Here is a 144,179-nt window from a genome sequence, read left to right on the forward strand (position 1 = left end):
CATAATGCAACAGTTCTAGCCACTGCACCAAACCAGCTGCAATCATCAAAAATATTGACAATTAACCGTAAGTCGTACATAAATACTAATGTTTGAATAGTGAGTCTTCAGCTTCTATTTAAATCATGTGATTACTCTTTTTGCTGCGGGCACACTGTTCAATAGTCTGTGAACCTTGTAGCCACCCATGAAAAATAAGATAACTCTACGGATAAATTCCTTGAATTTTAAAAATATCTTATTGTGTCATCATCACGTATCCTTTGGCCTTAATAACTTACTGTAAGGTAAAGGGTGGCAAAACCATTCACAATTTTATATGTCAGGAGGATCAACGAAAACTTTCAGATTGCACCCCAGCAATACGTGGGCAGTCAACAGTAATCATTTATTAGTATGCTGCTGTGGTCTGTAAGCCTAGTATAAGTATCTTATGTGCTTGTAGGTGTTTATTCTGTACATATGTGTGCATGTATGGTTTGCTACTATCCAAGCTGGGTATTTTTTATTAATTGTTGTTTTTTATTACAAATGGTACACTGCCAGTGCTTCCCTATTTGTATTTGCCTGCTCTTAAAGCACATATTTGCTGTAGTTATAGGGCAATATTTGTTGGAACAACCCTGTTGCATGTATTGCTTATGTGGTTAGTATGTGTGTGTATGTGAGTGCTCTGCTATGCTCACCATGCTTGTGCTGTATGTGACACTGCAGATTTTTTTCAAGGATGTTACAATATCATCCATGGCTGTTCAGTTTGTGTCCCCACTGAATTTGAGTGTATTAGCAATTTTGCTTTCTTCATGAAAATCAAAGATTACAGTTTTTCCGTCAGCCATCACTACAATCAACATACAGTGAGTAAAAGATACAAAATTTAGTATGCCACACTTATGTCCACCATTTCATCTCACCTTATTTCCCCTAATGTTTAACCATCAAAAAGAAGGACATCTGATTATTCTTATTACAATACACACACTGACATTTAGTGTGTAAATGCAAAATGATTCTTCATGCTGAAATACTTTTTTGGTATCATGTAATGCACCTGAGTGACATCATAAGTTTCTGCTTAAAATGAGTGAAAAAGTGTGCAAAAGTGTTATATGTACTGCCAAGATAGAACTGGAAAGTTTATTGAGAAGGACAAGACAGAAATGTAGTCAGAAGAAAGGCTAAAACACAAATATCAGGAGATTAATAAACGTAAATAACTAAGCCTAAACTGAAATCCAGTCAAATAAGTCAAAGAAGCATGAGACAGATGTTTGCCCTAAATCAAAATCAAACTACACCATCACAAAAGTTTGTGGTAAACATCTGGAATCTTGAACATATACCTTCCATGCCTCACCAATTTAAATACTGTTGCTTTACTGATGTTATCCAGCACATTTCTGGCAATTATTTCCTAGCAACCTTCTGATTCGACTTGGTAACCATGCCACAAAAACAGCGATGGACCTGCAATTCAAAAATGGCATTGCAGAACACAAACTCAATGATAAACAATCACACATGAAAAATAACAACTACATGAAAGTGAAATTAAAAGCTTCATAATGCACAGAAACTGATTTCATCATAAAGGAAAATGTATTAGGAAGGAAAAAAGTCAAAACCCATTATAGTAGATACATTGATATTAAAACAAAGACAGTGCGGCATCTAGATTGTAATTCTGCTTCAAAATTTATAGATACTTTGAGTAAGTCGAGTGTAATTGTGGAAAACCATTTAGATCAGTTAACATCAAATGTAAACACAGAAAACAATTTAGATGAGCTAACATCACATTATAATGTGACCTTGAGAGATGCTCTGGACACAGTGGCTCCCCTTAAAACAAAAGTGATCAAAGCACATAGAAACTCTCCCTGGTTTAATGAAAACACTCGAGCTCTTAAATTAGAGTGTCGAAAACTGGAACGCAGATGGAGAACAACAAAGCTACAGGTCTTTCAAATTGCATGGACAGAGAGTGTTAATAAATATAAAAAAGCCCTCTTTAAAGCTCGGTCAGAATATTATTCTACATTAATAGATAGCAATAATAAAAATCCTCGGGCACTGTTTAGAACAGTGACTAAATTAACAAATGGAAATTCAGATCAACAGTGCAAAATACCAACAGACATTAGCAGTACAGACTTTATTAACTTCTTCAATGAGAAAATTAAAAATATAAGATCCCAGATCTCTGCATCACAGTACAAACCAAATACTAGCTTAGCAGACCCTGTCTCACATTGCACTCAGCACTTTAGTAATTTTAATCCTGTAACTGAGCAGGAAGTCTTAAGTTTAATTTCTAAAATGAAGCCCACTACTTGTTCCCTAGATCCAGTGCCAACAAAACTAGTAAAAAGTGCAATGGATGTTCTTGCAGCGCCTATCCTAAACATTATCAATAGTTCATTATTGCATGGCACAGTACCAGATGCACTAAAAGTGTCAGTCATTAAACCATTACTTAAAAAGTCAGACCTTGACCCACACATACTTAATAATTATAGGCCTATTTCAAATTTACCGTTTCTCTCTAAAATACTAGAAAAAGTAGTCGCCAGTCAGCTTCAGACACACCTTATGCATTACAATTTATTTGAGAAATTCCAGTCTGGTTTTCGCACTGGTCATAGTACAGAAACGGCACTAACACGGGTTGTAAATGACATTCTGATATCCTCTGATGAAGGAAACTCATCTGTAATTATGTTGTTGGACTTAAGTGCAGCATTTGACACCATCGACCATTCTATTTTACTGCACAGGCTAGAAAATGATGTTGGGCTTACAGGCACCGTGCTCGCTTGGTTTAGTTCTTACTTATCAAATCGATTCCAATATGTACAGAAATGTGCTGACAGTACTCCATCATTATACACTGAAGTTCAATATGGTGTCCCACAGGGCTCAGTACTGGGACCTTTACTGTTTTCACTGTACATGCTTCCACTGGGATCTATCATTAGGAAACATAATGTTAATTTTCACTCGTATGCAGATGACACCCAGTTATACCTTTCATTTAAATCAAATGAAGTTTCTCCAATGTGGTCTTTAATTAGTTGTGTTAGTGAATTAAAGGAGTGGATGAATAAAAACTACTTGTCTTTAAATACAGATAAAACAGAGATGTTAATTGTTGGAGGGAATGATGCTGATCACAATAATATTTTGTCATCATTTAACTCAATGGGAATCCCAGTCAATTTTACTGAATCAGCCCGCAATCTAGGAGTTATCTTTGACTCTAGCATGTCATTTAAAGCGCATATTACAAAGTTGTCCAAAACATGTTTCTTCCATCTTAAAAATGTTAGGAAATTAAGGCGCTTTTTAAATAAACAGGATTCTGAGAAACTAATTCATGCATTTATCTCTAGTAGGATTGACTACTGCAATGCGGTGTTCACTGGATGTTCAAACTGTTCTTTATACAGCCTCCAGTTAATCCAAAATGCGGCTGCGAGAATTATTACAAGAACAAGAAAATACGAACACATAACTCCAGTTCTTAAATCCTTACACTGGCTCCCGGTTAAGTTCAGGGCAGATTTCAAAATCCTTCTTTTAACATATAAATCATTAAATGGTCGAGGTCCGGCTTACTTGTCTGAACTTATCATGACTTACAAACCAGAGCGCACATTAAGATCTCAAGATGCCGGTCTGCTTATGATTCCAAGGATTAATAAAATAACAGTGGGGGGTCGAGCTTTTAGTTACAGGGCCCCTAAACTGTGGAATGGTCTGCCTGCTACTATAAGAGATGCCCCTTCGGTCTCAGCGTTTAAATCCCGGCTGAAGACTCACTACTTCAGTTTAGCATATCCTGACTAGAGCTGCTGATTAACTGTACAGACTGCATCTCTGTTGTTAGTCATTAGCACTTAAACATAAGTAACATGACAGTTATAATTGTATACTAACCCTCACTTATTCTGTTTTTCTTCTCGGTACTCAAATGTGGCACTTGGTGCCACGGCCCACTTGCCAAGTTGTTTTGCCTGCCTAAGGAAAAGTCATCCCAGATGGAGGATCGCAGGAATCGTGGGAGAGAGGGGTCCTTTCATCGGATTGGCTGGCCCAGCACTGTTTCAGCTGTGGAATGGCCAAATGGGGGAGGCAGCTTGAAGGATGAGGTCTCCAGGACTCTATACAAATACAAATCTTATTATGGGATATATCATCTACTGTTAAATTCTGCTCTGTACTTCTAAAATTTATATATTTTTTTTTTTATTTCTTACTATATTGAGAAATTGTTCTGTGTACTGTACTGTATTGTATTGACCCCCTTTTTTTGACACCCACTGCACGCCCAATCTACCTGGAAAGGGGTCTCTCTCTGAACTGCCTTTCCCAAGGTTTCTTCCATTTTTCCCTACTAGGTTTTTTTGGGAGTTTTTCCTTGTCTTCTTAGAGAGTCAAGGCTGGGGGGCTGTCAAGAGGCAGGGCCTGTTAAAGCCCATTGCGGCACTTCCTGTGTGATTTTGAGCTATACAAAAATAAACTGTATTGTATTGTATTGTATATTATGGTATGTTTAATTTACCATTGTTCTGCAAATATTCTGGCAAATTAAAAAAAAATTTGAAGAGATATTTACTGGCATGGCAATGATGAAAATTAAATGCATACGGACCTCAAACAAACTCACTGATGTTTTACTGCCCATCGGCATGTTCTATTTGCAAGGGATAACAGCAAAATTACTATGCATTCCCTTACAAACTTTCAGCTGAAAGTGTGTGTGCTGACACAAGAGCTTGACATAATTATACAGAGATTAGAGGTTTTCCTCACTCAAATTATGATTTTTAGTGAACAATTAGCTGGCATTTTCACTGACATTTTTAACACTTCACTGAGAGAATCTGCCTGCTTCAAAATGAAAACAAATATCCAATAAAAGTTAACAGTCTATTTACTACAGACAGGTGCTACTCACTTCTTTTAAAGAATCAAAGCTGATCACCAATTTCCTTGGCTTGGGAATAAGTGCCACCCTCTGCCACTGTATTTTTGACCTCCTTATCTAGCAGATCTCTGTGTACAGATTGGCAGTATCTCTACCTGAACTTTGATCTACTCTAATCTTAGGTCAAGCATCCCCACAGGGTAGTATTCTAAGTCTCCTGGTTCACCTTTATATGCATGGTTAAACACAGTTTCAACTCCTGAAATTTACTGATGACTCCCCCATTTGTAGGGTTTATCACCAACAATAATAAGACAAAGAAGATATATGCTTTCTGATACAGTGGAGCAAGAACAATAATCTACCTAGTAATGCCAGCAAAATCAAAGATGTGGTCATATATTTCAGGAAGCAAGAGGCAGCCTACTCTCCCATGTACAACAACTGGGATATTGTGAAGAGGTCTAGCAACGTTAGACTTCTTGGAGTTACCATTTCTGATGACTTCAAGTGAAAACATCACATCTTGTTATTTTCGAAAGGACTCACTAGCATTTTTACTTTCTGACATATTTGAAGAAAGGTCTGATGTCTTGCTTTCATGCATTTTGTATGGTACTGTATTCATTTTCTGTGCAATATTCCTTGTCTGTTGCTGTTATTGTATTACAGCCACTAATCTAGAGCAGACAGGCAGTTAAGAATTTCTTTAAATTATATACATATGATAATAAGTTTGAACTTAAACTGAATAAATTGAAAGTTTTCACCTTAATAGTCCTGGCTTAATATACTTGATATACTTGAACATGTCCCCATCACAGTTGGATTTCCTCCCATATCTACATGCTGCTTGTAATGATGTTTAAATAACAGGAACTTGAGCAAAAAGACAGTGGACCTCAGTAGCTGCTGTTATACATTAAATAGGACTGAATTTACAAATTACCTTTACTAAAGAAGCCTTACAACATACACATTTTAAAAAATGCTATTGCTCATTTCTGAACGTTATAAAGAATATTGCCATCTAGCGAAATCAAATCAATGATGAAAATTGCATAAGGAACAATTACAGGAGGATGCCATGCATTCTCAAGTGTACACCACTTTAGTTATGGCTCATTCTACTAGACAACTATTCTTCAGATTCTCATTTTTATCATTTTTCACCAAAAGACACAGAGTATTCCCTGACATGATTTTGCTATATTGCCAGTTATACGTAGGATGGTACTTATGCAGCTATGCATAAAGAAAAACATCTGGGTAGTATTCAATTAGCTACATTGCTGTAGGGACTGGGTTTTGGAAAAGATCTGATAATAATATCCCACACCACACACACCATTCTGAACTCCTTTTGGAAAATAAACTAACTTGAACTTAGTACAGTGATTACTCAGATTAAGCCATCCACCTGTACCTTTGATCCTCTTCCAATATGCTTTTTTCAAAGAAGTTTTTGATTGCTTAGTCTATAGCTTATCAGACATAATAAAATGCTTCATAGAATCAAACAATTTCCAGATCCTCTGAAAACTGCATGTTAAACGTCTGCCCTGATTTAAACCACTCTTTAATCTACTACTTTTAAGATGAAGACAGTGTTTTTAAACAATTCAGTTATTACTCAAAGTTAAGTTTTCAGAAAGAGAATAAGGAAAGACTTTTGCTAAAGTTGTCTTAAGAAGACTTAAGAATGAATTATGTTGCCAAAAATATGTTAGGTTACTGTTTGTAAAGATTCGGGTGCTGCATTTGACATCATACTGTACATCATAACATAATATTTTAACTCACTGTTTAGCACTGAGTTGGCTTCTCTGGCACTTGCACGAGCTGGTTTCACTGGGAGAATGTTCTTTTTTAAGTCAGAATATCTGTTTATTAAAAAGTGTTACCTGCAGTTTTTCTCAAGAATTTACTCTTGGCTAAAAGCATCCTTTGGCTAAAAGCATCTACAAACATTGTACTATTTTGAAGATAACAGATACAGATAAAAATGGGGACTGGAGACTGAGACATACTGATGTGCTGATGTCAGCACAGCCAAACAACAGAATGGTACAAGAAAAACATACCAACATTCTCTCCTTTTCTCTTACAATTACAGAAAATGGCTGATTTAGAGTATAAAGAACAGTAAAAGGTCATATACAGAAGTAGAAACTTTGTTCAGGTAGTATTACTTTCTAAAACGTATGCTTGAAGAAAGCAGTTTTTCAAAAATATTGTGACCTGACTTCAGCCACCCAACTGCTAAGATCTTTTGCACAGTCCATGAAAGTTTGGGATCCTTATATCAACAATGCATGTGTCCATTGTGGAAAAGATTGACACAGCAGTCAAACATCTGGTTGATGACCCTGACCCTTTCAATTTCTAAAATATTCACCTATAAAAAAATCATGACGAATATCATTATAACAAATTTAACAGCATAATTCTATAACATTTGATGTTTCACTGTTAAAGCATTCCAGGGGTGAGGTGTGAGATTTTGGAAACTCCACCAGTGTAGTATCATCAGCATATTTAAGAAATGTGTGAACCACACTGTGAAATTTGTATATGAAATGTACAAGAATGGAGGGAGATGAATAATTTGCAGGCTACCTGCTGGGCAGAAATATTGATGACTCTCATATTCTTCCATTGCCTCCCCTTACAGTTCTTCAGACCTCAGATGTACAGTATAAAATGAAGGAAAGGTGCAAAGAATATAGGAGATGGAAAAGTAACCTCTACATAAATTGGTTGATTTTCTGTTTTAAAATTATTTTTATATTTACTGCAACATATCACTTTTTCTAGAATAATCTGTACATTAAGTTTCACAAAATACACTGTTCTGCTTAAATTACTGTATATTGTCTAGTCTTAAACATTCTGCATGCTCACATGCATTTCAAATGTTCATACCTGCTTCCCAAAATTGCATCATTTCAAGTTGCATTCATACCATTGGAACCTCCAGTTATTATTTGTTAATAATCTTTAAAGTAAGTAATTTAGAAGTGTCATCTTATGTTTTAAATTGTTTATTTACTGATTGTTTATTACTGTTAGATGCTGCTTTAAATATTACCAATCATAATTTGATTTGCTTAATAATGGACACAGCTTTGCTTCTCTTGTAGGTGAAATCTAAAATATTTTATTTTACTGAAATGAAATTTCAAAGTACGCTACTATAATCACACGAGTAGTAATATACAAAACATAATTTCATATGTACTTACAGAGAGAATAGCCCTCTGCCCCAAAACGTCTTAATGTTTTAATGGAACATCGCATTGTGAACATTTCACGGCTGGCAGCTTCTGTGCCCAAGGTGACTTGTGGTCTGAACCTGCAGTCTTTCAGTATCCAGTATTTTAAGGTAGGTAACGCAGAATTACAGCACAAACATTTTGAGGTTAATTGAAATGACCCGCAGACAGATTTAATTTATTAAAGAAATAATTATTTTAACCTTAGGGCTAATCAAACAGAATGTGAAGTCCTGGGACCAAAGCCATTGGAAATCCCATTGTTTTCTAAAAGACTTCAAAATCAAAGCAGTGCAGATGTTTCTGTGTATTCTTATGCAGAAAGGGAAATCCCCTCACTTTGCTTCAATTAATTTATGGGAAAACATTCAGACAGCTAGCCAGCTTTCTGTGCAGCTGATAGAAAGGTGATTTCCAGCTCAAACATGCTATACCCCCCCCAACTACAGAACATGAGCTATTAATCACTGCTGACAAGCAATTCCATCATTGTGAATGCTGGTGGACAGCACATATTGTAAGGTAAAAATGAATTAGAATGAGCCAGCTAGGAGATTGTACAGAATCCAACATGTTTTATATGTGCAGGTGTCAATGTTGTGTGGTCTTAGTCAATTTAAACTCTTGATAATATTTAGGTTTTTCAATATATACTGCCTTCACATGTATATAGGAGTGTCCTCCTATTATTTTTGGCACGGTGTATCTGGTTTTTTTGACTATGTTAGGATTCCCATGCAGCTGTTAATGTTGAACGTGTTATAAAACTGTGCTGAATGATTTAAATCTTGTTATCTTATCGCTGTTTCTCTAGCTTTATTATTTTGAGAAAATTACATTCTAAGCTGTTAGAAAGATTGGAGTTACAGCCCATTTACCCAAGCAGAACTCCCTCACTGTCTGATAATTAATATCTCTGTCTCCAACTGCAAGTTGTTAAACAGACATTCTTTTCACAACTATTTCCCTTTTATAATGCCACATACTCCTGTTGTTTTGCTCCTGATTTTTAAATATAAAAGTAACTCACAATGATCCTCATACCTGTATTACTCATGTTTTTACTACTTAGTATGTTTCCTTTTTGATAGATAGATAGATAGATAGATAGATAGATAGATAGATAGATAGATAGATAGATAGATAGATAGATAGATAGATAGATAGATAGATACTTTATTAATCCCAAGGGGAAATTCACATCTATGTATGTACTCATTTCATTGAAATGTTTGTAACCAGTCTTTAAAGGTGAAGGACACCTTTTTAATATATGACTTCTTTATAACTGTTTTTAAATGTTTTGTTTGGGTTTTTAACCTTTTATACTTTTTCTCCAAAAATAGTCATTGGAATTGAGCTACCAATGCATTTCATTTTTGGTCCAAATATATTTGAAATGTTATGGCACAGATATATTCAAATCCTAGAATAAGAATTAAGCAAACAATGAAGCATACTATACTATACTCACAATGTTCTGACTCAGTAATTTCCTTTCATCTATTTTCTTAAAATAGTCAGGCAAAGCAGAAATCTACCCCAGTAACACAGTAGAGAACAATGGAGGACAGATCCAGGAAAGACAAGGCACTAGACGGCACAGTCACACAAAGCTAAGTTAAAATAATTAATAAACTCATTGTGCATATCATGGGGGTGAAGAAGAAAGTCACGCATAAAATGACTGGGCAGATAGTCAACCCCAGGTTCTTGAAGATGTGAAGAAAAAGCACTATCTACTTATAACCAAAAACTAAATGTAAAAAGAAAGTGGTTTAAAATGGGTAACAGGTAATTTTCTATAGTAACTGTAATAATTAAATAATTTGTTCCTGTCCCCTTCCTGGGCTGAAGGCATAAAGTAAGTAATATGGTGTGAATTAAAAGTGTTAAAAGAAAAAAAAGAGTAAAAGTATATACATAAGCAAATGTGAACAACTTGGAGCAAGATGTTCCCAAACTGTGCTTAAATTTTAAGTAGGTGAAAGTATGCACTGCAAGAGAATAGACAGACTGCAATAAAGAGTTGGGGCACCACACTGGTAACCCTGTATAATTAGAATTTGAACACAAAGAAAAACACGCATTAATAGTGGAGACATCTTTCTAGACACAAGTTCTCATTTGAACTGCCTCAAGATGTCAGATCTTCCGGTCTTAAGTCCCTCCGGTAGGACGAGGCGGGTCCATATGGACGAGCACCAGAAATGACATTCATGGTGTTATAGCAGACAATCTTCTGGGGCCTCATGTATAAACGGTGCGTACGCACAGAAATGTTGTGTACTCCTGTTTCCACGCTCAAATTGCGATGTATAAAACCTAAACTTGGCGTAAAGCCACGCACATTTCCACGGTAACTCATGCCTTGGCGTACGCAATTTCTCCGATCGGTTTTGCAGACTGGCGGCACCCAGCGTCAAAGCAGTGCTACTGTTCCTGTGTGATCACCTTTCAGTCTTAGATCCACATTCCTGACGCAGCTTTATAAATACACTGAAACTAACTGCATATTGTTTATTAGTGTAATGCATCTGATTGTAATTAACCTGCAGCAATACAATGGTCCAGGGAATAGCCATAGTATTCCAAATACCATAACTGCTTTAGCGTTGTAACTCTCACTGCATCTTCTTCTTTCAGCTGCTCCCGTTAAGGGTTGCCACAGCAGATCATCTTTTTCCATATTACTCTCGCTGCACCACTCGGAGTATTTATATTACTGTATCTGAGTGGGGAATCACAACAGCAGCTGATCGGAAAGAGAAATATCGGTATACAGCATGAAGCAGATGCTGCTTGAGCCACGGCAAAACACTTTATAGAAACTTCCCAGTACAGACTTCGCGGTTTAGAAAAGGTTTCATCCCAAGAACTCTAAACGCACTCAATCAGTCCATCAAGTGCTCCTTGTAGAACTGTTTACTTATAAGTACAATTACCTCACTGTAAACTTGCACTACAGTTATAATATTGCACAACCTGCGCCACTTTATAAAGCGCGTATTTACATATGATGATGGTATTCATTTTTAAGATGAAATGCAGCAAAATATGTTGATTATAGTATACAGATAAAACTTTAACTTTATTTAAATCTGTATTGTTAATAATTAAACATGTGAGGACACGGTGCCACAGCGCTACCTAGTTCAGGGATTGTTCCTGCATTGCGTTGTATTCTTGCGCTGACGCGACACTGGAAAGATAGACGGATAGAATAATTAAACATGTACTACGAAGATATTTCAATGTTCCTTAAAAGTTTTGAAGAATCAGCGTTCTAAGCTTACAGATGGCTTAACGTCTATTAAAGAGCTGATTGTGTGGCGATTGGGCATTTGGAGAAAGAAAAATAAGGACAGGAATTGGAGGTTAGTACGATTGAAAGAGACAGTACTTCTGTAATAAATTCATTTCATCTTGCGTGAGATATGAACAATCACTGCGCCACCGTGTTCCCATGTTTAATAACATGCTTTCATTCCTATCATCATGAAAATGATATCACGTATACATCTCAGTATTTTAATTATTCAGAGAGCTGTAATATCACGAATGTAATGGATTCTGTGTCCTGTCAGAGAAAGAGAAAGAACGGAAGCACGTAGTGATTCACACACATAGAGCACATAGAAGATCAAATACAGAACAAAGCATTTAACGTGCTACTTGAGAAACTAGTAAAATAAACGATTTTAAGATGAAGTTTATGATGTTCTACTTTCATGGCAAAATAAACTAAGTGATTAAAGTGGAAATTTCGAGATTAAAGTTGACATTTTGTGCTTTTTTCCCACTGTATGCCTATTTGTTTTGTCTGTACCCTAATAAGCTTTCATATGATACTCAGACGGTGGGCTACGACTTGCCTTTTCACAGCGACTTTGATATGTGATTTCTTTTTTATTTCGGGCACTGTGCGACTTTGTGAACTTGGATCTTTCGAGTTTCTCCGACACTCTGTCACTCGATCAACTTTCTTTTGTTGATTATACCACTGTTTAAACCAACAAATAGTACGTTTTTCCTTTGCCTCCCTGTGCTTTTCCCATTGTCTTTTCACAGAAGGCTATTTATATTGATTTGCATATTCTAAGAGGCGTAATTCTGGGAGGAGTTGGGGCGGGACAGAAGGCGCGTGCACGTGCGTTACTTTTCACGCTGATCGGGATTTATGTAGTGGAAGAACGTGAAAGTTTGCGTGCGCACAGATTCCTGCATCTGGATTTTTCTGTGCGTACGCACAATCCCGCTTTTGTGCTTACGCCATGTTATAGAGTGAGTTCTACGCACAGCGTTATACATGAGGCCCCTGATCTGCAGAGGGAGGAAGAGAAAAGGCATTAGGAAACAGTGCCAACCACTGGAGCAAAGGGGAATTGCAGTCATCCAAGCCCTTAAGCTTTGAGCAGAAACGAGGTAGCATTTAATAAAATATGCAACAAAAGTACACAAAATGAAAAAGGAAAAGGAAAATTATATGTCTTTTGGGTCTTCGAAAACTAGGATAGTCGCCCTGTGTATTGGGGTGTCTTCCTATTTTACTACAGGGCTACTGCTCATTTCTTTCACCTCCTATGTCTTTTCCATAGATACTCAGTCATCTCCTCTTCCTGACAAGTGTAGGAAGTATTTTTGGCTGGAACAGGCTTTTAGGCCTCATCTTGAAGCAACTTCTGGAATAACTTCCAGGGCCTCTTTCTGAGCCAGGAATGCTACCTGGAACTCCTCTAGCCAGTCTACGAGAACTTCTCTTACCAGTAGGTAGAGGATGCCTGAGGAGTGGAGAAGAAGTGTACTGGTGCCGATATTTAAGAATAAGGGGGATGTGCTGGACTGCAGTAACTACAGGGGGATAAAATTGATGAGCCACAGCATGAAGTTATGGGAAAGAGTAGTGGAAGCTAGGTTAAGAAGTGAGATGATGATTAGTGAGCAGCAGTATGGTTTCATGTCAAGAACCACAGATAAGATGTTTGCTCTCAGGATGTTGATGGAGAAGTATAGAGAAGGCCAGAAGGAGTTGCATTGCGTCTTTGTGGACCTGGAGAAAGCATTTGACAGGATGCCTCGAGAAGAGCTGTGGTATTGTATGAGGAAGTCGGGAGTGGCAGAGAAGTACGAAAGAGTTGTACAGGAAATGTACGAGGGAAGTGTAACCATAGTGAGGTCTGCGGTAGGAGTGACGGATGCATTCAAGGTGGAGGTGGGATTACATCAGGGATCAGCTCTGAGCCCTTTTTTATTTGCAATAGTGATGGACAGGTTGACAGATGAATTTAGACAGTAGTCCCCATGGACTATGATGTTTGCTGATGACATTGTGATCTGTAGTGAGAGTAAGGAGCAGGTTGAGGAGACCCAAGAGAGGTGGAGATATGCTCTAGAAAGGAGAGGAATGAAGGACAGTAGGAACAAGACAGAATACATGTGTGTAAATGAGGGGGAGGTCAGTGGAATGGTGAGGATGGAGTAGACTTGGTGAAGGTGGATGAGTTTAAATACTTGGGATCAACAGTACAGAGTAATGGGGATTGTGGAAGAGAGATGAAAAAGAGAGTGCAGGCAGGGTGGAATGGGTGGAGAAGAGTGTCAGGAGTAATTTGTGACAGATGGATGTCAGCAAGAGTCAAAGGGAAGGTCTACAGGACGTTAGTGAGACCAGCTATGCTATATGGGTTGGAGATGGTGGCACTGAACAGAAAGCAGGAGACAGAGCTGGAGGTAGCAGAGTTAAAGATGTTAAGATTTGCATTGGGTGTGACAAGGATGGATAGGATTAGAAATGAGTACATTAGAGGGTCAGCTCAAGTTGGACAGTTGGGAGACAAAATCAGAGAGGTGAGATTGCGTTGGTTTGGACATGTGCAGAGGAGAGATGCTGAGTATATTGGGAGAAGGATGCTAAGGATAGAGCTGCCAGGGAAAAGAGGAAGGCCTAAGAGAAGGTTTATGGATGTGGTGAGAGAGGACATTCAGGTGATGGGTGTGACAGAACAAGATGCAGAGGACAGAAAGATATGGAAGAAGATGATCCACTGTGGCAAGCCCTAATGGGAGCAGCTCATATTGGAAAAGGCAGGCAAGTATGATATCCATCAGGGGGCTATATATAACCAAGTAGATCTGCTTACAGCCAACTGATGGATTTAGTTTGGGTATCCTTCTATCTCATTGCAGAAAAATATAGTAACTGTTTGCAGAGTTCTGTCTTAGCTTACAACTTTTACTGCTTACTCTGTAACACCCCCAGCCATTCCAGCCCTAATCTGCCACAATAAAGAATATAATTCATACTTGTAAGTAAAAGACTAGGCTTATAAATTTAAGCAAAGGGTGTTTTCCATTGTTTCTCCATGTTTTCTTAAAGCTGGAGGGCTTACATGCACAACAGTGAGCTATATCACTACTTAACACCATTGGGGCAAAGGATATCCTTGTCATATCACACTGCTAGACATTGTCAAGCTGTTAATTCTTTAAAACAAATACTTATTCCCCTTTATCAGACTCACAAGCTTCAGAAAAAACTGCCGAATCAGTCAGAAAACAGCTGGCATGAACATTTATCAATGTTAATTTTGTAAAGAACCCACTGTCATAAGGTGCTCTAGCACTAGTGTTCTTAAAATGAAATGCAGAAAGAAAACTAAATTACAGGTCTTTACAACAGCATGGACTGAATAAATTAAAATATATTTAAAACACTCCTATTCTGGCTCATTTTGAATGCTCTTTTGGGTTAACACATGAAAACAGAGTACTATTAAGAATAATTACTAATTTAACAAATGAAAAGTTTAAACTGCATTACAAGAATTCCTTCAGACATCAGCAGCACAAACTTTCAGAACTTCTTTAATGACTTAAACATTCATATTTTAAAATCACTTTGAAAAAAGTAGCTAATCACTTTGCACACCACCTCAATAATGTTATTTTAATAAGAAAACAGATAGTTACCAAATTGATTTCAGTACATACATAAATATGATGATAGATTTATGTTATTACATTCTCAAATTATAATGTGTTATTAAAATTAAAAAAATGGTACCTACTTGTCTTTGAATACAGAAAACGCAAAGAAGAAGGAGGAGGAGGGTGGGAGCATCAACTGTTACAGTGCATTGCCGCACCCACCACACAACGAACCACATCAAGATACCAAATTAGGACCCAAGCACTGCCCTACAACAGGTGACACCTCAGCATAATATTATATGATTATTTGGTGGCAATGATAAAGACAGCAGCAAGGTACTCTCATGTTTTAACTTAATAAACCTAAACATAGATTTACTAAATCAGCATGCAAATCAGGCAATTTCTTTGACACTAGTGTATTTGTAACACACACACATTAAAACATAATCTAATAAATGCTTCATCCATCATAGAAATCTATGAAAATCAAGATGTTTTCTTAGTATGTAGGATACTGAGATGATAATTCATGCATTAACCGCTACTAAAATTAACAATGAATTATATTCACAGCTATTCAAATAGTTCTGTTTGCAGCTTTCAGGTAATTTGTAATGCTGGTGCGAGATAATTAAATGAACTTCATTTAGTTTTGAATAGTTAATTTTATGAAAGATTTCTAAATAATTTGTCTAATATAAATATACAACAATAAATGGTGTAGGCCCTGACCTTATTAATTTATAAAGTACATTAGCATTTCAAAGTTGTGGACTTCTAAAGTTTACAAAGATGAATAAAACTACTGTGGGACGTTGAGGTCTTAGACCATTCCATATAGCTAAGTGGTTGTCTAAGAAATGCCCTATTAGTCTCAACATTTCAATCTAGAATAAAGACTCATTATATGAGTTTAGTATACAGTACAGTACTGAGAATAAAGCTTTACTCAGTTATTTTTCTAAAACAAGGTTTCTCCCACTTTAGGAAGCAACCACTTTACGAAAATGTCTGTAAATAAAGAATCAGATGAGTGCCATTGGTGCTAATACCAATCATCTATTCAGTCATTCCAAGTTCACCTTGTTGCAGCCTTCACAATTGGGTGTTGCTGGATATTTCGGGATGATACAGAATCTCGGCTGTGTGCATGCTCCATGCGCAAATATTTCCATTTCTGATATAATAGTATTCAGATGTTGTCCCATGACAGTCTGACAACCAGGATGGGATTTGATCCATAGGGTACAGTGAGTTGTGGTTCACTTACTTCATCACGTGCATTGTTCATGTCTTTCTACATTATTCTGGGTATCACAGGTCCAAGAAATTTGTGAAAAGCTCAAGACAAACCAAAACTAGAAGTGATAAAATCTAGGTTAAACATTATTTAATGAAGGAAAATGTCTTACTATGGTTTGTTTTCATGACTATTAAACTAATTCTGTCAATTTTCATGTAGTTTGGTACTATTTTAATAAAAATGAGGGTCATTTTTGCAGCCAGGGAATGCTTAAAAATTGTTTTCCATTAAATGTATTGCAATTAGGCTATGCAAATACACTTTATATATGATTAGCTCCTTTTTAAAGTTTGATAAGCCTGTACACCTTTACTATTACAACATTGTCCAATGAATTAGGATACAATCATTAAGGTGTGCATGTCACTCTGAATGTCACTGATTCAAGACTGTAATATGACTCGCACACAAAAACAAGGCAGCCTGAATTATTTTAAGTTTAAAAGAACAGTTTTTGACTATATATAGAACAGGGAGAGATCTTACATGTAATTTACATGCGTAAGTACATTTAATATCAAATACTTTAAAACTTCTACTTCAGTGTTTTTCTCATGAGCAAATTTTTATTTTTACTTAAGTCACTTTCCAAAAAGGTAGCTCTACTTTTACTCAAGTATGTCTCTTGGTTACTTTATACAGCAGTTTTCAAGATTTTTTTAATCTTGGGATCGAAGGAGTAATCCTGCTAGTAATTACAGTGTGCAGTGTGTACTAATAATTCTTATGCCTAATGTAAAGAAAGGCAGTAAGAATAAATGGTGATAACCAGGAGAAGAAAAGTCTTAAACCAAGCCAGAATTTCAGTAACAGAGATCCTTTCTATCTTTCACCAACAGTGAAGCAAAACCACAAAATCATAGTTGCTAATTTATAAAAATTAGGTTTTAATATAAAAAAGATGGTTCAAAGTGTAAAGCACACTTGCCAGAAGTCATTTGTTTTTATCCTCAAACTCGGATGAAGATGGAAACATGATGATGACTTTGACCTTAACTTGTTGTGCTAACCACTTCATAATACGCACCTTCCAGGACAATATTACCCAGTAACCAGAGTGCCGCATACTGACAATGAAGTCTCAAGACAGTGAAGTCCAAACAAAAAACAAGATTGCATCTGAAAAAATGAAAAATATTTTTATCCACTTTGCAAAGACATCCAAGCAAAATTGGATTTAGTGCCTCGCAAAAAACCTATACTGGAAAGTAAACATTGACATAACTGGCACAGAGACATGTGGGAAAAAATGATTAAAAGTAATCCTGTTCCTATTGGTGGGGGCAGCCAGCTGGCCTTAGTCATCAGAACTGTGACTTCATCCGATTTCCATTATAACTTTTTTTGAATTTTATTCATTTTATTTCAAGTAAGTTCAATCAAACAGAAACAAATTCAACAATTAACTTCAAAATCAATCTGGAAGAAAAACAACACCAGAAAATTAAAAAAAAAAACTAACAAAACAAATTTTTTAGCAAAAATTCATCCAGAGATAACAATAAAGTCATACTTACAAAATTTGATAAGTGGGCAATACATTATTATTGATGAAGAAATAATCAATTCTAGAGTAGCTATAATGTACTGATAAGAAGAAGGAATATTCTCTGAATTTGGATTTAAGAATCTCCATGGGTCTGATTAATTATGATCCACTAGAAATTGTGTATTAAATATTATTAGCCCCGTTGTTGAAGATCTATCCAGATCTGGATATAAAACACAATTAAAATCTAAGGCCATAATAGTTTTATGAGTGGTCATATTGGGAATGGAGTCAAATTAAGTTTTGGATAAAAAAAGGAAAATATTAATTCAGCTGTTTTCAAATATAATCTACTCATTCTGTCTGAGAATTGACACCAAAGTTTATTTTATCCAATAGTTTGTCAAATCTAACAATCAGGCTTCTAGGCTTTGAGGCATTGGATCCATGTATATAAGTCCTCTCCTCTTATTTTAGAAAGTAATTCAGCTACAAATTTCACTGGAATAGGACTTTTATGTTTTTTCAGGAAGACCTTTGAATCTGATGTTGCTTCTTCTATTTCTTTCCTCAGCTACTACTAAGTTATTACAAAACATTCAGATTCTGTAGCAGTTGTTCTACTTCTTCAATGCATGTCTTAAACATTTGCTTAACTTTTTCCAGGTGAGCACCAAGTACTTTAATTTTAACTTTCAATTTTGCTCATATTTCTTGTATTTTTCTGTGCATTTTTGCTAGATTTTCTTTTAACTTTAATAAACTTCATCAAAGTTATTGCTTAAATGTACCTCCTGATCCTTAATATCCTAGTTCAGCTTTTCTGTTCTGCAGTGTGTTCTCATTACATTCTTTTTAATATCCACCCTGATTGTGCTAATCAACACCATCAACTTAGAAAACACATTTTTGTCTACGTCTTCTCCATGTACAGAAGGTGGATGTTACAATATGTTATATATGGTCAGCAGGATGTGACAGACCATATATGGTTGAATTGTAATTTGAGTGTGTGACATCATCGAGATGAGCGAGAAAAAATAAAAGAGGAAGTAAGCACAAGAAAAGACCTGTGTCTCGGAGACTCTTTGTATTAAGAGGGATAACTGATTACCGGAGTGAACTAAGCTTAAAACAGTGGAGTTACATATCCATAATGAGTCGATGCTGTTGACCTGCAGGGTGTGTTGCTGGTATTGGTTGATGGCTGAGATGACAAGGCCCTGCCTGATTTGCATATGCCACTGAAATGTGTCAATTTTTCACTGTCTGCCTCATTCCCTTTGTCTGTTTTAACTGACCATAGATGTTGACAGGAGTTTTTGAGGTCCCTTCCTCTATCGTCAACTGTCCATAAGTTAATTAAAATGTTACTGGCCTTTAAACTGAAAAAGCTTTTTCAATTTGTTATTTTATATCATTGAAAGTGATATGTGTTATGGTGTTTTTAATGTAATTTCTGATCTATGTATGTAAATGTTTTATTGTTTGCTATTAATACAGTGTAATTGAAAAAATGTATGTGCATGTACCTGTACCTAGTAAACTGTCTCTTCCTTTCCCTCTTCCTCTCTACCAGTTTATGGATATTTTCTGGGTTTACCTTTGTTGTCAGTTACCTCCCAAAAAAGTGATTGGAGCAGCAATTTTATTGCTTGATGCCAGCCTTGTTTAGTTGCGTTTTATGAGAGACAAGAGGAACAGTGACCTTATTTGAAGCTGAAGTCCCAAGGTGAGTAGTTCCAAACAAAAAAATAAATTAATTAATTAAGTATAACTTATAAATTAATGAAGAAAGTACCCAAATGGCAGTCCCGAAAATATCTGAAGAGCTTAATACAGAATATGTCAATTTTCAACCAAGGAGTAATGTGGTGTGATCACTTTAGGATTTTGCACAGTAATGAGGTTTGGATTAGAACTGACCACTGGAAAAGGTTATAAAAGGCTGCTCACAAATTAAGATAATGTAGCTTTGAATTTTCAGGCAAATAGGAATGCCAATATACTGTCAAACTGATAGCCCCTGGTATTTGAATACAAAATGTGAAATATTGTGGTGGGAAAGCAGACTAGATACCCCTTTTGGAAGCCACTGTAAATACTTCTTCTACATCCAACCTTATTTTGGTCATGTCCCACTTTTATGTTTTAAAGTAAAGTTTAAAAAATTAAACGTTTCAGTTATTATATTAAAAATCCTAAACTGTACCAGGAGGTGGCACCATGACAACATTTAAAAACAATTTTTTTTATTAAGTTTTGCTAATGTTTTTACTTTTCGGTATTGAGACCTCCCTGCCATGTGGAAAATTTTGAAAACTTTTCATATTTTATTTGGATATTTATCTGTAATTTTTTTAAGGATAATTGTCAAAGTCTAAAAACTTTTGTTCAGGTGAAAAGCCAGGTTATAGGGTATAGCCAAGTATCCACAGACTCAAAACGGGACACACATACACACCCACACTCACTTAGCATGCAAATTTCACATAAAAAGAGTGTTGCTACAAATCCAAATTCTTATTCAGTTACAAAAAATGTAATAAATATGAAAAACAATAAGAAGTTTTTGAAGTTATTGAAATTTCACAGGTATTTAATAATAGTACAGTATGAGGTAAAGTAATGCAGATTATGAAAAAGTAAGATCAGGTGACAATAGTGTAAAGGAAAACAAAATTCCAGTTGTTACAGATCCTTGAGACAATTCACCACTGCAGGCCCACAGTTGTAAAGACTGTCAAAGTCTAGCTAACCTAGTGAAGGTGGCCACATTCTACAACAGTACTTGTGTGCCGGCAGCTCTCTGTGCATAGATCGTAAATAGTTGGACAAAAGTATCTATAATGTTCTTTAATCCTGTCTACTCTAAATTCTCATTCCAAGATAAGGAGAGATAATCTTGTTAAACTGGTTGTGAATTCAACAATACAAAACCATAAAAACAGAAAGAGAATAGAAATGCCTAGTAACAGTAGGTCATGAAACCTGCCACAATCATACTTTACATGAAAAAGCAAAAAAAACAATAAAGCAATACAAACAGCTGAAACAGCTTTTTCTACTGTAGCATTCAGTGCCAATGGGTCTACCTTTGTTACACAGGTATGTCTACAGTTGGTATAACATTTTAACTAAAAGCTCTGCTTCCCATGGTAGGTTTATTTATCCTAGTTGTTTTAAAAAGACCTGCATCTTGTGATCTCAGTGTAGGGACTGCACAGGCAGTGTTAAGTTGTATAAATGGTATCTTGCCCATACAATGAAATCTAATTTGACTAATTTACATGGGCTGTAGCATAGTTGCTTAAATGAAATGGCAAAGTCACAAAAATATCAATTATGTCACTATTTTGCCTTATGAGAAAAATTTAGAAATAGAGATAAACATTAAAGAATCTCCGTTTTCTCTTATTGCCACAATTAAATACCTGCCACATGAGATTTCAGAAGCAAAACATTCTGAAAGAAGACCCAGGAATGTACCTAAATAAAGGACTGTTCATTGTATCAGATCCCAAACGTCCTAATATTAGTCGTTTCATAACATTAAATGTTGTCCTATTGGAATTGTTATTCTTACAATCATCTTCCTGACCTATGTCTAAGAATCCATTATGCAAGTACAGTACCTGCATATTTAGTAAATTTGCACAAATCATTGTGACCGATTACCTCAAATGAAGTAGGAATGATGCAATTAAAATATTACAGAACACAAACTTTGTTTTCTATTCCCATCATATTATTACAAGATTTGTCTTCACTTTGTAAAGGTTGAAGTTTTAAGGAAACCTTTCCTAGAGACTACTCATAATTTTCAAAATGGGGTAAGGAAAAGTAGTTTGACTGAGTGAAGTAGTATAAGGTTAGAATTTCTTAATAAGTCATAAACTGTGTATGTCTATATATTTTAAAATACATAAAAGTAAGATTTGAATGTGAACCACAAATGAACGAAATACTAATTTTGCCATTTTTTAACCTACAGGCAGCTTGTTTATATCTTATGGAAGTAACTAATTTCACTTAAACTTCAGACATTAAACCAAATACAAAGTTTAAAAATGCTCATTATATTTATTCATTTATTTTTCATCAAGTGTTTCTGGCTAGCTTGATCGATTATTAATACTGAAGTGCTATATTGTTTAAGATTATGTTTGTAACATATTTTCATATATATTTAGAATGATATGTACATAGTGCTATTTTGCTAATATTGTCATTCTGGTTTAAATGTGGAACCTATAAAGGACAGGTTAAAAAAATATTTCTATCAGTTCGTCCATCACATTTTAAATAGTGCCTTTTGTACAGCAGACAATTTACAAAACAAACAAGTAAACATCAAGGGAGGGGGTGTTATACCATAAACAGGTCACATGTGCTCACAAACTTTTGACGTGAGTGCTATTTACAGTGACATTTGATTGGGAGACTGGGGAGATGTTCACGTGAAACTTTGAAGAGGTGAAGATACAACATTACAGTACTCATCAGTATCATTGCAGATACTCTAAGTTGAAATTGAAAGAGTCTGCTTAGAAAACTAACATAGGGAGAACGTCCAGCAGAACGTGTCCGAGTATGGTAATTGGGCCAAGGACAGACCCCTGAGGGACTTCACTAATGACCTCACTTAACATGGAGCATTCTCTGCTTATTCGTTCTCTTTTTCTCCTGCTGTATAACCAATTTGAGATCAAGTTTTGTAAGTTATCTCTGATCTGTACAGCTTCTGGTTTTAATCTACATCCATACTATCACATTTTCATCTAAAAACTGCATTTTTAAACTAAAACAATCTCCACCCACACTACAGTTGTCACATCTCTTACAAAAGTATCACTGTCCACACTAAAAGAAGCAAAAATGCATATGACGTAGACCTTTGCTTACATTGGACATGCAGGCATCACTGGAAAATCCTTGAAGGAACAGTGTTGTGAAAAATTTGGAAAGCCATGAAAATTAAATTCCATTGTGTTTATGTGCCTTTAAGGTTATCAGTATGTGCAGGACTCTGACAGTGCCTTCACAGCGTAGAAAAAGAAAGAAATTATTAAAGGAGCTGTAGAATAGAGTCCCTGTGTCACCATTAGTGTGTTGATCAAAGATGAAAGTAAAAGGTCTTCAGAAATGGAACCAGTTGCCTTGTCATTAAATAAAAATAATAAAATAATAAAAAAATGTTAAAGCAACAATTACAAAAAAAAATTGAATCAGCTGTATTTTCATTCACGTGAGTATTGATTATAAGCAGCTCACAGCATTTGGAGTACATCTTGTACAGAAGAACATTTGTAAAACTAACTCAATAGAAGCAATAAATAAATAACTGCATGTGTCTATATCTTCACTTTACTGCTCTTGTGTCTTTGTCCTGCCCATTTCATTAAGCACCTTCATATTAATTTTGATGCAGGATACACTTCTCCTTAATAAACAAATTCAGTTTAAGTCATAAATACTGATTACAGGCTGTCAACTGAGTTATTTGCAATTTGATTTTCACAGCGGTCTGAATTTTTCACTACAACGATAACGTTGCTGGCCAAATAAATTATTGCAAAAATGTAGTGACTGATAAACAACTTGCTTTTCATGCTTATATCCAGCATTTAAACTGTATGAAACACGATTTACATCCTCATAGGTAAGCAGCACAGCAAGCTCCATGAAAACCAACTCTTCTATGTCAGCTATTTTTTCTTCCATGAAAGGTGACCAATCAGTGAATGAGGCATTGTAACGAGCAGAATCCAATCAGGCAAGTGTCACGAAATAATCATGAACCAATCAGAGAGTGATCAGTTTAGAGAGCTGATGTTGAGTTTACAAAGGTATCCAGCTCTAGAGAGCATTTTTAAAAGTCTTATTTTTCAGCAGTCAAAAAAGAATGGGTAGTGTGCACAAAAGTTGAAAATGGTTTAATTTTTTTTTAAATAAAAATACGTTAGTCTAGATGGGGTCTTTAGAATTAACATGCTGTGCATAGTGCATACTGTGACTAAAAAAAGACATGCAAAGCTTAAAAAAATATTAAGTAAAATGATAAAATTCAAAAAAGTATGCACTGACAGGTTATCTATAAAGACTTGATTTAAAAAATGATTTAATGGTGTTAACATTTAAAAAATATAAAAAAAATTTTCTAAAGGTGGAACAGATCAATAGTCAATAATTTGATTTTATTTTTAATAGGTTGATCAGCTGTCATAATTATTTGTTGCAAATTAAGACAAAAATATTTAGCTGTCTTCCTGCTTGATATTAATTTAACTAAAAAGAGTAAAATTCAGCTATTTCAATATTTCCAAAAAATTTTTGTATTTGTGTACAAAGCTGAATAAAATGTGAAGTACCTGTGTAACACAAAGTAAAAATAATGGACTTTAGATAAAACTTAATTATTTATTTTGTGAATTTATGTGGTTAGTATAATCTTCTGAATTAACCCAATCCTATCTAATAGACATGTTTATTATACTATATAAAAACAGGATACAGAATAAAGAAGACTTCTGACTGGTTGTAAAAAAAGGTTGATATGGGGCTTTGATGTTAACAAACCAGGAATAAAGATAAAACGTCATAAAGCTGGTATGCTTTGTTAACTGAGTTCTTCACGCAGGACACTGACTCACAAATAAATTCAAATAAAACGGAGCCCATTTTTTAGCAGTTTGGTATGCTAAACAAACTTACATCCCAAAACTAATTAAAGCCTTTGTGGAGCTCAATTATTGTGTTCTGATAAGACATTAATGAAAGGCTCATGCTGCTAAGCCTCTACAATAAATCACAATGTAAAAAGGATTCGACATGACAGTCTTAAATGGTAATTTCCCATATAAGTGGACAGCTAGATTTATAGTCTACTTCTTCAAAGGTATCATTAGGCTTAATATTTAGAACATCAAAGAATTTTCTATTATAGCCCTCCTATTCCTAGACTACCTGTAAGTCTTAAATTCTTCCTATCAATTACTTCTGAGAAATCCACAAGTATAATGTAATCTTGCCTTTGAGAAAACAACAAAACGTTAAGAAAATCAGATATTATTCCTGTAATCAACAAACACTCTCCAGTTACACTAAAAAAATGTTCAGACAAATTTCCTTCCCCCAAGGCAATCAGTTGAAAATTTGTAATGTACATCAATTGCCTTCTTTCACCCCAAGAGACCTTTGTGGTTTCTGGGTCATTACACTGCTTTTGTTGATTACTACACTGTCCATGTCTCAGCAAAGCACTAAATGTAGGCTATTCATTTAGCCTTGGGCAATTCCTTATTGCTTTAACAGGCACACCTCAATAACGCTTAATGCTTAAAAGCTTAAAGACACCAAATGTGTTTCCTTAGATCTCCATAAGCATGAGCCTGAATTAATACTTAAGGAGCACAAACATAGCCAGTGTTCTCTCTTGTTTTCCTAATTTGTATGAAAAAGTCTGGAAATCTTAATTTTACTTGCTTAGCAGCTCTGTCGATATTTACTTGAAATCCTTTACATATTGCAGTTAAATCATCTGTTCTTACATACTGGACAATTGCGCTAAGGCAACACTTCTTTATTACAATAAGAATAAACTATATCCAGAAACAACTGGGCAAAAGTTAGCTACTTGGAAAAAAAATAATTCTTTAGATCTTGCTATAAATATAAGAGTAGTGTGGATGTGGAACTTTTAATGCTGATTTAACATATAAGTAAGAATTTAATTGCATTTATGCCCACTCTGTACCAATGACAATAAAGCTGAACTTGAACGTAAGGCACAAGAAGGCAACACATCATCAGAATAAGAACAAAGAAAACTGGAAAATTGGTATATGTGAGTTGTCGGTTCTTGAGCTGCATCAATGCGAGTTAGATAAGGTTGATCAATTCAAGACAAGACAGAACTCAAATGTTAAACCATTATAATAGCTAGACAGCCAACAACAGCATTTATTTGATTTCTAAATCATCTTATTTAATCAAATGTTAAAAAAATAGTCCAATAAACAATATCATTAATATGAATTCCCCTTCTTGTCCCTGAATTGCTGTTTAACAGGGTGATATACAAAATCTTTGGCTTGACTTTCAGCTCCATCTTAGTTTTTTAGTTTGATTCTGAAGGTTCACATTTGAAAAGAGCCTTGTTTTTCAAACTCGATATGGTGTCTACATTCATATGCTTTTTCTACAAGTTAAATGACATTATACCTGTACAGTATATAAAAATAGTGATTAATCTATGTGTAACTGTAGCACAAAATCATACATATGGTCTGGACAAAAATACGCATCAATCACAATGGTAATCTGATTATTGTTTACATTTCTTGTGCAGTGTACCCACTATTTGGTAAATTAAACCAAAAGCTATTTATCATGGACCTCAATCAAAACTCATTGGAGACTAAGAAGTCCTGGACATAAGAATAAGTACTAATTCCAAGGTAAAGTTGCCCTGTAACACTCATAATCAACATCTTTTTTCACCACAGTGTCCTAAGAGTTGCTACTGGGGCTCTCTCATTCTTTCCTAGGGCACGAAGTGGAAGCAGAAGCAGACAATGGCTGACAGTGAGATGAATCGCGTTGCCGTCGTCGTAGAAGAACTCCAGGCACTCGACAAACAGATTCAGAAACTCCTGTCCAGACGAAGGTACCTTAGGGATTTGAAGACTCGGCTGCTGGATAAACCATCCTCACCATCTGAAATCGACGTAACATCAACCCCGCGTTGTGCCGCTCAAGTAAGCTTCACCCCCGCGCCTCATAGGAGCGACGATGACACCGACAAAGACCTCGGCGTGTTTCAGCTATGCAGGTGGGGGTTCAAGGCTACAACACCTCCATCGGCACAGGCGAGCATCTCGACCCAGAACCGGTTCAACCCTCTCCGCGTCCCCAGTTTGCCTTCAACCCCGGGTGATGTAATCGTGATAGGTGATTTGATTGTAAGAAACCTCAATATCGTATGCACTAATCGGAAATTTTTTGTTTCTTGTTTTACCGGTGCTCGTGTCTGAGATGTGATGAGACATGCACCGACAATCTACGAGAAGCACAAGAAGAGGGCAGTTGGATCCATTGTATTACACGCCGGCGTAAACGACGTAAGGCACCAACAGTCGGAAATTCTCAAGGCTGACTTCGCAGCACTAATTAAAGACACGAAGGAGAGGACCCCATCGGCAAAGATCTTTATTTCGGGTCCACTACCTCTTGTCAGACGATCAAATGAATACTACAGTCGTCTGCTAGGATTAAACAACTGGCTGGAAGGCTTCTGCGAGAATCAAGACATTGGGTTCATCGACAACTGGGACCTCTTTTGGGAAAGGCCTGCATCCGAATAGATTCGGCACCCGGGTCCTCTCCAAAAACATCGCTAAGGTAATTCATCTATCTTGACTATCTATTTCTACTCTTAACCCTTTCCGTAATGCTATTGCTGTGCTAGGACATGATAATTGCTTAACAAAATCTTCCGTAAAAGTGCACAACATTAATACTCTAATAACCAATCTCAATGCACGTAGAAAATCTAGGCAATACGGCATAAACACCAATTATTTAATTACAATTACTACTTTAGATGAACAATGTATTAAAACTATAAAAACAGACTATAGATTAAATAAAAAATACACACAGAGCGGCGCTAACAAAAATAACTTAGTTTCTGTTCCAAATATCAATAACGCACATAATATTCAGCTCATTTTATCAACGATCTAATTAGTGATAGAAAAATTGATTTTATTGCTCTAAGTGAAACGTGGCTTAGCTCAGATGGCGCTGCTGTTTTAATCAAATCTGCGCCTCCGGATTACAGTTTTACGCTTGCGGATCGCCAAGGAAAAAGAGGCGGCGGCCTAGCAAACATTTACTTAAGCTGGTTAAAGTGTAAAATGTCAATTTTGGTAAATTGAAGTTCTTTGAGTATCTCGCCATTGTTATCCATGGAGATTCTCACGTTCTAGTATTATCCGTGTATAGACCTCCTAAATTTAACGTGTCTTTCTTTGAGGAATTCTCTGACTTAATGTCAATTTTAATTACGAACTATGACACACTCTTAATAGTCGCCGACTTTAACTTTCATATACATAATCAGTGTGACCAAAAAGTAAAAGAATTCATGAACCTCCTGGACTCTTTTGATTTGAGACAGCTCGTTAATTAGCCTACACATAAAGCAGGTCATACGTTAGACTTAGTAATTACTAAAGGACTAAAAGTTGATGTAAAGCAGGTCATTGATATTGGTCTATCAGACCATTTTCTTCTACTATTTAATATAGAAATACTGATAGAAAACATTCATGAGAAGCATATTGTTAAAAAATGCTTCTTTGACTCATCAGCAGCTTTAAAACTTACAAACATTCTAAGCAGTCAGTTCGTTTATAGTGCCAACTATAATAGCGAGGATAATGTAAATAGTAAGGTGGAAAGATTTAATACTAAAGTGAGAGCTGCTGTTGACATAGTTGCACCTGAAAAGACAGTTAAAGACAGTTAAAAAATCTTCTAGCATTGTTATACCATGGAAGACCCAAAGAGTGTCTGATTTAAAGAGAACATGCCGTAGAGCTGAGCGTTAATGGAGGAAAACTAAACTAACTATCCATTATGAAATATTAAAGGTTAAAATAACAGAATACAATAACACAGTCTGTCTTGAGAGGTGCTGCTATTTCTCTAAGATTATAAATAACAATGCTAATAATCCCAGAGTCTTTTTCTCGACGATTGATCGTCTGCTAAACCCAGGTAACTCAAAGGAATGTCTCCAAAGTACTTCCAGTAAAACCTGTGAGGCTATTGCTGTATTTTTCAATCAAAAAATTTATGATATTAGAAATAACATAGTATATCTCCCCAACACTGAGGATCCTCCTAAGCTCCAGTACTCCGTTACAAACAAATTAAATTCTTTCACCAGGATAGATTTACCTAATTTATATAAAATAATTTCTCAACTGAAACCCTCCACCTGCGTCCTTGACCCAATATCAGCAAGTTTTATCAAAGAAGTATCGGGCGTACTAATTGATAATATTCTTGACATAGTAAATTTGTCATTAGATACGGGGGTCTTCCCAGACTGTCTTAAGACTGCTGTAGTTAAACCCCTACTTAAGAAAAATAATCTTGCCCCATCTTATATATCGGAATGTCTGACATCTTATATTCCAAATCGGAACTTTAGATCCTCAAATGAGTGTCTCCTTAGAATTCCAAGAGCAAAACTTAAAAGAAGTGGTGAGGCAGCCTTCTGCTGTTATGCACCTAAAATCTGAAATAGCCTGCCAATAAAAAAAAAACTGCTGAAAACACATTCTTTTAACATGGCTTTGTCATAACGTCACTTTAATTTAATCCTGATACTCTGTATATTCAATTCATTATAATAACTATTCATGGTGGCTCTAAAATCCGTACTAATCCCTACTCTCTCTTCTGTTTCTTTTTCCGGTTTCTTTGTGGTGGCGGCTTGCACCACCACCATCTACTCAAAGCACTGTGATGTTCCAACATTATTTGATTAAAAAATGGATTAAAAGCCAGAAGTTTGCATGACCATCATCTTCAAGTCCTTCCGTGAGAACCCTAAATACAAAGAGGACTATTTCATTTTTGTTAGGTAGAATGCCCAGAGGGGACTGGGCACTCTCGTGGCCTGGAACCCCTGCAGATTTTATTTTTTTCTCCAGCCGTCTGGGGTTTTTTTTTTGTTTGTTTTTTTCTGTCCTCCCTGGCCATCGGACCTAACTCTTATTCTATGTTAATTAATGTTGTCTTATTTTAATTTCTTCTTTTATTTTTCTTTTCTTCATTATGTAAAGCAGTTTGAGCTACATTTTTTGTATGAAAATGTACTATATAAATAAATGTTGTTGTTGTTTTCTTGCTCACAGCCATTAACTATTACATTCCAACTCACATCATCCCTATCCTTACCCTAGCCAATTATAACAGGCATAATATTACAGGATAATATGTTTTTCTGGTTATATCACTGTTATTATGGTGGAGTATAGTCATTGTTTTGCACTTATGTAATAATGTACACTTTTTTATTATTTTGCATTATGGTTTATGACCATAGACATAAAAGACATAAACTTTATGTTCTCTGTTGCTGCTAAAGCAAGTAAATTTTTCTTTGGGGATCAATAAATTGCTGTCTTTTAATCTCTTTATCTACTTTGTAAAATCACCTTCTCTGTGTACTAATGAATTAAATTGCCAGTTGATTAATAAGTTAAACAAACTAGCAATTCTGAGCTCCAAAATGAGTGGAGTATGGTCAGAAATTCCAATGTCTTTATAGTGGCAAAGTCTGACTAAGGACATCATGTTATTATCAATAAAAAAACAGCCAGTTCTTGAATAGCTGCAAGGTATGGTATATAAATTCTCATTTGCATCGTGTTTGGATAAAAAAAAATGTTCATGGATCAAATATTTGTGTGTTTTAAAGAAATCCATTAATTCAGGAGTTAGTCTGAAGTTATTAGAGGCATTGGATGTATTGATATTAGCCAAAATTGGTTTGTCTCAGATATTAATAAACTATAAACAACAAAAATAGCATTCCCACTGTGTAGGAGAATGCATGAAGACACATACAGCAAATGGATTTATTTAACAGTATTCTAACTCCTTCAGTTTTATTATCATATCTGCAGTTAATTACATGTCTGACCCACCCACTTAAACTTTAGGCTGATTCTTTATATTCAGGGGCCTCATGTATAAATGGTGTGTATGCACAAAAATGCTGTGTACGCCCGTTTCCATGCTCAAATCATATCATGTATAAAAACTAAACTTGGTGAAAAGCCATGCACTTTCTCATGGCAGCACAATGCATTTCATACGCACGGTTCGGTTTTGCAAAGTGGCTGCACCCAGCGTCAAAGCAGTGCTATTGTTCTTGTGTGGTTTTCCTTTCTTTTTTAAATTCACATCCCTGACGCGGATTTATCAAATACACTAAAATTAACCGCATATTGTTTTTAGATTTAAGCCATCTGATTGTAATCAATCTGTAACAATATAATGGTCCACGGAATGGCTAAACTATTCCAAATACTGTAGCTGCTTTGGCATTGTTACTCTCAGTGCACCACTCAAAGTATTTTAACCCATTGTATCTGACTGTAGAATCACAGCTTTAAAGCAGTTGATCAGAAAGCTGTACAGCAGGTTGTGCCAAGAGCGCAGTGGATTATCAGGATAAAGCATCTAGCCCTGGAGAACATTTATCGCACATGCTGCCTCAGCCATGAGCACAACCAATTTGAATTTATCCCATTCGGCAAATGCTTCAGAGCCTTTCCTGTAGGGACCTTTTGGTTCAGCTACAGTTTCATCCCAAGAGCTATAAACATGCTCAATCATTCCATCAAATGCTCCTGGTAGAACTGTTTGTACTTGTAAGTACAATTACCTTACTGTAAACTTGCACTACAGTTGTAATATTGCACAACTTGTACCACTTTATGAACCATTTGCACTATATGTACATGTATATTGTACTTATGCTTTCATATTGTATATTTTTCATTGTTTTTTTTGTTGTATTATTATTGTTATTTTATCATTTCAAAGGAAAATAAGTGTATGGAGGATGTGCATATTGAATCTCACTGTACCATATAATGACAATAAAGGAATTCCATTTAATTCAATAGGATGTTTATAGATGATGATGACTGGCTTCTAAAATCGATTTAGATTTCCAAATGTAATCCTCTTGAAGTTGTGTGCTGTTAGAATACTAGAATGTATACTTAATATCATTTTTTAGATGAAATGCATTAAAGTTTGCATATTACATTATACAGACAAATTGTTAACTTAATTTAAACAATATATATTGTTAATAATTAAACATGTGGGGGTGCAGTGGTGCACCAGTAGCGATGACCTGGCACCCCAATCACTGATTGTTCCTGCCTCATGTTGTATGCTTGCTGAGACTGGCACAACCCTGGTTGGATAGATGGATGGAATAATTAAACATGTATTATGAACATTTTTCAGTGCTCCTTAAAAGTTTTGGAGAATCTGCGTTCTAAGCTACAGCTGGTTTGACATTTATTGCAAAGCATATATTGTGTTGATTGGTTACTTGGAGAAAAAAAAAAGGAAGGACAGGAATTGGCAGTTGGTATGTTTGACAGAGATGGAACAGCTGCAATAAATTAGATTATATTCGATTATTTATTTATAAAAGCACATTTAAAACAACAGAGGTTGCACCAAAGTTCACAGATGTATTTTGGAGTGAGACCATGCAAGACTTTAAAAACAAACAAGAAGATTTTAAAATCAATGTGACACCTCACCAGTAGCCAATGGAGAGAGGTTAAAATGGGGGAGATATGATCCTTTTTTCTAGACACAATTAAAAATCTAGCTGCAGTGTTTTGAACCAGCTGAAGGCACAACAAAGCAGATTTAGGCAGTCCCACATATAAGGAATTACAATAATCTAGCTGAGATGTAATAAAGGCATGTATGACTGTTTACAAGTCCTTCTGTGAAAGAAAGGATTTTAGTTTAGCAATTTGCCTCAGTCTGTAAAAACTGGACTTTACTATTGTGGAGATCTATTTTTCAAAACTTAGCGATGAAATTATTTCATCAAGGGTCACACGCACCACTGGAAGCATCTTGCAGGAGCAGGAACAATCCCTGGATGGGGCGCCAGCTCATCTCTACTGTTGCGCCACCGTGCCCCCATGTTTAATACATGTTTTAATGCATTTCATCATGAAAATGATATCATAGTATTCTAAAATGTTCAGAGAGCTGTAATATTGTGAATGTAATGTATTCTGTGTGAGGATCGGCTCTTACGTGCTCATGTCAGTGTAAGAGAAAGCCCATTTAAGAAGCACAAAGTGATTTATACACATAGAACACAAAGAATACGTTGCATTTAATGTGCTGCTTTACTTACGGTGGGATTTGAAAAACTGTAGTAAATTTAACATTGATTTTAAGATTAAGTTTATGACGTTCTATTTTAAAGACAAAATAAAGTACAAGATTAAAGTGGAAATTTCAAGACTAAAATTGACATTTTTACCTTTTTTTCTTCATTGTGTCCTCATTTTTTTTCTTTTCTCTGGACCCTAATATGCTTCTGTATGACACTCAGATGGTGGGCTATGACTCGCCTTATCATGGAGACTTTGATGTCTGCCCATTTCTTTTTTATTTTGGGAACCATGCAACTTTCTGAACTTGAACTCTGGAGTGTCTCCACCACTCTGTCAACTTCCTTTTGTTGCTTATACCACTGCTTAAGCCAACAAATAGTATGTTTTTCCTTGCCTCTACTTCACATTTGCTGAAATTGATACATGTAACCGGGAGGAGGCCCCGGGGAAGACCCAGGACTGGTCTGTGGACTGGAGGGACTACGTCTTGGGATTCTCCCGGAAGAGCTAGAAGAAGAGGGAGAGGGGCCAGGGAGAGGGGCCGGGGAGAGGAAAGTCTGGGTATCTCTGCTCAAGTTGCTGCCCCCACGACCCAATCTCGCATAAGCGAAAGAGGATGGATGGATCTTTTTTTCCTGTGCTTTTGCCATTGTCTTTTCACAAAACGTTAAACGTGAAGGGCTATTTATATTGCTTTGCATATTCAAAGGGACTTAATTCTGGGAGGAGTCAGGGTGGGGTGGCAGATGTGTGCACATGTGTTACTTTTAACACTGACTGGATTTATGGAGCTATAGTGTGTAGAATTTGGCTTATAGAAGGTTTTGTGCATCTGAATTTTTTTTGTGTACGCATATTTCCACATTGTCCATACAACATGTTTTAGTGTGGATTGTATACATGAGGCCCCAGATGTTTCAAAATAGTTAGAAACAGAATTGCTTTTCTCTGTTTATGGTTTAGATCCTTGATATACCAATAATAAGTCAGGACCAATATCCAGAGAAAATAAGTGCTGCACTTTTTGACTGTGGGAGAGAAGGCAAAATCAAATTAAAAAATGTATCAGAATAAGTTTAAAAAGCTAATTCCATTGACAAATGAAAATTAATTACATACAAAGAACAGTATCTCTCTATACCCTCATCAAGCATATATTATAGTGTCAGAAGCAATAGTTAGAAATATGCAAACAATATTAATATTAATGGTATTAATGGTAATAATATTGCAACACAGAAGACTGAAACACAGCCAAATACAATATGAAAATATGGTCAGCCTAAGAGCAAAATAAACTTTCAGAAGTAAATGCCACAGATATAATAAAACTTGTAACCCTGTGTAATAAGTATTTTAAATAACCAGAAAGATAGGCTTCCACACACTCTGTACTTCAAGTTGAGCCCAAACAATGTAATGGAAAAACCTCAAATTGCACCTCTTCTGGTATGCTTTTGTTATTTTGTTTTTCTTAAATAGTTTGCAATTGTAATGCCTATTTACTTCTGAAACTTTGTTATGCAAAATGGATGATAGTAGCACCTAGTAGCAAGATATTAAAACGCAAAAGTAATCCAAACCCTCAACATCACAAGGCACTGCAACTATCTGGACTCCTTATGAACTTCATCCATTATGAATAATTTTTTGGCAGGCATAGTGGTAACCTTGTTGTTATTTTTTAAGTGCTACTGTAAGGTCAAGATTGTTGTGAGGCAAGAATTCTAAATTAGTACAGCACTAGCAGGATATTTGCAGAGACACCATATATAGAACTACAAAGGTAGGATGAACTTGCAGAGCCAAAATTTAGCAATGACTTTAGCTATTCCCACACTTTTAATACGTTGTTCTTCCACTTACCACTTAAGTGTTTTGATGCCCACTCATCAGACTCAGTTGCTAGAAATTTGCAAGGACATTTTACAGGGAGATGTAAAATGTTTATGATACAGAATTGTTTATGTATATCTAACATTTAATTAAAGAAAAGTTTTTCATCATATTTTTATATATTATATGTATGATCAAATGTATTTGTATTTAATATTTAATGGCAATAATTACTCAACTATTCTTAAAGTTCTCAAAAAAACAGTTTTCAAAAACATAGTCTAGTGGTTAAACATTAAAGTTTAAACGTTAAACATTACGTTTTTCCAAGTCAGAAAAACAATATTCACAAAGTAGAAGTATTTAATATTATACTGGTAATTAACTATAAATTAATAGTCAAAGCAACATGGCAGAATGGAGAAACCTAACAGAACAGCTTCCTTTGATCTGTTAGACCATTTACATATAATGACTACAAAGAATTTCAGTTACACCAATCAGCCTACAGACAAATGGTATATTCTAGAAAAAACACTTTACCATTAATTATTATGTAAAGTCTCAAAATAGTAAATAATTAATAGTTGTGGATAAATTCTTCATTAAAAGAAATGAGTTTCCTCATATGAGAGAACAAAATCCAAAGTTAAATGTTATATACAATCTCATTTTCAAGTTTAAATGTGCTGGTACAAATGAAGTCAGAGTGTCATAGTTTAACAATTAGTCAGTTTCAACCATTTTTTTCTTTTCAATATATTTTTTTACCTTCCATTAAAAAATCCAGTCGTGTAATTTGATGATACAGTATATTTTATTTATATAGCACCTTCCCCATGTTCAAGGAATTGAATTACTCTATTGATGTCAAATCACAGAAAATGTGAAATAACAGTTTGTCTAATCAAGGTAGGAATCCAATTACAGTAAAGGCAGCAGCTAGTTGGAAAAAAAGTCTTCCATCACAAGGAGGTCCCAAGGCAGAACCATCTCAAGAAGGGGGGACCTGCGATGAAGAAACCCTTTTCTTATCCGCAATCCTTCTTCACACAGGCATAAAAAAATAACTAGTAAAGCTTAAATATTTTAATGTAACAAACACACCACTTAGTTTTGCTCACAAACAAACTTAAATTTGTAGGAAAGCAGATTCATTACTCAAAACTGTTACTAGTGGACGGATATCCATCCTATAATAACGTCATTAGTTACAGTTAGACAGTTATTGTAGAATGAAGCATAACTAATCTAGATAGCAAAAAAGCTACATGATGGAAAAATGGCAAGCTGAAGCAGAGCCAGGGACAAATTACAGTCGATTTGAGAAGAAAAAGAAGTGGCAAATGTGGCACTTACAGGGTCTTTTGAATGGTTCATTGTAACACACTGTTCAGGCCAGTTAGGTAGCTATTTCCTTACTTTACTTCTCCTCCCTACTGCCACCACTCCACATAAAAATCCCTCAACACTCATCTCATGACAACATCCCAGCCCATCCCCTGGCCCCAGCACTGCAACAATAACTAAACTTGGGAACTACTATTACGAAAATATACAAGTTTCATTTAGAACCCTTGTTGCGGATTGGGAACAGCATCTGCAACTATCGGTTTGAGTTGCATACTGTTTAGGAAAATATTACTGTAATTGTATAAGACAGCTGTGGTGGGCTGGTACCCTGCCTGGGGTTTGTTTCCTGCCTTGCACCCTGTGTTGGCTGGGATTAGCTCCAGCAGACCCCTGTGAACCTGTAGTTAGGATATAGCAGGTTGGATAATGAATGGATGGATGTATAAGACAGGAATATGAGTACATAAATAAATAAAAATCACAATTACTGTCTCTTTTTATCTGGACAATTCAGAACTACTGCTGAAAGAGATTTGATTTGGAAATTGAAGAGCTGTTCTGTGGGCTTAGTCATTAAGTGATATAGTGTGGGACATGACCATTATAAAACTGGGAGTGTAATTTCCATGCATGAAATGAGGGAACACAATTTTTATTTTTTAAAGATTTTTTTTTTATAAAGAAGCAGCTCGTTCAATGCCATATTTTTGATACCACCCAATCCTCCATCTATATCTTTTAACATTTAATGCATGTAAGAACCCAAATCAAAATATTAGTAGAGAACTTAAAATTTGTCTTGGTCTTGCAAAACACATTACAATTGAAACATCAACCACATGAATGTTGTAAGAGAGCCACCACCCCATCTAAAATGACTTCACTGAGGTAAAGCAGCTGAAACTTACTGTCTATGTCACTGGAACCATTGACTTCAGTATTCCCACAGACATCATATCATTTAGGTTCTTGTATAGAATGTCTTAATCTTAATAATTCTAAGAACTACTTTTCAGAAAAGACACTGAAGAACAGAATACACTAAAAAAGCCAAAATGTAAGCTATTGTATGGAGTAAATGACAAAATTAACTGGGAACAGCAAAAAGAGGTTAGGAAATATATTGTATTTAATAGCAGACCAGTGAATAACATTACTTACTGAGTTTGTCTTCAATTTTTCATTATGGAAATTAAAAAGCTTTTGCAAAATAAATATACTTGTTCTACCAGGGACAACAGAAAAAAGAGAACAAAATATTGACAAAACTAAACATATATAGAGAGGAAAAAGTAAATCCCATAACTAATATTATTCTATAGTGCAGAACTCTTCAATACATCTAACAAAATAATTCACTTTTTATTTTACTGAGCTATCTTTGGACAGGCACTTTCACAGATTAACAGATTTAGAAATTGAAAAGCAATTAGGATATGGTAAAAGATTCACTAGGCAGTAGTTAATGAACTTGTAATTAACTTATTGTAATTTACAAAAAAATGCCTTCAAGCATCCCTTTAAATGGAAAGCCTCCCGGTTTTTGGATCCCTCCAAAAGTTTACAAATTCAAACAACCTAGAATTTAATTTCAACAACAGGGAAATAATTTTAGTTTAAAGGGTAGAACAAAAGAGTAATCTAAAGACTGGCAGGAGTCATTAATGACAATTATAAAGAGACCATGCATCAAAATTTAAAACATTCCAACAGTAAAGTACTTCTTTGAGATACCTTAGAGCCTTCACTATTCAAAAGAAAGTAATTCCTTTGCTCTCAGAGAAACGTTCAGACAGTTCTTTATGGATGAAATCATATTTTATAGTGACAGGCTGATGACATCATATGTCACATGACTTGGAACAGGAGCAATTGCTATAAACAACGTGGTGGCACACATTACAGAAAATGTACCCTTTGCCGTCTATCTATCTATCTATCTATCTATCTATCTATCTATCTATCTATCTATCTATCTATCTATCTATCTATCTATCTATCTATCTATCCAGATGATCAGGGTACAGCCTTTTATCAACTGTAGTGATAAATAGTTCTACAGCTTGGTGGATTTGTTCAGATTTTAGATTGATTATTGGTTTTGATTAGATTGTTTATTGTGTAATGACTAACAGAAGGAGAAATGGAACTAAACTTTTTAATAAAGTTCATGCAGTAGTTAGAGATTAAAATTATTTCACTAAAGATAAAATGAAAGCATTCAATTAGAGCAGTACATATCTATCCATCCTTCCATTTTCCTAACCCACTTATCCAGGGCAGGTTTACGGGGCAGCCTGGTACCTATCCCAGCAGTAATCAGGTGCAAGACATGAACAACACCAGGAAAAGGCACAAGTCCAAAGTACAAATTATATTATTTATCTTGATTTTAATAAGGCTTTTGATAAAGTCCCTAGTAGATCAAGCTAAAAGAAGTGAAAATTCAAAGTGCAGTATGTATGTGGGCACAAAATTGGCTTAAATATGATTACAAAACAAATTATGGTAAGGGGAAGTCTTTCACAATTAGATGATGTTATGGTGTCCCTCGGGGATCAGTACAGGTGCATCTTGTTTTTTTAATATGCATAAATGATGTAGACAAGAATACAGTATAATCAATAAGCCAGTTAAGTATACAGATGATACCAAACTAGGTGGAAGGGCAGATAATGAAGAATTAGTTAAATTGTCACAGGGGGACTTGGATAGCATACACACTTGGGAAGATTTTTTAAAATGAAATTTAATGGAAATAAGTGTAATTCTTCTGCATTCATCCCACACTACCTTCCTTGCAGCAACAACAACAACAACATTTATTTATACAGCACATTTTCTTACAAACAATGCAGTTCAAAGGGCTTTACAAGACGACAAAGAGAAAGTTACATGTTAGGAAAAACAAACAAGATTAGGCAAAAATATTAAAGAATAAATAGCAAAAAGGGGTCAGATGGACAGAAGAACAAAAAAAACTCAAGTTAGACTGGAGAAAATATGCTGCCCCACTGGGCATTCTACCTAACAAATGTTCTTAAATCAGTACTGTTTGTTTTCACCAGTGTTTCCCAGCCATTATTGTCCTACACTCCAGTTTTGCCTGTATATATTCATTCAAGACACACTAGCACCACTTGCAAACTGCCCCCTTGGCAAAACAAGCACAATTAGGGGTAGCCCTTGTTGAAATGACTTCATTTAGAAATAAAGAAACATATTGTGTTGTGTTTTAGCAACCCACTGCAGCCCACTCACAAACCTACAATGCCAACCCAGGTTGTGACACAGTAGAGCTCAGAAACACTGAGTTAGGCAACCCATCACGACACCCTTGTGAATCGATGATAGCAACCCACATCCAACAGGTAGCACAATCTACTGAAACACTGCACTACACGGACCCAGCTTGCAGCCACCAAGACATGAAAATCAGTTTATGCCACTCTGTACTGGCAGCTAAAGTATACAATGGCCAGTCCCAAATGGAGCTGTAAGTTGGTCTGTATAATGTTTGGTGGATCCAATTCTCTTAAATCACAGTCAAAATAATGAAAACTAAACATTTGACAAAACAGAGTAGTTTCTCTGTGCTTTTATGGATACATGGCAGGAAATTCAAATGACAAAGAGGAAATGAAATCAAAGGCGGATGTGATGTTGATTGAAGGAGCCGGAGATGACGTCATAATCGGAGGGACGGAAATTAAGTCATCAAGATGAGACTGGAAGTGAGGCAATTCATGAGAGCTAGAAGTGAAGTCATCTGTGGTAACCAGAATGGATGTGCACACGTGGGCGTTATGTAAGGTAGGACCATTTTAGTCTTCCATCTTTCTGTTGAGGAAGAGAAAAAAAGTGTTAATACTCCGCTCCAATCCCCTATCTTCTGTTCTTTCACACCCTATTGAGCCCTTTGGCTGTACCCTATTCACAAGTGTGTGTGACTATATATATATATATATATATATATATAGTGGCATGCCGCTGGGGGTGGTAGACCAGAGGAGGGCTTGTGCCTCCTCTAGACCACGAGGCGCCTGGTTCCTTTGGGGGCCACGGGTACAGAGCTATGAAGCTCAACCCTGTAGGGGCCCGTGGTCTCCGGCAGGGGGCGCCCCAATGCCTGGAGAGCCCTGGACCTCAGCACTTCCGCCACACCAGGAAGTGCTGGGGGGAAGAAGAGCAGGGACACCCGGAGTGCTTCCGGGGATGCAGCCGGCACTTCCGCCACACTGGGGCGTGTCGGTGGGAGATTGCCGGAGCACACCTAGAGCACATCCGGGTGCTTATAAAATGGGCCGCCTCCCTTCATTCAAGGCTGGAGTCAGGTGAGGAGAAAGACGAGGTCTGGAGGGAAGAGAAGGAGGTGGCCTGAAGAGTGAGGCATAGTGTGGTTTGGCCTGGACTTTGGGGGAGTCTATGGGTTGTGTGGCACTTGAACTGTAAATAATAGGATTGTAAATAAACGTGTGGTGGTTACTTTAACATATCTGCCTGTCTGTGTCAGGGGCTCTCTCCAAAATATATATATTAGTGGCAATGTGTGAAAAGCAGGAATTGTATAGAATGCCTAGCAAATCTATAGAATGCGTGATGTTTTTAGGCAAAGCATGAAATGTCTGTGTTACTTTAATATGCCATATACTTTCCCTTGGCATTGTATATTATACCTAGGCATTATACTTCAAATACTATTTGTGCAAAGTATGAAAAGTGAGTCATGAAAAGGTATTTTTTGGAAAGTTGTATATGAAAATAAAATACAGGACTTTCTTACTGAAAAAACAACTTGTTGCAATAAGGATGGCTATGATGTCTTTTTCACACAAGAGCACTTCATATTGTGACACTTGTTCTTGCACACACACATCACAAAAGTTTGACCACTTCCTGTGGACTGAGTGATAGTAGCTGATCAAAGACGTATTTCATGATCCGGAATGTCTTGTGATCTGGCATAGACTTGGCTCAAAATTCCTTGAGCAGTTCCAAGTTGGTAAAAACCATCTTCTATCACTAACAGGATAACTGCCAACAGATTGCACAAGTCTCCCCGTCCCTTGTCAACATCAGGAATAGGAACCCGTGCAGTGTCCACAAAGACACAGGAGGAGATTTTTTGTCAGAGTCCATTTTAATTTTTTTTGCCTGTTTTTCCAGATTCAGTTTAGATCTACTTTTATTTTCGACAGCATTATCAATATTGAGGCAAAGAGTGCACAAAATATTAACCTCATCTTTATTGGCATGCCCTCAGATGGCATGAATGTTTCGGCAACAGTTTCGGTATGTATGAGCACCACTGGAAGCCTCTTCACCATCATTTTGGTATTTTCCATTGTGGACCACAATTTCATGTGTTTTTGCAACATGATCTCTCTCTTCTTCTTCTTGTTTTGTTTGAACTCTTTCTATTATTTTCTCCAGTTGTTCCTTGGTCTGTACAATATGTCTTGTAAAACATCTTTTGGTAGGAAAGATGTTGTGAGCCCCACTTTAGCTTTGCAGCCAAAGAGAGCATTGCATGGTGTTCTCTTACTTCCAGAATGAAAGGCCCTGTTCTTCATAAGTTGGACTAAACGTAACCCTTAATGCACTAGTCAGTTTTTTTATCTTGCATCCAAGTAAACAGCATATTTTCAAAATCCTGATTAGCTCTTTCGACACTACCCTGACTTTGTGAGCGGTGTGGCTTGCCATGGACCATCTTCAAAGTTGGCCATTTAGGCTGCTCACCACATTGTTAGGAAATTCTCTGCTGTTGTCGGACTGCAGAATCGACGGTGCACCAAGCAACGTAAATATTTCCATAAGATTGTATGGTACTTCTTCTGCTCTCTTTGATGTCAGAGCTTTTTGACACCTTTTTGTTTTTTTCTGACATGACTCACAAAGGTGAATGTACAGTTATCATGACGAGTAATGTTCTTGTACTTGGGTGAAAGTTCTTTCAACATTCTTTCACATCCTCAATGGCCAAATGAGCCTCATGAAATACGTTAAATAACCATGACGTAAAACTGGATAGCACTGACGCCTTATTTAACAGGATAAATCAACTTACTTTTGTTTTCTACCACTATCATATCATAGCAATTCACCAGTCAATTGTCCTGTGGTTCCTTCTTAATAGTCGTCTTGGCATTTTTCACATCGCTTACTTACTTTTGTAAGTGGATTTGGGTGAGAAAAACACAGTTTTTAGCAGCATTGGCTCGCACTTTAGAGAGTAATTCATAGAATTGTTATTGCAAACACTACACTTTGTTCCGCCATTCACATACAGCACAGTATGGGCTAATGTCTGCTGTGCAAATTAAAACTTGTGTGTTTTCATCACTGTTACATTACCAAAGACAGAAGAGCAAATGGCAGAAGTACTCTTAAGTTGCGGGGTTGCCTGGCCATGCACTATTTTTCATGAAATTGCATATTGTATTTTATTTCCCTTGCACTCATCTGATAATCTAATATTAACTTCTGATAGAATATAGATACTGCACATATTTAATTCTGTCTTAAAAGTATTTTGCAAAATTGCATAATTATACAGTGCGCCTATGGCAATAATTAGAGGAAACATTGGTCACTTGCAGAAGTATGTTATATTTTGCCAGTTTGGCTTTTGGCATTGCATAGAATGCCTAGGAAATGTTAGAAATTTTAATCATTTCATATTTTGATGTACCATTTTTGGCATTCTATAGATTTCCTAGGCATTCTACACAATGCCCAATTTCACACATTGACAGAAACATGTGGTTTATGTTTATACACATACACTTTTTCTACTTTTTCTGTAAAAGGACCGTGAACTAGTATAAGAGTTACATTTCTTTACTTGCTTTATTTTTTTAAAATCACTTTTGTTGAATATCTAAACATATTGTACATAAACACATTAGACCCACATTTAAATGACTCTTTCTGGCTCAATACAGCAAAATAGATTGGCACAACTCTTAAGAATTTTTTTTGTGAATAGGAAGTCATAGGAATTCCTGAATTTCTGTTCTGCAGACTGAGAACAGCTCCTTGCGATTTCAGATTACAAGCTGAAAATTTGGGGGCATTGGGTTTCAAATAGCTGAATCTGAGTTTATTTAAAAAAAAAAGAAGTTATTAATTAACAGTTCTCAAGAGAGAATGTTTAAAGCAGAAATTAATACATGGATGACTGTTTCATTGTCTTCCTGTAACCATCGCACTAATCTCTGAATATCACAGTGAACACTGTGTACAGTATGACTTATTGATGGGCATTTATGTCACAAATGGATCAATAAAAATGGCAAGACTGCATAAAAGTTTTTAAGCAAAATGTTACAAGAGGCAGAAAAAAAGAAGCAAATGAAAAAAAAAATTATAAGGAAAGTTTAACTTGCGGTTCATCCACCACTAATTAATGATAGTTTCAAATAGAATACAGAGAGTTAAGGTAAAATATTAGTATAATTATGCCATGAAAACTTCTTAAGATTTTGATGTTATGTGTCAGTACAAGTAATTCAGTTAAATTAAAATGAAGAATGTACTGGGTACTAGCCTGTGCTCTCAGCGCTCTTGCTTGTACGGTCAAGGGTAGGGCATAAACCTTTTGCTCCTACCTTGAATACATATACAGTAAATTCTGCATTCTTTATAATTTCTTTGTATTTGAGGGAAGGTTATGGGGTATCTGATGGTTTGTCCAAATGATCTGAGAATTAATCACATGAAGTGATGACCAGTCTTGATTTCAGAAGACCTACTATTCATAAACTCTTGCAGGCAACATTGTAATTACACTACCTGGCAAACAAAAATGGACTTACTGTAAGAAGGATACAGAACTATACTGTCTCGTAAGAGAACTGAAAGAAAGACTGATTCAAGAAGATATGCTTGTTTTACTGAAACATAATTAAGACCAAAAAGGGGGAAAAAAATGGTTTTCCACACACAGAAAACTATTTAATCGGATTCATGTATGCATTGCTTATAAAGATCAGTTGGTTATTGTGTGTACATAAAACATTGTAAAAAGAGAGCACCCTGCTGGTGTCACTCTTTACTGACAATAATTGCCAAGAAATTACCTCACTAGCTTTATTTCAATGAAAGTGATTATTTTAAGAAGTAAATTACACAGAAGGGAATATAGCGTTTCAGAATTGCATTTGAAATATTGCAAATGTGAAAGAGGATTGAGTTACTTGCCTTATGTCTTCATGGTGTGACACAACTGTTTGTCCAACCTTCCGCTGGCATGTCAAAATACTGTCTTAACACCTCTAGTTTCTCTTTCACAACCATAGCCTCTATTCTTCTGCTAGTCAGTCCTTCTTTTTCTAAAGAGACACTACATTAAAGCTCTTTGTCACTGCTACTGATGTCCTTACACCACTAAACTCACAATAGCTTTAAAAAGTTCCCTAATCTCTGATTCTGGAACCTTTACCTGACACCTAATGGGTGTTAAGATTCTGCTTTTGCCTTCAGTCTTATTTTTTTATGTCCTTTTTGCAATATGCTACATCCCCTTGTTTTTCCTCTGTCTTGTGTATATTTTTGTGATATTTTGCCTCAGTTCCTTTCCCCAGAGTTGTTTACGGCTTTTAGGTGTTCAATTATAAATTATCTTAGAGACCCATTTCATTTTTTGAGGCTCATTGTTTTCAAAAAACATGTCAAGTTTTTCTGCAGTGGGCTGGCGCCCTGCCCGGGGTTTGTTTCCTGCCTTGTGCCCTGTGTCGGCTGGAATTGGCTCCAGCAGACCCCCGTGACCCTGTAGTTCGGATATAGCAGGTTGGATAATGGATGGATGGATGGATGTCAAGATTCTCTTTAATTACTCAAATTATATAAATAATCATTTTAAACCATTTGATACTGTTCATAGTATTCAATTGCATGCTTTGAATAGTTGACACTGTTTTGTTTTGCCTGCTGTTGCAAACTATATGGTCTGGCTTATATTTCTTGTATTCATAGGTGGCCTGAAAATGATGTTCAGTTAGCCGACTGAATCAGTAAGATCACATGCCAGCATTTCATGCCATTCTATAAGGAGAACTGCACAAGCCTAAGTTTAGTTTGTGTCTTTTGTTGTCATCAAGTGGATAAAACCAAACAATTAATTGTAGAAGACTTTCAACAATATGCAGTTTCACCCTTCTGCTCCTTGGTGTCTATGTTGTCAACACTTGAAAAAATTAAAGGGTCCTGTCTTCTGTTTTATTTGCTTCATGGTTGTTTTGGATTGGTAATTGTCTTTTGTTGGATTGCCTTTTTTGTTTTGATCTTTTTAGTTATTTTTTCCTATCCATTAATTTTGTTTATTTTTGCAGTTTTGAATATTCAAAACTGATCTTCTTTTTTTTTGGAGTTTTTGAAATTTTATTATTTTGTACCTTTTTAGATATTTGAATTATTTTTTTGAATTGTATTTGTTTAATAATTTTAATTATATACTGTATTAGAAGTCTCCTGTTGTGCAAGTTGTTTCTGGGTGGATTTGGTTAGTCTTTGGATTTAAATCATAATAAAATACCACAGCCTACTACAACACAAAACCTTCATGGCTGTAAACAGGCTAATTGGGTTCTAGAAACAAATTTGGAAAAGGGCTGTACAGTTAATCAATCATAGTCACTTTTTTAAAGGAATAATGTGGCATGTTGACTGTGATGGCAGCATGGCACTTTTACTCCTACCACCCCATGTTTTTCAATTCTTCCATTATTTCCACCCAGAACAACAACTACTTGTTTAAATCATTCGAAGATCACACTTGCTCTGTACTCTGGAAAATGTCCCATTCAGCATTTAGAAATCAATCAGAAGACTTTGAATCCCTGAAGCCTTTGGCGGATGCCAACAAGTCACACTGCATATCATATGAAAAGCGCTATATAAATGTAAAGAATTATTATTATCCTATGAGATGATGAAAGATCTTCTTGTGGAGCACATGAACACTGTTAATGCTAATATGCAAGCGCATTTTACTTAACTGGAAGTTGAAAATTACAGTTTTAACAACAAATAAAAACAAGACGTTCACTCTCTGAACTCCATTGTCACTCATCATAGTGATGAAGTCAAACCATTATGCAGAGATAACTGATATTCTAAAAGTTGAAAATGACTGACCAGGAAGATTGCGAAGATTGCAAGAACCTGCAAATTCTATTACTGCCTGAAAATTCGGTGAACAATATTATTTCTATTCTTTCAGAAGCATGGCTGAAGTGGTTTCTAGTAGTAAATGGCATTACTTTTGAAACTGAAGGGGCCCATAGAATATTCTTTGCATATTCAGATTCGACAAAGCCCTGTGTTCTTATGATCAAATGGTAATGGTCTTTGCTTGTACATTTGCATGTGTGTATAACTACTTAAAGATTTTCTGTTAAGTTTAAATCATTATTTGGGGTGGCACTTACCTTGACCATTGTAGGGTGGTGCCAAAGAGAACTCCAGTAGAATGAAATGGTGAAGCAGCTGTGCAGGTACACACAGTCTGCAGTGGTACAATGTGGATCTTATGGAGCACAACACAAGTCAGCCCAGTAAGGACGAGAGGAGGCATTGAGGGATAAGGTAACAAGCTGTGAGGGGAAAGATTGAATGTTACTTAAGCTGTTTCAGTGTGAGAGAAGGATCCAAAACAGAAAGATGAAAAAGATTACTTACAGATGGGTAATTGAGACTTGCAGCATCTGTGGATGATCATGTGGGTGCAAGCATGGATTATGGGATTATGGCACATAAAGCAGATTACGTAAGGTGCGCCTGGTAATTGGAGGAAGCTAGGTGGGGCGTTTTTTTGGGATTGCTAGGGAGAATCCCATGGCTCTGTAAGAAGGGGAAGATGGAAATCATCTTTGTTGGCAGTTGAGTCTGACTTAGTGGAGGGTGCAAGGTGAAACTCCTGAGTTGCCTGAACAAGAATGTGATGTGGTGCTTGTACTTTAATTTATCCCATAGAGCACAGAAAAGTGGGTACAAATGTGGTGAACAGGAAAATAGATTTATTTGAGGTTTTTTTGGTAACATCCTTTGTTTCTTTGAACAGCCTGAAAGGTAGTGGGAAAAGGGCTGCAGCTTTTGATTAGTTTTTGTTTTAGACTCTGAAAGTGTGTAAAGGTCCCTTCGAGTAATTTGGACAAGGGATTTGGGATTGTAATTGAATTTTACACCCCTCTGTGAATAAACCACCTTATTGTGGTAGAGTGGTTTGTGTGTTCCAGTAATCCTAGGTTCGGTGTTATCCATGCAATTGCCTCTGGTAGGCTCACCCAAGGCAAATTAGTCTTAGGTGAGAAACCAGAGTGCAATTCATATTGATCTTTATGGAAATTTAAATCATGGACTTAGTAACCTCATCTGGACAAGGAAAAATTGATCACTGCTGTGGAGCTAGACACAGCCCAAAGGAGCAACATAGGTCTGTCCCCCATTGGGCCCACCACCTGCAGGAGATAGCCATAAGAGACTGATGCATTATGGCTTGACTGACAGTCAAAGGCAGGTGCCTTGGCTACCCAAACTGTCTCTAGAGACAAGGAATGTGATCTCTCATACAGGGAAAGAGCCCAAGCCGGTGCGAGTGGTAGAGATGTACCATTTAGATATTGTCAGGCTCACCTCAATGCACAGCATAGGCCTTGAACCAAACCCCTGGAGAGCAGCTGGACTCTAAAGGTATCAGTCAGATGTGGACTTATTTATAGCTCACTGGCTCGGCACGTGTATGTTAGAGTTTACCCTGGTGAACATGAGGGTCGCCTCCCTGTGGCTTCAAGTTGGTGGGGGGGAAGGCTCTGACTCTAGTTTGTGCTTATGTGCTAACAATTGCTTCGTATTCTGCATTCTTGGAGATCTTGGAGAGTGTTGAAAAGTGATCCCACTGCGGACTTTGTCATTCTACTGGGGGATTTTAGCATGCACATGGGTAACAACAGTGAAACCTAGAAGGGTATGATTGGGAGGAACAGCCTAGACTATCTGAACACAAGCGGTGTGTTGTTATTGTACTTCTGTATTAGTCACAGTTTGTTTATGCTGAGCACCATGTTCAAGTATAGGGGTGTTCATAAGTGCACTTGGTACCAGGATCAGTTTTGTAGTTGTGTCGTTAGATCTGCAACCGTATGTCTTGGATACTCAGGTGGAGAGGGTGAAGATGGCAAACACAGGAGCATCTTTTTTACACTGATGGCTGTGCCTAAAAGGCCGTTAAAGGCCTGGATCTTGGTTTTTATCCAGGACACTCGCAAGCCCAGACACTCAGACTCCTCGCTCAGTCTCTCGAGAGCCCTGATCAGAGCCTCCATTGGCTCCATGAAGATCACAGCATCATCAGCAAAGTCAAGATCAATGAATCTTTCTTCACCAACAAATGCCCCACTGCCGCTGGACCCCAAGACCTTGCCCAACATCCAGTTCATACAAGCTTTGAACAGAGTAGGAAGAAGAACACACCTCAGACGAACCCCAGAATCAACTGGAAAAAATACAGAGGTTCTGCCTCAACTCTGCACAGCACTCACAATACCAGTGTGCAGGTCATTCATGATATCCAGCAACCTTGAGGGGATCCCGCAAACCCTCAGGATGTCCTACAGGGCAGCTTGATCAACTGAGTTGTACGCTTTACAAAAATTGACAAAGGCTGCAAAGAAACTCAATATTCGCGTTTTGTTCTCCATTAGAACCCTCAGTGCCAGGATATGGTCGATGGTAGACTTCTTAGGCGTAAAACCAGACTGCTCCGATCGCTGGTAGGTGAGCAAGTGATCACGGATCCTATTGAGGATGACCCTAGCAAGGACCTTACCCAGCACCGAGAGCAGTTATCCCCCTGTAGTTGCCTCAATCTAGGCAATCACCCCAGATAGGGACGAGAAGTCTTGTTTTCCAGTCAGTTGGGATGACGCCAGTCTTCCAAATGGAATCAAAGATTGCTTGCAATGCCAGGAGGACAGCCTTACCACCAGCCTGGAGAAGTTCACCCTGAATACCACAGATCCCTGTAGCCTTGCCTTCCCTCAGCTGGTTCACCACCTGTGCAATCTTAGTGAGATTGGATGGTTCACAGCTAATTGGAGGTTCAGCCTCAAGAACCGTGGATCCAGAGATATCCAACGTCCTAGCCCGAGGATCAGCTTTGAACAGCTGTTCAAAGTAGCCAGCCCAGCGGGTCACAAGTGCAGTGTCATCCATAAGGACCGTTCCATTTGCCGCTGTGATTGCGACTGTCCGAGGAACAGATTCGGATATACGTAATGCTTTGATTCCTCTGTAAGCAGAATGTGGGTCACTAGACCACAGATCCACAGATTGCTCACAGATTTCTCTAACAAACGCCTCTTTATCTGCCCTCAGAGCCCTTGCGGCCGTCCTTCTCAGTTCCTGGTACAGACCAGAGTTGCCATTGAGCCGTGCGCTGTGACTCCTCTCAGTGATATCCAGGGTGCCCTGCAAGATGAAATACCTCCTTCTGGGAACACTGTTAACACCGACAAAACCCTCAGCAACCTTCAGGGTCTTGTCACGGAAGGTCTCCCACATCACATTAGGATTGGCAGTCGCACCCAAATCCACAAGTTCCACACACAAACTGCGTGCAAACTCATTAGAAACAGCCTGGTCTTGGAGTCTGGCAAAGCCCAGGCTCATTTTCCTAGTTGGTGGTAACCTACTGGACCTAAGCTGGATTTTCAGAGTAGCAACAACGTCTATGGTCAGAATTCAAAAACTTGGCACTTCTGTAGACACGGCAGTTTTGCAAGAGCCTATCAACCACAGATTGAAGTTGCGAATTAAATGTCTCCCTCATCGAGATATCACTAACCGCAGTCAGAGCATACTCCAAGACAACAGACAAGGCACCCAGGGAGTGCCGTAATCTGAGTTTCATAATACACTAGTTGAAAGGAATGACATCGGACACCATCAGAAGAAGCCAATCCGTATGACAGCCATCAGAGTGACCAAACCAATAAAAGGTGTATCCACCTACAGAGATCTGGCTAGTCCCAGGTCTGCGCACCTCAGAGAGTGGTGTCACTGAAATGTGGAGTTTACGCAGCTCCTTCGACTTTAGAGGAAGATGATCATCATGCCGGAGAGACAAGACGTTCCATGTGCCTCTCCGGATGGGCCACCTCAATTTGGGACCCGAGTGCTGCTGTGCAGCGGGCAACGCCTCAGCACCACACCAGTTCTGATCCCCAACAGGCCTGACCCCATTGGCTCTCTGACGGTTTTGACTCTTCCGGGGATGGGGCTCCCGAGGATTTTCCCCCATCCCCTTTATGATGCGAGCAGCCTTCCTATGGGCGGGTGCAGCAGAGCTACTCCCATGGAGAGCAAAAAGGAGTCCTTTCTGTCGTCTCACAGCTGTGTGAAGGTTTTTTTATGTAGGGGAACCAAAGTATATATGACTGGCTGTAAAATGAGCTATGCATGATTTTTCAATAGGGTATATACTACATAGCTTATAAACATTGACATCTTTGGAAGAGTCCCACCTCGGGCGGAGTGGTGGCTCTGAGGCTAAGGATCTGCGCTGGTATCCTGAAGGTTGCCGGTTCGAATCCCCGTCACTGCCAAAAAGAGATCCTACTCTGCTGGGCCCTTGAGCAAGACCCTTAACCTGTAATTGCTCCAGGGGCGCTGTACAATGGCTGACCCTGCGCTCTAACCCCAAGGGGTATGCGAAAACTAACAAATTTCTAATACGAGAAATCGTATAAGACGAAATAAAGAACAAAAAAAACAAACAAAAAAAAAACATGTGGTAGACCCAAATTATGAATTGTTGATATCTAATACAAGATCTGACTTAATCTTCCTCCTTCTTAAAAAGACGGAATTTGAACCTCACTGTTCCATGACCAGTTGTGGTATTTCTAGTGCTAAGCCAAATAACTAATTAATAAACTTTTCATAAATATGAAGGATTTGCCACTATCTGTGCTATTAAAAATGAACTGGGAGCACTCACTTATAATCCATTTTAATAAATAAATATTTTTGGAGTTCTACTCTGATCTTTTCTCTAGAACCTCTAACACTCCACTTACTGAGGTGAATTATTTTCTAGATAAGCTGTCTTTTCCCCTTTTTTAAAAGGTTGGACCAGCTTGCTGGATTCCCCAGGAATGCTGTCAGAGTTAAAGGAAGCTCTTGATTTGATGCAGACAAAGAAAGTGCCAGGTCTGGAGAGTTTGCCCCTCGAGCTGTTCTCTGCTTTTTGGAAGCAGCAATCACACTACTATTAAAACTGGGAAAAGATCCCACAGACTGACCTAACTTTTGCACTCATTGATAAATTCTGATGTTAACCTACTGGAAAAAATGTTAGCCAGATGTCTGCAGAGGGTTATGTTTAAGTTAATCAATGCTGATCAGTCTAGTTTTATCCAATTCCACCATATAGCCAACAATATTAGACATGTACTACATATTTTCACATAGCCTCTACTTTTGCTCAACTGGCAGCAATTCTGTCACTCAATGCAAAGAAAGTTTTTCATCATATCAGCTGAAATTTCCTCAGGCAGGTTATAAACATGATGTGTTTTGGTGACCACTTTATTAAAATGGTTAAAACTTTATACTATTCCCCCATAACTCTAATCCTCATTAATTCAAATATATCTTGTCTCTTTCACATATTCAAAGGTCCACTTTCTCCATTACTTTTAATTTGTTCTTGAACCCTTAGCCATCATCCTTTGTTGTAAAGATTTGATTTCTCTTTATACTGAAGATATTTTGTTCTTTCTTGTCCCCTCTGATCAATCCTATAGGTTTACCTTATTCAGTTGACTTGAATGTCTATCAGGTTATAACATAAACTCCCCTTGCCTTAAAACCCATGCTCACGAAGGTGTCTTCCCTTCTTGCATCCTTCTGGTTGGTTCTGTTAAAACATCTTGTGTTGATATCTTTTCCCTACTACACAGCACCATAACATCAAACTATCATTGAATCTTTTAAATGTTAAAGTCTTTTACACCTTGGTCCTCTCTCCATTTATCATTCAATTCCAGACTAGCAATCATTAAAATCTATGGGGTTAGTTGCCTTAATTTTGTTAATGTAATGTTACCCCTATTTCCTAATATTATATACTGGACTGATGTTACATCTTTAATATCCTGTTTCTTGAGGGATAATAAAGACCTTCCATTAAACACCACTCTTTAAGGCATAGCAAATCTGAAGGATGTGTAGCTTTACCAGACTTGGGAGTTGCATCACTGGTCATTTACACTTTTGATCTTGGCTAGACCTTCCTGACAATGCTCATCCTTGAATTTCCATTGAAACTATAGTTGCTCCTCATTCTTCCACTGTTCTTTCTTTCTCTACTGTTAAACTAAAGTCAAGTTTGAAATTTGACCCCATTATTTCATACATATTCAGTACTTGGTACATATTTCCACAGTTCATCTCTGAATATTTGTGATAAATCTCTTTCCATCAGGAATTATCTGAGAGCTCTATTTTAAATGCACCTGTTGCCATTGCAAATTACTACGTCATCCACTGCTCTTTGTCCCTTTTGTGTACCCCTATAGTAGGCCTTTTAGTCTTTTTCACCATTTAAGTTTTAATGTTCTGGCTTTGGATTTTCTGTAGTTTCCTAGTTTTTGATTTTAGGGTTAGCAGGCTTGTGTCATGAACTTGAAGTTACTAAGCACAAAAGTCCCAAGAAACTGTGTGTGTAAGGGAAGGAACCATCAGCCTTCAGCTAGAAGCAAAAAGGGGCAACCAAAGAATACATATAACTGAAAGATTTATTTTCAAAAATGTTCTGAAGCAAGGAAGCTCTAAAGAGCACAACAAGCCCAGAAGGAGTTGTCTTAAACAACAAAGGCAATCCAAGACAATTTGTCCCAAAAAACAGAAATCCAGAAGGCAAAATCAAAAACAAAGCATACAGGTGAAAGAATCCAGTAATACCACTATAGCACAGTAATAATCACACCAACTCCAGTGTATTCAATGAACCTCAAAAGACTGCAAAGAAAACAAAGATTTGTTGTTTCCTGAGCCTTTATAGAGTTCAAGGCAGTCCCTTGATAGAGATGGACAGGTGGCCCTGCCTCTTGGGGAACTACCCACAAAATATAAGGAACATAATAGAACCTGGATAGAGACATAGAAATTATACAATGCACGAAACTAATAACACAGAATAATGCAGATAATCAATTAGTAAAAATGTTAATACAAACAAAAGAACTAAAAATGAAGAAAAAGGAAATAACAAAGGAATTTAAGCACAAGTCAGGGAGAGACCCTGGCCGAAACATAATGGCGTGTACTTGCTTTTTGTTGGATTGCCTCTTTTGTTCTGTTAGGTTTTTGGTTTTATTTTGGTTTTATTTATTTTGGTACTTAAATACTGTCTTATTTAGTTTTGTGTGCCCTTCAAATGGAACAGTTTTAAACTTTCCTGCCAGTGTTTCTTAATTCATTAGAAGCTGGACATGTAGACGAAATTCTGAGAGTTGTGTAGTCTTTGCCAAAGTTGTTGAAAAAAGTTTTTTGTTTGTTTTTATAGTGTATTTCTTAGTTTTTCAGATCCAGCCCAGTAATACATATGTTTATTTTAAAAGCTGTAAAATACCATGCTGTACACAAACAGACAAAATGGTTCCCACCTCTTACTAGCTTAATAGAGTCTGTCTTAGCATTAACTGTCACAGAGGTTGTTTTAACTTCTTCTGTTTCCCTTTTACTACCTGCTTCACCTGCCAGTGAGCTATTGGCCTTCTTCTCCTTCTAAATAAATGATCTCCCAGTCTGTCTCTTAGGGGGCTGCCTCTTATTGAATTTTTCCAAATTCCAAGACCATATAAATTATCTTTTGGAAGTACTACTCTTGTTACACGTTCAGCATCAATCAGATACAACAGATCAGTCTGTAGCAGAGTTATTAGTGATGAATATACAGAAGGCACTGATTTTACTTTAAATTAGAAACAGAGAGGGTTCCATGAGTAAAGTATATAATGATTTTTTAAATAAATTTATTTTGAATTGTTGCTTATGAGTAGATAAAAAAGCTCATCTCAAAACATGAATTTTTAAACACAGACTTGGAAATGAAGGTACCAGAAAGGGACAAGAAAACAGTAGTCTGAAGTAGTCTTTTAACAGGATGTGAAGAAACATTGAAGTACTGTTTTAAGTAACTTAGCCAAAATGCTGTGCCTTTTAATCCTTTTCCCAAAATAGACACACTAACACAAAGTTTATTTTCTTTTTGTAAAGAATCCAGAAACTTGGACAAAGTTTTCAGCTCACCACCATATTAAATAATTTCCCCAGAAAGTGACGTTATGTGTTACTGTTCCCATGATTACATTATTAGTGTTATTAGTGCCAGTTAGTAAAAACAATAGTCTATTGTGGCCACTGTGAAAATCCAGAAAATGGCAGTGACTGGTGTTCAACAAGAAAAAAAAATACAAAAAGTCATATAGATTAAAAAAAAATAATATAAATTCCAATGCAGAAATACTCATAACAACAGAATTGGAAATACTCAAAACAAAAAAACATTAACAACTGAAATTTTAACACAGAGAAATTTGCTTCAGAATATAATGTGTAAAGTCTTTCTCAAGTAATATCTAATTATTTTACATATGATTATTTACTTCTTTAAAATGTCACTTCAAACATTTTGTACATTTGCTGTTGATATTCAAAATGGAAAAACCTTTTCAGCTCCAACTCTTTGATACTTCATCTGTTTGGTGTTTGCATAAAAATAATATGGGTGCAAGTATCACATGATATATACTTTTACCTTCAGTTGCAGATTCTGATGGCCACATTTACTCAACTTGTTGGTCTTGGTATGAAGTAATCCATGACTATTAAGGTTTTTAGTTTCAACTGTTGAATTTATTTGCATAATTGTGTTATGGATATCTCACAACATTTCTGAATTCCAGATGTAGCTCTTTCTTATTCAAGATTCACTACATACATGCAAAACAGTTTTTCTTTGAATGAGAATAGTCAGTAACATTCTTATCTATAATGTACTTGCATCAATAGTGAAGAAAATACATATCACATTCATTTAATCCATTTGGTTATAATTGCCAGTAATTTTAAACACAGTATAATGGCACTGTCACTGCCACATAAAAAGCTAGCTTTGGCACAATCTGTGTGTGTTTGGGGAGGGGCCTGTGTGTGCGTGTGTGTGTGTGTGTGTGCGCGTTCTTATTTACAGAATAGGGGTCAGTAATAGTAGCAGCACAATGGTTCATTCTTTCCATTCCAACTAGTCACCTTAAAATTACCTGCTATACAAATATTTAAACAAAGCCTGCACAAGTCCGCCATGAGGAATAGTTCTTTTTTGTTCTAGAAATTAAAATTATAAAAATATCCAGTAGATTAGATAGATAGATAGATAGATAGATAGATACTTTATTAATCCCAAGGGAAATTCACAAAATTAAGAACAAAATATTATATCTACTCCAAATGATTTTTGAATAACATGGTATTCTTTCCTCACTGAATTTTATAATGTTGATGTCTAAGAATATCCAGTTGGTTATAAGAAGTTCATTGCCAAAGTTCTGTTGTTTCTCTATCTGTGAGGAAACTGACATAAAATAAACCTTGAATGATAGATTATACTGGTTTATTGAAAGTAGTGGTGAAATGAGTAAATGTCACAAAACACTTTTTCTTTGATAGATAGATAGATAGATAGATAGATAGATAGATAGATAGATAGATAGATAGATAGATAGATAGATAGATAGGAGTGATTCCCTCCTATAGCAGACATGCCACATGCATTTCAGAACAGGTCATCCACCTGAAGCTAAGCAAGTTCAGGCCTGACTAGTACTTGGATGGGAGCCCATCTTGGAAAGCTTTTGTTACTGCTGGAAGAGGTGTTGTTGAGAGCAGCAGGGGGTGCTTACTGTGTGGTCTGAATGTGGATCCCAACACCCCAGTGCAGTGATGGCAGCACTATGCTATACAAATGGTACCGTCTTTCACAAGAGATGTAAAAGAGAGATCCTGACACTCTGTGGTCATAAAAGATTCCTGGGCATCCTTAGTAAAGAGTAGGGTCCCGTTGGCAAGGCTAAATTGCTCACCACAGCCTAGTCATTTTGGCCCCCTAATCATCCCCTGAGTCTAACTGGCTAACTCTTTCACCACTTCACCACCTAACAGCTAATATGTGGTGAGTGTACTGGCGCAAAAATGGCTGCTGTTGCATCATCCAGGTGGACGCTACACATTATTGGGGGTTAAAGTGGCTCCTTACTCACTAAAGCACTGTGAGCAGTGAGAAAAACTCCATATAAATGTAAAGAATTATTACTATTATTATCAGTATGAAACATTACAATGAAGTTGTTGTTTATTAGATATATAAGCTACTTCACTTGCTTCATGACCTCCTATATTTGTCTACTGCCAGTTTTGACAGGTATTTTGTCCAGGAGGTGGCACAGTTGTGCTGTGGCACAGTGACTAGCTATACCACCTGATCCATCTGATGTCCTGGCTTTGATTCCCATGCCTGGATGTTGTCTATATAGAATCTGAATACTCTCCCCATGTATCTGTTTGTTTTCTTCTGGGTACTCCAGTTATCAACCTGTATCCTGGTTAGGTTAACTTGGTGTTCCATTATTCATCTCTGTATGAGTGTGAGTACCCAGATGAGTTGACCCTGTGACTAACTGGTTCTGATGATATTTTTTGTCTTGTGCACAGTGCTGCTGGGATAAGATGGCTCCCTTTGACACAACTTGAATGCAGGAGTTTGAGATTAAAATTAGTTTTTTTTTTCCAGTACACTTATCAGATCAGATCAGATCAATAAAACATTTTCTTTCAAATGTATTCAATATAGAAGAACATTACAATTTTATATTTGGAAGTATTATGCCATATTAACAAGACGGATAATAATTACAAGTGGTGTTCTGTTAGTTGCATTCCTTTCATTGTACTTGTAGATAAAGGATTTGTGCATTCACTAGTAATAAAGCATTCATGCTTTTGCTGTTAATAATAACCAAATCTGCACATTCTGCCTTCCTGCTATGAATAATGCTTCAAAAAGTACTAAAGCTTTACCACCTATTGTTGGACAAAAGGCAGATATACTTTAAAAAGTGAATGCAAAGCCACATTACACAAATGGGTGTACTGTTTAAAGTGGGGTTTAGCATCTTGTCACACATAAATCAAGTTTGCTGATAAAAGCCTTTCCCACAAGATTAGCATTTCTTGATTCAATAAGCCCATTTGAAGATCTAACAAGGTTATTTGAGTTGTTTGAAAATGCTTAAGGATCATGCAAGTTGAAACTTTATCTAACAAGCTAGCACCATGGAATGTTTAGAAATAAACATGCCACTGTGACCCAGGAACAGGGATAATCTTTTTTTTTCTTACTGTATTATACTATTACTAAGGTTAATAATGACTATTATACTATTACTAAGGTCTGAGCTGTTAGACAGAGAAAGATTTTAAGAAGATTCCCATAGCACTAACTGGATATTTCTACATATAGGAAGAAGAGTATGGACATTGGAAGGCAAAAAGAAGGTCTCCAGAGGTGAGATTCAACAGCAGCCAAAAACAAAGGCTGATTTAAAAAAAAAAAAAAAAATCTACGAAGTTGAATGCAGTTTTGAATGTAAAACCTATATAATGAGCAAAACTATAAAAGATGGAATATTGTAAGGGTGGTGTTTTTTCACATATTGTACAAAAAGAATTGACATTTTTAAATGAAATCCTGTGTGTCTGGGGTGAAATCTGACAGTAAAAATGACAAACCTCACTATTTTTTGTTGATAAGTTACACTTTATTCTGAAGGTCAAATTTGGGAGTATGTTTGCTATATACCAGTGGATGTTCAAACAACATCTTTGTGAATTATCAATTTATCATTCTAAGTAAATTTTGAAAAAGTCTTGTGCCATGAAAATCCTGTCTTCTGAAAAGCCTATCCATCTGCCTCTGGTAGTCTGAAGTGATGGCTGGACGTCTGTATTGGCTAACCTGGGTTGCCACTAGGACAGGATAGGGGAGTGTCTTCCTGGCAGCTCCTCCAGCAGAACCCAAGTGCCCCAACAGGGCCGCCGATCAGGACTACAGCTCCTATACCAATCCACCTTAGGCACATACAGAAAAGCTAGGCTAAAGATGACATGATTGCAAGGCATTTTCTGCATCAGTTGTTTCTGGCTGGCCAGCTGGTTGTCAGCACTGTGATGATGAACACAATGGTAATAGAATGGAAGTGAGTCTCAGAATTAGTGATCAGGAGGAAAGTGTGATCTACGCCCTTAAATTGAAGGACAGCATGCAGAACTGTTACCATTTGCCATTTCTCTTTATGGCATGTTGAATATAGAGGAATTCCTGGCAAAACCATAAACCTGACATTATACAATTAATGTACATCAATATTAAATATTTATGTCATGATTCTGGGTTCTTTACTAATTCATTTTTGATGGTTTCTGAGTGTATAATTGGTATTTCTGACCTTCTGTTAATTTTTATTTTTATTTTAGTGACATCACTATGATGCCATTTTGAGTGAGTTCCTAATTATTTCATTGCCATTTTTTGCACGAGTTTCACGGTCATCACTGATTATCGTAACAACACCCTTTGCTGGTTACTTGCTCACTGGCATCACAACGCCTAATGTCATTAGCCGATCAGTATTTAAGATGGCTGCTTAATTTCATGAACATCCTAGTTTAGAGATTTCCTATAAAAATAATAAACTTTGCTTTCCAATTTCCCTTAATTAAATTCTGTTTGTGGTATCTGAATGTCGGAGTTTGCTTTTTGTATTTCACTTTTGACACTTACTTTTTAATTCACCCAAAGAATGTGGTTTAATATTTGCCAGCTCCTTTCAGATATTTCTATCTCCTGGGGCCTTATGCATAACACCATGCGTAAAATTCGCACTAAAACATGGCATAAGGACAAAAGCAGAAATGTGCGTACATACAAATCCAGATGCATAAATCTGTGCATTCGCCAACTTCCACGTTCTTCTGCTCCATAAATCCTGGTCAGCGTGAAAAGTAACACACATGCATGCACCTGCTGCCACTCCTCAAACTCGTCCTAGAATTACACCTGTTTGAATATGCAAATTAATATAAATAGCCCTTAAGCTCAGCATTCTGTGAAAAGGCAATGGCAAAAGCATGGGGGGGCAATAGAAGAATTTCAGCAAATACCAAGTGGAAGCAAGGAAAAACGTACTATTTATTGGTTTAAACAGTGGTATAAACAACAAAAGGACATTGATTGAGTGACATAAGAGTGTCGGAGAAACTCGAAAGCTCAAGTTCACAAAGTCGCACAGTGCCCGAAATAAAAAAGAAATTGTCAGATATCAAAGTTGCCGTGAAAAGGACAGTCGTAGCCCACCGTCTGAGTGTCATATGAAAGCTTATTAGGGTACAGAGAAAAAAAATGTCAGTTTTAATCTTGGAATTTCCACTTTAATCATGTAGTTTATTTTGTCATTAAAGTAGAACATCATAAACTTCATCTTAAAATCATTTAATTTACTAGTTTCTCAAATCCCGTCGTAACTAAAGTAGCACATTAAATACTTTGTTTTGTATTTGATCTTCTGTGTGCTCTGTGTGCACTACGTGCTTCTTAAATGGGCTTTCTTTTCCTCCGACAGGACACAGAATCCATTACATTCGTAATAATACAACTCTATGAATAATTAAAATACTGAGATGTATATGTATATACGTTAAGCCATCTGTAAGCTTAGAACGCCGATTCTTCAAAACTTTTAAGGAACATTGAAATATCTTCGTAGTACATGTTTAATTATTCTATCCTTCCAGTGTTGCGCCAGCCCCAGCAAGAATACAGCATGAGAAAGGAACAATTCGTGAACGGAGCACCAATTCCTTGCTAGCGCAGCAACACTGTGTCCTCAAATGTTTAATTATTAACAATATAATTATTTAAATGAAGTTAAAATTTTATCTGTAAAATATAATAAACATATTTTGCTGCAATTCATCTTAAAAATGATATTGTCATCATATATAAATACGTGCTTTATAAAGTGGCTCAGGTTGTGCAATATTATAACTGTGTCGCAAGTTTACAGTGAGGTGATTGCACTAATAAGTACAAACAGTTCCACAAGGAGCACTTAATGGACTGATTGAGTGCATTTAGAGTTCTTGGGATGAAACTGTTTCTGAACCACAAGGTCCGTACAGGAAAGGCTCTGAAGCGTTTGCCGTGTGAGAGCAGTTCAAATAGGCAGCATGGCTGAGGCAGCGTGTGCTTGATGCTGTATACCGATAATTTTCTTTACGATCAGCTGCTTTAGATCTGTGATTCCACACTCAGATACAATGATATAAATACTCCGAGTGGTGCACTGAGAGTAATGTGATCTGCTGCAGCAACCCCTAATGGGAGCAGCTGAAAGAAGATGAAGAAGGTGCAGTGAGAGTAATAATGCCAAAGAAGCTATGGTATTTAGAATAGTTTGACCATTCTGTGGACCATTATATTGTTACAGGTTAATTACAATCAGATGCACTAAACTAATAAACAATATGTGGTTAATTTCAGTATATTTATAAAGCCGCTTCAGGGAAGTGGACCTAAAAAAGAAAGGGAAACCATACAGGAACAGTAGCACTGCTTTGACGCTGGGTGCCGCCAGTTTGCAAAACTTGCGTACACCAGGGTTTCAGCTAGCGTGAAAATGTGCGCGGCTTTACGGCAAGTTTAGGTTTTATACGTTGCGATTTGAGTGTGGAAACGGGCTTACGCAACATTTTTGTGCATACGCACCGTTTATACATGAAGCCCCTGGTCATTTGTTTTGCTCCTACCATTAGGCACTTTCTACCAAAATTTACTTTTGTAACTCATTATGTATATTAATATATGCTGAATATGGGTTTGTGTAGTATGCAAATCCACTCTGTTAAACCTCTGTAAAATCTCCGGCCAAACATTGTACAGTTTCCCCATTTTTATATGGTGAATACTGTAAACTATGTATTTTTCCATACTTTTATTGGTGCCCCTGCCTGCATTTTCCCAGTTTGGAAGTCCACATGAAATTTTGTTCATACTCCCCAATTCTAAAAGGGAACACCACAGGCTATGTTTCACTCTGAAAGTTAGTTTGTGCTGCAGGCAGCGTTGGATTGGTGCTCCACCGTGGACTGAACTAGGTAGTCTTACTAATACTGAATACATTTAAAATATATGTGATCATTACTGAAAAGCTACATTAAGTAATGCATTCAATATAAATTATATATTTATTCATTCATGCACTATTTGCTGGTGTTGTCATTTTTGTCTGCTTTGTGGTATTAAGTAGTCTCTATAGTAGAAATGTGGATGCTATCTATAAGTGTAAGTTTTCCTTTAAGACTAGAATCCCTGAAGCCTACGTAAAAAGTCGTAATGCCGGACCACCTTAAATTCTTTCGCACCTCTCCATTAGGATCTTTTGTTTTGTAAATGTGTTGATCAACACAAGCACTGCAGTTCAAGTCGGTAAAAAAGTTCTCCCAGCTCAAGTCTGTTTATTTGGGTGTGAGGTGCCTAGAGTTGTATAGGATAAATAATATATCGTTATCTGTAATACATACATTCCTTGTGTGTTCCGTGTCTACAACGATCTGGATAAATGTAGGATGACAGGAAGTGCAAGGCAAGAAATGTTGTACAAATAACTAAAACAGAATTTTTTTTCATGTTATAATGACAAATGACGTGTATAATGTGTGAAGACTGAAGTCCAAATATCAAATAAACACTTTCACAGAAGGTATAACAAAACAAGTGCGCCTTTATTCAAGAATATAACCGAGTGTGGGGAATAGGTCAAGGAATACAAAGACAAGGATAGAGGGAGGAATTTCGATTCATCTTGGCCAAAAAAGAAACATGCTCATTATGTGTCATACAAATAATAAGTAAAGTTTATTTTTCACAATCAAATGATATAAAAGTCGTCAGGAAATGCAGTGACATATTACTTTAAGGCACAGATAAGAACATGGATTCTGTAAACTGTGAAAGCAGTAATAACCTGGTTAACTAGACTTTAAACAGAGGAGTTGATTTTAATTTCTTTTATATTCTTATTTTCAAAAAGTTTTTTTTTTCAGTCATCTTCACACTTTGAATTGCTTTTGGTGCATGGACTGAAGGATGATTATTCATTTCTAAGTATATTGCATGTTGATTGTTAATATTATTTTTTTTTATTAATACCCATGATAGCTTGTTTGTGTGTATGGATTTTTAAAATATTTTATAAATTTTCCTTATTGTTCCAGTCCGTTATTGTTGTTTACTGCAGATCTATATAGTTCAGCAGAAAGAATACAAATATGTGTGTGTTGTGGTTGCGGTAAACATTTAACTGATAATACAATGACCACTAAATTTATACTAATCATTTAGGTCTGGGCTGGAGTAGTTGCAACTATACTAAGAATTTATTGAGATTTGCTGATTTTCACAATTATAAGGACATTTTGCTGGATTATTAATTTTCCTACAAAATAACCCGAATTAGGGAAAAGCCAAAGGTCTATGACCATCTGATTGTTTTGTTTGCTGATAACTCGAGTCTTTGTTCTATTGCACCATGAACATTTGGGCTTGTAAAATTTAGTTTTTTACAATCAGATTTTAAATTGCTTTTGAAAGTAGAATAACAATTTCTTCCACAGATTTTAAAATATTTCTCTTACTTTGAAGTCTACTTAATTAAAAAAAGAAAAACACAAACATACTAGGTATAAATGCAAAAGAAAGAAAAACATTTTTAGTTTTCTTGTTTCCTAGTGATATTCTCCAACTACCCATAGATTTATATACGACATCACCATGTTTTGTGTAAGCTTGTAAAATTGATGCAGTAAACTAAGGTAATTGACTAGAATCTTGACCACAGTGACTGTTTTCTCAAAATACCAGAAATAAAATGACTAAAACGATTTAAGAGTACAGTGACCAAATATTTGAGCATTAATCTAAGCAAACAAATAAACTACTGCATTTTATAAATGCTTTTTTTGCCCTCCATGAATAGAAGACAAATCAGTATACAGCGGGAAAGCTGACAGGAGATTACAATTGTGAGGCACAGCTGGCCTATACTGATGAGGAAGATTATGATGATGATGATTTCATAGTGAAGTCTTTGATCATGTCTGGTGCTCAAAGCACTTTTTTAGATTTCAAAGCTTAAGTGCAATTAGTGCCCTATAATAATCCTTTACTAGGAAAAAAATACAAAATAAGCTAGTTTCTTGTAATAATCAAACACAGGTTATAAACTTGAAATGTAAACTTATTTACAAAGAACACTTGAGGAAATATTTTTACTTTTTTCCATTAAGTATACTCCAAAACGTGTATTTTCTGTTCCAAGTTTAGGTTAATTAGAAGGAAAGAAAAACAGAATTAGCTCAAATATCTTTACTGACTGTATTACTAAAACTCATTTTAATTCCTTTGATCTGAAATAACTATTAGAATGTGATCTCTTCCAAACTATTCACCCTGCTGGTGTTTGTTCAACTGAGTAATGTATTGTTCGCCTGCCACTTTCTAAATATGGTCAAAAAAACCCTTTTAAAGACTCATATTGTGCATAGACAGGAAAACACCAACACACTTTTAAATATTTTTTTTTTGTAATAGAATTTCATTAATTAGTTTCTTAAAATTTTGAATAATTTTCAAAATACATTTAAAATAGAAAAAAAGAACTTGATAATAAAATGCAAATCTTATTGAATCTAAAAACAGAATTTTAATAATTCTTCTGCGTAATAAATAAATTTATGTTGAGTACAGCATTAATTTTTGAAAAAGTTTCTTGTATCAAGACGGAAGTAACTGCTCATCTCATAATTAATTTAGGACACTTCCATTTGCCTTCTCAATTTGCGTTCATCGTTTTCATCTGTTGTATTCTGTATCTTCGTCTCTGCATTATCCATTCCAGTTTTGATATTTTTTATTTTATGTGACTTCTTGTCCTATAGTTGAGCTGCAGGAATTGTTTAAATTATTAAACCTTCTTAAAATATGTCCAATCTAGACTTTTAAAATGTTGATGATATTTACAAGTTCTCAACTCTTTTGATACTCTTTATTTGTTTTGTGTTTCGTTTTGCCAGCATACTGTATTTCCATTTTTCTCTGCATGAGCATTTTATCAAATACATCTCTTCATAAAGTCCTCCACTTTAATCCTTGTAATACTAGACTCCAAACCAGTATAAACTATTTTCTCATTTATATTTAATTTTAAGTTGACATTCATCACTTCTTTAATTCAACAAAATACAGTATGCCTTTCACGTTAGTATTGTTATCACAATAAAGGTATTTAGATATTTTTGAGTAGCAGAGGTTGAGTGTATAGACAGAACTGTTGTTGAAAATGACCCAAGAAGTCATAATATTTCACATACATACGTAAATATTACTAACAAAAAAAAAACTCAAGATCAATAGGTAAATAAGACCAGCTGCTCAAAGAAAGAAACAATGAAGTCCTGAAATATGTTGTGGGCTGGCAGGCTATGTAGGCAAGGCAGAAGCAAACTAATTCCTTTTTATGTTGATGGTTGTTAGCTCTACACCTACTTGTAAAACAGAATCACAGCCATTAGGAGGTTGGCAAGCTAGAAAAACACAATCCTCACTTGTCCCGCGAGCAGCATGAATGTACATAGAATATAAGAAAATTGACAAACAAAGAGGAGACCGATGGCAATTCAATTTAACTAATAACTAAGCTGTCCCAATATTGCATCCAGATACCTCTTAAAAATTGTCAAAATTTCTGCTTAAACCACATGCCTTGGTAGTTTGTTCCAGAGTCCCAAAGCTCTGTGAGTAAAGAAATGGTTCTTGGCTTTGGTCTTAAATGCACTTCACTGTTAAGTTCAAAGAATTCTACTGAATCTACTTTATCAATTTATTTGAGAATTTGGAAGACTTGGATTAGGTCCCCACACAGTCTGTTCGAGACTCAACAGGTTTAATTCTATGAGTCTTTTGGAGTAGGATATATCCTTAGGTAATGAGACACACCTGGAGCGTCCTCTGCACAGCTACAAGTACTGCAATGTCTTTCTTGTAGTGTGGTGACAAGAACTATGCACAATGTTCAGCTGCGGTCTCACTAGTACATTATACAGTCTGAGCATTGTGTCACTTGTTTCATATTTAGCAGTTTTTACAATATTACCTAACATTTTATTTGCCTTTATAGCTTCTGTACATTGCTTATATGATAAATACACTGTGTCAACATAAACCCCAAAGTCATTTTCAGAGGTTGCTTCCTGTAGGAACTATCTCCCAACTTGTATTTCTAATTGGCCTTCCTTTCCTGAAACACTTCGCACTTTTCCACATTAAACTGCACTTTTCCAGTTGTTTGCCCAGTTCTGAAGGTTGTTCAAGTCTCCTTGAATTGTTTTTGCTGTTTTCTTAGTGTCTTCCATTCCTCCAATTTTAGTATCATCTGCACATTTCACAAGTTTACTAACTATACTGAAATCTGTTGTCATTAAAATAAATCAGAAAAACTAGTGGTCCAAGGAAAATAAAACAGTTGTCTGGGGCATTGCTGTCAAGATAGATTTAAAACAGCCATCTGGCCAGTCTAGATAAACTCAAAAATGCCTTAACAAGAACTGGACAGCTGCATTTTCAGCATGACACTGACAGCATCACAGAATGGCACAGCAGCTGCTTTTCCTGACTTGGCAGTACAGAACAGCTGTAGCTCAATGAGAAACAGTTGGCTTAATAACACAGGATAGTAACTGTTAACTGTTATGAAAAAATATCTCAGACATGGCAAAAAGGGTGTGAGACCTCAAAAAAAATGTTATAAAGCAAGGCAGGGTGTGATGAACTTGGCCTATCTTGATGTAGCCTCACCCCTAGGCAGCCAGCCTCCAACTATTGCTAGCAGGCTTCGGCCTATAAAGGCCCAAAGTGGCGAGCTGGCTTTTAAAGTTCAAAATGCAAAGAAAATTCAACAATATATCAAAATTGTTTTCCATGGGAGATAAAACCACAGATATCTGTAAAAAATAATCTACACAATAATCTTTAAAAATTGAGGATTTATTAATTAAAATTAGAAAAAACAAGGAAAAAGGCAAAAATAAAAGGCAAAAAAGAAAGCAACCAAGTCACAATGTGTATTCTAAACAAGATATCTAATTACAGAAATGAAGTGTCCACAAAACGAGAAGATAAAAAGTAGTCAGTACTTACAATTTGAAAACTCTAACAAACACAATGACCCGTTACTGGGAATCTCTTTCTTACCTCCATATAATGGCAGAGGGAGATTCAAACAGCTGTTATGACTGGGAGGCCCCACCTCTTGGGATTCCATCTACAAAGCACAAGGAATGGAGGAGCATTTAAAGATATATGACATAAATATTAAACAGTAAATAAACTAAACAATGTTAACAAAACAATACTTTAAAACATGGACACTGTGAGATGGACTTTAAAGTCACAGTGCTTATGGGCAACTTCAGAACACAGCAAGATAGAAAAGAATGGGAAATTAAACGTATGCTAAAATTTAACACATTACAACATGGTTTATTAAATAAAGACAAGAGTTTTATGGCTAGATATGAGGATTGTTTGCATTTCTCGGACTGACACAGACAACCTGACTACAGACCCACATTGTAGTGAAAAACTCATCAGAAACTTCAGAAGACTTTGTTGGACAGTTAAAAGATCTTGACTATACATTGTTCTCCTATCTTGTTAAATGAATCTTAGCCTGGAGTGGTCTATTAATTGTTTACATCTAAGATGTCTCACTTGAAGGTATTCCAATGCTGTATCTCTCCTGGTGTCTATATAAACACAATGAATTCCAGTTTCTGTATTACATATCTGCATGAAGAAGGGGCCTGAGGTGCCCTGAAAGCTTTCATACTGTAATCTTTTTAGTTAGACAATAAAAGGTGTCATCTTGCTTAACCTCTCACTAAATCCATAATGGCTAACACGGTACAACACCCTAGTACTATTAAAAACATGAAAAATACTTCAAACAATACAAATAAAAGGAAAATACACACAAGTCAGGGAATACAAACTGGCTGCAAAACAATACTTACTGAAATATGACTGGTTTTACAGGGCAGTTATGCTTCCATTCAGCATGGCATGCCTGACTTAAGGGTAGAGCCATGTTAATAGGAATAAAGTGGCCAATGATAGAAAACAGACAGCTTGATTAAAAAAAGTAAAATAGAGTAATATCCAAAATTATATTTTTTTGTAGTATTCTCACCTGATCCAGGCAGTAGAAAACAAATGAAACCAAGTCTGTAGTTGGTGTTTTTCATATATTCCATGTGTAGCTGAAGAGAAGACTGTGCCCTAATATTACACAGGATGCCACACATGTATATTCAGCGCAACAACATAAAAGATGTAACGGGACCTGTGACATGATCCTGAAGACCTCTTAAAAATTTGCAGCCAAGAATAAATGAATAAACATGAATAAAACAAAGAATCACACACTACATTTATAGATGAAGATGTGCATCACTGTAGTTTCACTGAGTAATGAACAGACAAAAAGTTTAAAAAAAAAAAAGAATTGTCTCTACAAACTGTGTCCATGCATCAGTCCACTGACATGGTATTCATGGAGGTTAATTGCGTTTTGATATTTGTTTTATTGGCTTTTCTGAGGTGCATGATATTATAGGCTCTGAACAATAACATTGTTTGTTTGTCTTGCTGGAAAGAATGGTGCAGTTTAGCACCAGAAAGATCCTTGAAAGGATTTACTGAAGAATTTACATTAAATGAGTAATATGTAAAATAACTGACTTATATTAAAAGAAATTTACTTTATTTTTCAATCTGGCAAGTAGAGTAAAAGGTTTCTAAAAGTAAATTAGAAATTATGCTATTTTAAAGAGGTTTTTGTTCAAATTAATTTATTATCCAATCAAAAGTTATGTAATTAATGCTGAGATATGAGAAAAATGCATAAATTGAGGCATCTGCTGTGAATTTTTAAATCACTAAGAGAAACATGAGAATACCTGTATACCTACAGCTGCTTCACTGTAATTTCACTATTCAAAATTTTTTGAGCATCTGTGAAAGAGTTCAGCATATTGTTCATATCATAATATTGAAAATGAGTGTATGTGTAACCAATGTCCTGTGTATTTATGAACCAGAAGGGGAAAAAAACAATACTCTCATCATATTGAAACTGTCAGTAAGATTTCAGTAAAAAAAAAAAAAAACACAAGGGCCTTAATGCAGATTAATACAAAGTACCGCAACTGTATATATTAATGTAGCACTTGAAATGCTGTACTTAAAAGTCAGATCAATGTTGTTGCCAGACGATGGATTACTTTGGGTAATGACATAATGGAGTGTATGTATACTTTGGAATAAGCATCACACTACAATGAATCATTCACAGGAAGACAGTTGTATTCTGTATTGAGTTGTTTCCTAAAAAGGACTTTTTAAAAATAAAAATAAAATAAAAGTGATGCAGGTCTGTGAAGACATTATTTTGCACTCCAGTGAACCACATGCACAATGTTTCCTTCATATAACATTTTGTTGTTTACCATACAGAAACATCCTTCTTTCCTCTCCATGGGATAACCAAATGAGACACATTAACTTGTTTACAATGAGCTATATCATTTTAGGGTTTATTGCATATAAAGTTCAATTATTTAGACAGCTCAGGTTATCATGTATTTTAGTGGCATTACACCAAGTAGAAGACATTAAGTGAAGTTAAAAAAATAAGTATGCTTGATCATAAAGTAAATGCCACAAAAATGCTTTAAATTTAGTCAACCAGCTCAATTGATTTGTGTATAGGGGTTGTTGAAGAGCCAGCAATGGACACAAGGAAAGAACCCACACTGAATGGGTATGCAGCAAAATGGCCAGTGTTAAATTTATCTTTACAAGCATATATATGGAAAAACTGGACTTGTACATACACTTAAAGTGTTTGTTTAACACTAGTAATTTTACTGTACATTTTAACTCAAGACATGCTGAACAAACCCCTCCACACTCTAGAGAGTCATGAATTAGCTTCTAAGAAGAAATCAAGTTCTTTGAGTAATCATAATCCAGTTGAGATTTTATAGATGTAATAAGGATTTTGCTAGTGTGCTCTCTCACAAATTTTATATAAAGGGTATTTTTGTCATAATTAGCCTGTGTTAATTTATGTCAATTGTTAAAAAATCCAAATAAAGCAGTGTTTCTCACCCTTGGTGTCACAACCCCATTTTTCCTCTATAAATACTGTATATTCACGACTCACATGGAGGTGGTCTGGTCACCCTATACTCTTAAAAATAATGGTGCCACAGTGGTTCTACAGAGTAATGCCATAAGGGGACCATTTTAGTTCCCAGAAGATCCATCCACATGAAGGATCCTGAAAGAACCTTTATTTATTTAGAGATGTAAAAGGATTCATACATTAAATAAAATGACTAGTTTGTGTTTTCATGTTTTTAAAGGGACTCTTGTGACATACTTATAGTAACACTGGCTCAAGTCAGGTATTCTTAGCTTGTTAGTATCCTGCTAAGTAGCCTAACGTAAATTAAAGATTTGGGGTTTTTTTCCTACATATTAGGAAGTTTTTCAAAGCCAACTTCCCAGAATAAAATAGTGCTTTGCCAAGTAATGGTTCTATGACCAAAAAACCCACTAAAGACCCATAAAATGCCATTAAAGAAACATTATTTTTAACACTAGAATTACCAGAGTCTACGAAAAAACTCGTAGATCCGGCCCACCTTAAAACCGTTCTCACCTCTCTTTTGTCTTCTAAATGTGCCGATTAAGAGGAGCAGCGAGCAGCCGGCTATTCTATCCCCCACCGTCGCAGAACGTTCACTAAGTTTTCCCAGCTCATGGCTTGTTTGATTATCTGGGAGTGACTGAACTGCTGGAGTTTTAGAATAGAAATAATAGATCGCTATTTGGAATACTTGCATTTCATGCGTGTTCCGTTTCTACAGTAATCTGTGTAAACACATTGCTAAAACAGAAACTTTTTCATATTTTAGTAATAAATGTTACAAAATGTAGAATGTGTAAAGCCCGAGTTCCTAAGATCAAATAAACACTTCCACAAAAGCTTCACACACCATATAACAGTTTCCATGGCGTAGCGTGCTAAGATTTGCTTCTCAGACTGAGTAGCTTTTCTTTGCCTCACAAACATGAGTTCAATTCCCCGCTGGGGATAAAGTGTTACTTCTTTTTTTTGTTTTTAACCTCAAACGGACATAAAATTTGTAAATTGGTATGCACCGTCAGTTAATGAGATCGTTATATTTTCATGTGGGATGCTCCTTTTAAAATATTTTTTTAACAATTGAGACTGCAATTAACATGAACAACTGTCCTTATAACTTATTTTTTTCAAGATCCATAACACACAGACAGACAGAGCACTGCGTAATACAGAGACAGACAGGCAGAGATATACAAACAAACAGGGAAGGCACACATACTGAAAGAAAAAGCACTGAATAAGCGCACCCGCTCTAAGTAACAGCGCAACGCAAACCAAGTGTAATCAAGAGTACTGGTTCGATCCCCACTCACTCCTATATTTGCCGTTTTCAGTAGTAAGCTGCTCTTTTTGTTAATATTATACAGTACACACATGCACTTGATTTGTGTCTGTACTTGCGCTGTTACTTAGAGAGTCAGATCGGGGGGAGGGGTGATGTTAGAGCGGGTGAGCTTATTCAGTGCTTTTTCTTTCAGTACATGTGCCTTCCCTGTTTGTTTGTATATCTCTGCCTGTCTGTCTCTGTATTACGCAGTGCTCTGTCTGTCTGTGTGTTATGGATCTTGAAAAAAAATAAATTATAAGGACGGTTTGCTGACTTGGAGCACCACTGCCTTACTGTGCCACAGAGACGCGAGTTCGATTCCCAGCTTTGAAGAAAGTGTTTTTTTTTTCCTCAAACGGACATTGAATTTATAAATTGGTATGCACTGTAAATCGTTAACTTTAAAATGTCAATCGCGGTTATTTCTGTTGATTAATTCATGCTTTTTTACTTAGAGTCAGAACAGGAGCTTTTTCAGCTTATTCAGCTTCTGATCTGACTCAAACAGCGCCAGTATAACTTCACACCCAACCTGACGCTGTTCGTTTTCAAATAATATTGCATTACTTCGACGATGTTTTCTGATTGGTACTATTCGCATCATAAAATGATTTCTTCAAAACGTCACATATATTTGTCTCTTTCTTTTTTTAAAATGTGCGTTGTAGCACTCAGCAACTGGCCACCTGCATGTTCTTGCGCACACTAAACTGCTAAATGTTGTAAATGTAAACAAGACAGCACTATATGCAATCATCAGATTCAAATGTTAAGTTATATAGCACAGAATGGAAATCAGCAGTTCTTAGCATTCCACCATGCAAGCTGTCATATCAACCGCCTACTGTAACTTGCTTTCTTTTTTCTTCGGTTATAGTCTTGAATAAAAGTGCACTTGTTTTGTTATACTTTTACATCAACATATGTTCCTGCGTTTGAGCTACATGGGCATGCTCAAAAAATACACGTATAATGCCACGAAAAGTGCATGCAGACACTTCAGTTCGCAAGCATTGGTACGACAATGCAGTCACAAGTACACTGCAGGGCTTTAGCACGTCTTTATGTGAAAACAGCAGTGTCAGATGGGGAGTGTCTGATGATTGCATATAGCGCTGAAGTTACTGCTCTTTACTATGCTTTCCTCTGCATGTCCTGGAGTACAAAAGAAACAGCATACAGCAACACGTGGGGACTGGCAATATTGGGGGAAAAAAACACGCGGTAGTATGTATCGTGATACACTGCAGAACTATAGCGCGTCTTTATGTAAAAACAGCAGTGTCAGGTGGGGGGCGGTAGGGATGGATCCTGAACGCGACTGAGACAATGAAAAGTGAATTTTAAAAAAATAAAGCTAACCTTTACAAATATCATAAATTACACCAGCTGTTACAGACTGAAATCAAATGTATCTTTTTATTCTAAAATAGTGAAAATAAGAACACTTCTCAAATGGGAGTTGTGCAGGATCGAACTCATGACCTTCTGATTCCCAGTCAGCGACTGATACTGTTGCGCCACGGAAGCAGTGATAGTTAATTCATATCAATGTCTCACACTAAGGCGGGTTTTTTTGGCGGTGGCTTTTTTTTGTACCTTTTGTGAAAGTGTTTCTTTGATATTTGGACTTCAGGCTTCATACATTATATAGTTTATGCCTACATTTTGTCAATTGCTACTAGAATATATAACACGTTTCTGTTTTAACAATGTGTTTACACAGATTACTGTAGAAATGCAACACATATGAAATGCGTGTGTTTCAAATAACAATCTTATTATTTCTACTCTAAAACTCCACTTCACTCCCAGGTAATCAATCAAGGCAAGCGCTGGGAAAAGCCTGTTTACGTTCTAAGTCGTTGGGGGGATGGAATAGCCAGCTGCTGGCAGCATGTCTTTATCAGTACATTTAGATGACAAAAGACGCTGGCGGAGAGGTGAGAAAGGTTTTAAGAAGCGATTTAAGGTGGGCCGGATATACGAGTTTTTTCGTAGGCTCTGGTAATTCTAGTGTTAAGAGCATAGGTGAAACGAGTGCCATTGTCAGAGCAAAGGGTGCCAATGACAGAGCGGTTCCATCTTGGTGAATTAAGCATGAACGTCAGAATGGAGGTGTTTCCCCCTTAATGATATGATCATGCCAGTAAAAGCAGTGAAGTACCCCTTTCTGGGACATTCATTGAGAAATGTGGGTATAAATAACATGTAGTGACACTGATCATTGAGGACACCTGCCACAATAGCAGTGTCATGACCTAGTGCGTGAGAAACACAGAGATAAACAATTTTCCCAACATAGGTCATACTTTAACACTAGAATCCCTGAAGCCCATGAAAAAAGTTGTAATCCCAGTCCACCTTAAATCCCTTTGCACCTCTCCATTAGCGTCTTTTGCTTTGCAAATGTGTTGATCAGGACAAGCAGCCTGCTATCCCATCCCCTAACGACGGAGCTGATGTCAGTCGCAAAATTCTCAGAGCTCAAGTGTGTTTATCTGGGTGTGAGGTGCCTGGAGTTGTATAGGGTAAATAATATATTATTTGGAATACATACATTTCATGTGTGTTCTGTGTCTACAGGATCTGTGTAAATGTAGAATGGCAGGAAATGCGAGGTAAGAAATGCTGAACACATACCTAAAGCAGAAACTTTTTCCATGTTATACTAGTAATGACGTGAAGTGTATAATGTGTCAAGACTTTAGTCCAAATATCAAATAAACATGCACTTTTATTCAAGAATATAAACAAAGAAAAAAAATCATTCAGTTTACATGTTGCTGTCAAGGAGTTAAAAACCCAAGCTCAAATGTCAATCGACAGAAAGTTGATATGTATTCCTGTATGGTGCAGAGGTAAGAACTGCTGCCTTATACAAAAAGTTTCCGGGTTTGAGTCCAGGTGCTCCGCATTTTGAGTAGTGTGCTACTATTATTATTACTATAATATAATAGAAACATACATTTGATTTGAGTCTATAACACCCGGTGTAAATTTTGGCTACTTGTAAAAGTAAACGCTTTTTTTTATTATTCAGTTTTATTCTGTCAGTGACATGTAGATCTGGCAGTGCCATGCTGACGGTGTATGTGCCCAAAAAGAAGAAGTCTGTCTGCTTTCTTAGTAGCATGCACCATAACGCGGAGCACAGGCAAAATCGGAAAAAAAAAAACATATTCAAATGACTACTCAAGTTCAAATGGCATAGCATTTTCAAATAGTGACGTTTTCAAGTAGGAATATGTGTGTGCATGCGCGAGAAAGGCAAAAACAGATCTGATCATCAGATCACATTAGATTTCATATAAGAAAGTATATGAAAAAATGTAAATGCGGACAAGCCATTGTCACACTAGTGTGGCTGGGAGGCAACATCATGGTTCAATTAATAACTGTTACATTCTGAGCTAGAGGGTGGTGCTGTTGTATAATGCTTTCCCTCTTCTCCCCTCTGGAGAAAGGATGACTGACAGCTCCTTCATCTTTGACATCATTTTGTACTTTTTTTAAATGGGTACAGCCATTTTACTTTTAGGCAACAATGCACCATTGCCCATCTGCCCTTTATTTATATATATATATATATATATATATATATATATATATATATATATATATATATATATACATAAATCCAACATCTGTCTGTCTGTATGTCTATCCGCTTTTCATGAGAGAGGTACCTAATAGATTTAGATCTGTTTTTTTTCTATAATTTGCTTGAACATTACGGTTGATTTTGCGACTCGCTTGTGGTACTGATTTATTTGTGTGAATCTAAGAGAGAGGTTGCAGGCTGAGGGGGCAGGGCCCTCCTCACTCACACACCAGCCTCCATTTGAGTCAGTCTACCTATTGCCACGTGTGGAAGCGTACCTTGCCTCCGCTTAGCTAGCGATACCTGTTTGTTCAACAGACATTATCATCTGTAGATTGTTAAGGGGTAATGGTTGACAGTTTTGAAAGAGACATCAAAGCTGTGTTTGTTTCAGAGGGTAGCTGCTGACTACCGGAGATATATTGGCCACGTGCTTTTCTCACCAAGCGGGGAACGCTCTCCTGTTAGAGTTGAACACAATCAGATATGGTGCCAACGTTTGATGTTGGAACATACCTACCTTTCGCTTGGCCAGAATTACATTTTTTTATTTTTAAAGTTTGTCATGTTTCACACTATGTGGGTTTTGCCGCAGTGGACAGCTAGTTATCATTTAAGGAGATGCTCTACTCTCTCAGGTATCAAAGCTTCTGTGTTTCTTGCAAACAAATAAACAAATCTTGGAATAATAGGGAAAGTGCAACGGTGTTAGGATGTCTTTTCTTTGTTTTGTGACTATAATTTAATGATTAACTGAGTTTGTAGATTGTAGTTTTTGGTAATTTTGGCAAATATTCAATTTTTTAAACACCTTGCCTGCCTTTAGATTATGCTAATTTTGGTTCACAGTTTTGCTGTCATCTTCATTTCCTAGTCATATTTAAAATAATTTGCCTTCTGGCTTACTTATTCAGTGCCTGGGTATAATACATAAATGGAATGCCACCAGTTGTAGCATGAAGTGAATGTAACAAGTGCAGTTATATAGTTTATCACAAGGGCAGAGGGTGACTTTTTCACCAGGTCACCAAATTCAACACCACTTTATACAGCCAAAAGGTGAGCTGAATAAAAATATATATTTACTTACTCAGAGCAACAAACATATCTGTAAATTAATGCCATAAAAACCTTGTAGGATAAAAAATGTATTCTTCCCAGACAACTAAGATCCTCAAAAGTTAGTTCAATTAAACTGAAATAACCAGGAAAGCTTTCAGAATGCAGCCGGTCCTGATGGCATTCCAGGATGTGTTTTTAAGATCTGTGCCAATCAATTTTCACCAGTGTTCCTAGTAATTTTTAATCTATCTTTAACCCAATCTGTCGTACAAACAGGCTTTAAAAAGACCATTGTCCCTTTACCTGAGAAATCACGTCTAACCTACCTGAATGACTGTCTTCCTGTTCTGCTAACATCTATAGCAATGAAATATTTTGAGAGGTTAGTCATGAATTACATGTGCTCTTCATTGACCAAATAAGTAGATCCTTTAAAATTGCCTTATCACTCTAGTGTATCCACAGATGAAGCCATCACCTTGATCCTTCATATAGTACTTGCCTACCTGGACAACAGGAGAGGGAATTTGTGTGAAAGCTGTTTATTGACTATAGCATTCAGCTCAATAATCCCCTCTAAGCTCTTCACCAAGTTTGGGGACCTGCTTCTGAACACTTCACTGTGCAACTGGGTTTTTTACTTCTTGACAGGCAGTTCCCAGGTGGTCCAAGTAGGTGGCCGCGCTTCATCAGCCCTCACCCCTTAACACAGGTGCTCAACAAGGCCATTTTCTGAGTTCTCTGTTACACTACCTTTATACAGATGACTGCAGGGCTAAGAAAGACTCTAAAGTCATTTTCAAGTTTGCTGACAACACAGGTGTATTAAGCCTGTTCGCAAACAACAATAAGCAGGCTTATCTGGATGAAGTGAAGAGTCTGCCACACTAGTGTTAGGTCAACAGTCTACTCATGAATGTCAACAAATCAAAGGAGCTGATTGTGGACTATAGGAGAAGAGGATGGACAGTTTCAGATACCTCAGTGTCCACATCAGACAGGACCCGAAATGGTCCAAGCACATTGACACATTAGTGATGGCATAGCAATGTCTTCATCACTTGAGTTGACCCTGAAATTTTAGGTTGCCAGCCCAGCTACTAAAGAATTTATATAAATCCACCACTGAAGGTATCCTGACTTGAAGTTTTCCTGCCTGGTTTGGAAACAGCATGCAGTAGGAACACAATGCTCTAAAGAGATTGGTACAGTCAGCTGAAAGCATCACTAGGTTTGCAGTCTCTAACTTCCAGGGCATCTACACCAAGCAATGTCAGACCAGGACAAAGAAAATAATCAGAGATACCAGCCATCCCAACAAATGACTCTTCAGGGAAATGTTGTTCCTACTTGAAGAACAGTTCAGAGAGACTAAGATGGGGCTTCCTTCCACAGTTCATCTGCATCCTAAGCAAGGACATTGCCTAGAGCTACATGATTCGCTATTGTTTATTCTCCTATATTATATGAATTTATTTATTATACATTTTTATAATGTTAATGTAATGCTTTCAATTCTACATATTGATATTTATTGATTTATAGAGTGGAGTATTTACTATTTATTGTTTTTTGTATTTTCTTCTAATAGACAGTTTTGGAGTTCATCACCTAGTACTGTTTACAAATAAAATTTAATAAATTAATTACATGCAACAAATGAAAATTGATTTGGTTTGACTCCCTAAAGTAGTACAGGTGTATACTCAGGCCAGAGGACTAAGCAAAGTTCACACTTGGCCACGTTCTGTGATACTTACCTTGCACTTTCCAGTATTTCGCATAGACACATCCTCAAGCAACGTTAAATAAGACATATAGATAATAACAAGTGTTCAGTGAATGTATTGTAAATAAGGTGAAATGATAAATATGAAATGTACATACATACTTGATCCTGTTAGTTATATACACATACTTACCAAACATGAAAAAAGAAGCATTATAAATACTTTCCTTCCTTATCCCTTACAACATGTGACTACTCTAAAGCAGGGGTTCTCAGACTCAGTCCTGGGGCACACTCTGACTGCAGGTGTTTGTGCCAACCAGATTCCTAATCAGTGACAGCACTTGATAACACTGATCTCAGTTAATTAGCTAGTACTTTTTTTCCTCTTATTCTACATTCAGAAAAACATAGCAGCATGATTTTTACATTTATAAGTCATATATTTCTGATTTTGCTCTAGATTTAAATGCTTAACTCTCTTTTGTTGATTTCATTATATTTTGCCATTTCTCTGTGCAGTTTCCCCCCTTCTTTGTATCTTATTAATGACAATTAAAAACGAGTAGAGCAGACACCCAGGCAAAGAACACTGAATAATCAAATGCTGCAACTATGTTAATGGATTAATGGATTAATTAAACAATTAGAAAAGTAGAATGAAAATTAAGATGAAAATATTTTTAAAAAGAAAAAAATACATTATTCCCATGTAACTTCTTGGTACATTGTTCTTTTTTTTTCTTTTTTTTTTTTACCAAACTTGGTATTCTAATTTCTATATTGTTCCCAAAACACAGAACTTGGGAAATAACAGTTCACTTAATTAGCCCAGGAGTCCAATTAAAAACAGAAGCTGCTTGGAACAAAAGCCTGCAGCCACAGTGGGTCCCCAGGACTGAGTTTGGAAAGCACTGCTCTATGCACACAGAAGATGCTATGAACAAAATCTCTGAAATTTATGGTGAATGAAGAAGTAATGGTACATAAATCCTAATAAAACAAATGTAAACAGGTGAAAATTTCAAGCAAGCTAAAATTATCTCATTGTGTAATCCAAAGGAATAAGCAGAGGGCTATGAGGTTTACATCCTGAAAGTCCATAAACAAACATCTTACTGAGACCAGAGAAGATGCGATGATTAGTATTTGGCAATGATGGTGAACCTTTAGTTGGAATTGGTGGCAGCAATACAGATAAGCAAGGTGAGCAGGTGATTGATTGTTGAAAATGTTGAATGTCAAGTGGCAGATAAACTGTTCTTTTTAAACCAAATAGCCCGGAACATGATGATTGAGCTACAGAAAATCCCATTAAAAGGGTAAATGCTGTCAACCATCAATTTTCTCACATATGACACAACAGGAAACTACTTTCACAGGTTCGTCTTTTTTCTCCACATACAAAAGGATGATTAAACATTAAAAAACAAACAAACATTATGAACACTGTTCATGCTGACCTGCCACATCTGTATGTTTATTTGTGCCATGGTTGTGATTTGTAGTTTGTAACACTAAATGTAGCTTGTACATACCTAAAACTACCGGGCACTGTGCAAGCAGTAGCCATTTTACAGAAGCTATGTATTTCTCATTGGTTTTTTTTATGAACTTAATTATTAGTTACTAGTTTTATTTAAAATTAGAATTGATCTGGCTTCTGGCTGTCACTAATAATAGCCACTAGAAATTGGATTAATGGATTGTAAATGGACTTCAAATTTACAGGCAAATTGTAATGCATGCAAACCCAGGCACCGGCTTGTCATGACTGTATTTCAAACAGAACAGAATAACAAATAAGACTTGAAGGCTGCCTTATGTCTGCAAAACCTGAAACAGTAAGAAATTGAAAGCGGAGTGTATTAAATACTCCTGTATTCAGCTACTTGCACAGCGACTGTGAGGGCCTAAGCAGCTCAGTTGCACTCTACTGCAGGAGCTGTTTGCCCCAGAGAAAGAGGGCAGCATGCAGGCATGAGAGTAAAACCAAGACAAAAAGGTTTTAGAACTGGTCTATCATCTATTGTAATGGGAAATGTTCACTTGCTGTTAAATAAGATGGAGGAACTGTCTGTGCTTATAAGCGGCCATGGAGCATACAAGTACACTTGTATTTTGTGCTTTACAGAGAGCTGGCTTAACTCATACACCTGACAGTGTTTTAATGCTGGATGTATTTCACCTTATTCGAGCAGAGACACAGTGTGGTGTGAAAAAAAGACAGGAAGCCAGTCTGGTCATCAATGTGAATGAGGAATGGTGTAAAAGGGAGCATATTACAGTTAAAACTACAGTTTGCAATTCAGACATTGAAATTCTGGCTGTCAGAATCGTGCCACATTATTTTCCCAGGGAGATAAATTACATCATCTGTATTAATGTTTATATTTGTTCCTCCGCAGACTCAGCAACAGAAATGATTCATTCTGTCGCTAACACTTTGATGATGACTCACTCCAGTCCTGCAGTTATAATATGGGGAGACTTCAACCATGTGACTTTCAAACAAACAATGCCAAATTTCTGTCAGTTTGTTACCTGTTCCACTTGAGGAAATAATAAGCTAGACCTGCTGTATTCAAATGTTAAAGATGACATAAAGTGTAATCTACTTGCTCCTTTATTCAAATCTGACCAAAACCTGAGTCATTTGATTTCTAGCTACAAGCCTGTTATTAGATAGCAATCTGTTACCACCAGAATAGTGGAGCCAGAAATGGCTTTAATGACTGCTTCCAAATGACAGACTGGGAAATAATTTGCAAATCACATAGGGACAATATTGAGGGACTCTGTCACTGCATCACAGACTATATTAACTTCTGTGTTGACACAGTGGTACCCACAAAGACAGTCTGTTACTTTCCAAACAACAAGCCCTGGATTACAAAGGAGCCATAAGGTCTCCTGAATGAGAAAAAGAGAGCATTCAAATCTGGTGACAAAGAAGCTCTTAAAGACGTACAGTGTGTGCGAAAGAAAAAGCTGAGTGAAGGAAATGAAGCTTATAAAGCTAAATTAGAAAACAAACTCATTCAGGAGAATATGATGGATGTCTGGAATGAACTGAGTATAATTATTGGACTCAAGCAATCCAGGGCTCAGATACTAGAAGGGGGTGTGGACAAAACTAATGCCCTGAACCAATTTTTAATAGATTTTTCCCTCCAACTGCCACCTTCTTCCAATGACCAGTCTCCCTACACCATCTCTACTACATCAACAATTCCTACCACATCAACTGGAATGGCCAGTGAAAAGTCCACCTCTAACCATCAGTGCGGACTCTCCATCACTGAAGACCAAGTAAGGAGACAACTGAGGAAGCTACACACAGGAAAAACTGCAGGACCAGATACAGTCAGTCCTCGAGTTCTTAAAGCCTCTTCATGGTGGCCTCTGTTACTTGTTCAGTCTCTCCTTAAGGTTTCAGAAAGTGCCACTGCTGTGGTAAACATCCTTCATTGTTCCTACTTTAAAGAAGGCAGGCGCCTCTTCATCTAATTATTACAGACCAGTGGAACTTGTGTCTGGTCCTGGTCTATATATAGTCTGCTTATAATAGACCATCTGGACCCAGTGCAGTTGTCTATTGGACAAAGATGGGAAGATGCAATTATCTATCTGCTCCACAAGGCTTATTCTCAGTAGGACAAAGCTGGCAGCACTGTGAGGATTATGTTTTTTGATTTCTCCAGTGCCTTTAACCATCCAGCCAACCCTGTTAAGGGATAAACTCAGATATATGGGGGTGGATGAGCCTGTTGTGTCCTGGATAATGGACTATCTGTTGAGCAGACTGCAGTTTGTGAGACTCAAGGACTATATTTCTGATACAGATGTGAGCAACACTGGAGCACCACAAAGAACAGCACTTTCTCCTTTTCTCTTTACTCTGTACACCTCAGATTATAAATTTAACACCAGATCATGTAACTTGCAGAAATTCTCAGATGATTCTACACTTATGGACTGTATTGATAAAGGAGATGAGATGGAGTATAGTCAGGTGGAGAAGATTGTTGTGTAAAGATAATTGAGGTTTAAAGAGAATTATCTGCATCTTAACATCAAGAAAACCAAAGAACTGGTTATTGAGTTTCGCCACACAGAGACTCTTTGTCTGTTCACTATTCAAGGAGTGGATGTAGAGGTGGTCTACCCCTAGAAGTACTTGGGGGTCCACATTAATGACAGGATGGACTGGTCTCGAAACACAGAGGAACTATATAAGAAAGGAAAGAGCAGGCTCGGAAACTGAATTCCTACAATATGGGAAGTGACATCCTTCGCATCTTCTACAACTCTGTGATGGCCAGTGTGATGTTATATGCCGTAGTGTGCTGGACTGGTAAGATCACTTCAAGAGAGGCCCACCAAATCAACAGCCTAATTAAAAGGGCAAGCTCAGTTATATGGAGGTAGTAGTAAAGGAGAGAATTTAAACAAAACTGACTGCCATTATGAACAAAGCTGCACATCCTCACTCTAACACACTAATACTGAGGACTTTCAGCCAACAAATTATTCAGCATAAGTGTGTCAAGAAACGCTACTGGGATTCCTTTATAACAATAGCAATATATTTGCATGATGCCTCACTGGGACTGGGACTGCCAAGTCAGAACTTTTCTTTCTTAAGAATTTTCTTGCTTTGTAGTAATTCCTGTGTGTGTTCAGACCAAAGTGTGTTTGTATATTTATTTATTTACATGTCTGTTTATGTATTTATTTATTTAAACAGCATCTGTAAAAAGCCAAATTTACCCCTAGGGATAAATAAAGTAAATAAATTCTATCTATCTATCTATCTATCTATCTATCTATCTATCTATCTATCTATCTATCTATCTATCTATCTATCTATCTGTCTGTCTGTCTGTCTGTCTGTCTGTCTATCGAACTTATATCCTATGTTTCTCAACAGTTCAACTAAATTTGTTTCATACAGTATTCAACTTTAGGTGTCTAATACAATTCAATGCTTACAAAAAGAGCAGGTTTACTGGACTTCACTGATTTGCTGCTTGTGTTATTAAATCACATCTTCACATTTGGTAGTTTTAATTATAAAATGTCACTATAGTGACCTATCAGACATCTATGAATGTACTTTCTGACCATGCTTTGTCTAGCACTGGATTGTATGACGTGAAAACGTATTCTGAATGTGTTGGTTGATACATTTTGAACCAATCTTGGATTGTCATAATCATTTGTTCTCTCTTCTTTTGACAGTCAGAATCAATGAAATTTCATGTTTTTTTTTAGCACATGGCCTATTAGAGGTTGTGGAAATTTAGTAAAAATATTAACAATTAAAACATTTTTCATTTAGTCATATACTAATAAAAAGATCACATTCACACACAAGCTTTTAATTAGACAAACGGCAATGCTAATACACCAACTATGTGAGCTTGTAAGGTAGTTACCACAATACAAGAGTAATGTAGAATAAGGAAATTAAGCCTGGAATAAAGGTAAATCATATCATTATATGATTGTCTACACAAAGGCAGAAGATTAAAATTAATGTCAAATTAATAATATAAAATGTAATAATTTCAGTTTCAAGCAGAAGACAGCCACATATATTGGCAGAAAAGTAATATTTTCACTTATTTATTTGACAAAAACATAAAACATTTTTTCTGTCTGTAAGCTAGAGTAAACAGACTAAAATGATAATTACAATAAAATTCAATTCACTTCAGATTAATTTTGTATAACACTGTTTACTGAGTACAGACGTAGAGCTATTAAGCAATCATAAAAATATATAAACTGTAATTAATGAGTCTTTATTCTGTCCTTAGATTGCCTTAACTGAATTAATCATTGGTTAAAGATTCTTTCCTTGATTGTTTGGTAAAACTGATATTTATTAAAAAGTAGTGTTTTTGGAAAACAAAGAGTGATACGAGATATGATCTGCCAGCTACAAGCATCGCAAGTTGAAATGTCATGGTATTATACAATGTAAGTATTGATTTTATCTTGAAATGTGTAATAGTTATTTGAGAAGCTCTAATAAAAGCCAGTAGCTGGCACATTATTGAAATATTGAGGGCTTTATGTGAAGCTGTTTATCACATAGACATTGTCATGTCTTCTTCTCAGACATGCTTTTCACTATAAATTTTAAAATGACTTGAATGATCAGCTTTTCTCTTGCTGTCAGTTTCATCATCAGCTGCTAAGTGGTAGTTTGTGTGTGATATTACAGGGGCATGGTCATGTGATCTTGTCGGTTATTTTGTGACACTGTATAAGCTGACATGGAAAAGTGTAGCAAAGTAAATATGCGAAGTTGAAATCATACAAATGTTTATATGGCTGAAAGCACATATACAGGGGTAAATCAAAAAATAAAGGTAATTTGAAAATTACATGGTAACTGAAATGGATAGAAGCTGATACAATACAACATGTTCGCAATGTCTTATGGGTAGTTTGAATGCGCACAGCACTCGACTTGAAGCCATGGTCAAATCAACATGGACACTCCGCTGTGGGATTGCACCATTGTTGAACAACACGCCATAGTAAGATTGTTTTGTGCAGAGGGAGTGAAACAAGCAGAAATTCACCGAAGGATGTTGGGATTGTACAGATCAGTAAGCTGTTTGGGTAACAATCTTGCACAAACTTTACCTCATGTCATCATGCACTATGGCATGTGCAGGTCAATAGCTGATATCTAAATGTGCAGCAACAGCAGACAACAGAATACGTCAATCTTCTCTGATGAAGCCCATGTCAAGGTGGGCATATGTGCGTAAAGTTGATGGATGACCAGATCAAGCTTTGTCGGGTACACTTGTTCTTCCCACTTTAAAGCTTTCTACTTATTCATAAACTTTTTGTTCAACAGGTTTCACTTCCTCTGCCTAAAGAAATCTCACTACAGCATGTTGTTCAATCTTGATGCTATCTTGCAGTGGAACGTTTATGTTCATTTGACCTTGGCTTCAATTACAGTGAAGGCAGAGTGCTGTGTGTGTTCAAACTACCCAAAAGCCATCACGAGCATGTTGTATTGTGTCAAGTTTTATGCGGTTACAACATACTTTTCAAATTGCCTTTACTTTTTGATTTACCTCCATGTATATACTTGTAATAATTAAGATTATTTCATCTTTCTCATGAATTCAAAAGCAAAGTTAACAATCTCTTTATATATAAAATCCAACATCTGTCTGTCTGTATATCTGTCCGCTTTTCATAAGAGAACTACTTAACGGATTTAGATCGGATTTTTTCTATAATTTGCTTGAATGTTCCAGTTGATTTTGCGACTTCTCTCATTGCGCTATGTATCATAATTTGGTTGCAGTACCGGTTTATTTGGGAGAATCTGAGAGACACGCACCAGCCTCGGGGTGTTCCTTACCTCTGCTTAGCTAGCAAACAAGAGAACTACTTAACGGATTTAGATCACGATCAACTTCTCTTATCATGCTAAGAATCACGGTTCGCTTGCAGGAGTGATATATTTGCGCTTATCCGAGAGACAGGCTGCAGGCTGAGGGGTGGGGGGAGCGTGACATTAGGAGTTGGGAGCCAGGCAGGGCCCTCCTCACTGTTCTATTTCACTACTATGTAGGTGGAGCACTAGGGATTGCTAGTTGTTCATATAGTAAGAGAGAAATTTATAACATGTTTTTGCTCCTTGTGATAGCATTCATATTAAGAGGGTTAAGAAAAAGAGTTAGGGAATTAATATCATTTTCAATTTATTTTCTTTTCAGATTTTTCAATCAAATATTGAAGACACTTTGTATTAACACTAGAACCTTGGCAGGCTTTGGTGTACCAACAGCAAAACATTTGCAAATTTCTTTCTAATGTAGCAAACTGTGGACTGTTTCACAGTATACAGTTAGGTCCATAAATATTTAGACAGAGACAACATTTTTCTAATTTTGTTTCTGTACATTACCACAATGAATTTTAAATGAAACAACTCAGATGCAGTTGAAGTGCAGACTTTCAGCTTTAATTCAGTGGGGTGAACAAAACGATTGCATAAAAATGTGAGGCAACTAAAGCATTTTTTAACACAATCCCTTCATTTCAGGGGCTCAAAAGTACTTGGACAAATTAAATAACTGGAAATAAAATGTTCATTTCTAATACTTGGTTGAAAACCCTTTGCTGGCAATGACAGCCTGAAGTCTTGAACTCATGGACATCACCAGATGCTGGGTTTCCTCCTTTTTAATACTCTGCCAGGCCTTTACTGCAGTGGCTTTCAGTTGCTGTTTGTTTGTGGGCCTTTCTGTCTGAAGTTTAATCTTCAACAAGTGAAATGCATGCTCAATTGGGTTAAGATCAGGTGACTGACTTGGCCATTCAAGAATTTTCCACTTCTTTGCATTAATAAACTCCTGGGTTGCTTTGGCTGTATGTTTTGGGTCATTGTCCATCTGTATCATGAAATGCCGCCCAATCAATTTTACTGCATTTAGTTGGATTTGAGCAGACAGTATGTCTCTGAACACCTCAGAATTCGTTTGGCTGCTTCTGTCCTGTGTCACATCATCAATAAACACTAGTGTCCCAGTGCCACTGGCAGCCATGCACGCCCAAGCCATCACACTGCCTCCACCGTGTTTTACAGATGATGTGGTATGCTTTGGATAATGAGCTGTTCCACGTCTTCTCCATACTTTTTTCTTGCCATCATTCTGGTAGAGGTTGATCTTGGTTTCATCTGTCCAAAGAATGTTTTTCCAGAACTGTGCTGGCTTTTTTAGATGTTCTTTATCAAAGTCCAATCTAGCCTTTCTATTCTTGAGGCTTATGAGTGGCTTGCAGCTTGCAGTGCACCCTCTGTATTTACTTTCATGCAGTCTTCTCTTTATGGTAGACTTGGATATCAATACGCCTACCCCCTGGAGAGTGTTGTTCACTTGGTTGGCTGTTGTGAAGGGGTTTCTCTTCACCATGGAAATGATTCTGCGATCATCCACCACTGTTGTCTTCCGTGGACGTACAGGTCTTTTTGCGTTGCTGAGTTCACCAGTGCTTGCTTTCTTTCTCAGGATGTACCAAACTGTAGATTTTGCCACTCGTAATATTGTAGCAATTTCTCGGATGGGTTTTTTCTGTTTTCGCAGCTTAAGGATGGCTTCTTTCACCTGCATGGAGAGACTCCTTTGACCGCATGTTGTCTGTTCACAGCAAAATCTTCCACATGCAAGCCTACACCTCAAATCAACTCCAGGCCTTTTATCTGCTTAATTGATAATGACATAACGATGGACTTGCCCACACCTGCCCATGAAATAGCCTTTGAGTCAATTGTCCAATTACTTTTGAGCCCCTGAAATGAAGGGATGCTTTAGTTGCCTCACATTTTTATGCAATCGTTTTGTTCACCCCACTGAATTAAAGCTGAAAGTCTGCACTTCAACTGCATCTGAGTTGTTTCATTTAAAATTCATTGTGGTAATGTACAGAACCAAAATTAGAAAAAAGTTGTCTCTGTCCAAATATTTGTGGACCTAACTAGCTATAAGTAATGTCCTTCTTTTATTACATTCAGATATGACACATTCTTTGCCAAAGTCATCACCTTCCCGGCCATTTTAGCTACACTTTAACTCATATTTGAAATGGGAACAGGTTTTTGTCTCATACTTAATAAAACTTGCAGACAAATGAATGGCCAAATACACAACAAAATACAGAGTGCAACCTGAATAAACTGAGAATAATTAGAAAAAGTGAATTGACAGTGGAGCTGCTCAGAGAGTGGAGGTATTGTAGTCAAACATACCTATAAGAATTGCATTGTACTAGTTACACATGCCAATAAGTCTGACACAAACTGATCATACAGCAACATTTTCTCATCATAACAGAACCATTGCCTGCCTGTGTGTTCTTACCATTAACATTTAGAGAACCCTTGTGTTCTCATAAATACATTTAGTTTTGGCCTTAGATCATTTTTTCTGGTCAAGGGACTTTTATATTTTGAAAATCGAATTTACAAGCTTAATTTTCATGTGTGTGTTTTTATTTAACACTTTTGTTTGAGAAAGATGTTCATGTTTCTGTTCATTTTTAACAAGGGTACTTAATGAATCTCTAGGGAGCATTGCATGATTACTAGGGTCCATCACCCAGTAGGCACCATGATTTGCATCATGAACACTTGCTTATAAAGTTCACTGCTGTACCATTAGTACTTTATCCAAGATTATATTTTTGAACTGTGAACAAGGATTGGTTTAGTGTTTTAGGTTCTAATTTTCTGGTAACGACTCATAGCTTTACATGTTTTGATACAAGTCTTCGTGTTTTGGCTCGAGTCAAAATTATTGCGCTCTTGGTAATGACTTTTGGCAATTCTTTTTGAATACAATAATGGGTAAGCCCTCTGGTTTTGAACAGCAGTCTATTTGGAAACCTGTCTGTTCTAGTTTCTGTCTCTAAAACCATGTGCATCTCCTCGCCTGTTGCTAATAACATTTGTATTTTGTCAGCAGGCTATTCAAAGGAGGCAGCTGGAAATTAAAAGGCAGACGGTTAGCGTCTGTGCTGAAGTAAAGCCTTTGAGTACTCGCATCTGACACAACAATTACCAAGTTTGCAGTACCAAACAACACATGCTTTCTGTGGCATGTGCACGCACTATAAGAAAATACTGAGGAAATGAAAAACACTCTGGAGCTGCAGAGGTCTGCAGATGGGCCCTTCTCAAAAAAACAGATTATGCAGTATAGCTAAGCCACTGTTTTTGAGAATATGGTAAAGAGAGAAAGGGAATGATTGAGGATGTTGTGTTTGAGTAAGTAAGGTTCATTTATAACTTTTTCTGTTTCTTGTCCATCATATGATGAGGGAATTCTGCTTTTAGATTCTTATGTCAATTCAGAGTTCTCATTCATAGCAAGTTTAAATTAGCTTTGTTTGATTTTTAATCATCTTTATACTGTAATATAAAATTGCTGAACATCGATCACAAGCTTTTCTGTTGCTGTAAAGTTCTACAGCAATCTCCATGTATTCTTCTAAAACAGGGGTGGCGAACTCCAGGCCTGGAGTGCCGCAGTGGCTACAGGTTTTCATTCTAACCCTTTTCCTAATCAGTGACCAGTTTTCAGTGCTAATTAACTTGTTCCCCATCACTTTAATAGCCCTGTTTGAAGTGTTCAGCCCTCTGAATTGATTCCTTTCTTCATTAAATGACAGCCAAGCAGAAATGAGATGTGAAACGAGCTAACAGATGACCAGTTTAACTGGGGCTTCAAACTCCAACCAGTTTCACTCCAATCACTTTCTTAATGAGAAGCCAATTCTTGCTGTTAATTAAACCCGTTATTTAATTCCATGGCTTGTTGCTGCTGTCATTCTGCCAAAGCACACATTTTGAAAACTGTTATTTTTCTGTTCTTTCTAAGAGCACCATCAAAATGTTTTGGTGACCTGAGAGATCAACCTTACCAAGACCATCACCTCTCTTTACTTTCAGATATTGTGTAATGGGCACAGGGGAGCTGGTCATGTGGTGGCTTGTTTTGTGTCTCATTATTGTTTGGCTGCTAATTAAAGAAAAAGAAACAAGTATGGGGCCTGAGTCAAGTTAATTAAAAGAAGTAATCAGCAGCAAAAACTGGTCACTAATTAAGAAGATGGTAAGAATGAAAACCTGCAGCCACTGTGGTACTCTAGGCCTGGAGTTCGCCACCCCTGTCTTAGAAAGAACAGAAAAACAACAGTTTTCAAAATGTGTGCTGTGGCAGAATGAGAGCAGCAACAAGCCATGGAATTAAATAACGGGTTTAATTAACAGCAAGAATTGGCTTCTCATTAAGAAAGTGATTGGAGTGAAATTGGTTGGAGTTTGAAGCCCCAGTTTAACTGGTCATCTGTTAGCTCTAAAATTTGCATGGCAGCAGATACTTTCAACAGTTCATGGAATCCAAGAGGTTTTTTTAGATATTTGAGACTAATCCACGAAGAACAATCGATGACTATATTTTTGCATAGAAAACATAAATAGGATCAAGATAAAAAATCTTCAGACAGTCCTTCAGACTTGCATTCGGAGAGGCTACCATCTGCGCTGCTCTTCATCCTGTGAAGACCAGGAGTAAGATGTGGTTTTCTGACTATTAAATGCAAACTATCATTTCAGTTTTTTCTTATTTTTTATGATTAACTTAACTTTTTGATGAGGTTGGATTTTTCTGGACTTTAAGGCCATGAAATGAATCCTTTTGTGGAAACTGTTTTTCCTTGGGTTTTCTAGAAAGTAGCTAATAAACTCTTGACAGTCAGTCACTATATACTGTGTATTTACATATGTACAGTATATGCACATTGAGGATTTCAAAGGCCTACATACCGTTAAGGAACTCTACACCTATGTTGGCACCAAGGATGCAATCAAAATATACCATCATGTGATGTACAGTATTAGGTTCAGTGTGGTGGGTTTGCTGGCCATTACCCTTATACTATAAAACCAGACCTACAAAACCAGATCTGACCATTTAGGAAAAGCCAAATTCTAACATTTTGATTTCCTTGTTCTCTATAGTTTTTTCAGTTTGTGTTTTTAGAACACTCACTTCTTTTTGTTTTGATCATCTTTTATTCTGCTTGAATTTTGTAAAATCCATTTTAACCAAATGATCGTGTGTGTTTCTGTTAGGTCCTGTTTGGATTTTTGGGACCACATGTTGGTTCCTTTCTTTTGGTCAGGGACCACAGTGGTACATTTTGTGACCTGAAAACTGATACTTTATTTATTTTTATGTGCCAACTGGCTGTAGCTTTTATAATAAACTATTATTTCAACTAAAGCTATTTGCTGCTAATTAGAAGATTTTCATTTTATAGACCTGCCACGTTATGTGACTTAGATTTTCCAATTGTGTTACATTCATGTACAGGTAAGTGTTTATGCAGTGGATTCTGTGTACACATGACCTGATGCTTTATTTGTTATTAAAAAAAACGAAACAAACTAGTACTCACCACAGACATCAAAAGGGAGCATGCCAGTCAAAAGCAGCCTGTCTTAGGCCATTAAGTCTATTGTCATTAACCTTAATAAAAACAAGCCTTTTGATTGTTCTCTATAAATGCAGGGATTTCTGGAGCAACTATGAAAAAGGCTTGAATACTTTAAGAAGGTCTTAATGCCTTCATTCTCAAAGAGCTTGAGCTCTACAAAAATCACTTAAGGAAGAAACAATCTACAAAATTCCTGGAGCAAAATAAACAAAATTAGTTATTAAGCTAATTAAATTAAATAAACATAATTTTAAAACAAACCTAGAACTCAAATAATTTCCAATAATATAAAAAATCAAAAACAAGAATGAAATTCAAAATAACAATGTTAAATATTAAAGAAACCAAAAAAAAAGAGGAAATCCAATAATAATTAGCTTCCTGCAAAGCCAAGAGAGTTAACCAACAGAAAAAAACAACAGTCAAAAAACCAATAGATGAACTGAAATTGGTTAAAAGAACAAGAAAACTCAAAATTGTGAGGGAGGCACAAAAAGGGAGCCAGACGTTTGGGAATGCTGATGCTTCACCACTGAACTGAGGTCAGCAGGAGATTAAGTTCACACCCGAAGCCCCTGTTAGATTAATAGTGGCGAAAGGGACTGGGTTAGAATTACAAATAATACAAAACAAATTAACAAAGGAAAATTACAAACTACAAAACACACAACAAATGCACAATCTTAACAGTAAAAGTTATCAAAAAGAAATGTGTATGGGCTGTGATATTCATGAAGTAGGCAGAACCTATATTTTCCAATACAAATTACAGAAAAAACAAAAACAGCAGATGCAGTCATTAAGACTTTGTTTTCAAAGGAATGGTACCAAACAAGGCATACTTACGCATGTTTTGTTGCATGTAAAACTCCTCATTTAATGTAATCTTTTATGTCTCCCTACTTCATATCAATGTGGCAAAATATATCTTTAGGAGGTGCAATTGTATTTTATGCATATTTATTTTTCAAAATATTGGGATTCTTGGATGTCTTGCAATTAGGCACAGCATCACAAAGCACAGATAGTACATATGGGACAAATTAGCAGGGTGGTTTTTTTTGTCTATACTACAGTTGAGCTGTATTCACTGCGCATATTATGCACAAATGATATTTCAAGCTGCTTTGCCTCAGCTTCCTAGTTTGTTTTAAATTTTTCCCCTAAATTGCACATTTTATTCTTTGTTTGTTCTTACTGTAGCTGCAATTGAACATGCTAAGGTTTTTAACATCTGTATGTATCTACTGGTTTGGTTGTGGCCGGATTTAATACTGCTTAACAGCTGGAAAAAGGATTCTGATGTGGGCAGTTCTGCTTAGTGATGCTGCAGAGGGAAGGCATATTGCTTAAGTATTTACATATACTGTAATATTTTAAGTGATTCTAAGAGTTTAAGCAGACTGATATCCAGCTGCATCATGTTTTGTGTGTGTCTCATATTTAATAGCTCCTTCGTTTTACAGTTTAAAAATATCGAAAAGGGTGGTTTATTACCTCTTTCTCTGCAACTGTCACATAGTTGAGCTAAGAAGCATCAGCTGACATTAAAAATACTACTTGTTACTGGTTTAACGATTTGCAGGTGCTTAATCTCATCTAGTCGATGTTGGTTGCCAGAAAATTACTTTGAATATAATTACTAGATGGACTGGCCGTGGCCTGAATTCCATTTTATAACTTAGCAATTAGTTTCTACTGTTATTGCTATTGCGTGCCTGTGGATCTTTAGTTTTACCTGCTAAAGACTCTGGCATACTTTAGTTGGCACCGTGCAGTGCAAAACTGTGTCAGCACAGTGGGTCAATTTAGTAGGAATTTGTGAAACTGAGCACATTGGGTACATATGTTTATTATTGTTTGTTTCAGTGATGCAAAGCCATAGCAGACAGTTTCTTTATATTTATCCAGCATGTAAGTTGAACTAGTACTTTACATCTTAGCTGTGGTTTGAATTATGGTTATGGTTCAACACAGTGTTTGGTCTGTGGGTGACGGCTAAATGACAGTAATTCTATTGCGATGATATGTGAAGATTATTTTCCCCAATTGGTCCCCCTCCATTTGTGTCTTACCCAGCAGACAGGATAGTAAGCACATTTTAACCACAGAACGAACTTGATTTAAAGATCTAACAGAAATTAAAAATGCACTACTGTTGGCTCACACATTCTTCTGGCCTTCAGCACACTACCACAGTGCTTCATTGTTGTAAAACCACTTCTGAAAACAAAATTTCCAAATAGAGTGTAACCACAATACACTAAGTATGGCATATAATGAGAACTTCATTAGAGATAGTCAGCAGTCATGACTGTCAGTTTCTGAACATTTTACAATGTGCATCTCTCTCTGTCTCTATCTCTGTCTTTTTATATATACAGGTATATATATATATATATATATATATATATATATATATATATATATATATATATATATATACACATACATATTGTATAGATTTATATATATAAATATTAAATATATAATGACAGAGAGATATAGATATACTGTATATGTAATACAGAAAATAACGTAATAAAAGAGCAAGACTTTTGAGGCAATTCCCCAGAAGTACCCAAGTTGCACAACCTCTACATGTGGTAGCTATAGCTGGCATTCTTAACTGTCTTGTTACACTACTAGTGCTTCATATGCATCCCGCTAAATATTCCCAAAGGCAAATTTACATCAAAGAATCTGAACGTTGAAAAATTTGTCTGTTTTCTCTTTGAAACATTTTTGAAAATTTTTATTAATAATGTACAGTGCCAGTGTACAGAGTAGCTTTTTCAATATAATCCTGTAAAAACAGATCACCTCAAAAACTATATTAAATTATATAAGTCATATTTGACAAACTTTTACATTGCTGTGTGATGTCATGTGTTTTAAGTAAAAAATGTAGCTTAAAATGTTTATATATTTGTGTTTTAACTTATCAAATTCAACAGCAGAAATGAAAATACGTTAGACTGACACGTTTTTCTACACTCCAGTGTATGGTTTATTTTTTTGATGATCTTGGTAGGATAATCAACTATCCAATTCCAACCATGAAAAATCATAGTAAAATTGTGAGTTTGACTGTATAACTTTGGGTACCCCACTATACTCAACTATTACCTGACTGACTGTATTTCTCCACACAAATCATGTCACCCTCCATTGGCTGCTTTGATTGTCTCTCTAATTCCAAATATGCAACCATTATTGGCTGTATGATTTTAAATATGTCAATGTCAATTTATTTATATAGCACATTTAAAACAACATAGGAATGCTGTGGCCAAAGTGCTTTACAATAATAGAATAAAAGAAAAAACAAACAAATAACATAAATAGAAATAAAAATATATGAACATAAATAAAAATAAAATAAATAATAAATAGAAGTGATGTTATATAATCACAATGAGGAAACCATCAGTATTACTGAAGGTCACGGAATGCAAGTGAATAGAAATGAGTCTTTAATCTTGTTTTGAACAGTTCAATTGTAGATGACTTCTTTATGTGATGAGGTAAAGAGTTCCACAGGCGAGGAGCAGCAGCTGCAAAAGCCCTGTCCCCCTTGGTTTTACACTTGGTACGAGGGACAACAAGAGACAACTGACCAGAAGATCTAAGCACTCTGGATGGCTGGTGTAAAACACACAATTCGGATAAATAGGCAGGAGCAAGCCCATGTAAAGATTTAAAAACTAGCAGCAAGATTTTAAAATCAATTTGAAAAGTGACAGGCAGCCAGTGTAAAGAAGCTAAAATAGGAGAAACAGAGTCATACTTTCTTGCCCCAACCAGAAAGCGAGCAGCAGCATTTTGGACCAACTGTAACCTGTGTATCAGAGATTTGCTAATCCCAGAATACAGTGAGTTGCAGTAATCAAGGCGAGAAAAAATAAAAGCATGAGTAGCTTTCTCAAGATCCCTAGAAGATAAAAAAGGCTTGATCTTACCTAATAGACGAAGCTGGAAAAAGCAACTTTTGACTACAGAATTAATCTGTTTCTCAAAAGAGAGGTTACTGTTAAAGATAACACCAAGATTGTGGACTTCAGGTTTACAAAAGACAAAGCTGAGAAGTCCAAGACCAATTTGGGCTTTAGCTGATGGACCCACTATAAGTAACTCCATTTTATTTTGATTCAGATCAAGAAAATTATTAGCCATCCAGGATCTAAGTTCAAAAAGACAGTTGTATAGTTGATGTATTGCAGAGTTGCAGACAGGAATATAAACCTGTGTGTCATCAGCATAGCATAGAAAAGAAATGTTAAATTTCCTAAAAATAGCTCCAATACGATGGAAGTACTGTATATAGAGAATAAAATAGGACCCAAAATGGATCCCTGAGGAACACCACATTTAAGAGGAGCAGTAGACGAAAAGAGGAATTTAAAGTCACTGAAACATGTCTACCAGTTAAATATGACCTGAACCAGTTAAGAGCAGCCCCTTTAAGCCCCACAAGATGTTCAAGCCGCATCAGCAATATCTCATGGTCAATAGTGTCAGAGGCAGTGGACAGGTCAAGGAGGAGAAGGACTGCCGCATCACCTGAGTCCGTAATAATAGAGATATCATTGAATACTTTCAGGAGGGCGGTCTCAACACCATGAAAACGCCTAAAGCCAGATTGGTAGATCTCAAATAAATTATTGGAGTTAAGCAGATCGACCAATTTTAGCCAGAAATGGCAGTTGGGAAATTGGGCGAATATATATATATATATATATATATATATATATATATATATATATATATATATAATATACTACTGTCTTGTCTTAATTTTTTACTTTCACTGTCTTTGATAACCTCATGATGGTGCATCTGGAAGCCTCTACCATGCTGTGTAAACCTACCTGTTTGTCCTGTGCATTCTCCCTCTTAATGCCACAGAAACACAACTATTTGGCACCTGCCTAATTACTTTAAATAGTGTTGTCTGCCTGAAGGATGCTGCCATTGTTTGAATTGTCTTTTGCCTTAGAAAGGCATAAGCTTTTTTCAAAGTTCTTCTGTTAAGTATAGACAACGTATCTTGTTATGAAGAGAGAGTTTCGCAATATCGCACAAACACTCATATACTAATAACATTAAAATAGTTGTCACCCGCTTTTTAAATAAGCTGACCTTTTGATTTCAAAACAAATTGGCAGAGGTCCATGAAACTACTCCTGTTCAGTTAACCATACAAAGAAAACCTTGTGTAAACCTTCTTTGTATGTCAATAGCAACCCAGTTGCTCACCATTTACTAAGGCCTTGAACCTTTTTATCTTATTTGCTGTTGTTTCCCATATGAATAACCATATTAGATGGATCTCTGTAGTAGTAGAACTAGCTTTTTTAGTTTCATGGAGTATCTCAGGGAACATATCATTGCACTTGCTAGGTTATTTAATTGGATTTGTTTGTGTTTCACTATTTCATTTTATTTGTTGAGTACAGAAATAAAATTAAAGAAGAATACAGTGACATTCTCTGCAATGTTAGCAATAAGCTTTTAGAATATGACTGAGAAGTATTAATAGTTTAAGAAGTTCTCAGATGAAACCAAGGCCCAAGTGAAGGCCTGTGTAGGGGTATTTTTTGGTGAACTACAAAGAATAACCTTTGGACAACCTCTGTGATGTTCTGGCTAACTGCAAGTATTCAGTAAACTTATCTCCAGCTGTTTTCAGCACAGGTAGGCAACTGTTGACCTCAGCTAGGCAAGTTGTTGAGTGAAGGAGAAAGCACGTTAAGGAACTCCTAAACTGGTGGGATTGACCATCTAATCAGTGCAGCAGCAACAGTAGTTATTTGAATGTTGTAGCTGGCAATAGTGGCAAAACAGGACCTGTGCTTTTGTTTGAACCTTCCATGTTACAAGTTAGTTTATACTGTATGGCTACCCTCAACTATAGTTACAGAGTCACAAGTCTTAAATTCTCAATAGTTTCTGAAAGAATGAGATCAAGATTTCAAGAAGTTGAAATTATGTTCTTTCACAGTATTGCTGAGTTTATGGTGTTTTTTTGGACTTCTTGTTGCCTTTATCCTATTTCATGTGCAATCTTTGCCAAGTAAGGCCAGTATGGATGATTTGTCTAGCCAGTTGCAGAATAGTATTTTTCTATTCCGCTTTAGCCACATGGGTGGCAACCACACTGACCCTTGTACATGTTTCTTCTATTATTCTTTCTTGTTCTTATAATCAAATAGAATAGATAACATATAAATGTCTTGATTTGAAAATGTAATATTTATTTTTGTGGATGCCTTATTATAAAGCAAATACTGTTATTTTATCATATGGCTACAAATATAAACAATAAGTACAGTTTATCTGACATTAAGCTTTCAACATTTTATTACTTGGAGTTACTAAACTGAAAATCCAGTTCCTCTAGACTAGGTTATGGCATGTCCTCAGACCAATTTGGATGTTTAAATTATATTAAAGAAGTATATATGAATCAAAATTAGTACATTGCGGTTTGAAAACTTTAGAAGGCTGCACTGTACTGGGCTACCCCTCGGAAAGGAAGTACTTTTATGTGTAAAAAGCACTAAATATAAACCACAGAAGTAAAAAGGAACTAAAGACCTTTTAAAACTAAATCTTAATCTTTCAAAAAAAAAAAAAAAAAAAAAAAAACCACACACAGTGCTTGTTACACTCATTTTGCAAGCAGCTTTCCAAAACGAATGATTTAATTCAAGCTGTCTTTATTGTTAGGCTGCCTTTAATTATGCATAATGGTTCTGAGGAAAAATCTCATGCATCTCTGCAAACTGTTAATATTAAGAGTAAGGGAATGCAATACTCTCATACCAAGGTTAATTACCAATGGAGATAGTAATCTCTAAAATTAATAACATATCTAGAGAGCTAAACAGAAACAAATGCATTGCCTAGGAATGTATAGCATACAGTATCTTTAGTTCAGTTATTCCAAAATAGAATTATATGCTAAGAATTACTAAAACAGACGTTGTTTTGTATAGTATCTTTACGTTATTACCTTATATATGAAGTATTTGATTAACAGATGAATGCTGAAAATAAACTTAGCGCTACTGGGGAGCAGAATGTCACATTCTACTGGACACTGTTCAATAGACTAGTTTCTGGGTTTTTTATCCTTTTACCTGAAGTTGGTTACATTAGTAAAAATATGGACAAAACTGTAAATATTAATATGAAGAAAAATGCAAGATACAATTGTCAACAGACTTTAATGTTTTTTAGAAACATCCTAAGCTTATAATTATTTATAAGCTGTACAAAGTCAAGTCTGTATCAAAAATAACACCATGTTTGCATTTTAATGATTTTAATGTTGCCAAAGTTTCACAATGGAAACATTTTTTCTTTTAAGATCTTCAATGTAATTCATTTAATGAATGCTCCATAGGTTCTAAATATTTTTTTCAATCATCAGTATTAGAGGTTGGTGACATAGTTATTTCTAACCACAAATTTGCATTTTTAGGGTGCCTATAACTTTAATGTTTTAATGCAGGTAATTCTTATTTTTCGTTGGACTGGAATAATAAACAAATTGAGCTGCATTTTTTCATAGTACACCATACTAGTATTTTACATCGCAATCCCTAATTTTTACTTTCCTGTCTGTCCTCAAGTTTGTAACATTTTTATGGACGTTTTTGGAATTATTAAACCATAGTGATGGCCTTAATAATTTGTATAGTCTCTATTTTAATCTGGCTCACTTTTATCTGAAGGTTTGCAGGCAACTCAAGGTTTTTTTTTCTTAATAGATTTTTTTTTCTCTCTCAAGTCTATGCTTCTAAATCAAAATTAATATTACCGGTCAGTGTGTTAGACCACATTTGGTAGCTGTAGCACTATTTAAGCAACATGTTTTAGTAATTTAACACTCAATATGATTTGAAAGGGGCATGTTTAGGTCAAAAGTAATGAAACAGTGATCAGAAATAGTTATATTAGGGGGGAAGTGGTTACATTTAGAATATTAGCACCATGTGTTATAACCACATCTAATGTGATTTTTGGAGCATGTCACACCAATTATATGTTGACTACACCCTACAGAATTAAAAGAAATAGTAACATTTTACCAAGGGTGCTGATTTCCACTTTTGTATGAAGGCTCAGGTCACATGGAATAACTGTATATTATAGAAAGTAACAAATATATAAATGCAGGGCCAGTCCTTGGTCTTCAGTGTTGTGGAGCTCATTGCATAAAAGATGTCATTTCCTGAAATTCAAGAACACTTGAAAGACTGGAAGTAGATATATTTTTTTCAAACATTTAAGTTAAAAAGAGTGTGTGATGATGCGTGTTAGCGGTTCGTGGCACTGTGCAGGTTTTAGTTAAAAACAGTGCGCTCAGGCTAGGGGGGATGTAGGTGCATGCAATAGCATTGCCAAGCAGCCCTGGTGTGTTGATGCGGAAATTGTCTGGTCATATGTTTACTTGCAGATGTGTTCAGTTCAGCTGGTTTCCTCATTATTGCCCTGGGGAGTGTAATTAAGGCACCTAGACCCACCTGAATATAAAGGAGCTTGAGTAGGATAAAGACAGGAGAAAGAAAACGGGGAAAAAAAAGAGGTCAGAGGTTAAAAAGAAAGGAAAGGAAAAGAAAAGTGGCAGAATCATGGGAAAACCAGTGCTGTTCAGGGGAAGCAGGCAGTCGGGGACAATGCCCTGTATGGAGCAGTAGCACGCTAGGGGTACTGTCTGTCCTGCTGAGCACCCAGGGAGCAAGAGCAACCAACCATTTTGGGAGATCCCACAGACACCGAGGGACGGCAGTAAGTGAAGAGAGCAGGGCTCACCGGGTTCTCCCAAACACTGAGAAATGGTGATAGAAACACGAGCCAGATAATAGGAGGATGAGCAGAGGAGATGTTATTTTAGAAGGATGCACTGAGGCTCGCAATTCATTTAATGGACTGATCCTGAATGTATTTTAACCCTTGGTTTTAACCAATTTATAGATGGAGTATTTATTTGAATTTTAACTTCTACTAACAATGCTTTTTAATGGATTATTTATTGAAGGTCCGCACTGAATTTTAGCACAAAGCTTAGATTATTTGAAATATAAAACACTAAGCACATTTGCACTAGTCTTGTTGTTTCATGTCCTCATTCACCCCGTTCAGGGGGAGTATGCCAGTTGTAGACAACTCTGACATCACAAAGTGTTACCATTTGGTACATTTATAAACCAAATTAGAGCAGAGTGGAGACATACTGTAGTACATGGGAAGTGATCCATGTCCACATGCGACTGCTGTCATCTCTTGATGACTTCTTTGTCTTAGTTGTTTTGAACTATTGAATTAAGACAAAATGTATAAATATATTTTACAGTTAATAGAACTGACCTCAATAGAAATGAAAATTTTATTTAGAAGAAAAGCATTTCAGAATTTCAATTTTTTTTCATCTGCAGCAGAAATGATTGAGAACTACGAAGAAGAAGAACCATGTTTCCTCTTTCCTGGGGCTCCAGATGTTAAACGCCACAGATGAATGCAAGTTAGAAGAGCTACAAGAGACTATGTTTTGGTTTTTTTTTTTTTTTGCACAACTTTACCTATAGATTGCAGGATGAGTTCTGCAAGGTGCTTTCCAGTGGTAACAACTAAAGAAGGAAGGGAAATGATTAAAAATAAAAGTACCTCTGGATGGGCACTTTAGGTTTGTAAAATGAGGAATATGCATGGAAAAGAAAACTTCAGCAAACAGATTTGAACGTCTGTTAATGAGCATAAATATTAAAATATAAAATGTTTTAAATACTGTAGATGCGTTTCTTCTCCCCGTGTCTGCGTGGGTTTCCTCCGGGTGCTCCAGTTTCCTCCCACACTCGAAAGACATGCAGGTTTGGTGGATTGGCGATTCTAAAGTGTCCCTAGTGTGTGTGCTGGGTGTGTGTGTGTGTGTCCTGCGGTGGGCTGGCGCCCTGCCCAGGGTTTGTTTCCTGCCTTGCGCCCTGTGTTGGCTGGGATTGGCTCCAGCAGACCCCCGTGACCCTGTATTTAGGATATAGCGGGTTAGATAATGGATGGATGAATAGATGTGTTACTTATTTCAAGGGGCAGCTCCTCCATACTGTATTAATATCTTTCAGATAATAATAATAATAATAATTCTTTACATTTATATAGCTATACAAATATACACAGAATGCTTCCAAGTCTTAGTAGTAAATAAATAAATAAATAGGTTAATCATCTGTTTAAAATTAAAACATTAAAACAGCAGAAAGCATTGTTTATCCAGAAGGTATAGTGTAAATTCTAATTGCAGCTGGTAAAGAAGACCTCCAGTGACTAAACCTGTAGTACTATGGTAGAATCAGAAATGTGCTGAAAATGATTAACTGTTTGACCAATGTACTATGGAGATTAGCCTTATCCTTCTTCCTTTTATTACCCCTGGTTTGTCTAAGCTAGTACCCAGGACAAACTCAGATATCCTGATTAAGTTTTTCTGTTGGCATCTCTTAGACTCAAGAAGCTACTCCACAATTCCGTCACACTTTTACTAAATACAAAACATACATAGAAGTAATCCAACAAAGCCACAGGACCTCAATAAATATAGTTGACCGAAGCCCTTTTTGTATTTAACTTTTTTTAGCCAAATGTAAATTTCTGTCTAAAAGTACCCCCAGCTATTTATACACTTGGACCATATCAGCATGTAAACTTAGATGAAGACTTGACTCAAGGGAAACATTGCTGTTCCTAAAGTCCATCACCATCTCCTTGGTTTTGTCAATGCTGAGTTTAAAATGGCTCATCTTGCAGCACTAAATGAAGTCATCTATCAGGCCACAGTAGTCTTCCTCATTTCCCCCTCTTATATAGCCCCAACATTGTATTGAAAGTTTGATGTGTATAGAGTAAACAAGAAAGGAAGTAGAACAGTTCCTTATGAAAATACCATTATCACAATGCAGCAGGGGCCTTTTTTGGCAGAAGAACCACATACAATTTTGAAACTGAACAGGAGACCACTTTAGGCTACTGCTACGAGTAGCCTTTGCCCTATCAAAGATTAAACCTTTTATCATACACATAAGTAATTTTTTTTTTTTTTTTTTTTTGTTCTTTATTTCGCCTTATACAATTTCTTGTATTAGGCATTTGTTAGTTTTCGCATACCCCTTGGGGTCAGAGCGCAGGGTCAGCCATTGTACAGCGCCCCTGGAGCAATTACAGGTTAAGGGTCTTGCTCAAGGGCCCAGCAGAGTAGGATCTCTTTTGGCAGTGACGGGGATTTGAACCGGCAACCTTCGGGATACCAGCGCAGATCCTTAGCCTCAGAGCCACCACTCCGCCCTAGTAGATCTGAATAAAACCAGCATGTTTTGTGCTGCTAGTCAACTGTGGGAAAAATTGGCCTCGTTCGTCTAGATTTACAGAATGCAAAGTTTCCTTCAGAGTTGCATCACAATGAAGATTAATCATTTCCAACTGCAAATCTTGTGCTGACATCGGAAAGTCAGTGAAAACAAGACCAGCGTAATCAATAGGAAAATTCTCCAAAACTTAAGTGTGTGATGCATCTAGCGTCCCAAGTTTAGGAAATGTGGGAATGAATGGCTGATCATCTGTTTTGAGAACTATGAACAGTTCGCTGTGTTTAGCAGTTTGACATGCAAGCAGGCACTTGCCTTTATGCTGGCATCTTAAATAGTGGAAGAATAATACAAATATTTTACTAAGCATGTAAACTTCTATGACTTTGGAAACTTTCTTATCATGCTCCTTACACTCTTAAAAATAAAGGTGCCAGAGTGGTTCTTCCGAGTGACCCTTTTTGGTTCTCAATAGACCCATCTGCATGAAGGTTAGAGAAAGAACCTTTATTTATTTAGACCTATAACATGCACCATACAGTAAATAACCTTGAATAGATAGTAATAGATAGCGGATTTGTGAAATAACCCATGCCTCATGATTTCAAAAGGACTGTTGCTGCATACATGCAGTAACACACGTTAAGTCCAGATTTTCTTATTCTGTTAGTGTTGTGCTAGGTAGCCTACCATTCATTAAAGATTTTTTGTTTTGTTTTATTTTTCTTATTTTTTTTTCTACATATTAGGAAGTTTTTCAAAGCACAAAATACCAACTTCATATACAAAGAATCCTTCCCAGAATTAAATAGATTTTTGTCAAATAATAGCTCTATGAGGAACTACAGAAACCAGGAAAGAACCATATAGTGCCATTATTTTTAAGAATGTACTTGATAGAATGCTAGGATAGCTGTTATATTTAGTTGAAAAATGACAACTGGGATTGTATTCTTTAAGAACAAATTAAAAATATAGTATTTGTTCCAACTACTGTAAGATATTATTTTGAAGTCCATTCATTGTTAAAGATAATGCTTTCATTGTCAACTGCTTCTTCATTGCACTTATTTGCTGCAGGTTCCCTTACAGTGTAATGGTCCCACTTTAATCAGTAATTTAGCAGTCAGGCACCATCTAACATGAATCATTAAAAGTAAAAAAAAAAAAAAAAGAATGAATAGTTACAAAAAGGGTTAAATATTGTAAATTCCCATTAATTTGGTTAATTTGTACTAGTTGCAACTAGGTTGTGGGCTGGACAGTACCTTGCCTCAAGCTGCATTAAAGCCATTCTTCAACATGAGTACACGTCTCTTCAGATTATGAATTAATCATGTGCTGTTTCCTGGAACGTGGTAATGAAGAGGTCAACATCACAGACTTCCGATTCTTTTTTCTATCTTATCTTTAGTAGCCAAGGTAAACTGACTTTTTTCTCTTGATGTCATAATTGCTACATGGATGCAATTTAACACAGCTACTACAGAGCAACCAAGCCTTGCCTTTACTCAGGAGTGTCATATCCTGTTTGTCTCAGATAATTCTCAGATTCAGGGAAATCCAGCCCTTCAAGAAGCTGTTAAGTTGGCAGTGTGTGAAACTAAGACCTAGGGGTAGTCTAACACCAAAGGCCTAAACAGATGTGCAGATTATCGCTATAGGCATAAATGTTTATGCACCTACATGTGTTGAATGAAGTGTCAGATTGTAGTGAAAGTGAAATTGTGAAAGATGAAAGAGACTAAAGATAAATCTGAAGGTATAATTACAAGGTAAAAATAAGGTAAGGGTTGGGGGGAGGGGGAGTCATCCTTTAAAATGAAAACTGTTAGAATCATGATAGGTTGTAAAATGATTCTGCAAGGGGAGACAAAGTGCATATTCATATCTGCTGAATGTAATTCCACCTTCGCCAGAGCAGGACAGCAAAATTTCCTTAACAAGGTGCCACACCCTGTGTTCCAACATGTGTTACTCTTGGGGCTCTTTTCTAAAATGAATTTGAAATAGGCATAAGCAATTTGTTTGTGTTTGTTTGCTTGACTACATGCTGATTTGGATTATTGCTTTATAAGAGTGTTGCTTTAAGTTAGTAATATTAACTGCATGAAACTGTGTGTGTGCCAGACATTTTATTATTTCTTGTCAACTAGCCATTGTTTCCATTAACTGGTGAGCTTTCAGAGCATTTAACTTGAGCAATGGGAGCCTTTTATCCAGAAGTTTAAGCAAGAACAACAAGTAAATAAATCTTGTTGTGGTGTGTGACATGCAGTATTGTGTTTTGCATTTTTCCACTTTCAAGTGGTTATATGGCTCATTGGCTTATAGGGTAGCTACTCTATATCTGAAAGGAAGAAAAACACACGCACACATACAAAAGTACACTCATAACAGCGCTTATGAAAATAACCACAACCACCTTGTGAAAGAATAAAACAAATCACTTTTCAGATGACTACAGCGCCTGAGCAGTTCACTACTCTCAGTATACTCTGTACTAATTTAAACCACGTTCTGTGTGAAATAAAGGCATGTTAGGTATGCAGAATGATGCAGAGTTCTATGTCTGTTTTAAGTTAAAAGGAGTCCCTGGTGTGCAGAAAGTAACTTTCATAAAATTTGGGGCATAGATGCTGATTTATTGCCACCTGCTCACATAACCTTTTGTGCACACCAATCCTGTTTATAACCAATGGTTGAAGCCTCTCTATCGGGAGGTTCATTAGAAACTGGCTGGAGGGCAGTGCTGATCTGTAAACCACAGCTGTCTAATTGTTTCTGCTTGTAGGCACTCTCCTTACTTTTACAATAGGAAATAACTACACAACATGTCTAATTAGATAGTTAAATATAATGGCTCAATGGCACAGCAGTTAAATATTTGCCTTGCTCTTATGTGGTTACAGTTAGAGATCCAACAGAGATCAAGTTCATCATCTAGTTTATATAGTGTTTCCCCCTGTGAAAGTATTTCAGTGACTGGGGCACAAAGGAAGATAAGAGTTTAATGTGACCATGTTTTTGAACTAGTAAAATGGCACATTTGGCATCTTTTAATTAGTTTCAATAATTTTACAGATGGAGAAAATCAGTGGTAGTTCCAGTAAGTTAAAACCAAGTCTGTATGAACAATAATTATTAAATTCCAAATGTAAGAAATCATTTTCTTTTCTTGCTATATATGAAAAATTCACAATTCAATTGTTTGTTTGCTGTCTTCAGTAGTTAAGATGATTCAAAGGCTTGGAAAAGTTTAAGTAATATTATACACTGGTGCGTCAAGCAGAGAGTCCTCAAAGTAACTGAAAAATTATCTTATCTGAAACAGTAATTTATATAAAGCAACCTAAAATCAACCCAAAGTGTAGAGTTTGGGTTCAAGTATTAATGTAAATATATCAGAAGGGCACAGCTGTAGAGTGCTAGATTGAATCTGGGCCAGGGCACCGCCAGTGTCGAGTTGTCATGTTCCTCCAGTGTCCATGAAATTTTTCCTATGTCTTATAGATGTGCAAGTTATGTTAACTGTAGATTCTAAATCCTCCCAATAGGAATGAGCATGGATGTGTGTGCTAATGGCTCAGTGATGAACAACCGCCTGTCCTGGAATAGTCCTTGCAACGTGCTCAAGATAGGCTCCAAACTGGAAAAGAAGGATGGAGGGATTTTATTAGACTAGAAGCCTTTGCTGCTAAGCCAAATTAATTTAGTAAACAATGATAAATGTAAATATGTCTTGGAATTTTTGCAGAATAGTTTCTCGCTGACATTGATAAGATAGTAGTTTTAGTGTAAATAAGACAGAATAATATTCTGTAATCCACTTAATCTAATTCAGGGTCAAAGGGGGCTAAAGCCTTTCTCAACAACATTGGTTGCAAGCAGGAAACAGCTCTGGACAGGGTGCCCATTGATCACAGAACCCTTTATTTTCACTAACAACATAATCATATTGTATATTCCGGTTGAATTGAATATAAGTAAGTGAGGAATGAACCTCAGCTGCAACACCAAAGAAAATAAATGGGGGAAACGTTCATCCTTTAAAATCAAAACTGTATTAACAAATTAGGTTGTAAGATGATTCCTCAAGAGGAGAGTGCATATTCCTTTTTACTGAGTGTGATCAATCATAATAACACTCATAATGGGTCGATTTAGAGTTGCTAACTAATCTATAATCCACATTTTTGAGTGAAAACCTTAAAATTCCTACCTGGAAAAAAACCCACACCAATATGTGATATTGGCCAGGATGGGATTTGAACCCATTCTGCTATAATTTTAAGGTGCTCATACTTAGAATTGCACTGCCTTGTTTCAGTTTCCCTATTTTTCCACTGTTTATTTCTATTGATGTAAACCAAGCTCTTCATATGATTCTTTTCCCATTTTATGTTAACAGTTAAGTATCCTAATTTGCATATAGTATACCGCAGGCTGAATTGGCTACTGCAGTCACTAAAATTACATTATTAATGTATTATGTATGTTTCCAATTTTTTAAATAAAATATATAATTGAAAAAAGATTGTGCCTGATGCACTACCTGGCTCATTTTAATCTTTAGACCTTACATCCTTCCCAAATTAAAATAACCATAACAGAAAGCACTATGGTCATGGGAAGAGGAATTCTGTCTATTTTGTGAGCTAATGATTAATTTCCAAACACTACCAGTCAAGATGAGAAACATTCTGCCACATAAACTCCATCTCTTATATTGTTACTTTTATTACTATTGGCTTGACTACATTACTTGGGAAATGTGGCCAGAAAAACAGTAAAACAAGATCCTCCTTACAACACAGACACCTCTTAAATAATGGAGAACATTGTCATAGCAATGTAAGATGCATATAGTGCTTTAAGCTGAAATTACAAAGCTCATAAAATGAAAACTAAGCCCTAAAAGAAACTATCAGGCATCAAAGGAAACTCTGTCATCCATACACACTGAAAAATAAAGTAGACAACACTTTTACCAAACAACCTTGCCACCTTAAAACAGATGAATCAATCAGCTGAAAATAAATTCTGTGAACTTTGTCATTCCATGCAAAAGACAAATGTGTGCAAAGTTAAATTAAACCACCTCGTCAACTATTTGCCTCAGAAGTTAATGTGGTTAATTAAAAATACAAAAGCAAGGATCAGAACTAGAAGATGAAAGTACAGCTATATAACTTCAGGTCCTAAATCACTATTTTTGGCTTCCAAGTTCAGAGTTAGTATTAAAATACATTTTTATGACATTGTGAAGGGGTGCTCAGCTGGACATATATATTAAGGAAAAAGATATTGCCAAAGCAGCACAGGGAACAGAGAGCTCCAGTATAAAATTTTCAAAAGTGGTTAAGATTAGAAAAAGGAAGATGTTTTATGTTTCAGTAATTGAAGGTACAGCTGATAAAGAAAGATGTGTTTTCATTTCAGGTATCCTGAGTGTGAATCCTACACAAATGCACACATACAAGAGACAGAGAGAGAGAGAGGGATAGCCAAGGAGCATTTTGAGAAGATTATTAAAGGACCTAAAATCAAGGAATGCCTCACCCAATGCCTCATAGACAGAAAAAAGAGGCTTTTGAGGACTGGCAAATGGCCCCAGTGATGTTATGGTTAAACCCAGTTTGTATCCTTGTCCCAAGTTTATTTGTTGATTTTTAATAGATTTGTTATTTTTCAAATGTTATTTGCTTTTTAAAGTTGGTTATGCATGTTATTTTTATTTTTTATGTAACGCCATCTTGTTTGATTTTGTTTTAATTATTTTATCTGAATATGCTTTTGTATGCCTTTATGTTCTGTTTTGTTCTTTGTTTTATGTGAGTGGAACCCAACGTTATGGACCTCCCTAATGTTAGTGCTGAGGGATCACTCTTAGCCTTTATATTTTGAGGCTGTGAAGATGGTCCTTCAGTCATTCATCGATGTTTATAGAGTGCATTGTGAATATTGTTTTCTTTTTTATATTTTTCTGCTTTCTTATTTGTATCTATTCTTGACTTTGATATTTGATTACATATTGGGAATTGTTTGCTCTGGATTGTCTTTTACTGCAAATCTAATTACATTATTTTTTTTCCTTTTCATAATTCGTAATTCTTTTTTATTTACAAATAAATATCTTTAATTATAAAGATTATCATTTGCTTTCCTCCAAAGCCAGAAATTTTTAGTTTTCCCTCTCCCTTGAAGGGCACTTTTGATATGTTGGAACACTGAAATATATTTTAAAATTCTGAAGCTAAATCTCATTTTTTTGGCCTGTGTAGGCCAAAGCCTGCCTGTAGAATTGGGAGGTCAGACTGCCTGGGTTGAGGCCTATTCTGTGCTGGCTTGGAAAGACCATGGGCTGGTTTATGGGTCTTTTTCAAGGCTTCACAACCTTTCAGTTTTTGATGTGCACATGAACACAGCACTAGATCTTCTGCCTAAAAAGGGTATGTATGTTAGTTTCTAGGTCTAGGGAGTTGGGACCATGTTGCCACCTCACTAGACAGGTAAAAAAAAGACATACGGTTTCTTGTTTTGTACATTGTGTGTTGTGTGCTTTAAAAGGAAATCCATAGTTACTGATATTTGTTTCCAAGAGTGGAGTGATAGAGTATCATTTCCCATTACAATTGGATTTCTCCTTCTTTACTTAACTTATTATTGCCTATAATAGCCCAGAGCCCACATTGTGATCACAGGATGCAGGTCTTTAAAACTGCTAGGATAGAATCCATCCATCCATTTTCCATCCCGCTGAATCCGAACACAGGGTCACGGGGGTCTGCTGGAGCCAATCCCAGCCAACACAGGGCACAAGATAGGAACCAATCCCAGGCAGGGTGCCAACCCACCGCAGTAGGATATTACTTAGTTCTTAAAATGTTTCATTGATATCAAATTAATCCTAACAGACTCAATTTAAAGTTGTCGACCAATTATATGTTACTCCCTATAAATGATATGCCTAGGGATTTTCTTCTAACCCAAATTGTCACTTTTGTACCCTGAACATTCCAGGTTATGTTATATGTTCTAGGACTCTCCTTCTGTGTTTAGATTTTGGTCTGGGGTGTCTGATATTCTTACTTCTACACTCTTTATTAGCATCCCCTTGCCTCTCCACATTTTCCCACTTCTGGACTTTTCCTCATATTACTGTATTTATATGTTATCTAGCAGAGGCTATTTGCATTAGGAACAATATAAAAGAGGCTGTATAAGTCTAGGCTGAAGATGTATTACTTTAGGATAACGCTTTATTGTTTGAGCTGTTCAAGAATCTTTGTTCTTAGTCATTTTAAATATCTCTGTAACTAGTGTATCCTCTTTTGTTGTGGTGGTTCTTGCATCAAGTTACCCCTTCTGTTATTGAAACAATATTTTAAAGTGAATATTCTGTGGTAAAACCAATGGGAGCTAGATATGGCATCTTTACAGTATTGTATTTGGTCTGACTTAATAACTGCATACAAGAGTACCAGAGTGACCACTTAACCAAGCAGAGATGGATTTCAGTTTTATTTATTTTCCATCACAGTTATGTCTTAGATTGATACCACCAGGCAGTGGAACCTTACACTCTCTGTCCCTTTTCTTCTAAAGATAAGCAGTGTACTTGTATTACACAAGCCTAGTTGCCTAGTGGCTATCACCAGTTATAACTGAAATCCATCCATCCATCCATTTTCCAACCCGCTGAATCCGAACACAGGGTCACGGGGGTCTGCTGGAGCCAATCCCAGCCAACACAGGGCACAAGGCAGGGAACCAATCCTGGGCAGGGTGCCAACCCACCGCAGGACACACACAAACACACCCACACACCAAGCACACACTAGGGCCAATTTAGAATCGCCAATCCACCTAACCTGCATGTCTTTGGACTGTGGGAGGAAACCGGAGCGCCCGGAGGAAACCCACGCAGACACGGGGAGAACATGCAAACTCCACGCAGGAAGGACCCGGGAATCGAACCCAGGTCCCCAGGTGTCCCAACTGCGAGGCAGCAGCGCTACCCACTGCGCCACCGTGCCGTCCTATAACTGAAATTCAAACAGCAAATCACACAATAATTTTGCTTCACAGCAACTATCCCATCCATCCATCCATTTTCCAACCCGCTGAATCCGAACACAGGGTCACGGGGGTCTGCTGGAGCCAATCCCAGCCAACACAGGGCACAAGGCAGGGAACCAATCCCGGGCAGGGTGCCAACCCACCGCAGCACAGCAACTATATGTTTTATATTTAATTTAGCCTTTGTTTTATGAAATTATTTACCAATTTTAAACTGTGAAAAGTAGAATACATAACTACAGATTACGTGCTTTCTACTAATTTACTGTATTGCTGTATATGTTTTTATTTAAGTTGGCTGTGATGACTATTATCTTTGGACTATTAGTAAAGGCAGCATACGATGTAGATGCTGGTTAATATGTTTTAATCTAGGCAATTTTGCAAGCATAGCTTACATAACAGTTTGTGATTTTTTGTGACACACACTTAATAATGTTCACTGGCATAGGCTTTATTTGATAGAATGTAAATCATTTTGCCTTAGGTCTAACAGTATATAATTAAGTCTACTGCATTTGTGGATTTAGTGTCTGAAAGATTAATCCTAAAGATTAATGTTAATCGGCAACCTCCCTACCACTAATGGAAGATTTCTTCTTTCTTCTTGTTAAACTCATAAAACAACCACCCATAAAAACCAAGTTTTGTATGATTGAGGGGAATAACTTTGACCTAGGTTATGCATTTAGTGCACATGTTGTTGAATGAAAAATTATATAGATTTATTAATAGACATTTGTATTCGTATTTCAATAATAATTCATAGGTTATGCTAATGATTGACTGAAAACATATGGGAAGTAAGAACATTGACGAGACCAGAGCTCATTAAGCATAATACCAGTAAAATGAATATGCCTCTTTTTAAATTACAATAACCTTATTATGCTTAGAATTATGTATTGCTTAATAGTGTTAATCACACTGCACATTTTTTTTTTAAAAGTCTTGCTTCCTGAAAGGTTTTTGCTGATTGTGACAGATACCTACTGGGTATGCACAAATATAGTTTTGGTTTTACTGCATCACGTAGGAACTCTGAGATATTGACATTTATATGTTTACTGACAATAACGTATTTAGTCACATTTATGTTTCGCATAAGCTAGTAAATTCAACAGAATTAAAAGTGTTTTGCTCCTGATTTTCTTTTGTATTCAATGTCTGGTGCATCACGTGGCAGTGTCCAACTGTAGTTGGATTCCAGTTGCCCTGGTATCGTTTCTCCATCGTTGCAATGTCCTGGTGAAACCTTTCACCGTGTTCGTCACTGACAGCACCGAGATTTGCGGAGAAGAAGTCCAAGTGTGAGTGGAGGAAATGAATCTTGAGTGACATGCTGCACTTCATTGTCTTGCATGCTTTGAGAAGTTTGTCTACCAGCTGAATGTAGTTTGGGACTCTGTAATTGCCCAGAAAATTGTCAACAACGCAAAGTCTAAAGCACTTTGAGCTACATTATTTGTATGAAAATGTGCTATATAAATAAATGTTGTTGTTGTTTGAAGGCTTCCCAGGCATTTTTTTCCGGCCCAACTAACAGATCTTCAAACCGCTTGTCACTCATAACATGTCTGATCTGGGGGCCAACAAAAATGCCTTCTTTGATCTTGGCGTCAATTATTCTTGGGAACATCTGACTTAAATAACGAAAACCTTCGCCTTCCTTGTTAAGTGCTTTCATGAAATTCTTCATGAGTCCCAGTTTTATGTGAAGAGGAGGCAAAAATATCTTTGCCGGGTCGACAAGCGATTCATGTACCACATTTTTCTGTCCTGGAACTAACTTTTTACGGAGTGGCCAGTTATGTCGTTAATAGTGCGACTCTTTGGCACGGCTGTCCCATTCACAGATGAAACAACATTTCTTTGTTTAGCCGATCTGCAGTCCTAGTAACAGAGCAACGACTTTAAGATCTCCACAGATATTCCAGTTGTACCTGCTATACTGGACGTGCTTCAGCAACAGTTCCATATTCTCATACGTTTCTTTCATGTGTGCTGCATAGCCAACAGGTACTGAAGGATAAATTGTCCCTTTGTGTAGCAGCACAGTTTTCAGGCTTAACATTGACGAATCAATAAAGACACGCCACTCTTCCGGGTTGTGATCACAACCCAAGGCCTAGAACAATCCTTCAATGTCAGAATAGAAACAGAGACTGTCAACTTGTGCAAAAAAATTGTTTATATCATGATGTCGGCCTCGAAACACAGAAATTTCCGTACCTGGTGACAGCAAACACCATTCCTGCAGTTTCAAACCCAGCAGCTTGGCTTTTGCTTTTGACAGACCCAAATCTCTGACCAAATCATTCAATTTGGACTGTGTTATCAGATGTGGATCGCTTGATGAGCACTGTTCAAAACCCAGATCAATGTCACTGTCAGTACCCTGCATTTCAGTTTCCTCATCTGGTTCGTCTAAGGTCCAATCCTCTGGTGGTTTTGATATTGGAAGACGTCGTCATGTGGCACAGGTCTCATTGCTGAAGGCGGATTAGGATATTCAATTGACTTCTTGTTTTTGGCAGAGAAACCAGACACATTAGTCAAACAGAAGTAACAGTCCATCACATGGTCTTTCTGTTCTCGCCATATCATTGGAACAGCAAACGGCATCGTCTTTCAAGTGCCAATGAGCCAGGCTCTCAGACTGACAGCACATGTCGCACAGCAAATGTGAGGCGCCCATTCCTTGTCTTGATCACCAATTTTGCAGCCAAAATACAGATGATAAGCTTTCTTCACAAGAGCAGTCATCCAACGTCTCTGAGGCGCAAGTGTATATTCGCCACAGATATAGCAGAATGTTGTTACGACATTGACGAGACATATCGCCCTACACCAAAACGTCTATAGCATCAAGCTTACTTACTGTTATATTGCTACAGATACTATACTGTACTATACTGATACTATACATACACACTGACTATCTATATTAACCAAATGAGCAGGATCGGTGTATGCAAGCCACCTTTATAGCATGCTGAGACAGTGTCAAGCTCGTTCAGACCTGCCCAGGCATGCCCAGGATGTCAAGTTCCACAGAACAGCTTCCAACCTGGCCTGATTCCATGCCATGACAGTTGTTGATAAGTCACTTACAGGACCGAGAATGTTTGGATACAAATATAAGAAAAAATCATGACAAAACTGAAGATTTCTTTGAAACGGTACATGATGGGTAAATTTTGATGTGATATTCGTGATCAGCACCCAAAAGTCTATAAGGAACACCCAACAGTGTTCAAGAAGCAAAAACTTTGTTGTGCAGTGTCATTAATCATTTTCATTGGCTTTATGTGATATGGTGGTGATATGACTATGATATTATATGATATTGGACCTGCTGCTTAAACATCTATATAGTCCTGGATTCAAATATGAGTCTGGACACTACCTGTTAGGAATCTTTACATTTTCCTCTTATTTGGATTTGTACAGAACACTTTGGCTTCCCACACATTCCAAAGATTTATAAGACTGAATGCTCTTATGTTTAGGTTAGGTCAGCGATAGGCCAATGCCTCATCCAGGACTACTTTTTTGACTTTATTTGTATACTGCCGGGCTAAACTCAAGCTCCCTGGATGCCTGAACTGGATAAGCAGGTTAAAAAAACAATAACAGAGTAGTTGTATATTTTGATTAAATATTTTTGATAAATTACAATGTTTTATATATATATATATATATATATATATATATATATATACTGTATATATGTTTCATTATCAGTTCTGAATCGCAATCTGATTATTCAGGTGGTTACCTACCAAGTAATGCTTGTGGTTGGGTGGCCATTCGGTTAACATCCGCCACGTCCTCTCAGCTTGAGAAGCAGCTCATAGATATGTGATACAGTATCTGCCAAATAATACAAAGAGTACATGACATGTGTTTCACCCGCAATAAGGGCTAAACACATGTCGTGTACTCTTTAACAACCAGCAAATGAGCAACTCACAGCCATGACGTTTAACTTCCAGTATTTTAGCCATACAGTAAATATATATATAACCCGCCCCCTGCCCTGATACCAAAACTCATAAAAGTTTTGAGAATGTAAAAAAACAGGTTTAATTTACTCTTGATCATTGTAGTTATATTTTCCCACACCTAATAGTTACAGTATTTGAATTGTTCATTTGTGCAGCTAAAGACTCAAGTAAAGTCATATTTAAAAAGGATGAATAGAAATGCTGAAAAGATAAGTAATTAGGGAGTTTCCATCTAAAGGTAGTTAAAAGTTTGGCTGCAATGGTACCATAAGAAAAAACATTTTTTAAAAAGAGGTAACAAAAGATTAGACATATCTAAAAGAATGAAAAGTTGTGGTGTAAATGAACAGGAAAAAGTCAATAAGGAGGAAGGAAAGCACTTCATATTGGACCATAATTTGACGACTAAAGGACAGAGCCAAAATATAGGCATGAAACAGACATTGTGGACAAGCCAATACAAATTTTCATAATGACTTAATTGAATGAGGGACATGTTGTTAATGCAGGGGCAGAGGTTTATCAAATAGCACATTCAAATATGCATTCATGTGAATGCCCACGATAAGTTCATAGGCTTTTAAAGGGAGAATTTGATTAGCAATAAAAGGAAGAAATGGTGATTGACAGGGCATGGGAGAATATACAGAGAATGCAATTTACTTCTGAGTTAGCTCAACCTATATACAGCAGAACCGGCCACACTTATCAGAAATAACCCAAAGAATTAACATATCCACAACAGTAAAATAGAATCTCCACACCTTGCTTCCAGGCTGATGCAACAACAGAGTAGTGTTAATTATGAAGTACACACATATCATCAGGTCAGAGCTTGGCCTCCTGTAGTAATGCCACAATGATTCTCTTGTACCACAGATAGTCAAGTACTCTGACCCTTTTGATGTTCAGTCTGAGACCCTGACATTAAAGGACGATGTTTTAAGGTTAGTCATAGGATCCAAATTAAAATTAAAATACTTTATTAATCCCAAAGGAAATTCCTTATTTTGCAACTGTAGGAAAAGACAAAGGCACAAGTAACACAAAGAGCAAATATAAAAAGTAAGCATATAAAGTAAAATAGAATATAAAATATTCAAATAAACTACAACAAATCCACATTTACAATGCTCTACAGTAACACAGTGAATTAAAAATAATAAATACTATCCATCTCTGTCTCTTACGAATATCCCTAGCTTACTAAACAGAATAACGCACAGCGCAGGTGTGTTTGACATAATAATATTGCACATTTAGGTGAAATATTGCACATTTTGAGAAAAAAAAGAAATAAAAATAAAAAGGAAGATATTGAAGCAAAGCATCAATCCATCCATCCATTATCCAACCCGCTATATCCTAACTACAGGGTCACGGGGTTCTGCTGGAGCCAATCCCAACCAACACAGGGCGCAAGGCAGGAAACAAACCCCAGGCAGGGCGCCAGCCCACCACAGGAAGCAAAGCATTGAAACATAAAACCATTAAAATAAAGATTATTAGGATCATTAGTCGCCAGGCTGTTGGTCCACCAATGAAGGCAAAAAAAAAGTTAATAAAGGCATAGTCACAAGACAAACTCAGTGACCACAAACCAATCCAATAACTCAGGAGTAATCAAAATTCCTCCACCAAACACAGAAAAATACAGAATCTAATATTAAACACTAACTAAAGCCCTTCACACCATCTCCACCTACCCTGCCATGCTACACATAAACCTGTAGGCATAAATCCCATCAAAGGAATAGACTGTGCAAGAAACCCCTTTTTGCTCATCCTTAACTTCATTAACTTCCCAAAAATTGCAGCAAGGTCTTAAATCAAGTCATAAAGTTGCAGTCTCACTTGAGACAAACTTCTTCAAGTCTGAGCATTTTGCATGTATTTTGGAATCAGCAGCACCTTTTTCAGAAGTGGCCTTGCCTCATACTAGCTTCTTTTCTTTGGGCTCACAGCTTCAGAATGGGATTTCCTGCCAGATGGCATTATGGGTTACCCCAGTGAGTGGTTAGTGATTGTGATATAAGAGTTTGTATTTCTGAAAGGAAAATACAAGTAAAACTGAGGGGAAAAGCATGTGTTCCACAATTGCGGAATCAGCCTGCATCTATACAGCACTCAGGGCCATGTATCCTATAATCCTTTTCAGTTTATAGAAGATTTCAAGAGAAAATTTGTGTAAATTACTGATGATTTTATAATACATTTTTAATAAGCAGAAACGCAGTGTAGTATAATGGCACATTTTAATTTTCTATGTGGTGTGCAGTTTCTTTTTCTGTTCCATCTTTATTCCTCTAGTATCTTTAGACATGGAAAAGACTTTCTGGCAGAATAACTAGCAGCTTCAAAGCAAATGAGTAGTAGAAATAGAAAGCTGCTGAGTATTTTTGCATCTACTAGCTACTAAAACAGGAAAGTGAGAGGCCTAATTATAGGAGTTCAATTAAAGGTGTGAAACTGAATCTCATTAAGTATAGCTTGAATGAAAACCTGCAGACACTGCAGCTTTGCAAAATGTGTGTTTGTTTAATGAACCAAATAGGCCTATAAAATTAAATAGAAAAAATCAATAAGGAGCTAATATTTTTCTTTTTAAAATCTACTTTCTTTGCTTTTTGAATTTTTTGACTTTTAGTTTTAAATAAAATATGAGGTGTATCAGCCCGTTGCATCAACTTGACTGTTTTTGCTGCAACACAATAGTGCTCTTATTATAGTTTTTTTACGTTTTAAATAAAATTGTGTTCTCATTGTAATTATCTGACCATTTTTGTCCACATCAGCATTTTTTCTATGCATAATACAATGAACTTGCATAGTTTGGCAAACTATAAAGCAAAAACAAAGAGGTAAACATGTCATTTTCAAAACTACTGAATCCAATTCAGTGCCACATGGGAAGCCAAAGCCTAACCTGATAGGATTGTGCAGATGGGAGGAACTAATCTTGGATAAGGCACGATCCACTGCAGAACCTACTCACCAAAGTTGGGGTCATTACTCAATTACAAATCATCAATTCTTTCATAACACAATGGAATTGTTGTGATTTATCAGATTGTAAAATTTTTTTTTTTGTCCCTCTTTAAGCTTGTATTTTTTTCAAGTGAAATTATTTTTTTTCTTACTAAGTATCTCTCAGTTTGGGTTTTGTAATGTTATTTGCCTCTTGCTGAGAGTGTATTATTATTACTATTATTATAATATTTATTTACCATGTCGCCATTATGTGTTTTCATCACTGATGCCGCCCACAGATGTGGGGGGGACAATTACTGTGCAGCACGATGATTGGATTCAATTCTTTAAAAACAAACGCTTAAACATTTTGTTTCATTTCACGTTCTTCTGGTGTTCTGAATCCTTTCATGCCCTTTTTGACTACAAGTTTGTTTTGTGTTTTGGTTAAAGTTGTTTGGTTATTCTGGTCTTTCAAGTTACAATCCTCCTTCGGTCCATGACTTTGAATCATTTCCGTTTCCTGTTACACTCTTTCCTTTCTCACTGTCAGCTTTAAATCAGTACAGGGATTACTTTACTTGTTACATCCAGGAAAAAGAAATCACATTACTAATTACTTTACTTTTACATTACTCTCTGCATAGGCAAATAAGCACAATTGGAAAGAAAAAGTATGCCATCCTTCCTATATTTTAATAAGAAATAAATAACCAATAACAAGTAAAATATATAACTTACATTAGTACTGTCGCATTCCAAGCATAGCCCACAAAAAGAATTCTTATTAAAAAATAAAAATATAACTGACTTAACCACTCACTTTTATACATGGAGGTTGTAAATTGTAAAATTATTGCTAGTGTAGCAGTTAGCAGATGAGAGTGCTGATTGATCAGATGGGAACATTGTGTAACACAACAAATACACTCTGTCTCTGTGTCTTTCCCATCTTAGTGCTCTTTACAGAAACAAAAAAGCTTGTGCTAATCAGAAAGAAAGCTTTTACATTTCATAATTAACTACAGTAACTTCACTAACCATTAAGGTAAGGACTAAGACAACTTTCTTGTAAAGATACAACATCTCTATTTCCATGTTAGAGAGATGTGACAAAAAATAAATGGATATAAGGATATGATTTTACATTTTTAGGACACCTGATGCTTATAGCTTTTTTATTGGATATCAAAGATTGTATTGTATCTGTAAATTTAATTATTGTTAAACTCTTTCATCAAGAATAACACAATAAACAAAAATACTAACATAGCTATCATAGGTTTAATTATAAAAGTTTCCAGAAACACCAAATCTTCCTAAAACTAGACTTAAATTCTCTCTGTTAATTATATTGTATTGTTGTAAAACTAAAAAGTTGTTATCTTTCCAAGTAAAGCTTAAAATGTTTATTTTTTAAATTAAGACAAAGTTGACCACTGTATAACCACAGTGTAAAATGATCTATCAGGTAATGTGACTAAATAACACACATCTCCCCTACAGATCTGACAGCACCATAGAATTCTGTGCGCTCTGTGCCTGCATGAAAATAAGGGACACGAACAAACTTGTGCACAAGCCCCCATGGACCAAACTCAAACAGGTAAAATGTCACTTCTTAGTGAGACCTAATGCACTTTACAGAACAAGACGGCTGCTGCTCAGTAACAGCCATCTACACAGGAACAAAACTGAAATGGAACAAAATGCCTTACACTAGATATATATTAGGACTTAAGCACTGACTTGTAGATCCCTAACACTAGCTAAGATGGAAAAAACAAAATATGGTAACATTTTCTTCAATTCAAAAGGACAAATAAAATAAAACCTTTTTCTCTCTGTGGGTTTCTCCTTCTTTTATTTTTGAACTTATTTTTCGATAACGATGCCTCTTATTTTGACTACTCCAAACAAAACACCAGCTAAAGTGTAATATTTGTAATATTTGCCTTTTGGTCTCACATGACATCATTAATGCACATGCAAGTGCAAATGTGCAGCAATGATATCAATGGTATGGCAGTCCCTGCTGGCAGCATGATGATGTCATCAACACACAATGCCTTGAACATCAAAACATAAACACAACACAACAAATAAACCTACTAAATACCAAAAAAAATAAATAAATAACAGTTTTAAAAATGATATAAAAATACACGCAAAACTCTCAAATCATACATGTAGTAGAATAGAGCTGCACAGAATTGCAAGGCTTTTTGGGACATCCAATCAATACAACCTCCATGGCAACAGAAAAAATTGTCCACACATTATGAGAATGTATGCATGCTATACAGAAAGTGACTAGATGAGCATTTGTACTTCATACCCTAGAGTTTAAAAGCAACAGACCTAATCATAATGATGTTGTATCACCCACCTCAGGAATAGCATAAAAACTAATAACATGACAAAATGCTAAAGTTAAAAAACAATGGACATATCAGCATTTAAAAGTACACACGTTAAGTACATGGTAGAATAAAGACATACAACATGCAAATCTACAATACAAGATAACATAACAAAGTTATTCCTTTTATATCTTATTTTATATTTTATATCTTTTATATCTCTTCATGTTATTCAGAGCGACGGGCACTGAGCAGGCTCCTGTCAATAATGGAGAATCCACTGCATCCACTAAACAGTATCATCTCCAGACAGAGAAGCAGCTTCAGCGACGGACTGCTATCAATGTCCTGCTCCACTGACAGACTGAGGAGATCGTTCCTCCCCCACACTATGCGACTCTTCAATTCCACCCGGGGGGGTGGTAAACGTTAAAATTATGCAAAGTTATTGTCTGTCTGTATACCTGCATTGTTATCACTCTTTAATTTAATATTGTTCTTTATCAGTATGCTGCTGCTGGAGTATGTGAATTTCCCCTTGGGATTAATAAAGTATCTATCTATCTATCTATCTATCTATCTATCTATCTATCTATCTATCTATCTATCTATCTATCTATCTATCTATCTATCTATCTATCTATCTATCTATCTACAGTATGTATGTTAGTCCTATTGTATGATAAAAATAAAGAGATAAGCAAAGAAACAGCAAAAATTATTATATACATTGTTAAGAATGTTAAAAAACTCTACTGCCTCACAGACAGCTACAAAAATCCCCCCACACCTCCCGTTTTGGTCTCTTTTTCCATCTTTGCCACTCTATTTTCATGCCATGAGCATTTCACACTCTGTTTACTACTGTCTAGGATGTATATTTTTATGTCACATTGTGGTAACTTGTGAACTATCCATATCATCATTAATAGCTTTAGAGACACCTTACAGAATCTCAAAGTTGCCTGGACACCAGAATAACTACAGTTCTGATCAATCTTCTGTTTATAGAAAAGCAGGTGCAAATTCCTCCCTTTTTTCCCTTGAGAGGAAACAACTGTTAACTCTGTTAATTGAGATTGCTACTATGGACTAGATCTATAACAAGGTATTTTTCAATGTATTAACAAAGTTCACAAGTTTTCAAAGGTCTGCACAAATCAGTCTTCACTTTTTGTTTGTAATTTGGATATTGCGATTCCACAAATAACCAAACATACTTTCTGTATTAACCATAATAATGCTATTTATTGATAACATAAGGATAATAGAAGATGGATATATACAACTAGCTGTGTAAGCCCGTGCTGTAAAAAGCCCGGGTTCCTAGAAACTATTGAAATTGTCAGAAAAAAAATTGAAATGTAGAGTCGGTGGTTTTGTTTTGCGTATATGCTCGCCCCCTTGTCTATCAATTGCTAAGTGGATTTCTCTTTCCTCTGAGGTTTCGTTTTCGCCTTTCTTGTGTATTATTATGTATAAGTAAGTTTGTCTTTCGTCTGCGGTTTCACTTTGGCGACGGAGTCATTTTCTTTCAGCTTCATACTCTAACCATGTACTTCTTTCTTCTGTTTAACTTGGGGCGGCTCTTTGTGCATGCAGTAGCCTCGCACTTCCGGGCTGGACAGACAGACACACACACTTCCATGTGTAGACATTTATATATAAGATGTGAAATAAATAGCCTTAACACACAGAAAAAAGGTTTGGGGCAGCCACCTGTATACAGTACTTGAGCCCTGGCTGAAAAAAGGCAAAAATAGGTTGCACAGATGTGTATAGAACTGAGTCCAACAAAGAACTGAGGAAACATAGGAAGTGGTCTGGTTTTTAAGGCAGGGAACCGGAAATGATATCTTGGTAGCTGCAATTGGAAGTGACATTGTCGTGGCCCGACCCGGAAATGATGTCAGGGTGGCCCGACCCGGAAGTGACATCTTCGGGGCCAGAATCAGGCAGAATTTTCCGTGTTTGATCTGCAGGGATAACAGAGAAAGAGTTAGCTCACCCCACCACTCCCTAGTCTGGCGTGGAATTACCTTCATTTGGTCCTTTTAGCTGCCTCCCATGCACACGTGTGACAACAAGTATATACAGACAAAGGACAATAACAAACAACACAAAACATAAGTCTAAGTTAACTTAGTTTGAACTTCTTTTCCTATATGAAATAGCACAAATCAGGTAACTTCAGTTTAACTTAATCCATAGCTAATGAATTGCCGATGAAATATTATTCATTCAGTAATGACTTTTAAATGTTCTTTTCACAGTTCTGGCTTTTCAATCAGTTAAACTGATTAATATTTATCATTCAAAGTTCCTCAGCGCCTGTTCTTTGATAATGCTTTTGATTATCTTTATGGCCTGCACCTTTTTACCAGCCGGTCACTGTTCCTCTGTAAGGAGGCATGTGGAAGGATGCTGAATGTGCTATGTCTTTGTTTGCCTTTCTCTTGGTTTTTTGCACACTGTTATTACTGGCTGTACTGCAGTGACAGTGTTTTGTCTTTTTTTGATCTGGCACTAGGTTACCCCTTGGAAGAGAAGGGTCACTCCAGACTGAATTATGGCCGCATAGGTAGAAATATCTATAGAATCCTGTTTACTGAGGAGAAGTGAATGCCAATCAGAGTAAGCGCAGACAGCAGATTAACTAGTGATTATCAATGGTTTATAAATTTAGGAGTTCACAATTTGTTTCAGTTTGTTATAGGTGCACATAAAGTCAATTGATAATTAGTGAAAGTTTTCGAGATACGGTATTTATTGAATGACCAATAGTGGTAAACTGTGGCATACTGAGATGTCTGTGAGTGCCAATTACCTGGAATTGATCAGTCTATTCAGATGAGACCCAGAAAGTATATTACAAAAAGAGGCCCTGTAAAGAGAACTTACACATTGGCTGTTTGTGAAAGAGGAAGGGTATGCAAGTGTGTTTTAAGAAATAGTCTGGAGTGCCGTGCCATGCCAAGTAAACAGGACATTGCCAGTTTCTTACATAAAGGATTCAGTTTTAATACATGATTTTTTTTTTCCTGCAAGTGAGTTTCCTGGATAATTCTTCTCTATGGACTCTCCTGCAGTGACAGAGTTTACCGACAAACTGGCTTGCACTTGTGAGAGAATAATTTAGAGGTAACAATAGTTAAGTATTTTGGTTTGCAGTGCACATTGAAATATAAACATGTGTTTTAGAAAAATCAAAAATAGACTGCTGAAATAGTCAAGTAAACAAGCAGAATGTTCCCGGGGGGTGGTTCTAGAAACTGAGTGATGTAATGTTCTTTCATGCACCTAGGAAGACTTGCTAGTTGGCACATGTACAGTTTTCATAACAGAACAAGAGTTGAATTCAAGCGATATTCAAGAACAATGATATATTGGACAAATACTTTGATTATAGGCTGATTGTACTCTGTGCTAAAGCACCTCATGTCTATTACCCAATCAGAGTATAATATGTAAGCATTAATTCAGCACTATTATGCAAATTCAATTGTCTATAAATATACTGTAACCCTCTAACTGTATTCTTGATCATTCTAACCATACTGCAACAGACTACTGTGATGGATGCTGATGGGACCTGTTCCGCCGTGACAGGTTACATCTGAACTGGATGGGCACCAATGTATTGGGGAGGCGTATGTGTAGGCTAGTTTGTTGTTTAAACTAGGGAATGGGGGGGGCAGGGTGTTTAGGACAGGCCAGGTTTAGATCTATACATGGAAGAACAAACAATGGTGTAGAAATAAAAATGTATAGTAATGTAAATTCTAAGCATACATTTAAATGTAGAAGGAGTAACACATTAAAAATAGCTTGCCTTAATGCTAGAAGTATCAAAAATAAGGTAAATGAGTTGGAGTTGTATGTAGCAGAGCATAATTATGACATTATAGCAATAAAGGAAACTTGGCTAAATAACAAAGATGGGGATGAGTGTAACATAGAGGGTGTAGCAGTTAAGGCGTGGAGCCACCTCTCGAACCCTCAGGTACCACTCTTGAGACCAGGTGAAAGTATAATAACTATTTATTTTACTATACTGTGCACAAAGCACTACACACACCACACTATTCATAAATTACAATAAACTCTCTCACAATAACCAATCCTCCTCGCCCAGACACGTCGCCACCCTACCTCCCAGCTCAGCTCAGTGTTCTGGGCTTACCCAGAGTCCTTTTATAGCCCCTGACCAGGAAGTGGTTCCTGGCCAAACCCCCAAGTCCTTATCCCTTCCGGGTCAGGGTAAACAGTCCTTTTCATCCCGGGAGCATGTCACTTCCTCCAGTCACGTGACTGTGATGCACTCCCGGGTTATAGGGCATGCAAGAGCCCACTAGCCCCCCTACAGCGACTCATGGCGGCCCCCAAGGTATCCAGCAGGGCTGTGTCACAACACTACAAAGTCCATGAGGCCCTGCTGGAACTCGGGGCACGAATATGCTGTCCGGAGGGCTCCTCCTGGCGGCCTGGGGGTGGCGACCGGAGTCCATAGCCGGTCGTCCATCACAAGGGATACACGTTTTTTAGGAAGGATAGACAGAACAGAAAAGGAGGTAGGGTTGCTGTTTATGCCAAACAGGATTTAAATGTAAGTCCTCTTCAGTTGGATGATGAGCCCCATCTTAGTGAGGACATGTGGCTTCACCTGGAAAATATTAGGGAAAGAGGTCTTATTTTAGGAGTGTGTTATAGACCACCCAATTCAGACAGTAATTTCAACACACATCTTTTTAGTAATATCAAAAAGGCAAGTTTACAGGGAGATATTATAGTCATGGGGGTTAATATCCAAATATTAACTGGGATAACCTTGCAGATGGAGGAGCACAAGAGCAGGAGTTTTTAGAAGTAATCAATGACTGTTTTTTTAACACAGCATGTTAAAGCATCAACAAGGGGTGAAGCCTGTCTGGATTTAGTATTTTGTAATAATCAGGATAGAATTGAGGGTGTAGAGGTGATTGAACCACTAGGGCCAAGTGACCATAATGTAATACAATTCTCAGTATTTTGTAAGAGTACAGATGCAAAGACTAAAATTGTTAAGTTGAACTTTAGTAGGGCTAATTTTGTGCAGATGTGACAATGTCTAAGTAGGATACACTGGGATAAGCTTTTAAGTGTGGAGACAGTCGAGGAGCAGTGGAACAGTTTTAAAACATGTTTTACATGTAATGCAGGACAGATACATACCTAAATTTGGAATTAATCCATATTACTAACCGAGAATGCTAAACCGGATGATGGATGCAGGCACATCCGGCAATGGGCCGTAGCTGCAAAAAGACGTACTGCGCAGGCGCAAAAAGAGTCCGCGAGAGTCGGCTGAGGAGCCGAGAAAGGCGGACAAAAGAGGGCGAGAGAGGCGGATGAGGGGCCGCGAGAGGCGCAGGCGCAAAAAGAGTCCGCGAGAGTCGGAGAAAGGCGGACAAAAGAGGGCGACAAAGGCGGATGAGGGGCCGCGAGAGGCGGACAAGACCACAGAAAATAGGAGTGAGCACATACAAAAAGTAGTCACAGAAATGAGGCGCAACAAGCACCAAAAAAAGGAAAAGGCACATAAAAGAGTAGTCAAACGCGGGCAAAGCACGAAACACATTGCACACGAAACTAAACACACCAAAAAAAAAGAATAGACGAGCGCACAACAGCAGGGCACGACCACAGCCCCCCCCCCCCCCCCCCCCCCACCCTACAGGCACTGGACGGGACGGGACACACACCAAGAGGGGGATTCATCAAGCCCATGGAAGACAAAAAAAAAGAACACAAAACCAACCCAAAGACCCTACAAGCAAGGGACGGGACACACACAAAGAGGGGGATTCAAACAAGACACAGGAACACAAAAAGAAAGAAGACGCTCGCGCAACAACAATCCCCCCCACACATCCATAAGAAGTGACACCCAAAGCCACATATTCTAAAGTGAACGTCAACACCTTCACAATAGGCAGCATAGGTGTCGGCATAGGTGTCAGCATAGGTGGATGTCCTTTCAATAAAGCACTATTAACCGTTCAACTGCAGAAAAGGATACATATTGACAGTGAGTGTGATCCTCCTTATTACTTATCCATATTTCGCATGCTGAGAAAGAAACAAGTCATGAATACACGGTCACGGGTACAAAACGATTCGCGTGTCAAAGTGCTGCATCGAAAGAAGCACGATTTCAAACCGAAAGAGCTCGCGTATCAGACATACAAAAAAGGGAGCGAAGAGACAGAATAAATGAACGGAGACATGTGCAAAGCGCAAATGAACTGACAGAAAAAAAAAAGCAAGACGCGAAAAGCACAAAGCTCAAATGACCGACATACAAAAACGGACAAGGCTCGATACAAACAATGCACGGCGTAGACTGAAACGGACTTTGCCCGTCGCGGACATCAAGGCCACACACCTGTTAAACGCTTACGCCAGAAGAAACAACTGGCAATACAAATAATGAATTTACACGTTGTTATCAAAAAGGTCAGATTAGACTGCCTCCTTTACATTCATATCCTGAATATCTAAAGAGGCTTCTAACTAACGATGTGCCTGAAAGTAAAAACTTTATGAACTGCATTACATCCTACAATAGTTCATTTGCTTTTGCATCTAGCAGAGTACATATCAGGCCACCAAAAGGCAATGGCCCATACTGCTTTCGCATATGTGGACAAATATTGCATCGCATTGGAACAGTGCACCCTGAAACAAATCAACAACGCAAATATGCACAAATCTACATCCTAGATATCAACGCATGAACCTTCCTGAAAACAAACAATGCACGGAGCCTATAATGAGAAACGTCACTCATGTCATAAACAATCACCCATTAGCTAAGTCTATAAAAATGCTACATGAAGTTGAAAAGGAGGCAAATACAAAAGCAAATGCAGAAGTTATAGCGGCAACTACAATTGCTTTGGTCTTGATAAAGGACAAAGAACAAGATCCAAGACGATACAATCTGCCCGTCGTTAATGAAGTGGCAATTGTCTTTCAAAGTAAAGATGGTGAGCCTCCATTTCACAGAGATATTGTTCTACATTTACGTCCTGATAAGAACAACACACCTACATTCCAACGCATAGACATTTGCTTTCCGCTTCTTAATACTTTAACATACCCCATATTATTTCCAACTGGACAGGAAGGATGGAGTGCTACAATTTCAAGAATTAAAAAACAGCAGGCACAGAGACGATCACGTGTATCCATGAAAGAATATTTCTCCTACACACTCTCAGTAAGGGACGACTTTAATCCATTACTCAATGCAGGAAAGCTGACTCAACAATACATCGTTGACGTTTATGTTCGAGCGGAATCAAATGATCTGCAGTGGATAAAAAACAACCAGCCTTCACTTAGAGCCGATAAATACAAATCGCTGCTGGACTACATTAATCGGGATGCTGACATCATGGAGCACATTCCAATAAAACATTAATATATGCCAAACACTCTATTTGTTATTTCTATGCGCATCATCCAAAGCTGCACACTATTCTATATCTAATTCATACATCTCACTCTTTGTCATGTCCCAACGCCAGGGGTTGGCGAGCGAAGCGAGCAGGGGGCGGAGCCCCCTAGTAGGAAACTAAAAAAAACTCCTCAGTTGATTAATAAAGATTTAAAAAAGAAGTTGCAAAGGAAAAAACTGCGTTATAAGGCATATAAGACTAATGACTACAAAGTGAATCGTACAGCGTATGAGAACATGAGGGCAACCATTAAGAAGGATATCAGGGAGGCTAAAAGACAGTTGGAGAGGAATATAGCAGATAAGGCGAAAGACGACCCTAAGAGATTCTTTCAGTATTTTAGTAGTACAAGAACAGTCAAGGAGGAGGTCAAGTGCATCAGAAATAGTAAAGGGGAATTAAAAAATTCAGACAGTGAAATAGCAGATGCCCTAAACTTACATTTTTCTGAGGTGTTTACAAGTCAGCAAGTGGATAATCTCCCAGAGGTAAACGCGACTACTAAGGAGGTACTGAGGGATTTGGAAATTGTAGAGGGAGAAGTGCTGCTCAGATTAAATAAGATGAAATCAAACAAATCACCAGGACCAGATAATATTTACCCTCGAATTCTTAAGGAGGCTAGCGAGTACATACAGTGCATCCGGAAAGTATTCACAGCGCATCACTTTTTCCACATTTTGTTATGTTACAGCCTTATTCCAAAATGGATTAAATTCATTTTTTTCCTCAGAATTCTGCACACAACACCCCATAATGACAACGTGAAAAAAGTTTACTTGAGGTTTTTGCAAATTTATTAAAAATAAAAAAACTGAGAAATCACATGTACATAAGTATTCACAGCCTTTGCTCAATACTTTGTCGATGCACCTTTGGCAGCAATTACAGCCTCAAGTCTTTTTGAATATGATGCCACAAGCTTGGCACACCTATCCTTGGCCAGTTTTGCCCATTCCTCTTTGCAGCACCTCTCAAGCTCCATCAGGTTGGATGGGAAGCGTCGGTGCACAGCCATTTTAAGATCTCTCCAGAGATGTTCAATCGGATTCAAGTTTGGGCTCTGGCTGGGCCACTCAAGGACATTCACAGAGTTGTCCTGAAGCCACTCCTTTGATATCTTGGCTGTGTGCTTAGGGTCGTTGTCCTGCTGAAAGATGAACCGTCGCCCCAGTCTGAGGTCAAGAGTGCTCTGGACCAGGTTTTCATCCAGGATGTCTCTGTACATTGCTGCAGTCATCTTTCTCTTTATCCTGACTAGTCTCCCAGTCCCTGCCGCTGAAAAACATCCCCACAGTATGATGCTGCCACCACCATGCTTCACTGTAGGGATGGTATTGGCCTGGTGATGAGCGGTGCCTGGTTTCCTCCAAACATGACACCTGGTATTCACACCAAAGAGTTCAATCTTTGTCTCATCAGACCAGAGAATTTTCTTTCTCATGGTCTGAGAGTCCTTCAGGTGGCTTTTGGCAAACTCCAGGCAGGCTGCCATGTGCCTTTTACTAAGGAGTGGCTTCTGTCTGGCCACTCTACCATACAGGCCTGATTGGTGGATTGCTGCAGAGATGGTTGTCCTTCTGGAAGGTTCTCCTCTCTCCACAGAAGACCTCTGGAGCTCTGACAGAGTGACCATCGGGTTCTTGGTCACCTCCCTGACTAAGGCCCTTCTCCCTCGATCACTCAGTTTGGATGGCTGGCCAGCTCTAGGAAGAGTCCTGGTGGTTTCAAACTTCTTCCACTTACGGATGATGGAGGCCACTGTGCTCATTGGGACCTTCAAAACAGCAGAAATTTTTCTGTAACCTTCCCCAGATTTGTGCCTCGAGACAATCCTGTCTCGGAGGTCTACAGACAATTCCTTTGACTTCATGCTTGGTTTGTGCTCTGACATGAACTGTCAACTGTGGGACCTTATATAGACAGGTGTGTACCTTTCCAAATCATGTCCAATCAACTGAATTTACCACAGGTGGATTCCAATTAAGCTGCAGAAACATCTCAAGGATGATCAGGGGAAACAGGATGCACCTGAGCTCAATTTTGAGCATCATGGCAAAGGCTGTGAATACTTATGTTGTGACAGTTTGAGGTCCTCTCGAACCCATGAACCCTCTGACCTCTCTTCAGACACCAGGTAAAAGTCCAATAATTATTTATTTGGACAATATTAAAGTGCACAAAACACCTACACTCCACAATATTCATAAACAATAACTATAATCAAATAAACAATCATCCTCTCCCAGACACTTTGCCACCCTTCCACCCAGCTCAGCTTCACGCTCTGTGTTTCGCCTTTTCTGTCCATGTGACCTGGAACACTTCTGGGTCAGATAAAAATCCTTTCTTCTTCACCCCAGAAGCACTTCATTCCTCCTGCCCATGTGACTTGAATGTACTTCCGGGGCGTAGGGCAAATAATCCTTGTTCCTCCCTGCAGCGTCCCCTAGCAGCCCCCTCGGTATCCAGCAGGGTTGGGGATAAAAACTGCATTGTCCAGAATTCCCTGCTGGCATTCGGGGCACCTCCATGCTGCAGGGAGGGCTCCACCTGGCGGCCTGGGGGTATTGGCCTGGATGAACGGCCGGCCACATATCACAATGTACATGTGCTTTCTGAATTTTTTTATTTTTAATAAATTTGCAAAAATCTCAAGTAAACTTTTTTCACGTTGTCATTATGGGGTGTTGTGTGTAGAATTCTGAGGAAAAAAGTGAATTTAATCCATTTTGGAATAAGGCTGTAACATAACAACATGTGGAAAAAGTGATGCGCTGTGAATACTTTCCGGATGCACTGTATATAAACCCTTGACACATATTTTTAGGAAGTCACTGCGCACTGGAGAGATTCCAAAGGACTGGAAAATGGCAAATATCATCGCATTATATAAAAAGGGTGACAGGGCAGATCCAAGCAACTATAGGCCAGTAAGCTTAACATGCATCACAGGAAAATTAATGAAAGGAATTATTAAGGATAAGATTGAGCAACACCTGGCAAGGACAGGAGTTTTTCTGAACAGTCAGCATGTGTTCAGAAGAGGGAGGTCATGTTTTACTAACATGCTGGAATTCTATGAGGAGGCAACAAAAGGATACGATCAAACTGGAGCATATGATATTATTTATCTGGACTTTCAGAAAGCATTTGATAAGGTGCCACATGCGAGGTTGGGCATCAAATTAAAAGAAGTGGGAGTTCAAGGTGATGTTTTTAGATGGTTGCAGAATTGGCTCATACACAGGAAGCAGAGGGCGATGGTGTGCAGAACCTCATCAGAACTGGCCGATGTTAAGAGTGGTGTTCCACAGGGTTCAGTGCTAGGGCTGCTGCTATTTTTAATATATAAATGATTTAGATAGGAATATAAGTAACAAGCTGGTTAAGTTTGCAGATGATACCAAGATAGGTGGATTAGCAGATAATTTGGAATCCTTTACAGTATATCATTGCAGAAGGACTTGGATAGCATATAGGCTTGGGCAGATTTGTGGCAGATGAAATTTAATGTCAGTAAATGTAAAGTATAACACATAGAAAGTAAAAGAGCGACTAGGCTGATTCCAGGGCTACAGGGGTTGAATTATGAGGAAAGATTAAAAGAGCTGAGCCTATACAGTTTAAGCAAAAGAAGAGTAAAAGGTGACATGATTGAAGTGTTTAAAATTATGAAGGGAATTAGTACAGTGGATCGAGACTGTCATTTTAAAATGAGTTCATCAAGAACACGGGTACACAGTTAGAAACTTGTTAAGGGTAAATTTCGCACAAACATTAGGAAGTTTTTCTTTACACAAAATATGATAGACACATGGAATAAGCTACCAAGTAGTGTGGTAGACAGTAAGACGTTGGGGACTTTCAAAACTCGACTTGATGTTTTTTTGGATGAAATAAGTGTTCTCGTCTAGAGTGTTCCAAACTATGCGACTCTTTAATTCCACCCGGGGGGGTAAACATTAACATTTAACATTATACATAGTTATTGTCTGTTTTTCACCTGCATTATTATCATTCTTTAATTTAATATTATTTATTGTATCAGTATGCTGCTGCTGAAGAATGTGAATTTCCCATTGGGATTAATAAAGTATCTATCTATCTATCTATCTATCTATCTATCTATCTATCTATCTATCTATCTATCTATCTATCTATCTATCTATCTATCTATCTATCTAATGTTCTTCAGCATGGTGCTACAAAGTAATAAATGACGCAGATGGATAAACTTTTCTTCTGCTTGATTAGTACTGACGTAAAAAGGTTTTATCAAACTTATCCTGGTAGAGGATACATTTCTTTAATTAATATGTTTGATTTCTACCACACGCTAAAGCTGTATAACATTCAGTCTGGGTTTCTCTCTATCTCCACAAAGGCTCCAACTTTTGCTGTTTACTTTTACAGTTTCACCTCCAACTGGGTCTTCATATTGAAAACAACCTTACAAACCAAGTAACGCATTATGAGTGTTTTACACTGCAGTTATGCAGTTATTGGATAAAAACTAAAAAGAGAGAAAAAGAAGACATTTGATTTTTTTTTCTTTCCGGGTGTCTGACACTGGTTAGGTGTGAATTCAAATGAGCTGTCATGAGACAGTTAAACACTTGTATCACATATGCAAAGAGCAAGGACAAGTTAGAGCAAAAGCATGCCAGCATTTGGCCGACTTGAAAGGTAGTAAGAAATCCTTTAATTCAAGACATGTCAATGCCAATTGACATTTGAGAACTCGACAATCTATTTCTGTGAGGCTTGTCATGTTACTTCCTAACAATGAGTCAAGTCAGATGCAGCTGTGACTTTAGAAACTGCATTACTAAGCCTGAATAAAATGCAGGTGATCAGAGAATTTCTAGCACCTACAATCAAAAGTCAGTATATATGGCTCATAATTTTTTAAATAACAGTTTGATCAGTCAAAGTGTTGTTTATTAATAAACTCTCACTATAGTAGAAGAAATACTCATGTATAAAATGTGGATTGCTATATATTTACTTTTACACTGAAAATTTTGATTAGCTTTTCTACAGAGAACACAAGACCTAAATATCTGAATAAATGGACCATCACTACATACTTTATACATTCCTTTTCATCTAATTTGTCCACAATAACATGAATGCAAAATTTAAAGTGCCTCTAGGTTCTACTTCACAACACTACTAAATAACTGATTCAAGACAAATGAACTAGAAAGATCAAGAGCTAAGTGACAAAACAGAGAAGGACAGTCTTGTCTAAAATTCTAGTGATGCATTTTATTGTCATTATCTGGTTTATGATTTTAATTTCTTCCACCTGTTTAATAGCCTTGTGATGCCCCATGCAATGGCACCTTTGCACAGATTCATACTCTGGGCATCTAGAGTTGCAACCAAGCAAGGGTAAGAGTTTGAGACACAGAGCAAAAATGTTCTTCCAACAATAGAGATTCTGGTTTTATTCCACACGTGCCAAATATATTTACAAAAGAAATGCCTTGCAATTATATACTCAGTTCACTGCAAAAAACATTAACAAAAATAAGCATAAATAAGTGCAGGTGTTATACAAAATAATTACAGTGGGTCCAAATCAAAGGTGATAAAAAAGAAATATTAAAAAAGGCCTTTCTGCCTCCTTCCACTAACACAGTTCATGAAGAACAGACAGAAAAACAATCAAAAATAAAAAAGTGAAAAATCAAGCATGAAATAATAAAAAGAAAAAGTACACAACCCAAACCAACCTCTAGCAAAAAACATATATAGTCAGAAGTAATTTACCTATAAGAATATATACAAAAGAAAGCACTGTTTTTTAACTGCTCCACTCATGTTGGGTGCAGGACAACAGCCTACTCATGAATGTCAGCAAGACAGAGGAGTTGATTGTGGACTTTGGAAGAAAACAACAGAGATACTACCACCCCCTTAGTATTAACAACAATCAGGTAGAGAAGGTGGACTGTTTCTGATACCTCGGTGCGCACCTGACCTGATCCAAGCATGTCTACACCTTGGTGAGAAAGGCAGGACAATGTCTTTACCACCTCAGATGCCTCACAGATTTCATGCTGTCCTCCCAATTATTAAAGAAATTCTACACATTCACCATTGAAAGTATCCTGACAAGAAGTATTACTGCCAAGTTTGGGTAGAGCACACAGCAGGACTGAGTGGTGTGGTCAGCTGGGTATACACTATCTAACTTCCAGGACATCTACACCAAGCGATGTTAGACCAGGGCAAAGAAAATTATCCGTCCCACCAGCCATCCCAACAACGGCCTTTTTTTCTGTGATGTGGTCAGGAAAGCACTACAGCAGGTTGAAGACCAGTTCAGAGTCCATCTTGAATGAGGAAAGTGTCTAGAACTACACAATGCCCTATCTCTTACATTGTTATTAAATTTGTTTTATTTAGTTATTATTATCACCTATTTTATAATTCTATGATAATGCATACTATTAAACTCATTTGAAATAAGGATTATGTATTATTGTAATTGCCCTTTATATTCCTCTTAAATGCACACTGTTAGAGTTTAGCTACTAAGCATTTCACTACACAATGCACTGTATGACTAATTTGTTGGGGACAAATACAATTGGCGTTGAATATTTATGAAATGCACATAAAGTGCATAAAGTATGATTTGGTAATGTAAGTCTGTGAACCCATCTTAGTGTTAAATGTTTAATAATAATTAAATGTAATTCTTAACTGAATTAACAAGACTTGATAGTAGATGGCAGGATGGATAATTATAATATAATATTATGTGATATCATCTACTGTTAAATTCTACTCCATACTTCTAAAATGTTTATTTTTTTACTGTATTGAGCATTTGTTCTGTTCTGTGTATTGTGTTGTGTTGACCCCCTTCTTTTTGACACCTGCTGCACGCCCAACCTACCTGGAAAGGGGTCTCTCTTTGAACTGCCTTTCCCAAGGTTTCTTCCATTTTTTCCCTACAAGGGTTTTTTTTTGGGAGTTTTTCTTTGTCTTCTTAGAGAGTCAAGGCTGGGGGGCTGTCAAGAGGCAGGGCCTGTTAAAGCCCATTGCGGCACTTCTTGTTTGATTTTGGGCTATACAAAAAATAAATTGTATTGTATTGTATTGTATTGTATAATGGAAGGAAAATAAAGCTAATTGAGACCCAATTAATGTAGACATTTTGTAATATGCAATATGTCCTTCTGACAGCCGGAGTGGTTAAAATAAAAAAACATAGTTTGTTGAAGTAGACCAGTCAAAAGACATTTAAATAATGCTCTTTTCACACCTCAAACACAAATCAGAGAATGTCTCCTTAGCATATGCCTGCTAAACTAGTACTGCCATTGTCTTTTCACAATGATCTGCATTTGCTTAGCACTCATGTAGAAATTAACAGGGGTTTCTTTTTGCAAGAGAGAACAAACCTGCATTTCTTAAAGTTTCGGCTTTCACACTCCTTTTAGTATGTTCACACCTTTTGCTTACCTTGTTACCTTTGTACTTGTGTTTAAATAGGCTTCAGAGAGGGGGAAACGGAAGTTAAACACTGCACAAGCGTACACACCTTCACATTTAGTAAATACTATAAATTATGCTTTTTGAGAAACAAAAGATTCTCATCCTATGGAGCTTATTTTAAATTAGTGCTCACAATGCCAACTGCTGCACAAGGAAGAAACGCCTTAGAAAATAAATACTTGAGGAAGTGCTATTTAATGTATTTAACTTTAGTAAGTGGAAATGGGGTGGTAGATGTTTTTAACAGACTACTTGAAAATCTCTCTCTCTCTCTATTGTCACCGGAGCGGTTTTACTTTGGTGTACACATAAGTCAAGCCGGTTTTCCGACTTTATTTTGTAACCCTAGCAAACGATTGATGTTAGGTTTTCATTCCCACTCATCCATCATTCCTACACTTGTGTAAAGAGTCTTTATTAACTTCAGTCTAATTAATCATATACAAAATTACTATTTGAAGTTAATTTCCTAATTACAGAATGGATATTTCATTCTCATTTATCCATCTACCTGACAACAGCTCTGAACTTGGGCAGCTGGAGGCTACACCAGGCCCAAGGTAAAAACCAGGACATCTTCAAGTTGTAATGTACACTTCCAATATATATACAACCACATTAACTGAAGCTGGGCAAATTAAGAGGCATCAGCTAAGCTAACATACATGTTTTTAGAAGGTACATGCAAGCTGTAATAAGGGAAAACCCAGATGAACACAGGGACATGTGACCAGAGCAGAAAATGAACCCTGGTTTAGCAGCTGTAAGGCAGAAGTGTTAGCCACTACACAGACTGCACTTTTCTATCTTTATAAAAGACACAAAACACAGAACTAGCAGGTAAGTCTGATGTGTATCTTGGTACATTTATTTATTCTCAATCATTCCATATTACAGTCTTTATTTCTCTTGCTATTTGATACATAAGATTAAACATCATGAAAGCTTGGTATGCCAGCAAACAAGGTACATTGAGGCATCTTCGGGAGTCATTCCCACTACCCCATCGTCACAAAAAAGCAGCTGCCTAATGACAGTATATACTGTGAAAATAATCACAAGAACGTCTGATAAACAGTAGGCACAATGCTGCTCCTCTTGAGCTAGTCAAAGATTTTTCTCCCTCCCAGGTCAACCTAGTGCCTGCTGTTTATAAGGGTACTATTTTTAAAGATGCACTGCTGATGGCCTCAAGGGTGGTGGGTGGAATTCATATTCTTTATCCAGTTTCTAAGTTATGGATGAATCAAATAAATACACTCCTGGCTTTATATATTCTCCATTTCTGTGTTTCTGTTATTTTTGTTTCTACAAGGGCAGTGTGACCTGGCATTGCCCTAGTATTACTTCAAAAAGTACTGATTTCTCTCAAATTTTTCTGTATTGGGTTTAGAGTTGTCAAAAGGATGTATGACTTTTTAAGAAGAAACAGGTTGAAGTGTACAAGTCAAGTGATTCAGTGATGTATTCCATCAATCATTTGCTCAGTCACGGCCAAAAAGTCAAAATATTCACATTTTTACCATGACACCTGTTTTATTAAGGATATTTCATATTTTGGTCATGCTCTGCATGAACCAAAATTTCATATTGTTTCAGCTGATCTTACTGAGAGTTTAAAGATATCCTGAAACACATTTAAGGTAGTGTATGTTAAAATGCACAGGAATATGTTTTGCAGTACCTTGAAATACATTTCAAATAGCTTTAATTGTATTTTAGACATCAGAAAGTAATATTCAGATATCTTTCAGGTATCTTCTAGGTGCTGCACCATACCATGCAATGAAGCTCTATAAATTACTATTATACAATTTTGAATGAATTTTTTAAGTTAAACTGAAGAGATGCTGCTGCCATTATTGACCCAAGGGCCTGCTCGTCTCAACTGCCTTTTAGAACTTGAGAAATGTCACATGGGCGTAAAAGTTCTCATGGTTTCCTGTGTCTATAATATTAGAAAATATAAGAGACTCTGAGCAACATAAAGTGGGGTATATTAATTATTCCCATATCCACCTGGTAGCACTGTGAATTCTCCTGTGTAAAGAGATCCGTTATGCCCTGTCTGAGGAGATGCTCGTCTGAAGATGAAAAGGGTGACGGTCCAGAACAAGGATGATAGTGATGGCAGTTCCCATTGTGATCTAGTAATAATGCCGCACATGGGGATGGGCTTGTCTGTATGATGTCACTCCAAGCATGAAAGACAGCCACACTCTGCCTTGGTTTCAGATATCTGACTAAATCAACAATTAATTAGAAATTGCTGTAGATTTATTTAATCTTGATTAATATAACCTATCAAATCTTAAGGAAGCAATTAATTTAATACTCTCTAAACTGTTATTTATTTTGTCAGCGGCATAAATAAGCAGACTCCAGCTGCTGCCCCTGAGAAATGACCAGAGATCTATACCCACTCTTCCCGGGGTCTGGCCCTGCACCTTATTCATTGTGATGGCACACACAGAGTGACAGAGAATTGCAGCCATTTGAAGCTGAAGGGATAAATTAGACAGTATGAAAGAAATCTGTAGTAGAAATGCTCAGATCCAGAGATGCACTGTTGTCCATTTAAGGAATGCAGAAACCAATGGTACTTTCCAATGTTTTCCAGATGGTTTCCAGAATCCATTTCTTTTCTTAGCCATCTTTATTGCTGTTCATTTTCTTAGTCCCAGACATTCTTCAATATCAATCCATCTCCTTTTTGGTCTTCCTACTTACTGATTCTAATTTCTTATTCTCTCTATCATTATTCTGATTAGCCTCCACTCTGCCATCCAGCATATGTGACCAAAGAAAACTAACTTCACGTCCCTTAATATATTCACAAATAGTCTCTTCTTGGTTAAAATTATTTCGATTTATTTCATCTTTCACTATTTTTCTCCATCCAATTTTCAAAATCTTCCTGCAGTACCTCATTTCAAATGCATTCATTTTCAAAGTTTCCTTCTATGTTAATGTCTATGTTTCACAGTCATAAAGTCATGTAGAGAACACATATGTTACCATTATCTTTAGTTTGACTTTCACTGAGATATTGCCACATTTCCAGATTTCAGATACCTTGTGCAGGTATAAATATGCATCCTCCTTTGTCGTATTCTGTTAAGGTCAAGGCCTTAATCACATTTCAGGTCGGAGTTTGAACTACCAATCATGTCCTATTACACTATTTTAGAGTGCTTAATACATTGAGTGCTGGGCTATTTATTACTATGTCTATGTGTATATGATAATTAATGAACTATATTACAACTCCTAAAAATGTTAAGGAATGTATTAGAAAAGCAAATGGATTTATTACAAAGACTAATAATGTCAAAACTCTGCAAATATAAATAAATTCAATGAAAAATGGAAAGAAACTGTTAATTACTTTATTTTCACCAGCAACACGACTAAAAGCATTTAAATGAGAGTCCTTGAATCATGCATGGCACCACACAGAGTGTAGACCTAGATGCACATGTGCCACAAATAAAACATGCTGTCCACACTTGTTGCACACAATATATTTGGTACTTGGTGACTACTTGCACTCAGTGGCTGGTAGAATGTCCATGTAATGTTGTCCTGACAGTCGTGACAAGTCAGATGCCTTGTGATGTAGAAATACTATGGAGCAACTATCAGTAGCAGAGCCTATAGTTTCCACATCATCCAATTGATTGTCACAATCTTGATCACTGTTATTATCATCAAAATATTCATCTTGTAACAAATCTAGTTGTTCCATAACATGTGCAGCTTTACACCTTTTATTTATAGCACTATGTTCTGCAAGCTGTTGCTGCCAAAAAATATTTTTGTCATCCAGTATATGGCAGCACTGCAGTAGGTAACTAAGAGTGTCAGTAGAGATCGCCAGTACACTGTCTGCATCTAGAGTGGCTGTATACTGAGGTATGAGTTATCTTCAATGATGCGCCTTGACAGGCTTAATAACGTACAAGTTAACTCATACCTCACGTTCAAAGTATTAAATTCCATAGAAGGATGTTTAGGACTTCAAGCTTTTTATTTTTTGTGAACATGGGAATCCAACTTTTAAAGTATTTAAACACACAGGTACTCAAAGGGCTGTAAGCATAATAAAATGATCAATCACATCATTGTATTTCATGATGCTTGTTTCTCTCTTAAGCTTCCCCATGATAGCCTGTATTCTAAGATGGATGATAACTGAAGTTTTAGGCTGTGACAGCAAGAAGCAGGTTAACATATTAAGAGGTCAGGCAGTAGGAAAGCTGAATTGGATATGTGGTCCTCTGAATGGAACTGATGGAAGAGCTCTAGCCTGGTGTTGCCAACTCTGACTCTGGAGTCAATTCCAGTGCTTAAGTGGAAGTGACTGGAATACTATTCAAGGTAATCTCATATTTTTGTCCAGGGTTCCTTTCCTGACTTATGTTTATGTTTATTTTCTTTGTCTTGTTTGTTCGTATTTCAGTTTGAGATATTAAGTATGACCATAATATTGTTCTGATCATTTATCATTTAATTGATATGTTTAATGTATTATTGTTTTTGTTATGTTTACAAATATTGATGTACTTTTTCTTTAAAGGTCTTTATGTTTCCTGTGTTTTGTGGATGGTTCCCCAAGAGATGGGGCCTCCTGTCCATTACTCTTGAGGGACTGCTTCTCAGGCCTATAAAGGCCCATGGGTAATGCAATCCCATGCTGCTTAACGAATGCACTCATGGTGTTGATGAATTCTAGCGTCTATTGCTTTGTTTATGATTTATTGTTCTGGATTTTGACCTTTTTCTCTGTTTTTTCAACTGTTCTTTTGGATTTGTGTATTGCTACATTGTTTGCTACAGGATTGCTTGTATTTGGAAAATTCATCTTACCTTTTGGGCCCATTGGAGCCTTGTTTGTTTAATAGAGCTTTTTGAAAAATAAATCTTTTTATTTATAAATATTCTAAATTTGCCCTTTTCATGACTATCTGGGGTTTAGTGGTTTTCCTTCCCTCAAGTGGGCATTTTGGGAGTTATTTTTGGACTCTTTTCTTTAAACACCTTATGCCATTTTGGTGCTTCTGAAGCATAACATTCACTACTGTGATGTGTTCATGCCCTAAATGAGCCTACAGACAAGATGTGAATCGTGTATTTAATTATTTCTTGTATGCATTTATCTATATTTTGTCCATTTTTGCATTATAATTTTGGGTGTGTGGCTCACTATTGGCAATATATATAAAATATAAAAAGAAATACAGTATATTGATATAAATTTATATATACAGTAATAAATACATACTCATTTGTATTCCTGTTGACGGAATATAATACAGTTTGTTATATATGCCAAATATTTGATATAATTTAAAAGAAAATCTTAAGCCTATAATAAAGTGGTCATATTACAAACATAAGCTGATGCGCTGTGCAAGAAAGGACAAAGCCGGTTATACTTCCTTAGAAGGCTGGCTTCCTTCAACATCTGCAATAAGATGCTGCAGATGTTCTATCAAACAGTTGTGGCGAGCGCCCTCTTCTACGCAGTGGTGTGCTGGGGAGGCAGCATTAAGAGGAAAGACGCCTCACGCCTGGACAAACTGGTGAGGAAGGCAGGCTCTATTGTTGGCATGGAGCTGGACAGTTTAACATCTGTGGCAGAGCGAAGGGCGCTCAGCAGGCTCCTATCAATTATGGAGAATCCACTGCATCCACTAAATAATGTCATCTCCAGACAGAAGAGCAGCTTCAGCGACAGACTGCTGTCACTGTCCTGCTCCACAGACAGATTGAGGAGATCGTTCCTCCCCCAAACTATGTGACTCTTTAATTCCACCAGGGGGGGTAAACGTTAATATTTAACATTATACATAGTTATTGTCTGTTTTTTTTTTTCACCTGTATTATTATCATTCTTTAATTTAATATTATTTATTGTATCAGTATGCTGCTGCTGAAGAATGTGAATTTCCCATCGGGATTAATAAAGTATCTATCTATCTATCTATCTATCTATCTATCTATCTATCTATCTATCTATCTATCTATCTATCTATCTATCTATCTATAAGCATGATTCCAAAGGTCACAAGGTTGGTAGTATGAGAACTTAACTGATGATGCAAGAAAACATTAAAGCCAGTAATGAAGGTAGTTCATTTCTATATAGCGCAAAGCATTTATTTGCTATATGCCATACTGGAAATGACTCACAGAGTGCAGAGTACACATGTACCACAGTAGCACAATTTACTTTTTCCATGTACTGTATCTGAAAATCTTTTATCAATTCCTATAAAATAGTTCATTGCTGTGTTTGTTAAAGAGAAATTCCATTCTATTTTACTCACACAAACTTCCCAGGCTCCTATCCCTGCACAAGCCTTCCACTGTTGTCACATGTTTCTAGTATTCAATTGCCATTTGATGGGTTGGTAGAAATGTACACAAAGCAAAAAGCTTTTAATGAGGATCAACAAAGAACAACTTCAAAAAAAAGTATATCGGCACTTCACTGACTGTGTTTGTCCCTTTCATACATTTAATAAATGAAATACATTTTTATTGTTATGTTATGTAGCATCTGATTTGGATGTTCCATTGGTGTATTGGGGGTTCACTATTAAGGTATATTAAACGGATTATATAGCATCAGAAGCTAAATTAATTGGTACAAAATGAGGACATTCCTTTGGTGGATGAATATTTTACTAAACATTTGACTTTGTTTGGGGTATGTTAGATTCATTATGGACCACATCATCAAATTACCTAATGCTACACACTTCACAGCTACACAACAAACGACAAACAGCTCTTAGTAACTTTTTTGTTTTTTTTCCTTTTCCTTCTTTTCTCCATGGCTGATACGTTTTAGATTTATTTTTGGCAGCATACAATTTTCCTTAAATAAAACAGGTTGCTCAGTATGTTTTTGTAGGATGTGTTAAATTAGAAGGTCAGCATAATACCTTGGCTAAAAGAAAAAAATATTTTTATAGGTTCTTTTCATTTGACTTTTTAAACTTAGTTGTTCATGAAGTAAACATAGCTTTTTTAGAGTAATATTTGAATAAAACAACTGTATTTAATACTTGGCATAACTTTTCTCTGTTATTTTTACATTTAAAATAATGAAATATTGAATATAAAAAAATCTTTTTAACTGAATAAAGTCTCCAGGAACTATTCTAGCTCTAGGAAGACTAACATGTTTATAATAAAATATATTTATGTAAATGTAAAGTGACAATATAAGATTTTTAAATGTGCTTGGGGTGCTGGAGTCAGGAACAAGATAAGAGTAGTGGGCTAATCTATCACAGGGACCACTCACATACACGACAACTGGGCTGATATTGAGTGGCCAGTTATCCTAACCTGTATGTCTTTGGGGATGTAAATTGAAGACAGAGGGAGAAAGAGCATCCTTCACGGACACTGTGACCAAAGGCCTCATTTTTAAAGCTTGCTAACATACAAAAAGGATTGAAATGTGCTTATGCAACCTAGTACACAAATTCTGATATTTATAAATGAAAACTTGACGGGGGAACATGCATATATTTAAGGCAACTTTGAGCCATGCATATGCAACATTTCGGAGAAATTGGGAAATGATGACACCCTTGATCAAGTAGGGAAATACTGCTAAATCAGATAAATGTGTAATAATTCATATCACCAAGCTGTTATTATAATGTGGATTGACGTGACAAACATATTAAAGCTCAAATGCGATGAATATGATTAGTTCCCTTTTAAGAGGGCCAATGCTGCATACTTGCATTGAAGAACTTTTTTTTTCATCAGTTTAGATTACCCATTGTCAATTGTCGGGAAACTGACTGACAAGTCAAGAATATCTTAGCCAAGCCTCACCCCGTCATGCCAGCTATGCTGGAAGCCTCTAACTGATCAACAAAGTGCTACATCCAGTTTTCGTATGGTGTAGGTGCACGTACATATAACAACATGTTGTTAGCAACATAAAAAGCCAATTTGGACCAGTGTTTGTTTTCCTAACATAATTGAAGCATTTTAACTCACTCATATTGCAACAGAGGCATCCAGCGAGAATGAAGCTGCTTTTATTAACTGTAAGCACTTACATTCTATTAACATGCAAGTCATCCATGATGTCAAGATAAGACTAACAATCATCAGGACTGCTCTGCCATAATGCCTCATAAAAAGGTATCTCTCATTATAGATGCCATTCACAGATAGAAATTAGACAGTGTAGATATGTTTTTTCCTCCTCCATTACACACACACTTTGTCGGTGACTAGCAGTCCGCTTCATCACCAGAGATCTGACCTTTTTTCTTTCATTCCAGTCATGTGGCTGGAGCTCATGGCATTTACAGCAGTAGTAACATGTTGCCATTAAAAAATATTTGCACTTGTTGCTGACACCTGCACTTCGGCCAGCAAATAAATTTTGTGTCATGTGGCAGCACTACCAGTCAATGAAGGGCTGCAGCATCACAATTGCATAGTTATGAGGTTGATTAGCATGGTGGAAATGAACAGCATTCAATGTATATTCACGAACACACATTTAAAACATAATTGTAATTTTAAAAGGGGAAATTGCATGCACTAGGTTTTATAAATCAGATTTTTTTGTGCTGCGGTGGGTTGGCACCCTGCCCGGGATTGGTTCCTGCCTTGTGCCCTATGTTGGCTGGAATTGGCTCCAGCAGACCCCCGTGACCCTGTGTTTGGATTCAGCAGGTTGGAAAATGGATGGATGGATGAATTTTTTTGTGTTTTTTTTCACATACACATTTTCCTGTTTTTTGGCATATTTTCACACTCCAAATCATGCAAAGTTTTATAAATGAGGTCCAAGGTGTGAGATTTAAACTGAGGATTCTAGACCTATGAGGATAAAGTGTTAACAATGTGCCATGAAACAACCCAATGTACACTGAATTATTCTTATTTTTGACGCTTTTGGTTTTATTCTTTTCATAACCATGTCAGATTAATACAAAATATAACCAAATATCTAATTTCCTTCATATATTTGTTTTAGTTACACTTTGCTAAGACTTATTTAGAAAGTCACTTCTTCTTGTGTATAAAAGAATCTTCTTTAGATAATAACATTAAAGTGTATTACAAGAACGTTCATATTCATTTTTGTACCTATTTAAATTGTTTAACCTTAGGTAACAAAGCTGATTTTTCAACCCAATCTAGAGTTCATATATGTGTAATGTTATGTGTTCTTCGTATTGATCCTTTCAAAGCAAATTACAAAATTTAAACAAATGCATTATTGCACAGTATACAAGCTATACAGGGCAAGGTTTGACTATTTGAAGGCAGATTTTTATTTTTTTTTCAGAAAACAAAGTTTGTGTGAAATATGTCAAAAGTCTATTTTATTAATAAAATTTTGGAAAACAAACAACTGCCAACTGTGTGAACACTCCATGCATAATTTTGAAGCACATGTATAAATATTATATATATAGAAATTCAATTACAATTTGCCACTGGAATTAGGTCAGGCAGTTCATATCTCCTATTTACACTGGTTCAGAAGTCTTGATGAGAGTGCTGAAAGTCTTCTAGTGTAACTACATACTATTTTGACACTCTAGACAATTATCAGAAGCAGTAATGCAAACTTTAAAACTTTCCACTCTGTAACTCAAAGTCACATTGATGTCATCCAACAGTCCCGTCATCTCTCTGAGGTCCCCACAGAAATGTACTCCACAATAACAGAAAGATCCCACCCCAACATATTATAAAAATGTAGGCAACAAGGTGGCTTACTACACTCAATCTGACTTCAGTTTCTGGCTGAAGTGCCCTTTTATCATAAAGTTTCCATGTTCTTCCCATGTTTGTCTGGGTTTAAAGAACTGCTTTTAGACTGACTGACAGCACCTAACAGGGCTGTGAGTGTGCTGTAAGATTTATTGGTATACTTTCCAGGTGTCTGCAATTTTGCAGCCTGAAAAACTGGAACAGGAATATTGAAAGATTTATAGAAATAAACATGACTTATATAAGGTTCCTTACACTAATAATATGTAAATAAAATAAATTTTAACATCC

Source organism: Erpetoichthys calabaricus, chromosome 4 (genome assembly GCF_900747795.2).
Source record: "Erpetoichthys calabaricus chromosome 4, fErpCal1.3, whole genome shotgun sequence".
Lineage (NCBI taxonomy): Eukaryota > Metazoa > Chordata > Cladistia > Polypteriformes > Polypteridae > Erpetoichthys > Erpetoichthys calabaricus.